Here is a 144,179-nt window from a genome sequence, read left to right as displayed (position 1 = left end):
TGAAGCCCTTGTACAACCTGATTTCTCCCTTGTTTTCTGCAAAATAGTAGACTAACAAACACTGATATCTTGACATGCTACAGACTAAATATTTACAAAATTTGGACAGTAAGGCCAACATAGTGCACAGAGTCACAATAAGCTATTTGGGTTATACTCATGTAACCTACAATCAGGGACAGACAAATCCTATTGCATACATGTTCCAATTGAATTCTCCAGTCAAAACATGTTTTGCTTCCACTGAAAAAGTTCTTGCAGTTATGCAGACAGCTATTTTGAGAAGTGCCTTTTTGGCGCAGGGCAAACTCATAATTGTGGTATGTCCCATACCGGCATTAGAGGCAGCTACTAACGGAAGCATTCCTAATACTCAAGCCTTGTACCGAGATGGGTGGGATGGGCTTCTTCCTTAAGTTAAGAGGATTTAAAGTAACAATTTCCTCTGTCTCAAGGATTTTGGAGAAGAAAGACGAAGTGAGATGGGCCTAAAATGTACTGAGTCGTCTGTGTTTGCCTCACAGTGGACTTTTGGATTCAGCAGGTACAATTCATTCAATTAAAGAAGTATTGTGTATTTGAGTCAACAGAGGAGGAAAAAACAATCCCATTGGGTATGAGGACAGAAAGTGGCATATCTCTCGGGGGGCTGCCTTTTTAATTATTTGGAGGAGTTTAATGAAGGATTCTGCACACATGTGTGTAAAAGTCAGCAAAGATTTGGTGATGATAAGATATTTCTCCATAGTTGTGAGGGTAGGCATCCCCAAAGGGAGGGTAACTGTGGTGATTATGAGATAATGCTGCTTTTTAGGGTTGAGTGCAAAGCTCTCTGTCCCTGGTGTAATCTCTCTGTTGGCTTTCAACCACGCCTATGTCAAGCCCATTGGTTTGGTTGGTTCGTGGACTTGCCTTTTAAAATTAGCTTGATTTAATTAGTGAAAGGCATGCATACGTCATGCCTTTTCCAGTGTTTAGCCCTCCTCGAGCGCACCGGCTAAGTACTGAAAACATATGAGGCTCGATGTTTTCCGTATGGTTTCTGCACTAATTTTTTTATTTCGCAGGCAGCACAATCTCGCTGGGCAGTAGTTCAGTGCTTTGCATGACATCGACCCTGTTACATGGATATTTGCACTTTTGCCGGTTATATGGATAATTGCACTTTTGCCAATACATTTCACTGCAAGCTAACTTCTGTTCCCTTTTTTGTGTCTGCTTTGCACTCATGGCAGCCGTCGGCTTGCATATGTGAAACTATTTTACTTTATATTTTCAGTCTATGTGGCAAGAAAAGCCCAGTTATTTATGTGAAACTGTTTTACTTTTCATTTTCAGTTTATGTGGCAAGAAACGTCAGGTTAGTAATAGCTTAAACTTGAGCAAACGCGAGACCTATGCTTGTTTATATAACACTTCATGCTGTTCAATTACCGTTTGTAGCTCTGTAAAAACTGCTAGCACCCAATTTAATTGTTCTCTCATTTATCGAAATGAGACGGTTGGATGGTCCTTGATGTGGCCGGAACTTAAAGGGGTCATCCACGTTATGTTGTCTGTGTCTCTATAGGTATAGAGTTTTGAGCAAGCTAATTAATTTAGTTTTAAAAATATCACTTACTACTATATTTGCTTGTCCAAGATTACCCTTCAGTTTGATTAGGGTGCAGATTTTACTTTTCAGATTCTTTGTCATTTACCAGTTGTCTTATATTTCCGGTTCATGTTGCTCTAAAACATAAAAGGATTGTTTTTAAGAGCTCAGCCTTCATATCATTCTTTGTTTCATAAAAAAATCCAATCATATGCTGTTGCACAACTTTTTTGCCTTCTTGCAAACTTTGTACCAGCTCTCTTGTAAGTCTGTACAATTTATGAATTTTTGCGTATCCTCCTAAATTTTAACACACCTCTCTACCTGGCTCAGAAGGTGAAGCTTCTTAAAGTGAATTCAGTCGGTAACCCAAAGGCATCTAAGGATCATGCCTGCTCTGTTTAAACTGCTCCCAACGACCACAATGAGCAAATCGCTCTCCTTAGAGTAGGTTATATCTGACTGTGTCGAGTCGTGACTACTAACTAGGCAGCAGCATTACGTTGTTTCTGTAGTCTGCTCAAAGAGTCTGTGGTAAATATAATTATCGAAATATAATCGAGAAGCTATAATGTCTCTAGCCAAGATTGCAGGGCCGCGTCTCTAAACTAGACTGGAATCATGAATCATCGGATTTATGAGTGACAGCTTTTCTTCAGAAAGAGTATATGGCTTGTCATACGTGAACCAGCATCTAGGGTTTTAACCAAGGTATGATCAAAATGAGACCTATCTTGGGAGAATGTTTGATGCTCTAGAAAAAGCTGTCTAAGTCCTTACGTCTAAAGGCTCCTAATTCAATCGTATTAGCATTGGATGCTATCCATTTTTTTTATCAACACATCATTACTTCGTAATGCTCTCCTAAGGTTTTCAGCATCTCTCTTGTCATCACCTGTAAGGCCTGAGCACAGCTGATGTTGCCTCCCCTGGCAGTGCGCTTACGTTAGTTAACAGGTGGAGGTACATGTTGACTAATTGAGGAAATGGGGGAGGGGGAGCACGGATAGACTACACCCCTGGAAGTAGATGCTGTCTGTATGCGCAACCTTCAGAAGTGATCGTGTAGGAACTGGAGAAATGCAGCAAGTTAGAAGTCCGATATATTTATGCTGGACTGAAGGCCTTTGGGGCAGTTTTTTACAGTTCTATGTTGGAGAAATAATTACATGCTGTTTTCAGTTGATCACCCATTACACACACACTACACACAGCATTTACTCTGATTTGCGGCTTGAGCAGTGGTGATCCCCTGGCATCGCTTTACTGGCAACTTTCCGGCATTTGTTCATTGAACAGACTGCTACAATGTTATCAGACCACTCATCATTTAGGTTTTTAAATACAGCAACATGGATGTGCCATTCCTGCTTCCCATGTAATACATGCAAATGGATCAGTCTACTGCAAATGGCTGATATTGGACCACGATTTTAACATGTTGTTTAATGTAGTTGCTTGTGGTGTGCTCTGCTTTTACGGTGTACTCTTGTACTGGGGGTGCGGTGGGTTGGTAGTAAGATTGGAGGGGTGTGAGCCTCAGATTTTCCAAAAATGCTGCTAGCATATAGCAAAATACATGAATGAGGAGCACATGATGAGTTTAAAGAGGCATTGGAAAGGGAGAGCAGTGCAGATTGTTAGGGGGACTTAAAAGACAACATTTTCCCAAATAACCAACTTTTTTAAAGAACTTCAAGAGAGAGAGAAGAGTGAGAGAGTGTGTTTATATTTTTTTTAGGTCCAGCCTAGACAGCATGCATGTGCCGTCTGGAAGACCTGTTGCATGGAGTATAGGCATTTGCTCCGGCCTGCCGCTGCCTGCCACTTATAATAGGTTAAATGCAGTGCTGCTCTTGTTGTGCAGCTTCTTAAGTGGTTTGGCAGCCCATACGTCACTTCCTGTACTTTGCTGAGGAACACCGGCCAAGTACAGTTTACTTACACCTGGACTGTTCTTCTGTTGTTTGGAGGGACTATTTTTCTTTGTTTCATGTCTCTTGTATTTGTCAGTAAGCACTTGTGGTCACTCTGCAGTTCATTTTCCATGTTTGCCTATCACTTGGTCATTATTTTACATATTAAGCCATTACAAGTAGTTGTGTTGTACCTGTGTTTTGCCCTTTTTTATTGATTTTAATGCATGAAATTGACCTAGGAATGAATTCTCAACAGCGGCTCTCCCGTCACAGCTTGAGAGCTGATACTACAATATTTACTGGGCTTGGGGAAACTCACTCCCCAATGCTTTGCAAGCATTTGTGTTACAACACATTTTTGTCCATAATTCACCCTGTGGTTGTCCTAGGGCACCAATACATTCAGAACAATGTACTCTTTCAGTTCAGGCCATCTTGCGGGTCACACTTGGTGAGAAGGGACCCAAATACCATGGCCTTTTCCACCATACAATGCGGATTTAAAATACCTTTTTTGTGAAACTTTGTTTTATTTATTGCTGATAGGGGTTTGTGTTATGAGGGCCTTGTTTGTAATAGTATTCTGACAGCCTTGCTTGGCTTGCAAATGTTTAATGTGTAATGCTCACTACGATTTTTAAAGGATCATTTCTCCAAGGCACTACTGACTTAGTTGAGTAGACAGGGACATCAAGCCCCTACCAGTGGTATTGAACCTTCTACTAATGAATGGACACAGTTTATTTCTGATAAAAGTTGAATGAGTTCACGGAAACACACCCTATAATGCTTTGCAGGCATTCAATTTACATCATATTTGTGCCCATAACTCAGTTTGTGGTAGTGCTGGGGCAATGGGACCACACCCAAAACATTCAGAAGATGTGCTCTTTCTGTTCAGGCAATCTTGTGGGTCACACTAGGTGAGAAGAGGCCCAAAAATCATAACCTCTTCCATTATGAAATGTGTATTTAAATTCTCTTGTAGCTAAAACCTTTTTTTTTTTGCACAGCTGAGAGGTCTTTGTGTTATAAGGTCCTTGCTTGTAATAATGTTCTGACAGCCCTGCTTGACTTGTAAATAAGTAATGCGCTACCCTATGCTCAAAAGAATAATCTATTGGTTCCACAGGAACATCTACCCATCACCGGTGGCATTGTACTGTCCGTTAATGCACAAACAGTTTATTTATGATAAAGGTTTAATGTATGCACGGAAACTCACCCCATTATGCTTTGTAGGCATTCCTTTCACGACAAAGTTTGGCAATATCTCAGCCTGTGACGGTCCTAGGGCAATGGGACCACCCCCAAAATATTCAGAACAATGTGCTCTTTCTGTTCAATCAATCTGGTGGGTCACACTAGGTAAAAGGGGGGCCACAAATCATAACCTCTTCCACCATTCAATGCATATTTAAATTCTCTTTTAGCTAAAGCTTTTGTTTTCACAGCAGAGATGTGTTTGTAATATACGGGCATTGTATGTAATAGTATTATGATAGCCCTTATTGTCCTGAACTTTGCTCTCTATGGGATACAGGATGATAATTGCTCCAAGGCACTACTAACTCAATTGGCTTGACAGGGACATCTAGACATCAGCAGTCATACTGCACCTTCTGTTGTTGACTGTACAGGGAAATTTAGCCATAACCAGTGGTACTGCACCTTCTGCTATTGACTCTACAGGGACATCCAGTAATGACCTGCGGAACTACACCCTTGTGCCACTGACTCCACAGTTACATGATATTTAAATGGTCCTCTAGGCCTGAAAATGTATAATACGCTATGCCCTCAAGGGCCTGACACTGCAATATTCTTTATCATTCTTTCTTATGTGACTATGCCCTCTAAGGGCTGAATACATGTTTACATGACCATGTTTCTTCAAAATGCTATTTTTTATTGTGGTGCTCTGTAGGGGCTGTTCAGACCATTACAGTGTAATGCCAATTCTATGAAGGAATGCACAAACACAGTTTATTTCTGATAAACGTTTAATGTGCTCCATGGCTAAATATTTATAAGGTCCCAAATGAGAGGTTGTCATTATAATTTACAACGCCAACAGCTCTAACTCTTGCTAATGCGAGACCTATTGCATTGCAAATGCTTATTTATTATGGTCACCCCCACTTGTTTGGACTAATGGTACTAGTGGTTTGACTGTGCACTGGGACACTGCTGTCCATGCCCCAATGTATGTGATGTCACCCCTAAAACATTGGTAAATTGACTAAACCCATGGCATAGAAAGTTAACTGTCACATGTGGACTGAAGCATATTTTGTGAATATGGTTTCCGGCCTACCAATATAGCCTCACTTCTGCAGTTTGAACCTGCAGCCCGATCTGTCAAAATTAGCTTCATACAGGCAGAAAAACAACTTTTTAAGTATTAACAAGTCACCCTGATGTAGGCCTTGTTGCCTGCAAGTACAGTGCATAGTTTTTAAAAATGAGACATGTAGTAATTTGATGTCACCGTTTCCCTGCAGTGACAACCCCCCAAAAGCTTTGTTCACTCTGGAAAGCCATGAGTGTCCTATGAGAAATCTAGAGTACATATTAAAATATTAATTATGCTATTTCAGGTTTGAGACCAGTTAAACCAATAAATAGGCCACTTTTAAATAGTTATTAAAAACCCAATGTTGTTGTTTTCTGAACATTTATTAAAATTTCGATCCAACTTCAACATTTCATTGAAAACACAATTAAATGGTAAATTAAATTTCTAATTTAGGAAAAGTAACTCTTAGTAAATTACCTTTACCCTCCCTGAGGCTTCTTTGAGGCTCATTTACATTAAATCTCCAGCAGCTGTCCAGACAAGTGCTTGACCTTAATGAGGTGTGAAAATTGTTCCCAGAGCAAAAACAATGGTCTGGAGATAGGGAGTGTTTTTCCTTCCCTAGCAAAAAGAGCATTTAGGTGGGCCTAGGAACTTAATTAACTTCAATAGGCACTACCTTGTCACAAGTAAATGTCACAGGGAAAAGGTCCAGTGTTTATCCCCCTCATCAGTCTGGCACCAAACCTAGTGGGAGGAGAGCTACCCCTTTAACAAGTTCTAAAATGGAGACAGATGAGAGAAGTGCTCATTACCCTAACCACAACTCTAAGAGGGCACACAGGCTCTGCACAGGGACATCTTAAGGATTTTGGGGGCCCCTGGCCAAACGTATTTGGGGGTGCCCCTTTTCAGACCAGCTTTGAATTTATGATCCGATTTCAGCTCTCTCATGCCCTTTTGGGCCAGTTCACTGACAGTGCACAGGCACACTCGTCCAAATTCTAATTGTGTTTACATATAATATTCAGAGACAGTGACATGAGCTTTTAAGATTGTGATACAGCAACAGCTCACTTATATTATTGCACATAATCGCTGTGACACCTTCTGATTTCTCATATGTGAAGTTCTATTTGGATTTTTAAAAAACTATTTTTATGAATGTTGCATGAAACATAGACACAACATTTCTTTGTAAATGTCTGTACTAGAATCACACACATCACCCACATTAAAAATAAATTTTACAAAATGGTATTTAAAATAACCTGTTCGAAAATTAGTCAAGATCATCAGGGCATGATGTTTTTTTCAGAAAAGAGCTGGCTCTATAAGGGGGCCCCTGAAAGGCTGGGACCCTGTCCCAGACCCCACTTTGCCAAAGTCTTAAAACGTCTCTGGCTCTGCACAAGGAGAGACGGGTTCCTCATGTTGGATTTTGGGAATAAGGTGCACTGCGTGATTGCTTGCGGTAGGAAATACTGGAACTGCTACAAAAGCTTCTAAAGATGCCCCAGTAGCTTTTACACATTCAGTCAGGGAGGAGCCACAAGTCATTCTCACCCTCGTCAGCCATAAATATGGCACCGCAAGGCATCTTCCTCATAACACTCTCTGGGCCTGTGGTTGAACAGAAGAAGGGCTGCACCTGCTATTTGAAACCTGTTAGGTGACCTGAGGGGAGGACTAGCTTCCACTCAAGTCAATTTGCCCCTTCCTCCAGATCAGGGGGGACAGCCTAAACCTGGCATTCCAATCCAGGGTCTGTACCCTTAGATTGCACTGGGGCCACGGGTGAGGCTCTCTCTCCCCTGCCCCTACTCTCAGGGTGCTGCATCCCCCCCCCCTCAGGGAGAGTACCCCTTGAAATCACACCAGGGGGGTTGATTGGGCAAACCGCCCACCACTTCAGGTCAGGGTTTACCCCCTGCACCTGATCCTCCAGTCCGAGGTCTGTACCCACAGACTGGACCACTGCCTGGCAACCCAGGACTTCCTGGGGGGCATGCCTACCCCCCACCAGGACAGAGTTTACCCTCTGAACCTGGTCATCCAACCCAGAGTCACCACCCTGTGGTTGAACCATTGCCTGGCACACCAGAACTTCCAGGGGAGCACACTTACCCTCCATCAGGTCAGAGTTTACCCCCAGAATCTGATCATTCAACCCAGTCACCACCCTGCGGTTGAACCATTGCCTGGCACACCAGGACTTCCAGGCAGGGGGGCACACTTACACCCCTCAAGGGACACACCATCCCTAAGGGCCACACAAGAGTCTGGCTGGTGCAGGTCTCCTGACCTCTGCCCATCTGACAGAGTCTGGATTCCCCCCAACCCAGAAATGGTCTCACCAAGGTCATTCCTGGGGGGCCCTGCTCTCAGAGCTGACACCTGACCCTCCAGGTTCTCCACTGGGATCCGCAACCCCCTCTCAACCCTCTGTCTGGACTTCTGCACCCCCTCACTAGGAGTGGTACTGCCAGATACCAGAACTGGTGGGAAGCTGACTACAGCCACCCCCCTAAGTTCTCCTGACACTATGGGGTCTCCCTCAACAGATGGTCCTATGGTACAGGCTAGGCTCCCCTCCTGGTGTTCATTCATAGAACCCTCTATGACCTGGGACCGGATAACGGGCACCTTGGGCCTCAACCCATCCCCATTCCCTCTCCTCTGAGACTGGACATGGGGTCCCTCACCCATTCCACTATACTAGGACCTACCTGGGACACTACAATCCTTCCCTACCTCACCTGGTTGGGACCTACCTAGACCAATCCTCTCAGGAGCACCCCCAAATGCCTCTTCAGACTCCCTGGTACTCGCCCAAAGGTCTGCCTCCAGTGTAAGTTCCCTGGGGTCAGAGAACTCACACTCCACCGAGTGTTGGCGTAGCTCTGGAAAATAGGGACTAGACTTATGCTCTACAGCAATTGCATTACACAACCCCTCACATGAATTAACCAAAGTACCCTTCACCCAGCCATCCAGTGACTCTGCTTTGAAAAAGCATCCCACATCACCCTCCTGAGACTTGTGAGACAGTACCTGACTGCCCCTGACACTCAACCCACACTCTTCTGGGATGTCTTCACACTCCATAACCAGGACTTCTACCTGGGGGGAAACCCTCTCCCTGTCACTCTCACCTAGAGACAGTAGAGTGTCCCTCCCACCAGTAGGAATATGACTCCTCATGCCAGTTCCCCAATCCACCTCAGGGACCCTGTGCATCACTGGAGCTACCTCATACACCTGAACCTTCTGGCATGTGTTAACTCCCTCCTTCAAGTAGGGCCCCACATCTCTGGGCGTGTGCACTTCTTCAGCAGCACTGGATATAAAATTGTTGCTGCCACCATTCAGCTGGACTCAGCCGCCCTGACTTCCAGCTCTTCCAGTTTTAGCTCATAAGCCAAAATCATAGTTTCTATCTCTAAGTCCCTTTTCCACTCGTCAAACTCCCTTTGCATCCTCAACTTTTCTGCCTCCAACCGGCGATCCCTTTCAGCCTGTCTGTCCTGCACATCTTTAGGAGTCAGACCCATAGAGGACCTACTGCTACCACTCCTGGAGACCCTCCCCCCAGGTGTAACAGGTACCCCTACTACACCTCTGTGTAGACTCTGCACTTTCCCATCCATATCTTCTGTGTGCCCCCCAGCTTCCTTGGCTGTCACCCAGGCCCTCAATGCCTCTTGCAGCTCCCCCTTCCTGGCGGAGCTCTTAACGGGACAGGCAAGATCTTCACAGAACTGTTTCAATTGAGAAACTGAGTACCTCTTCAGTTTCCCTAATTCAAACATAGCTCCAGCTGTTGCATCTCCAGATTGAGACATGATGGCAACAAGTGCAAAGTTCCAACGGCAGAAAACAAGTTCCCAATGAAGTAAAAAGAATCAGTCAAGGGATCAGTAAAATCATGGCAGTAGATCAAAAAGGAGTCCTTTAGAGAAAAAGCAAAATATCACCAAACAAGTAGTATGTGGTCACGTATTGGTCTGAGATCAAAACAGCAGTGTACACTTAATCACTGTATGTCAAGTACAAAGACAAGTCCAAATCCCAACCGCTGATCACCAATGTTAGAAATTGGGTCTTTGGTTGACAGTCAGGTTACCCCCTGTTCAAGCAAGGACCCTTACTCTAGTCAGGGTAAAAAGAGAATCACCCTCACCTAACCCCTGCTTACCACCTTGGTAGCTTGGCAGAGCAGTAGGCTTAACTTCAGAGTGCTAGGTGTAAAGTATTTGTACCAACACACACAGTAACTTGATGAAAACACTACAAAATGACACAACACAGGTTTAGAAAAATAGGAAATATTTATCTAGACAAAACAAGACCAAAATGACAAAAATCCGACATACACAAGTCAAGTTATGAATTTTTAAAGATTAAACTAAAAAACAGCACTTAGAAACACAAAATGCTTCGATGAGGTGTTAACACGGAGTCGTGACGGAGTCGTTCTCAACAAGCCAACACCAGCGGTGACGGACACGGAGTTGTGTAGACCCCCAAGTACGGTACCTTTGGTGAAGAGTGAAAACAAGTCGATGAGCGAAGTCGGGGATCGCAGCGTCTGTGTGAAAATGTTGAATCCGCACACTTTGAGCGGCGTCGGACACAATGTGGTGCGGCGACTTCCACGGAGTCGCAGACTTCAGCAGGGCTGCTGCGGTGTCGGGCCTGCGAAGGTCGGCACGTTCCAGCGAACGTTAGTTGCAGGCGGCGACACCAGATTCAGCAGTGACGTTGGTTAGAAGTCGTCCGAAGTCGATTTCCTTGGATTTCCACCAGCTTTCCTTTCAAGGGCCAAGGGACTGGATAGCGCACCACTTGTCTCTCCAGAGACTCCAGGTGCTGGCAGAGAGAAGTCTTTGCTGTCCCTGAGACTTCAAACAACAGGAGGCAAGCTCTAACTCCAGCCCTTGGAAATTTCTTCACAAGATGGAAGGCGCACAAAGTGCAGTCTTTGCTGTCTTACTCTGGCAGAAGCAGCAACTGCAGGATAGCTCCACAAAGCAGTCACAGGCAGGGCAGTACTTTTCCTCAGCTCTTCAGCTCTTCTCCAAGCAGAAATTCCTCTTGATGTCCAGAAGTGATCTAAAGTCTGTGGTTTTGGGTGCCCTTCTTATACCCAATTTCTCCTTTGAAGTAGGCCTACTTCAAAGTAAAGTCTCTTTTGAATGTGAAATCCTGCCTTGGCCAGGCCCCAGACACTCACCAGGGGGTCGGAGACTGCATTGTGTGAGGACAGGAACAGCCCTTTCAGGTGTAAGTGACCACTCCTCCCCTTCCTCCTAGCACAGATGGCTCATCAGGAAATCAAGACTACACCCCAGCTCCTTTTGTGTCACTGTCTAGTGTGAGGTGCAAGCAGCCCCAAATGTCAAACTGACCCAGACAGGGAATCCACAAACAAGCAGAGTCACAGAAATGGTATAAGCAAGAAAATGCTCACTTTCTAAAAGTGGCATTTTCAAACACCCAATCTTAAAATCAACTTTACTAAAAGATGTATTTTTAAGTTGTGAGCTCAGAGACCCCAAACTCCACATGTCCATCCGCTCCCAAAGGGAATCTACACTTTAATCAGATTTAAAGGTAGCCCCCATGTTAACCCATGAGAGGGACAGGCCTTGCAACAGTGAAAAACGAATTTAACAATATTTCACTGTCAGGACATATAAAACACATTACCTCCCGTCCCTCCCTCGCCTTCCTTTCAAACCAATGAGGCCTCCCCCTAGACCCTCCCTTCCCCTTTTAAACCCCCCCACCTCTACCCCCTCCTTTTCTTTTTGTCTAGCCCATGCTAGATGTTCCCTTTCACTTACCTTCACGGCAGGGCCTGGGGGGTCATCGTTGGATGCACTCCTCGGGATGCGGAGCTCCGCGCGTCTTTGCTGAGCAGGCGGGGCTACTCGTAAGGCGCGTCATGGGAGGCGGCTGACGGGGTCAACCAGCTCTCTGTGGCTGGGGCGTCGTGTTCCGGATTTCTGCGCCGCGGAGCCGCAGAGTGATGCAGGAGAGCATTTTTTGGGTTCTGTGAGGTAGGACGGGCATTCTGCCCGCATGTTTGAGGACAATGCTTATTTTTTTGACCTTTGTAGGGATTGGTGGATGGGTGTTGAGGGAGGTCCTGGTTCCTATATATTTGGGAGTGTTTTTTGGTTGATGGCAGTGTTTTTTTTGGATGCTATCATGCCTAAAGCTCCGGCTAAAAGACGGAGGATTGTTTCTTCTTCCTCCTCAGAGGAGGAGGGTGCTGCTGGCGTTTCCACCCCTGAGGGCTCCCAGTTTCAGGGTGGTAGTGCTGCGCCCCTCATGTCCAGGGAGGAGGTGCAGGGATGGCCAGGCCTGATCAATCGAAAGTTGCCCATACACCTGCATCTGCAGGGAAGTCCTCCTCTGATAGTGAGGAAGGGGAGGCTCCATCTACGTCCTCTGGGGGTAAATATGTCTCCAGAGAGGAGATGTGGGAGGTGATGGCACATGTACGGGACAATTTGGGATTTCCGGTGTTTCAGCCTACAAACTCTGACTCTCACTTATTTCCACAATATCAGACGCCTTCTAGATTTGCCATGCCTTTTCAGGGACCTGTGAAGGATATGGTGTTTCGAGAATGGAAGGATGTGGATAAGGCTCAGGTTCCACGATTCCTGCAGAAATTGTATTTACTTGAGGGTGAGGAGGTTTTGCCTCCTTCGGTCCGCCTGGATTCAATTTTGGCTTCCCTGATTGGCAAAACGGCAGTCAATCCGGAGGATTTTGTGCCTACGGATGCCACGAACCGTAAGGTGGATTCAGGGCTTAAGAGAGCTTTTGCGGCTGAGAATCTGGCTCTAAGGGCAGGTATATATTCTGCTTATGCGGCCCATTCGTTGGTGCAGAACTTTGATAAGCTGGCGGTGGCTGTTCAGGAAGGGGCGGAATGTTCGGAGCTCCTGGCTGGTATGGAGCAGCAGGCCAGGTTGTTGGCAGATGTGTCTTCAGATGTGGTCCGTACTTTGGCTCTGGCCTCTGGTGCTTTGATTGGGGTCCGTAGGTCCCTCTGGTTACGATCCTGGAAGGCCGACCCGGGGGAGAAGGCTGTCTTGCTGAGACTGCCTTTTGAGGGTCATAGCTTGTTTGGGGATCAATTGCCTTCCATGCTTTCCAAAGCATTTAAGGAGCGGAAGCATGCCTTGCCTTATCAAGGGGGATCGGCTTCGGGTAAAGGGTGGAAGAAACATTCCCGTTCTTCTCCTAAAAGGGATGCCAAATCTTTTTTGTTTAGGAAACTCCGTTTTCAGCCGCGTTTTTCTCCTAAGAAGTCTGCTCCTTCGAACCGGGGTGGGATCAAGAAGGGGTTCTGACAATCACTATGGGCCTGGCATAGGGCCGGTTGGGGGAAGGCTGAGACACTTTATTTCAACTTGGGAGGAGAGTGTCAGCGATCATTGGGTGCTGGACATTGTGGCCAATGGTTATGTCATCGATTTTGTGGTGGTGCCTCCAGATTCGGGGGTACGTCCCACTCCTCTGCCTACAGGAGGGTCGCGGAGACAGGCATTGTTGGACGGAGTCCGGGACTTGCTGGTCAAAGGGGCCAATTCCCACGTTCCGCTGGAAGAAAGGGGTCAGGGCACTTATTCGGTCTTGTTTCTTGTTCAGAAAGTATCAGGGGGGTTTCAACCGGTGCTCAATCTGAAGGACGTGAATGCTTGGATCAGGACGGTGCATTTCCGCATGCTGTCTATTCAGACTATCTTTCCATTGGTCAGTCAAGGGGACTTTCTGGTGTCACTGGATCTGCAGGATGCTTATCTGCACGTGCCGGTGGCAAGGTCTTCGCAGAGGTTCCTGAGGTTTGCTGTGGGTCAGGAACACTATCAGTTTTGCGTTCTACCTTTCGGCCTCAAGTCTTCTCCTCAGATTTTTACGAAGGTGCTCGCCCCCCTGGTGGCTTTGCTACATTCAGAAGGGGTGTTTATTCATCCATATCTGGACGACATCTTGATTCATGCTCCCTCGCGGGTCCTGTTGCAGAGGCAGGTGGCCCAAGTTCTGGTGGTCCTGCAAATCCACGGGTTTTTAATCAACTGGGAAAAGTCAGATTTAGTTCCGTCCCAGGATTTGGTTTTTCTAGGGGCTCGGTTTCGGACTCTTCTTGGCTTGGTGACAGTGTCAGAAAAGAGGTTAGGTGTACTCAAGTCCTTGGTGAGGAAGGTGGTGTTACAGACTGCCCCCCGGACTCTTCTATGGTTACGTCTGCAGGGTCATTTGGCGTCTGTGATATTTCTGGTCCCTTGGGCACGTTTCCATTTGCTGTGCTTGATGACATGGTTCTTGAGAAGGTGGGTGCCAGGGTCCGGTTCTCTGAGGACCAGGGTTCCGGGGTACGGATTGACTCGCAAGGAGTTGAGATGGTGGTTGGATGCAGATCATCTTCGGGTAGGGGTCTCTTTGTCTCCTCTGAGCCCCGTGGTGGTGACTAAGGATGCCAGCCTCTCCGGATGGAGTGCGTGGATGGGGTCGGCTCAGATTCAGGGGTTCTGGTCCCCACTGGAGGCAAATCGGTCGTCGAATTGGCGTGAGTTGAGGGCTGTCTTGTTGGCTCTGATCCATTTCCAGGTGTCCCTGATGGGAGCGGCGGTTCTTGTTCGGACGGGCAACTTAGTGGCCAAGGCTTATGTCAACCGGCAAGGGGGGACCAGGTCAAGGGCTTTGTTCAGTCTGGCCAGGAGGATTTTAGTGTGGGCTCAGGAGTGGGTTCCTTCTCTCAGGGCTACGTACATTCGGGGGGTGGTCAATGTTCGGGCGGATCTGCTGAGCAGGGTGATTCCTTCCTCTCAACTATTCTCCCTCCGGAAGTCTCTGTTTCTGCATCTGGTTCGGCTCTGGGGTCTTCCAGTGCTGGATGCCTTTGCAACCGCAGAAAACGTGAAGTTAGATCGCTTCTGCTCCTGGTTTCGGTGTCCCCAAGCCTGGGAGGTGGACGGGTTGTCGTGTCCTTGGCCGAGGGGCCTTTTGTATGCGTTCCCCCCCGTTTCAGCTACTCAGGTCTTTTCTGTTGAGGGTGCGGCTTCTGGGGGCCAGGGTTATCCTGATTGCGCCACTTTGGCCGCGGACGAATTGGTTCCCGTTACTGAGGCTGATGGCAGCCGGGCGGATGTGGCCTCTTCCTCTTTGTCCGTCGCCCCTGGAGTTTCCCTGCCTACCAATGGGGTCATTGAGGAGGTTACACTTGACGGCCTTGAACGACGGGGTTTGACGGGTCTGGGGGTTCCCGTGGCTTTGAGTTCTACTTTACTGGCTTCCAGGCGGCGTTCCACTTTACTTTCCTATGGTAGGCAGTGGAAGGTTTTTTCTTCTTGGTGCTTTAGACATGGATTGGATCCTACCTGCGCGTCTATCTTTGAGGTGATGCAGTTCCTGCAGGACGGTGCACAGTTGGGGTTGTCGGTGGCATCTCTGCGGGTACAGTGGGCGGCTATTCAGGCCTTTAGAGGTCCGTGGCGTAATCTTCCGGATGAAGGGCGTTTGATACCTAGATTTTTTCAGGGGCTTCTTAATTTGTTTCCTCGCCCTGTACGTTCTTTTCCTTCTTGGGATCTTTCTTTGGTTTTGGATGTTTTAACGGATGCCCCTTTTGAGCCTCTGGGGGACTGTGATTTACGCCATCTTTCCTTGAAGACGTTCTTTTTGGTGGCCATTACTTCGGCTCGCCGTTTAGGGGAATTGGGGGCCTTGCCTGTTCTTTTCCTTTTTGTAAAGTTTTTCGAGATTGGGTGGTTCTGGTTCCGGTACCTTCCTTTGTCCCGAAAGTTAATTCTTCTTTCCATGCTCGCCAGGAGGTCATCCTTCCTTCACTTTGTCCGAATCCCTCCTCAGTGGAGGAGGTCCGTTTGCATTTGTTGGATGTACGCAGGGCTTTGTTGGAGTACCTACGGGTGGTGGCTCCTTTCCGTAAGGGTGATTCGCTTTTTGTTAATTTCGGTCCGGCCCGTAAAGGGGACAAGCCTTCCACGACTTCCTTGAGTCGGTGGCTGAGATCATTGATTCTGTTGGCTTATTCCTTGAAAGGGGTGGTTCCTCCTCAAGGGATTCAGGGTCGGTCTACCAGGGGTATGGCGGCTACGGTGGCGGAGCTTCAGGGGACTTCAGTGGTGGAAATTTGCAGGGCCGCCACTTGGGCTTCTCCTTCGACGTTTGTTTCGGCATTATAGGCTGTCGGACTTGGGTAGTTTGGAGTCGGTATTATGTCACCGAGTCTTATCCTCTATGAGGTAATTTTGGTGGCTTTTGTGCAGGATAATAAACTTCTTGCAACTCAGTGTCCGTCTCTTGTGTGTTTCTTGCTATGTCTCATTGGTTTGAAAGGAAGGCGAGGGAGGGACAGGAGGTAATGCGTCCTTTTTCTTGCGATAATGGCATTACTCCTAGTCCTACTCCCTCGCCTTCCTTTCCATTCCCTCCCGCCCTCCCGGTACGGACTGTCTGAGTTGCTACTTGGGCTTGGTTTTTGTACAGGAGGGGGTGGGGGTGGGGTTAAAAGGGGAAGGGAGGGTCTAGGGGGCGGCAGGAGGCCTCATTGGTTTGAAAGGAAGGCGAGCGAGTAGGACTAGGAGTAATGCCATTATCGCAAGAAAATGGACGCATTACTATATGTCCTACCTTAACCATCCACTGCACCCTGCCCTTGGGGCTACCTAGGGCCTACCAAGAAAATTCAAGGTTTAAGCCTGGCAAGTGCATACACTTGCCAAGTCGAATTTACAGGTAAAACTGCACACACAGACACTGCAGTGGCAGGTCTGAGACATGATTACAGAGCTACTTATCTGGGTGGCACAACCAGTGCTGCATGCCCACTTGTAGCATTTGATTTGCAGGCCCTGGCACCTCTAGTGCACTTTACTAGGGACTTACTAGTAAATCAAATATGCCAATCATGGATAAACCAATTACATACAATTTACACTGAGAGCATATGCACTTTAGCACTGGTTAGCAGTGGTAAAGTGCTCAGAGTTCAAAAGTCAACAGCAACAGGTCAGAAAAAATAGGAGGCAGGAGGCAAAAAGATTGGGGATGACCCTGCATAAGCAAAAACAGTGGCAAAGGCCAAGGTCCTTCTTCCCTGCTTGGGTATTATACAAGCTTTTTATAGATTTGGAACGTTCTTTTCAGTTATTGGGAGAAGTTAGAATTTTCTGAGAGTAGAAGAATATTTTTACTTGTTGATCAGATGGTTATATTTAGGCACCTGTCTGCGATAGTCATACTATATTTGAGGGTTGCAAGGTTTTCCCAAGCTTTCTCCAAATTGCGGAGTTCTTGCTTCTCAGCCTTGACTTGGTCAGAGTACTAGGGATGAGTACAGAACGTAGGTTTGTACATTTTCAGATGGACTAGAGCAAGAACAGTGCTTACTTTGTAAAAAGAAAAAGTGCCAGGGTCCTTGTCAGGCGGCCACTTCTGCTCGCACCGCCTATTGCTGGTCAGTATTGCTAGTTACAGTAACAACACAACTAATAACTGTCACACTCTTTCAAGTGTGACATTTTGGACAATTCCAGACCCCCAGAGCTGAAAGAATGGATTTGGCACCAGTTTATTAATGATTTCTAATGTATACTTAATTAATAAACAACTGTTAGTGTGCTCGTCTCTAAATTAAACAACCATCCCCAGCATGTGGTAGACTGTCACAATTGTTGGTGCTCACAATTAAGTGCCGATGCCAAGCACCGGAAACGACCTACTCAAATTAAGCACTGGGTAAGAAGATCAATTGTATCTCTAGTGGCGAACTGTGCTACTTCCAACAGTTGTTTGCAGTTTAACAGGAGACTGGTCTCATTAGTATGATGAGCTTGAACAAAAATGTCAAAGAACTCCGGAAATATATTGCACCAGATACGTTTAGTGTCTGGGAAGCTCTTGTTAGACTAGTGAGCTGGGGCGGAGCAATGAATAGAGAAAGTAAAACAGCTATGATTTAGACGCTCCATTACAGTGTGAATGAGTTGCTACTGCCTATCAATGAGCGTCATAAGTAACTTTTAGTGTTTTGAACACTCATTTATGACTACAGATGCTCCAGAGTTTTAAAACATCCTAGATAAAGGTAGGCGTTTAATACATTTCGTCACATGTCCGAAAGCAAATGATTCAGGCAACGTTTTTGCATGTCGCTGCACTCAGGATTTCTGGCCAATTAGAACAGGTGGTTAAAGCAATGGAACGTTGGCCACACACCAAATTGATTTCAATGTAAATTTCAACGCGAATTCCAACACAGAAAGAATGCAAATATATGATGCTAAATGTTCTTTGTTAGCACATTTTTCTGTTATTTGCTAATCTAGGTGGGAAGTCTCAAAGAGGCAAATAAGGTGGTTGTTGTTTCCTATAAGAATTAACCTCTGACCCTTCTGTAAATAAGAATTCTTGTTTTGGATTCTTGACCAGAAGATAACTCCAGTTACTTAAAATGAAAACGCTCTTTACGTTTATGGTCCTCCCAGCCTTATTTTCAAGTAAGCAGGCGTAGAATTGTAGAGGTATCACCTGCCCCAACAAACAATGTCTGTGATTGATCTCTCGTTTTTTGTATCTTAAAGGAGTTTCTTCTGATGTCCAACTGGTCCAGTCTGCATCACAAACTGTAGCTCCAGGCGCGTCCGTGAAGCTGTCGTGTAACATCCTCACCTTCACTGGCTACTGGATCGATTGGGTTAGACAGGCCCCAGGCAGAGGCCTGGAGTGGATCGGAAGAATCCACCCGGATGAGAAAACTATTAACTATGGATCGTCTTTCAGTGGCCGATTCATCCTCAGCAGAGTGAATTCACAAAGCATGGTGTACTTACTTGTCAACGGCCTCAAGACAGAGGATACAGGCGTGTATTACTGTGCAAGAGATCACAGTGACAGAAGCAAGCGTGCCGCCCGGCTAGAACCTCGGACTGTAGAAAACAATATGGAAAAACTAGACCATGCGAGGAAAGGTACTTCCTGTATGAACGTGTCCCAGATAAACTATTTCTTAAAGTCAACCGCAGTGAAAGGGGGGGGGGGTCGACATTACAATGTTTGGAGCATTTCACCACTGTCCGCACTGCGATCAGTTCTTCCTTCCTGTGTTAATAATAGCATGGGAGCCAATTCACAAATAATGGCGTTTGAACTATGCAATGTAAGCCTTCTTCTGAGTATGGTTTACAACTTTTTATATTCACACGTATCCCCTTTTAACTCTTGCATAAGTAGGGCACTTGCTAACATACAAATGGTTACATTTAGTTAACATACATTCCGATCAGTTCTTCCTTCCTCTGCTAAAAATAGCCGCAGACGCTGAAAGAATAATAGCTCAATAGCTCAAAAGGGAAAGATGGAATAATGACCAAAGTGTCTGATTTCTCCTTGAGTCAAGCCGTTTAATCAAAACTGTCTAACTAGTCCCTAATTTGTCATTGGATAAAGTTTGGTGCATTGTTATCTCTGTCCAATAATTTGATAAGCACCTTGATAGAATTTTCCAAACTCACAGTTCTCATGTCACGGATTGGTCCATGTTATTGACGTCTTCAATGGTTGGAATGTCAGGTAGAAAATGTTACACTTGGCGCTCCAGTCAGTGTCTTCATTGTCTTCTCCTAGTACGGTTAACCTTGCACCTGTTACGAATTACACTGTTGCAGCTAGCAAGAACATCTCCTTGAGCGAGTCGGTTCTCATGAGAAAGAATTTACTACGGCTACACACACACATATAATCTTCTGGAAAAGTACAGCTTTGTGTCCTTCAGGAAAACAGCACATTACACATTAGAAAATACATTTTAATATGAGGCTAGGCAGCTAAGCTCAAACCCTTGCTAAGCTAAAGCCCTTCTTTGAATAAAGCAAACTCTAAACACATAACTCTAATTGTTATATACTAATACAAATGGCATATGGCATAAAAATTCAGAATTAATAAGCCTTTTCATTAGTCTTCGCATACATTGGTAGCCACTCCCCGTGGGCACATTTCAAACGCGTGCATTATTTTCTAGGTTAACACATTTTCTATGCAGCTGCATCACACAATATATTGCAAGCTTTCCATATTATTATTGCTTTTAAAAAGACACACTCCAACAAGTCCTAGACCTCCAGTTGAAACAGATCCCTTTAAGCTCCTGCTTTTGTAAATCAGACAAAGTGACTGGCAGGACTGCAGGCAGTTTCAGGCATCCATCGTACCCACTGCAGAAGAAGCACCTTTACCTATCTTGCCCATTAGAAATAGAATGGACACCCTCCCCCACCCTCTCATCCCCCACATATGAGAATGATCTTTGGCAGTTCAACAAAAACTTAAACCTGACTGTCTGCTTTTTTATTATAGTCACTGCCTGACCTCTTTAGTCTACCACCAAACGACCTTTTCTGGCAGAAGCGCACTTTACCAACTAACTTAAAAAACAAGCATCGGCAAAGCCAATAGATCTGGCATTATCTGGCAGCCTTTTGGCAATTCTTTGTTTTCTTTTGTAATGGCTCTTGCAAACCTTTGTTTGGGAAACTGTGAGGCCAGTCATTGCGCAATTATCTGCCAGTCTCTTTCCTTTGAAAAAGCAAGAAAGTAAGGAGGATAGATAATGTTACTGAAAATATAGAAAGAGAAGGCTCATTTTTGCTAATGCATGAGTTAGGAGGAAAACGTGCAGAGTCATATATGCTCAGAGAGAAATACAGGCCCGAGTGCTCATGGCATCCAAGTAAAAGGTCAGTGCAGGAGGCAGAGAAGTGAGACAAGGCATAGTTATTCACAATGCAATTGCACGTAGAAGGGCCTAGAAGCTTGAATGGTCACAGGAACGGCACGCATTTCAAATCCACGTTCATAAGTAAAGGGAGTATCAGGACAGGAACACAATGAGCATTGATGCTTGAAGGACAGCAGCTGTGTGAGGGAGGCCAGACAGACGGGGGGTTCCAAGTCTGGAGTTAGAAAAGGAGGAAATACAGACAGCCTTTAGAACGTGAGATAAAAAGGTGTTGCCGTTTATTAATAAATGTGCACATGACAGATATGTAACCTTCGCTTTCCTGCAAATGTGTAATTAGATGCTTTTTCATGAGAAACGTGGCTTTATGCTGACGTAAGTAGTGATACAATGTACCAAACAAGCACTTAAATTAAAAATGCATGACGAGTGATAAGACGCCTTCAAAGTGGCAAAAGCATATAAAAAGGGCTGCTTGAGTTGATGAATTTGAGTGCAGTTTCAGACTTAGAGCTGTGCTGCCCTCCCGGCCGTTATTCATAAATGCTCATATTAATTGCCAAACTGAGTCCTGTCGTTCTTTATTCATGGCGAGCCAGCCAGGAGCCCTCCTTCTCTTCTCCGGACGCAGCTGAAGGAAGAGCCGTCTGTACTGCTTGAATAGAACACTGCGCGCAACATAAACAGGTGAGATTACACATGCCTATTCAACCAGGCAGTCGGGGATTCCAGATGTTGCTGTCCTAAAGGGTGGAGAGAGGTCGGGCTTGTACCTTATTATTTTTAATTACATGATTCTTTTTGGCAACTATAATATGACAAAATGCATGCATGATTTATGTGGGGTTTAAATGCAATGTTATGTTGTTATGCTAAAAAATGTATAAAAAAAATATAAAAAAATTGTGATTTCCCAGTTAGACCGGAAGACTAGCCAGGGGGTTAAAGCAATGTTTTGATGGTATGGTATTACTACACTGTGATTCCCTGGTCAGACCGGAAGACTAGCTGGTGTAGTAGACAGTAGTGTATTACCTAGGGGGCAGCCCATGGACGATAGCAGTTATTACCCAGGGGGCAGCCCCTGGACGGCAGCAGTTATTACCCAGGGGGCAGCCCCTGCACGACAACAGTGCATTACCCAGGGGGCAGCCCCTGGACGACAGTAGTGCATTACCTAGGGGGAAGCCCCTGGAAGAGACATTCATTTGGGAATGCTTAACAGATATTCCGGATAGAACAGAGGGGTTAGAGTAGGAAATAGTGAGGTGGACCGAGTAACAAGTGTGCACATTTCGCTCTGATTGAGTCACACACCCGGTTCACCAGATTCCCAGACTAACCTCTGGAAGGCGTCTTTGAGGGGAAGCGACCAGGGCTGAGATATTAGTGAGAGTCTGAGTACAGTCAGACCCCTGGTTGCAAACCTGCAAAGCGCAATAGGGACCAGTGAATGCGTTTCATGAGTAATGAGTAAAAAAGAGAACAAAAATAGTACTGTGTTTTACAATCATAAAGGTCAGGTTATAGAGAAATGGCAGGTGTCCCCTCCAGTTGTCACGCAGTCAGATATAAGTGAAGAGGAGAGGGTGCAAGATCTCTGCCATATTTTTGACATCCCAATAGACACCCTTAAAGCGTTCCATAAAGGGGAAATAATTAGTGAAAATAAAAACACAGGAGGTCTGAATAAATAACACCAAAGCAAGTAAAGGTTGATAATAAATTCCTATGAGTGAGGCTGATAATTCTCTGTGGCAGGAAACAGATACACTTGAGCTAAAATTAGTATTTAAGTGGGCTCACGGCCAACCCCCATGCCCATGTAACACCCAGAGGTTTGAAATAATAACTCAATCACCCCTTATATTAGAGGCTCTTCTTGATGCATTCCTCACAGATATTCGTACTTTCACTGCTTTAAATATTGAATGGCTCAACGCATACCCGAGCACCACAAATACTCATCTACATACATGACAACGTTATAACATGAATTGCTTCAGCTACAAATTCACTTAGACCCCCCATAAGTTCACCTGCCCCAGACATCACTATAGAAGAAGTGTTACACAGACTAGCGATAAGCATGGCTGATGTCCACCGATATGGTCTTACAACAATATATGTGAAGTCAGGTAATACTGAGTAGGACTGACCTTGCACAATACTGTTGTAAGTTAGTGACAGTGGCATAGTTAAAAATACGCACAAGATAACAGACAAGGAATAATAAAAAAAAAAAAAGCGCATCAGTTACGCTGCTAGAGGTACGCATAGGAAACATTCGTCCTATGGGGATCATGGATACCCGTTTGGACCATATGATGAAAACGTTCCCTTCAGATAAGGGAAGAATACTAAAATATTGCAAACAGTGGCATAAAGGCACTGAGGGCCACGCTCAACCATGGCCAAAAGATGGGACATTTGACTACAACATAGTTGAACACACATTAACTTACATTCGTTCAACATATAAGAAAAAGAAAAGACAGAAGAGGGAAGCTATTCTATCACTATGGCGTGTATTCTGTCATGAAAAAGAAAGAGACAAGTCTACCACACCCGAAGAGGCAGTGACACCCATACAAGAAGTGGCACAAACAGGTCAGAACTGACACCCATAGAGATAATAGAGCAAGAGGAGGGTAGGTATTTTTGTTACCCCTTCTCAAATGATTTGACGAGGTGGACTAAAAGAGAAGGAAGTAAGCCTGGCCCCAACAAGGGTCTTTTCAACCCTTTTATTTAGCGACTGCAGAAGATTGCATACAACATGGACAGGGTGACCCAAGTTGGAATTACCCTTACATGCAAGAATGCCTTGCAGTCTGGGAAAAGTATGCTGAAGGCAAACCAACTCAAGTGATACGTAGTACTAGACCAGATCCAAGATTAAGCCGCAGATCAGGAAGCCCTCAACCAATAACTCAGTTGCCCCTTATCTTTAAGGGAGGGCAAGTGCCCACATATGTACCATGGCCACAAATGGACAAAGAAAATTTAAAGAGAGCATTGCCTCCGTTGTCTGAAGGTGCAGGGAAATGGATAGGATGTTTTGAAAAACATACTGCCGGGGTCAACCTTGCCTTAGGAGATGTCAAAAGCCTGCTCAGCTCATTAGTGGGAGATGAAGTAAACACCATATTTGTAAGGGCAGGGTTCCCTCAGGTAACATTGATAAATACACAGTTTGATGGGTCATCTTTTAACAATATCCGCCAACATGTTTGGGATGCACTCCGACGGACGTACCCAGACATTGGAGCCCTCATGGCAGAAAGTATAAAGCCGACTGAGGATATTGCAGATTTTATCAGCAGAATGAAAGAGCGATGGGTTCTGGAGGTAGGATGTAACTGGGAAAATACGGGAGGAAATGCAATTTTGTTTTATAATGTATTAAAGCGAGGCCTTCCCACTGACATTCAAGCAAATCTAGATGGAGTGGTGGGAATAGAGGCTAAGCCGTGACCCGAAATACAGGCCCACATAATACATTATTTTAAACGAAAACAAGAAAAAGACAAGGAGAGGACAGAGCAAGCAGAAAGGGCTGCAGCGAAGTTGGTGCAACAAAAACTTAAGAAGCCGAGTACAGAAGGGGCACTCGTGGCTGCACCACCAATGTCCGTCACCATGCCAGTACAGGTGCAGACACCAGGGTGACAACCAGTAAGTGATATAAAGAAAGGACAGGGGAGTTTTATAGGAGAGCAAGGGACAACACAAGGGAGAAGGCAGGGAAACTATAGAGCAAAACAACAATGCTATTATTGCGGTAAGATGGGCCATTTTGCACGAGAATGCAGAGCCAGGAAAAACGATGAGAGAGCGCAAGGTTGGAATACCTCACAGGGCCAGATGAGGCCTCAGCAAGTGCAGTGGGCACCCCAACAGCAAGCTATGCAGGGAGCCCCGCCAGGGCCCCAAGCTCAGTGGGCTGCACCTCAGGGGTCAATGCCGAAAGGCGGGCCACAAGGTGTTAACAATACAATGGGAGGACAGGCACAGGTGGGAGGGGTAATAGTGCAAGGAGGCAACCCCTTCCAAGCATCACCCCAAATGTTTGGGGGAGCACCAACTCAAAACTACATGCAATGACAGAGCTCGCAGATAGCCACTGTGTGTCCAATACTATTGGTAACCCACAGGTCAGACGAGGAACCCACTGTGACGGGAGCCATAGAAGGTCGTCCCTATAAGTTTCTAATCGACACTGGGGCCACCAAATCGTGTATTAAGGAAGGGAGATTACCTCTTTCTTGCTACTCAATGGACACACAAGGGTTTTCTGGGGCTGTGAGTAGGGTTCCATTCACCAAATCAGCTAACATGACTGTGGGAGATAAGCAAATTGAAGGACCTCTACTATATTCCCCAGAGTCACCGGTTAATCTCCTTGGGAGAGATTTGATGAGTAAACTGAATATGACCATTTCCTTCCTGGAAGATGGGTCAATGGTATGCTACACACCAGGTGTTACGCCAAGCAGAATATTGTCCCTTATAGCTCATGAGGAGCTAGGACAGCAGGTCAGAGCAGCTCCTGTTGATACCGAAGCTTTCTTGCGCAGTGTGTATGCCCTAATAGCACACACACCAGCGCTGCATGGGAAAACAGTGCAGTTACCAAAATTCCTCATGAGCCTGTGGATCCTATTAAAGAACGTGAAATGATATTGGAAATATCTGCTCTTGAAATTAGACCCACATATGCTGTGTTGTTCGCAACTGACAGGAGAGAGGAGATGTGGGCGTCAATAATATTCACAGATCCTGGGGTAAAATTAAGAGATATATCAGATGAAGAACTATTTGATGATTACCCACAAGCTGAGACAGTTGTGTTTGAGATGGACATTGATATTAGAGTACAGTTACGATACAGAACAGCGTCCAGACATGCACGAGACCCAACAATAATTGAGCAAGACTTGGCAAAGGTCCCACGGGTACTGTGGACCAAGGGTCCATATGATGTGGGGCTGATCAAAGGGGCTGAGCCTGTGAAGATTACTTTGAAGCCTGGAGCAATTCTGCCCAGGATATGCCAGTACCCCTTATCCAAGGAAGCAGAAGAGGGTATTCTCCTAGCAATACAAGCATTACTTGAGCAGGGAGTAATATACGAGAGGTCGTCACCATGCAATACTCCGATCTACCCGATACGCAAGGCAAAGGGGGGAACTTGGTGAATGGTTCAAGATTTTCGCTCTCTTAATGATGTAGTGATACCAGAGTTTCCAGTGGTACCTGACCCATCAATCATACTAACAAACATTCCTAAAGAGGCCACTTACTTCTCAGTGGTCGATCTCAAGAATGCGTTTTTCAGCGTTCCACTGCATCCTGATTCCCAATTTTTGACCGCTTTTACATTTAAACAGACTCAACTTTGCTACAGGAGATTACCTCAAGGCTACTGTGAATCGCCAAGTGTATTCAACAGAATAGTGAAGAAGGATTTAGCAAACATAGAGTGTTGGAGTACCTTATTACAATACGTAGACAACATCATGGTTTGCAGCGCTACTGAAGACTTATGTAGAGATGACACCATTGGTCTCCTCTGCATGCTTGCAGAAAAAGGTTACAAAGTGGATAAGAACAAATTACAGTACGTGCAGACAGAGGTCCACTACTTGGGACAGATAATATCCAAAGATGGAAGGAGGGTGACACCAGACAGAGTACAGAGTATTAGGAATATGTCTAAGCCCACAACCACCAAACAGATGCAGAAGTTTTTAGGACTCTGCAATTATGTGAGACAGTGGATATTTGATTATGCCACCCTAACTGCACCACTTCTCACTGCCTTAAAAGAGTCCCACGCAAACGCAAATAAAGTAGACTGGACCGATGACAGGGAAACAGCCTTCCTGGAGCTAAAGGAAGCAATAACAAATGCTCCAGCGTTAGCTACACCTGATTACAAAAAACATTTCTACCTCTTTTGTCATTGTAATGGAATAACAATGACAGCAGTACTGACTCAAAAGACATCTATGGGGCACAAACCAATTGCCTACTACAGTGGGCTGCTAGATCCCATCATGAAAGGGCATTACCCCTGTGAGCAAGCTCTGGCAGCAGCAGCCTTTGCGGTTCAAAAGAGCGCCACCATAGTGATGGGATCACCTTTAACACTGTATGTAGAGCATGCAGTATTTGCCATTTTACAGAAAAACAAAAGCACTCTTACAACTCAGAGAGTATCTGGATATGAAGTAATACTGTCAGTACCATCCTTGCAAGTGGTACGGTGTCACACAGTTAATCCAGCAACATTCTTTGCACACCCTGTTTCTGAGGATGAGCAGGTACATGACTGTGCTACTTACACCCCAGAGGAAGAGAGCGAGGTAACAGAGGACCCAATCCCTGGGACCATGCTACTCTTTGTTGATGGGTCCTCTTTTATAGATCAGGAGACTGGGATTCGGCATTCAGGAGCAGCTGTTATTAGAGCCGAGCAGCAGGGATCCTCTGACACCTTACAAATAGTGAACAAGATACCACTTCCATCCCATTTCTCAGCACAAGCTGCAGAGTTAGTCACTATGATAGAAGCACTACAGCACGCTGAAGGACTAGAGGTCACCATTTATTCAGATTCAGCATATATCACCACCACCGTGCATTCTAGTATTCGCCGGTGGGAAAGGAGGGGGTTTCTCAAATCTGATGGATCCCCTGTAATGCAGAAAGATCTATTAGAGCAATTGATAAAAGCCTTAACACTGCCATCTAAGGTAGCAGTTATAAAATGTGCAGCACACACTAATCAGCAAGACCTAATCTCCAGGGGAAACGCCTTGGCAGACTGGGCAGCAAAAGAAGCAGCTAAAACATCTCCAAACTTCAGTGAACAAGGTGAACACATGTTAGGGATGATGATAAACAGACAACAGAGTGCTACTGAGTTACCACCCCCATACACTGAGACAGCACGATTGCATTTACGCGAATTGCAAGAACAAGCACTACCTCATGAAAGGGAGCTGTGGGAGCAGCGAGGGTGTATACAGTCGCCAACAGATTTTATCTATAGGCAAGAAAGTACAGGCAAGCCAGTGATGCCTCAAGCTCTGCTGTATATTGCCCTTGAGCAACTACACCTCCCTGCACACACTGCCAAAGAATACCTTCTTGCCACATTACAGACAGACTGGTTCATTACGCAGTTATCTGAAATGATTACGATGTACATTGCAGAATGCACGGTATGCCAACAATACAGTCCAAGACCTACACTAAAAGTAATTACATCAACTATACCACGTCCAACAGGCCCATTAAAAAATTTACACATAGATTTTGTTGACATGATTGAAAGATGTAATAACTACAGATACCTTATCGTACATAATGATGCCAAAGCTGCAGCTAATTTTTTGATAAGAGAGGTCATACCTAGGTGGGGAATCGCAGAAGCAATACGTTCAGATAATAGCACCCATTTTGTTAATGCCATGTTTCAGCACATCTGCACCTCTTTAGAAATAAAACATAAGTTATCATCTGTTGATCATCCCCAAAGTAATGGTATTGTGGAACGCCTTAACGGCCTGTTGAAGAACAACATTAGTAAATTATGTGTCACAATGAAGAAAAACTGGCTGTACTGCCTTCCCCTAGCCTTATATGCCCTCAGAAACCAACCAGGAAGTGACCATCATTTGACCCCTCATCAGATAGCAACGGGACGGCCTATGCCAACTCCCTTAACAATAGCTCGATAGCAAACAGATGCTCAAAAGACAGCTGAGGTCCTAGGACAGGAAATGAGTAGTTATCTATCTCAGTTATTGAAGTCTGTCAAGTTCTTCTCTAAACAGGTGGCACGACAAGAGAAGTGCACCAACGCAGTCCAGCAGACCAGTCCAATCTCCGTGGGCCAACAAGTGTAAATCCGCAATTTTGTGCAACGATGGAAAGACAGCAAGTTCGAGGGCCCTTACTTAGTGACCCAGAGCACCCCCACAGCAGTGAAGGTGGAGGGCAGGAAGCCATGGATACACCTATCAGACGTTTGATTGTCCCCGGCTTCATGTCATACATCACCATCTTCACAGGAACATTTACAGCAAGACAAAGACAAAGGACAGCGTCCTTCCTAAAGAGGCCAGCGGAACTTCTACTCAACACTACTAGTGGACAGTTATGTATTTCCATTTTGTTTTTCTGTTCATGCTTTGTTATGTTAGCGATTACCTTTCAATGGTATTATAGTCCACGCATGGCAATGTGTCAGTATACTAAGCGCTTGCAGAGAGAAGTATATAAATATGAAAATATATCCCACAATATTCATGCTAGCTTATTAGACAATGTATGGTATCAGCACATGACAGAGATAGGCATGCAAACTACTAATGAATCATGTTTTGTTTGTTATTTGATTCCACATGCTAGTGACACAGACAGGCTACATTAGTCAAAAGAGGTATCTCCAAATCTTACTCAATGTTTATTGCACTTGTACCTTTGTAGGATGAGAGCACAAATGCAACCCTTGCAGATAAGACAGGGAGCATTTCTAGTAAATACCACACAATATGAGGAGGAATTAGCCAATATAACAGATGTCCTGACAGATCGCAAGGAATTAGTAGTGAAATTAGGGAGGATGGCTGAGACAGGAATAATGAAATATAAAAGTAGAAATTGGAAGAGCAAAATAATAGAACAGGGATTCCTGGGAATATCAAGATATACACTTTTCTGTAAGAATTATTCAGCTTCACCCATGCCCCAAGGTTGTCAGGAAAGGCCATATTTTCGAGTAAATGAATCAGTGTATGTTTGTGGTCAGTGGTACCACGGTGCAACATTTGGATGTAGAGCTCTCTCTCTCTGGATGGGAAATCAGACTGATATTAGCACCCAGCAGAAGTGTCAGGCTATATGGGATGAAAATATATCTAGATTAACTTAGGTGAAAACACCAACAACTCTCCGAGCAGGCAGAACACCAATTGTTTTCTTTTTATGTTTCAGAGGGAATGGAACAGTCCGAGTGGGAAGGAACATCAATTGCATCACCACAAAGTACAATGCTGATATGCAATGGGGCACCTCCAGTCTGATGGACTATTATTGGCAATGCGGAGAATGGCTATATTCGCGACTTCCTTCCGGATGGAAAGGTCTCTGTTCCTTAGTAACTGTGCACACCCCCTCCCTGGTGATTCCAGGGGTGGACATCTCAAAGTTATATGAATACCCCATGAGCCGTCCTACGACTTTATTGCATCATCGGAAAAAGAGATATGCAGAGTACATGGGTACTACAATCTGGGAAGACATTCCACGAGAGCACAGGTTGTTTAATGATGCCCAATTGTTCTTTGGAAGCATCTTTCCCTTTGTTCAAGCAAAGGCCACGGCCCGCTGGCTACAGATAACACGATGGGAACTGATGAAGACAATCAATGCAACTGAAGATGGATTCAATGCAGGGATGCATTACAAGATTGTTACAAGTGGTTACAAGATTAACTTTAAAAAATTGAGGATAGCCTACCTTACTGTGACCTTCCTCAAATATGATTTATCCAATGAAGGCAAGAGTCAGGTTTCTGATTTCCTTCAAAAGTGTGCTGCCTTTGAGTCTCCTGAAACACTTAAGAAATTGCAGTCCCTGTTAGGATTCCTTAACTTTTGACAAATGTACTGCCTTACTATGCTGAGTAAGTGAAGCACTTGTACAACTTGATTTCTCCCTTGAACTCAGAAAAACAGTAGATTAACAAACACATTGATATCTTGACATGCTACAGACAAAATATTTACAAAATCTGGACAGAAAGAAGAACCTAGTGCTCAGAGTCATAATAAGCTATTTGGTTTATAATCATGTAACCTACAATCAGGGACAGACCAATCCTGTTGCATAAAAGTCCCAATTGTATTCTCCACTCAAAGCGTCAAGATGAGTGGGATGGGCTTCTTCCTTAAGTTCAGAGGATGTAAAGTAACAATTTCGTCTTTCTCAAGGATTTTGTAGAAGAAAGGTACAAGCGAGATGGGCCTACAATTTACTAAGCTGTCTGTGTTTGCCTCACAAACTTTTGAACTTTTGAATTTGGGAGGTACAATTCATTCAATTAAAGAGCTATTGAGTATTTGAGTCAACAGATGAGGAAGAAGCAATCCCATTGGATATGAGGACAGCAAGTGGGCATATCTCTCAGGGGGCTGCCTTTTTACTTATTTAGAAGAGTTTTCTGAAGGATTCTGCACAAATGGGTGTAAATGTCGGCAAGGAATTGGTGATGATAATGCATTTCTCTGTGGTTGTGGAGGGTACCATCCCCAAAGGGAGGGTAATGGTGGGGATTATGAGATAATGCTGCTTTTTTTATTCTGGTCGCTTCCATTTGTTTGGACTGATGCTACTAGGGGTTTGACTGTGCACTGATGCACTACTGTCCAAGTCCCAATATATATATTATTACCCCTAAAACATTAGTAAATTGAGTAAACCTATGGCATAGAAAGTTAAATGTCACCTGTGGACTACAGCATGTATTGTGCATGTGGTTTCAAGTCTCCCCTTATAGCCTGACTTCTACAGTTTAAACCTGCAGCCCGACCTGTCAAGATAACCTTCTGACAGGCAGAAAACCATCCTTTTAAATGTTAAGAAGTCACCCTAATGTAGGCTGTGTAGCACGCAAGTAGAGTGTATAGTTTTTAAAAATGAGACGTAGTAATTTAATGTCTCTGGTTCCCTGCAGTGACTAACACGAAAAAAACATTGTTCACTAAGGAAGGACCGGGATGTCCTATGAAAAATCTAGAGTACTTATTAAAATATGAATTCTGCTATATCAGGTTTGGGACCAGTTAGACAATTAAATAGATAATTTTAAAATATTTATTAAAAACCCAAAGTTGCTTTTTTTTTTTTTACATTTATTAAAAATTCTGTCAAACTTCATCATTTCATTGAAAACATAATTCAATGGTGAATTACATTTTTAATAAATTTTAAGGAAAAGTAATTTGTAGTAAGTAAACTTCACCCTCCCTGGGGCTTCTTGGAGGCTCATTTACATTAAATCTCCAGCAGCTGTAGAGACAAGTGATTGACCTTAATAAGGATTAGCAATTACTCCCAGAGCAAAAATAATGGTCTGAATATGGGGAGTGTTTTTTCCTCCCCGGCAAGAAGAACAATTGGGTGGGTCTAGGTACTTAATTAACTTCAATGGGCACTACCCTGTCACAAGTAAATGTCATGTCAAATATGAAACGGTCCAGCCTTTGTCTCCCAAGTCAGTCTGGCACCAAACATAGTGGGAAGAGAGCTACCTCTACAATAAGTTGTGAATGGAGACAGAGGTGAGAACTGCTCATTGCCCTAGCCAGAACTCTGAGAGGACACACAGGCTCTGCACAGGGACATCTTAAGGACTTTGTGGGCCCCTGGCCAAACATATTTGAGGGGCTCTTTTTGGACCAGATTTTAATTTACGATCCAATTTCAGCTCTTACATTCCCTCTTGGGCAAGTTCACTGACAGTTAGCAGGCACACTCGTCCAAATTCTAATTGTGTTTTCATCTACAGACAGTGATGTGAGCTTTTAAAATTGTGATTCAGCAACAGCTCGCTAATATCACTGCAAATAACCTCTGTGACAACTTCCCATTTCTCATATGTGAAGGCATGTTTTGATCTAACAAAACTATTTTTATAGATGTTGCATGAAACATAAACACAACATTTCTTTGTGAAAGGTCATTAGGGCAAGATGCTTGGCAGAACAGAGCTGGCTCCAACGGTGGGCCATTGAAAGGCTGGAATCCTATCCAAGAGCCCACTTTGCAAAGTCTTAAAACGTCTCTGGCTCTGCGCAAGGGGAAATGGGTTCCCTGTTTTGGATTTTGGGAATAAGGAGCACTGTGTGATTGTTTGCTATAGGGAATACAGGAACTGCTACAAAAGCTGCTAAAGTTGCCCCTAGAAGCTTTTACAGATTTGGTCAGGGAGGAGCCACAAGCCATTCCCACCCACCAGCTGGTGGTGCCAGGCATAAGTATGGAACCCCAAGACATCTTCCCTTTAACACTCTCTGGGCCTGTGGTTGAACAGAAGAAGAGCTGTACCTGTTATTTGAGACCTGTTAGGAGAACTAAAGGGCAGGACTAGCTTCCACTCAAGTCAATCTGCCCAAGGTGGCACTTTGTTGGGCTAAAGAAGCAGGAGTCTCCCACTTGGAGCTTCTCTGCAGCAGCAAATCTATTTGCCATCCGTGAGAAGGTTTACAGCCTCATAGAACTTATCATAGGATACAGTCTGCAATCTACTCTTGTTGGAGGACACAATACCCTGAAAAGGAGACAGGTATTGACATAAAAATCTTGACCAGCCAAAGGAGCACAAAGTATCTGGTCAATGAGAGGGCTCTATGTTGCTGAGATCTAAAGTTTCCCTCTCAAAGCTTCCTGCTAAAACCAATGACTTCAGCGGGACTTGATACAAGGGCCAACCGGCCTCATGTAACTCTTCTCAGATACAGCCTACAACCCTCCCTTGCTGGAGAATTTCAACTTCCCTTTTTATAATCTCGGACCCGGAGTAACTACTTGATGTATCTAACCCACACTCCATTGCATTGACTTGAAATCCCACCTAGGTACCAGTCAAACACAATAATAGACTATCAATGTCGCTTTACTTTTTCTTGCCCCTTTTTCACCTCAATATTGAAAAATTATAATCTCCAGGTCCCCTTATTGGATTCTTGTCATTTTGGTGTAATTTGTTTTTTAAATTGGAGTGGGACTCTTTATTGTGTTGTGCATTTGACTTTTTAACAGATTTTGTGCTTCCAAACGCTTTACTCATTTTCTTTACTTTAAGCCTGTTTGCTCTGTTCCTTAATTATCAGTGGATGAGCTCAGTCTTAAGGTACTGAAACATTTGACTGGCCAGAACAGGTTAGTGACTTTATTACTTGTTGTGCACTACCATCCATCTTACAGGGAAGATGCAAGAAAGTTTGTTTGTTATTTTAAGGATCGTCACCTTTAAAAAGACCCAAGATTGTCAAGAAATTGTTGCAAGGGTCAAGGTCCTCCTTCCCCGCTTGGGTATTATACAAGCTTTCTATAGATTTGAAAACTTATTTACAGTTATTGGGAGAAGATTTTCAGAGAGTAGAAGAATCTTTTTCTTTATGAAACAGATGGTCATATTTAGTCTCCTGCCTGAGATATTCAACCTATACTTGAGGGTTGCAAGATTTTCTATAAGCTTTCTCCAAATTGCGGAGTGCTTCTTCTCAGCCTTGACTTGTTCAGAGTACTAGGGATGAGTATGGAACTTAGGTTTGTATATTTTCAGATGGACTGGAGCAAGAACAGTGCTTACTTTGTAAAAAGAAAAAGTGCCGGGGTCCTTGTCAGGAGGCCACTTCTGCTCGCACCGCCTATTGCTGGTCGGTGTTGCTAGTTACAGGAACAGCACAACTAATAACTGTCACACTCTTTCAAGTGTGACATTTTGGATAATTCCAGGCCCCCAGAGCTAAAAGAATGGATTTGGCACCATTCATTCTTAATGTGTAATCAATTAATAAACAACTGTTATTGTGCTCGTCCCTAAATTAAACAAACAGCCCCAGCATGTGGCAGACTGTCATAAGTGCTGGTGCTGACAATTAAGTGCCGGTGCCAAGCATCGGAAGCCACCTGCTCAAATTAAGCGCTGGGCAAGAAGATCAATGTTATATCTAGTGGCGAACTGTGTTACTTCCAACAGATGTTAAGAGCTGACCGGGGAATTGGTCTCATTAGTATGATGAGCTTGAACAAAAGAGTCAAAGGACTGTTTAAAATATTCAGGAGCTATATTGCACCCGTTACGTTTAGTAACTGGGAAGCTCTCGTTAGAAAAGTGGGCTGGGGCCGAGCAATGAATAGAGAAAGTAAAAGAGCTATAATTTAGGCGCTCCATTATAGTGTGAATGAGTTGGGACTGCTTATCAACGACAGTGATGTGGAACTTCTAGCGTTATGAACACTAATCTATGACTACAGATGCTACAGATTTTAAAAACATCCTGGATAAAGGTAGCTGTTTAATAGATTTCGTCACATGTCCGAAAGTAACTTGTTTTGCAAGGCTGTCGGTGCACCCAGGGCTTCTGGCCAATCAGAAGGCTGGTTAAAATTACCGAACGTTGGCCACACCCCAAATTGATTTCAATGTAAATTTCAACGTGAATTCCAACATAGAAAGAATGCATATTTATAATGCTAAATATTCTTTGCTCAGACTTGTTTTTGTTATTTGTTAATCTAGGTGGGCAAGCCTCAAAGAGGCAAATAAGGTGGTTTTTGTTCCCTTTAAGAATTAACCTCTGACTCTTCTGTAAGTAAGAATTCTGGATTCTTGACCAGAAGATAACTCCAGTTACTTAAAATGAAAACGCTCTTTACGTTTATGGTCCTCCCAGCCTTATTTTCAAGTAAGCAGGCGTAGAATTATAGCGGTATCACCTGCCCCAACAAATAATGTCTGTGATTGATCTCTCGTTTTTTGTATCTTAAAGGAGTTTCTTCTGATGTCCAACTGGTCCAATCTGCATCACAAACTGTAGCTCCAGGCGCGTCCGTGAAGCTGTCGTGTAACATCCTCACCTTCACTGGCTACTGGATCGATTGGGTTAGACAGGCCCCAGGCAGAGGCCTGGAGTGGATCGGAAGAATCCACCCGGATGAGAAAACTATTAACTATGGATCGTCTTTCAGTGGCCGATTCATCCTCAGCAGAGTGAATTCACAAAGCATGGTGTACTTACTTGTCAACGGCCTCAAGACAGAGGATACAGGCGTGTATTACTGTGCAAGAGATCACAGTGACCGAAGCAAGCGTGCCGCCCGGCTAGAACCTCGGACTGTAGAAAACAATATGGAAAAACTAGACCATGCGAGGAAAGGTACTTCCTGTATGAACGTGTCCCAGATAAACTATTTCTTAAAGTCAACCGCAGTGAAAGGGGGGGGGGGTCGACATTACAATGTTTGGAGCATTTCACCACTGTCCGCACTGCGATCAGTTCTTCCTTCCTGTGTTAATAATAGCATGGGAGCCAATTCACAAATAATGGCGTTTGAACTATGCAATGTAAGCCTTCTTCTGAGTATGGTTTACAACTTTTTATATTCACACGTATCCCCTTTTAACTCTTGCATAAGTAGGGCACTTGCTAACATACAAATGGTTACATTTAGTTAACATACATTCCGATCAGTTCTTCCTTCCTCTGCTAAAAATAGCCGCAGACGCTGAAAGAATAATAGCTCAATAGCTCAAAAGGGAAAGATGGAATAATGACCAAAGTGTCTGATTTCTCCTTGAGTCAAGCCGTTTAATCAAAACTGTCTAACTAGTCCCTAATTTGTCATTGGATAAAGTTTGGTGCATTGTTATCTCTGTCCAATAATTTGATAAGCACCTTGATAGAATTTTCCAAACTCACAGTTCTCATGTCACGGATTGGTCCATGTTATTGACGTCTTCAATGGTTGGAATGTCAGGTAGAAAATGTTACACTTGGCGCTCCAGTCAGTGTCTTCATTGTCTTCTCCTAGTACGGTTAACCTTGCACCTGTTACGAATTACACTGTTGCAGCTAGCAAGAACATCTCCTTGAGCGAGTCGGTTCTCATGAGAAAGAATTTACTACGGCTACACACACACATATAATCTTCTGGAAAAGTACAGCTTTGTGTCCTTCAGGAAAACAGCACATTACACATTAGAAAATACATTTTAATATGAGGCTAGGCAGCTAAGCTCAAACCCTTGCTAAGCTAAAGCCCTTCTTTGAATAAAGCAAACTCTAAACACATAACTCTAATTGTTATATACTAATACAAATGGCATATGGCATAAAAATTCAGAATTAATAAGCCTTTTCATTAGTCTTCGCATACATTGGTAGCCACTCCCCGTGGGCACATTTCAAACGCGTGCATTATTTTCTAGGTTAACACATTTTCTATGCAGCTGCATCACACAATATATTGCAAGCTTTCCATATTATTATTGCTTTTAAAAAGACACACTCCAACAAGTCCTAGACCTCCAGTTGAAACAGATCCCTTTAAGCTCCTGCTTTTGTAAATCAGACAAAGTGACTGGCAGGACTGCAGGCAGTTTCAGGCATCCATCGTACCCACTGCAGAAGAAGCACCTTTACCTATCTTGCCCATTAGAAATAGAATGGACACCCTCCCCCACCCTCTCATCCCCCACATATGAGAATGATCTTTGGCAGTTCAACAAAAACTTAAACCTGACTGTCTGCTTTTTTATTATAGTCACTGCCTGACCTCTTTAGTCTACCACCAAACGACCTTTTCTGGCAGAAGCGCACTTTACCAACTAACTTAAAAAACAAGCATCGGCAAAGCCAATAGATCTGGCATTATCTGGCAGCCTTTTGGCAATTCTTTGTTTTCTTTTGTAATGGCTCTTGCAAACCTTTGTTTGGGAAACTGTGAGGCCAGTCATTGCGCAATTATCTGCCAGTCTCTTTCCTTTGAAAAAGCAAGAAAGTAAGGAGGATAGATAATGTTACTGAAAATATAGAAAGAGAAGGCTCATTTTTGCTAATGCATGAGTTAGGAGGAAAACGTGCAGAGTCATATATGCTCAGAGAGAAATACAGGCCCGAGTGCTCATGGCATCCAAGTAAAAGGTCAGTGCAGGAGGCAGAGAAGTGAGACAAGGCATAGTTATTCACAATGCAATTGCACGTAGAAGGGCCTAGAAGCTTGAATGGTCACAGGAACGGCACGCATTTCAAATCCACGTTCATAAGTAAAGGGAGTATCAGGACAGGAACACAATGAGCATTGATGCTTGAAGGACAGCAGCTGTGTGAGGGAGGCCAGACAGACGGGGGGTTCCAAGTCTGGAGTTAGAAAAGGAGGAAATACAGACAGCCTTTAGAACGTGAGATAAAAAGGTGTTGCCGTTTATTAATAAATGTGCACATGACAGATATGTAACCTTCGCTTTCCTGCAAATGTGTAATTAGATGCTTTTTCATGAGAAACGTGGCTTTATGCTGACGTAAGTAGTGATACAATGTACCAAACAAGCACTTAAATTAAAAATGCATGACGAGTGATAAGACGCCTTCAAAGTGGCAAAAGCATATAAAAAGGGCTGCTTGAGTTGATGAATTTGAGTGCAGTTTCAGACTTAGAGCTGTGCTGCCCTCCCGGCCGTTATTCATAAATGCTCATATTAATTGCCAAACTGAGTCCTGTCGTTCTTTATTCATGGCGAGCCAGCCAGGAGCCCTCCTTCTCTTCTCCGGACGCAGCTGAAGGAAGAGCCGTCTGTACTGCTTGAATAGAACACTGCGCGCAACATAAACAGGTGAGATTACACATGCCTATTCAACCAGGCAGTCGGGGATTCCAGATGTTGCTGTCCTAAAGGGTGGAGAGAGGTCGGGCTTGTACCTTATTATTTTTAATTACATGATTCTTTTTGGCAACTATAATATGACAAAATGCATGCATGATTTATGTGGGGTTTAAATGCAATGTTATGTTGTTATGCTAAAAAATGTATAAAAAAAATATAAAAAAATTGTGATTTCCCAGTTAGACCGGAAGACTAGCCAGGGGGTTAAAGCAATGTTTTGATGGTATGGTATTACTACACTGTGATTCCCTGGTCAGACCGGAAGACTAGCTGGTGTAGTAGACAGTAGTGTATTACCTAGGGGGCAGCCCATGGACGATAGCAGTTATTACCCAGGGGGCAGCCCCTGGACGGCAGCAGTTATTACCCAGGGGGCAGCCCCTGCACGACAACAGTGCATTACCCAGGGGGCAGCCCCTGGACGACAGTAGTGCATTACCTAGGGGGAAGCCCCTGGAAGAGACATTCATTTGGGAATGCTTAACAGATATTCCGGATAGAACAGAGGGGTTAGAGTAGGAAATAGTGAGGTGGACCGAGTAACAAGTGTGCACATTTCGCTCTGATTGAGTCACACACCCGGTTCACCAGATTCCCAGACTAACCTCTGGAAGGCGTCTTTGAGGGGAAGCGACCAGGGCTGAGATATTAGTGAGAGTCTGAGTACAGTCAGACCCCTGGTTGCAAACCTGCAAAGCGCAATAGGGACCAGTGAATGCGTTTCATGAGTAATGAGTAAAAAAGAGAACAAAAATAGTACTGTGTTTTACAATCATAAAGGTCAGGTTATAGAGAAATGGCAGGTGTCCCCTCCAGTTGTCACGCAGTCAGATATAAGTGAAGAGGAGAGGGTGCAAGATCTCTGCCATATTTTTGACATCCCAATAGACACCCTTAAAGCGTTCCATAAAGGGGAAATAATTAGTGAAAATAAAAACACAGGAGGTCTGAATAAATAACACCAAAGCAAGTAAAGGTTGATAATAAATTCCTATGAGTGAGGCTGATAATTCTCTGTGGCAGGAAACAGATACACTTGAGCTAAAATTAGTATTTAAGTGGGCTCACGGCCAACCCCCATGCCCATGTAACACCCAGAGGTTTGAAATAATAACTCAATCACCCCTTATATTAGAGGCTCTTCTTGATGCATTCCTCACAGATATTCGTACTTTCACTGCTTTAAATATTGAATGGCTCAACGCATACCCGAGCACCACAAATACTCATCTACATACATGACAACGTTATAACATGAATTGCTTCAGCTACAAATTCACTTAGACCCCCCATAAGTTCACCTGCCCCAGACATCACTATAGAAGAAGTGTTACACAGACTAGCGATAAGCATGGCTGATGTCCACCGATATGGTCTTACAACAATATATGTGAAGTCAGGTAATACTGAGTAGGACTGACCTTGCACAATACTGTTGTAAGTTAGTGACAGTGGCATAGTTAAAAATACGCACAAGATAACAGACAAGGAATAATAAAAAAAAAAAAAGCGCATCAGTTACGCTGCTAGAGGTACGCATAGGAAACATTCGTCCTATGGGGATCATGGATACCCGTTTGGACCATATGATGAAAACGTTCCCTTCAGATAAGGGAAGAATACTAAAATATTGCAAACAGTGGCATAAAGGCACTGAGGGCCACGCTCAACCATGGCCAAAAGATGGGACATTTGACTACAACATAGTTGAACACACATTAACTTACATTCGTTCAACATATAAGAAAAAGAAAAGACAGAAGAGGGAAGCTATTCTATCACTATGGCGTGTATTCTGTCATGAAAAAGAAAGAGACAAGTCTACCACACCCGAAGAGGCAGTGACACCCATACAAGAAGTGGCACAAACAGGTCAGAACTGACACCCATAGAGATAATAGAGCAAGAGGAGGGTAGGTATTTTTGTTACCCCTTCTCAAATGATTTGACGAGGTGGACTAAAAGAGAAGGAAGTAAGCCTGGCCCCAACAAGGGTCTTTTCAACCCTTTTATTTAGCGACTGCAGAAGATTGCATACAACATGGACAGGGTGACCCAAGTTGGAATTACCCTTACATGCAAGAATGCCTTGCAGTCTGGGAAAAGTATGCTGAAGGCAAACCAACTCAAGTGATACGTAGTACTAGACCAGATCCAAGATTAAGCCGCAGATCAGGAAGCCCTCAACCAATAACTCAGTTGCCCCTTATCTTTAAGGGAGGGCAAGTGCCCACATATGTACCATGGCCACAAATGGACAAAGAAAATTTAAAGAGAGCATTGCCTCCGTTGTCTGAAGGTGCAGGGAAATGGATAGGATGTTTTGAAAAACATACTGCCGGGGTCAACCTTGCCTTAGGAGATGTCAAAAGCCTGCTCAGCTCATTAGTGGGAGATGAAGTAAACACCATATTTGTAAGGGCAGGGTTCCCTCAGGTAACATTGATAAATACACAGTTTGATGGGTCATCTTTTAACAATATCCGCCAACATGTTTGGGATGCACTCCGACGGACGTACCCAGACATTGGAGCCCTCATGGCAGAAAGTATAAAGCCGACTGAGGATATTGCAGATTTTATCAGCAGAATGAAAGAGCGATGGGTTCTGGAGGTAGGATGTAACTGGGAAAATACGGGAGGAAATGCAATTTTGTTTTATAATGTATTAAAGCGAGGCCTTCCCACTGACATTCAAGCAAATCTAGATGGAGTGGTGGGAATAGAGGCTAAGCCGTGACCCGAAATACAGGCCCACATAATACATTATTTTAAACGAAAACAAGAAAAAGACAAGGAGAGGACAGAGCAAGCAGAAAGGGCTGCAGCGAAGTTGGTGCAACAAAAACTTAAGAAGCCGAGTACAGAAGGGGCACTCGTGGCTGCACCACCAATGTCCGTCACCATGCCAGTACAGGTGCAGACACCAGGGTGACAACCAGTAAGTGATATAAAGAAAGGACAGGGGAGTTTTATAGGAGAGCAAGGGACAACACAAGGGAGAAGGCAGGGAAACTATAGAGCAAAACAACAATGCTATTATTGCGGTAAGATGGGCCATTTTGCACGAGAATGCAGAGCCAGGAAAAACGATGAGAGAGCGCAAGGTTGGAATACCTCACAGGGCCAGATGAGGCCTCAGCAAGTGCAGTGGGCACCCCAACAGCAAGCTATGCAGGGAGCCCCGCCAGGGCCCCAAGCTCAGTGGGCTGCACCTCAGGGGTCAATGCCGAAAGGCGGGCCACAAGGTGTTAACAATACAATGGGAGGACAGGCACAGGTGGGAGGGGTAATAGTGCAAGGAGGCAACCCCTTCCAAGCATCACCCCAAATGTTTGGGGGAGCACCAACTCAAAACTACATGCAATGACAGAGCTCGCAGATAGCCACTGTGTGTCCAATACTATTGGTAACCCACAGGTCAGACGAGGAACCCACTGTGACGGGAGCCATAGAAGGTCGTCCCTATAAGTTTCTAATCGACACTGGGGCCACCAAATCGTGTATTAAGGAAGGGAGATTACCTCTTTCTTGCTACTCAATGGACACACAAGGGTTTTCTGGGGCTGTGAGTAGGGTTCCATTCACCAAATCAGCTAACATGACTGTGGGAGATAAGCAAATTGAAGGACCTCTACTATATTCCCCAGAGTCACCGGTTAATCTCCTTGGGAGAGATTTGATGAGTAAACTGAATATGACCATTTCCTTCCTGGAAGATGGGTCAATGGTATGCTACACACCAGGTGTTACGCCAAGCAGAATATTGTCCCTTATAGCTCATGAGGAGCTAGGACAGCAGGTCAGAGCAGCTCCTGTTGATACCGAAGCTTTCTTGCGCAGTGTGTATGCCCTAATAGCACACACACCAGCGCTGCATGGGAAAACAGTGCAGTTACCAAAATTCCTCATGAGCCTGTGGATCCTATTAAAGAACGTGAAATGATATTGGAAATATCTGCTCTTGAAATTAGACCCACATATGCTGTGTTGTTCGCAACTGACAGGAGAGAGGAGATGTGGGCGTCAATAATATTCACAGATCCTGGGGTAAAATTAAGAGATATATCAGATGAAGAACTATTTGATGATTACCCACAAGCTGAGACAGTTGTGTTTGAGATGGACATTGATATTAGAGTACAGTTACGATACAGAACAGCGTCCAGACATGCACGAGACCCAACAATAATTGAGCAAGACTTGGCAAAGGTCCCACGGGTACTGTGGACCAAGGGTCCATATGATGTGGGGCTGATCAAAGGGGCTGAGCCTGTGAAGATTACTTTGAAGCCTGGAGCAATTCTGCCCAGGATATGCCAGTACCCCTTATCCAAGGAAGCAGAAGAGGGTATTCTCCTAGCAATACAAGCATTACTTGAGCAGGGAGTAATATACGAGAGGTCGTCACCATGCAATACTCCGATCTACCCGATACGCAAGGCAAAGGGGGGAACTTGGTGAATGGTTCAAGATTTTCGCTCTCTTAATGATGTAGTGATACCAGAGTTTCCAGTGGTACCTGACCCATCAATCATACTAACAAACATTCCTAAAGAGGCCACTTACTTCTCAGTGGTCGATCTCAAGAATGCGTTTTTCAGCGTTCCACTGCATCCTGATTCCCAATTTTTGACCGCTTTTACATTTAAACAGACTCAACTTTGCTACAGGAGATTACCTCAAGGCTACTGTGAATCGCCAAGTGTATTCAACAGAATAGTGAAGAAGGATTTAGCAAACATAGAGTGTTGGAGTACCTTATTACAATACGTAGACAACATCATGGTTTGCAGCGCTACTGAAGACTTATGTAGAGATGACACCATTGGTCTCCTCTGCATGCTTGCAGAAAAAGGTTACAAAGTGGATAAGAACAAATTACAGTACGTGCAGACAGAGGTCCACTACTTGGGACAGATAATATCCAAAGATGGAAGGAGGGTGACACCAGACAGAGTACAGAGTATTAGGAATATGTCTAAGCCCACAACCACCAAACAGATGCAGAAGTTTTTAGGACTCTGCAATTATGTGAGACAGTGGATATTTGATTATGCCACCCTAACTGCACCACTTCTCACTGCCTTAAAAGAGTCCCACGCAAACGCAAATAAAGTAGACTGGACCGATGACAGGGAAACAGCCTTCCTGGAGCTAAAGGAAGCAATAACAAATGCTCCAGCGTTAGCTACACCTGATTACAAAAAACATTTCTACCTCTTTTGTCATTGTAATGGAATAACAATGACAGCAGTACTGACTCAAAAGACATCTATGGGGCACAAACCAATTGCCTACTACAGTGGGCTGCTAGATCCCATCATGAAAGGGCATTACCCCTGTGAGCAAGCTCTGGCAGCAGCAGCCTTTGCGGTTCAAAAGAGCGCCACCATAGTGATGGGATCACCTTTAACACTGTATGTAGAGCATGCAGTATTTGCCATTTTACAGAAAAACAAAAGCACTCTTACAACTCAGAGAGTATCTGGATATGAAGTAATACTGTCAGTACCATCCTTGCAAGTGGTACGGTGTCACACAGTTAATCCAGCAACATTCTTTGCACACCCTGTTTCTGAGGATGAGCAGGTACATGACTGTGCTACTTACACCCCAGAGGAAGAGAGCGAGGTAACAGAGGACCCAATCCCTGGGACCATGCTACTCTTTGTTGATGGGTCCTCTTTTATAGATCAGGAGACTGGGATTCGGCATTCAGGAGCAGCTGTTATTAGAGCCGAGCAGCAGGGATCCTCTGACACCTTACAAATAGTGAACAAGATACCACTTCCATCCCATTTCTCAGCACAAGCTGCAGAGTTAGTCACTATGATAGAAGCACTACAGCACGCTGAAGGACTAGAGGTCACCATTTATTCAGATTCAGCATATATCACCACCACCGTGCATTCTAGTATTCGCCGGTGGGAAAGGAGGGGGTTTCTCAAATCTGATGGATCCCCTGTAATGCAGAAAGATCTATTAGAGCAATTGATAAAAGCCTTAACACTGCCATCTAAGGTAGCAGTTATAAAATGTGCAGCACACACTAATCAGCAAGACCTAATCTCCAGGGGAAACGCCTTGGCAGACTGGGCAGCAAAAGAAGCAGCTAAAACATCTCCAAACTTCAGTGAACAAGGTGAACACATGTTAGGGATGATGATAAACAGACAACAGAGTGCTACTGAGTTACCACCCCCATACACTGAGACAGCACGATTGCATTTACGCGAATTGCAAGAACAAGCACTACCTCATGAAAGGGAGCTGTGGGAGCAGCGAGGGTGTATACAGTCGCCAACAGATTTTATCTATAGGCAAGAAAGTACAGGCAAGCCAGTGATGCCTCAAGCTCTGCTGTATATTGCCCTTGAGCAACTACACCTCCCTGCACACACTGCCAAAGAATACCTTCTTGCCACATTACAGACAGACTGGTTCATTACGCAGTTATCTGAAATGATTACGATGTACATTGCAGAATGCACGGTATGCCAACAATACAGTCCAAGACCTACACTAAAAGTAATTACATCAACTATACCACGTCCAACAGGCCCATTAAAAAATTTACACATAGATTTTGTTGACATGATTGAAAGATGTAATAACTACAGATACCTTATCGTACATAATGATGCCAAAGCTGCAGCTAATTTTTTGATAAGAGAGGTCATACCTAGGTGGGGAATCGCAGAAGCAATACGTTCAGATAATAGCACCCATTTTGTTAATGCCATGTTTCAGCACATCTGCACCTCTTTAGAAATAAAACATAAGTTATCATCTGTTGATCATCCCCAAAGTAATGGTATTGTGGAACGCCTTAACGGCCTGTTGAAGAACAACATTAGTAAATTATGTGTCACAATGAAGAAAAACTGGCTGTACTGCCTTCCCCTAGCCTTATATGCCCTCAGAAACCAACCAGGAAGTGACCATCATTTGACCCCTCATCAGATAGCAACGGGACGGCCTATGCCAACTCCCTTAACAATAGCTCGATAGCAAACAGATGCTCAAAAGACAGCTGAGGTCCTAGGACAGGAAATGAGTAGTTATCTATCTCAGTTATTGAAGTCTGTCAAGTTCTTCTCTAAACAGGTGGCACGACAAGAGAAGTGCACCAACGCAGTCCAGCAGACCAGTCCAATCTCCGTGGGCCAACAAGTGTAAATCCGCAATTTTGTGCAACGATGGAAAGACAGCAAGTTCGAGGGCCCTTACTTAGTGACCCAGAGCACCCCCACAGCAGTGAAGGTGGAGGGCAGGAAGCCATGGATACACCTATCAGACGTTTGATTGTCCCCGGCTTCATGTCATACATCACCATCTTCACAGGAACATTTACAGCAAGACAAAGACAAAGGACAGCGTCCTTCCTAAAGAGGCCAGCGGAACTTCTACTCAACACTACTAGTGGACAGTTATGTATTTCCATTTTGTTTTTCTGTTCATGCTTTGTTATGTTAGCGATTACCTTTCAATGGTATTATAGTCCACGCATGGCAATGTGTCAGTATACTAAGCGCTTGCAGAGAGAAGTATATAAATATGAAAATATATCCCACAATATTCATGCTAGCTTATTAGACAATGTATGGTATCAGCACATGACAGAGATAGGCATGCAAACTACTAATGAATCATGTTTTGTTTGTTATTTGATTCCACATGCTAGTGACACAGACAGGCTACATTAGTCAAAAGAGGTATCTCCAAATCTTACTCAATGTTTATTGCACTTGTACCTTTGTAGGATGAGAGCACAAATGCAACCCTTGCAGATAAGACAGGGAGCATTTCTAATAAATACCACACAATATGAGGAGGAATTAGCCAATATAACAGATGTCCTGACAGATCGCAAGGAATTAGTAGTGAAATTAGGGAGGATGGCTGAGACAGGAATAATGAAATATAAAAGTAGAAATTGGAAGAGCAAAATAATAGAACAGGGATTCCTGGGAATATCAAGATATACACTTTTCTGTAAGAATTATTCAGCTTCACCCATGCCCCAAGGTTGTCAGGAAAGGCCATATTTTCGAGTAAATGAATCAGTGTATGTTTGTGGTCAGTGGTACCACGGTGCAACATTTGGATGTAGAGCTCTCTCTCTCTGGATGGGAAATCAGACTGATATTAGCACCCAGCAGAAGTGTCAGGCTATATGGGATGAAAATATATCTAGATTAACTTAGGTGAAAACACCAACAACTCTCCGAGCAGGCAGAACACCAATTGTTTTCTTTTTATGTTTCAGAGGGAATGGAACAGTCCGAGTGGGAAGGAACATCAATTGCATCACCACAAAGTACAATGCTGATATGCAATGGGGCACCTCCAGTCTGATGGACTATTATTGGCAATGCGGAGAATGGCTATATTCGCGACTTCCTTCCGGATGGAAAGGTCTCTGTTCCTTAGTAACTGTGCACACCCCCTCCCTGGTGATTCCAGGGGTGGACATCTCAAAGTTATATGAATACCCCATGAGCCGTCCTACGACTTTATTGCATCATCGGAAAAAGAGATATGCAGAGTACATGGGTACTACAATCTGGGAAGACATTCCACGAGAGCACAGGTTGTTTAATGATGCCCAATTGTTCTTTGGAAGCATCTTTCCCTTTGTTCAAGCAAAGGCCACGGCCCGCTGGCTACAGATAACACGATGGGAACTGATGAAGACAATCAATGCAACTGAAGATGGATTCAATGCAGGGATGCATTACAAGATTGTTACAAGTGGTTACAAGATTAACTTTAAAAAATTGAGGATAGCCTACCTTACTGTGACCTTCCTCAAATATGATTTATCCAATGAAGGCAAGAGTCAGGTTTCTGATTTCCTTCAAAAGTGTGCTGCCTTTGAGTCTCCTGAAACACTTAAGAAATTGCAGTCCCTGTTAGGATTCCTTAACTTTTGACAAATGTACTGCCTTACTATGCTGAGTAAGTGAAGCACTTGTACAACTTGATTTCTCCCTTGAACTCAGAAAAACAGTAGATTAACAAACACATTGATATCTTGACATGCTACAGACAAAATATTTACAAAATCTGGACAGAAAGAAGAACCTAGTGCTCAGAGTCATAATAAGCTATTTGGTTTATAATCATGTAACCTACAATCAGGGACAGACCAATCCTGTTGCATAAAAGTCCCAATTGTATTCTCCACTCAAAGCGTCAAGATGAGTGGGATGGGCTTCTTCCTTAAGTTCAGAGGATGTAAAGTAACAATTTCGTCTTTCTCAAGGATTTTGTAGAAGAAAGGTACAAGCGAGATGGGCCTACAATTTACTAAGCTGTCTGTGTTTGCCTCACAAACTTTTGAACTTTTGAATTTGGGAGGTACAATTCATTCAATTAAAGAGCTATTGAGTATTTGAGTCAACAGATGAGGAAGAAGCAATCCCATTGGATATGAGGACAGCAAGTGGGCATATCTCTCAGGGGGCTGCCTTTTTACTTATTTAGAAGAGTTTTCTGAAGGATTCTGCACAAATGGGTGTAAATGTCGGCAAGGAATTGGTGATGATAATGCATTTCTCTGTGGTTGTGGAGGGTACCATCCCCAAAGGGAGGGTAATGGTGGGGATTATGAGATAATGCTGCTTTTTTTATTCTGGTCGCTTCCATTTGTTTGGACTGATGCTACTAGGGGTTTGACTGTGCACTGATGCACTACTGTCCAAGTCCCAATATATATATTATTACCCCTAAAACATTAGTAAATTGAGTAAACCTATGGCATAGAAAGTTAAATGTCACCTGTGGACTACAGCATGTATTGTGCATGTGGTTTCAAGTCTCCCCTTATAGCCTGACTTCTACAGTTTAAACCTGCAGCCCGACCTGTCAAGATAACCTTCTGACAGGCAGAAAACCATCCTTTTAAATGTTAAGAAGTCACCCTAATGTAGGCTGTGTAGCACGCAAGTAGAGTGTATAGTTTTTAAAAATGAGACGTAGTAATTTAATGTCTCTGGTTCCCTGCAGTGACTAACACGAAAAAAACATTGTTCACTAAGGAAGGACCGGGATGTCCTATGAAAAATCTAGAGTACTTATTAAAATATGAATTCTGCTATATCAGGTTTGGGACCAGTTAGACAATTAAATAGATAATTTTAAAATATTTATTAAAAACCCAAAGTTGCTTTTTTTTTTTTTACATTTATTAAAAATTCTGTCAAACTTCATCATTTCATTGAAAACATAATTCAATGGTGAATTACATTTTTAATAAATTTTAAGGAAAAGTAATTTGTAGTAAGTAAACTTCACCCTCCCTGGGGCTTCTTGGAGGCTCATTTACATTAAATCTCCAGCAGCTGTAGAGACAAGTGATTGACCTTAATAAGGATTAGCAATTACTCCCAGAGCAAAAATAATGGTCTGAATATGGGGAGTGTTTTTTCCTCCCCGGCAAGAAGAACAATTGGGTGGGTCTAGGTACTTAATTAACTTCAATGGGCACTACCCTGTCACAAGTAAATGTCATGTCAAATATGAAACGGTCCAGCCTTTGTCTCCCAAGTCAGTCTGGCACCAAACATAGTGGGAAGAGAGCTACCTCTACAATAAGTTGTGAATGGAGACAGAGGTGAGAACTGCTCATTGCCCTAGCCAGAACTCTGAGAGGACACACAGGCTCTGCACAGGGACATCTTAAGGACTTTGTGGGCCCCTGGCCAAACATATTTGAGGGGCTCTTTTTGGACCAGATTTTAATTTACGATCCAATTTCAGCTCTTACATTCCCTCTTGGGCAAGTTCACTGACAGTTAGCAGGCACACTCGTCCAAATTCTAATTGTGTTTTCATCTACAGACAGTGATGTGAGCTTTTAAAATTGTGATTCAGCAACAGCTCGCTAATATCACTGCAAATAACCTCTGTGACAACTTCCCATTTCTCATATGTGAAGGCATGTTTTGATCTAACAAAACTATTTTTATAGATGTTGCATGAAACATAAACACAACATTTCTTTGTGAAAGGTCATTAGGGCAAGATGCTTGGCAGAACAGAGCTGGCTCCAACGGTGGGCCATTGAAAGGCTGGAATCCTATCCAAGAGCCCACTTTGCAAAGTCTTAAAACGTCTCTGGCTCTGCGCAAGGGGAAATGGGTTCCCTGTTTTGGATTTTGGGAATAAGGAGCACTGTGTGATTGTTTGCTATAGGGAATACAGGAACTGCTACAAAAGCTGCTAAAGTTGCCCCTAGAAGCTTTTACAGATTTGGTCAGGGAGGAGCCACAAGCCATTCCCACCCACCAGCTGGTGGTGCCAGGCATAAGTATGGAACCCCAAGACATCTTCCCTTTAACACTCTCTGGGCCTGTGGTTGAACAGAAGAAGAGCTGTACCTGTTATTTGAGACCTGTTAGGAGAACTAAAGGGCAGGACTAGCTTCCACTCAAGTCAATCTGCCCAAGGTGGCACTTTGTTGGGCTAAAGAAGCAGGAGTCTCCCACTTGGAGCTTCTCTGCAGCAGCAAATCTATTTGCCATCCGTGAGAAGGTTTACAGCCTCATAGAACTTATCATAGGATACAGTCTGCAATCTACTCTTGTTGGAGGACACAATACCCTGAAAAGGAGACAGGTATTGACATAAAAATCTTGACCAGCCAAAGGAGCACAAAGTATCTGGTCAATGAGAGGGCTCTATGTTGCTGAGATCTAAAGTTTCCCTCTCAAAGCTTCCTGCTAAAACCAATGACTTCAGCGGGACTTGATACAAGGGCCAACCGGCCTCATGTAACTCTTCTCAGATACAGCCTACAACCCTCCCTTGCTGGAGAATTTCAACTTCCCTTTTTATAATCTCGGACCCGGAGTAACTACTTGATGTATCTAACCCACACTCCATTGCATTGACTTGAAATCCCACCTAGGTACCAGTCAAACACAATAATAGACTATCAATGTCGCTTTACTTTTTCTTGCCCCTTTTTCACCTCAATATTGAAAAATTATAATCTCCAGGTCCCCTTATTGGATTCTTGTCATTTTGGTGTAATTTGTTTTTTAAATTGGAGTGGGACTCTTTATTGTGTTGTGCATTTGACTTTTTAACAGATTTTGTGCTTCCAAACGCTTTACTCATTTTCTTTACTTTAAGCCTGTTTGCTCTGTTCCTTAATTATCAGTGGATGAGCTCAGTCTTAAGGTACTGAAACATTTGACTGGCCAGAACAGGTTAGTGACTTTATTACTTGTTGTGCACTACCATCCATCTTACAGGGAAGATGCAAGAAAGTTTGTTTGTTATTTTAAGGATCGTCACCTTTAAAAAGACCCAAGATTGTCAAGAAATTGTTGCAAGGGTCAAGGTCCTCCTTCCCCGCTTGGGTATTATACAAGCTTTCTATAGATTTGAAAACTTATTTACAGTTATTGGGAGAAGATTTTCAGAGAGTAGAAGAATCTTTTTCTTTATGAAACAGATGGTCATATTTAGTCTCCTGCCTGAGATATTCAACCTATACTTGAGGGTTGCAAGATTTTCTATAAGCTTTCTCCAAATTGCGGAGTGCTTCTTCTCAGCCTTGACTTGTTCAGAGTACTAGGGATGAGTATGGAACTTAGGTTTGTATATTTTCAGATGGACTGGAGCAAGAACAGTGCTTACTTTGTAAAAAGAAAAAGTGCCGGGGTCCTTGTCAGGAGGCCACTTCTGCTCGCACCGCCTATTGCTGGTCGGTGTTGCTAGTTACAGGAACAGCACAACTAATAACTGTCACACTCTTTCAAGTGTGACATTTTGGATAATTCCAGGCCCCCAGAGCTAAAAGAATGGATTTGGCACCATTCATTCTTAATGTGTAATCAATTAATAAACAACTGTTATTGTGCTCGTCCCTAAATTAAACAAACAGCCCCAGCATGTGGCAGACTGTCATAAGTGCTGGTGCTGACAATTAAGTGCCGGTGCCAAGCATCGGAAGCCACCTGCTCAAATTAAGCGCTGGGCAAGAAGATCAATGTTATATCTAGTGGCGAACTGTGTTACTTCCAACAGATGTTAAGAGCTGACCGGGGAATTGGTCTCATTAGTATGATGAGCTTGAACAAAAGAGTCAAAGGACTGTTTAAAATATTCAGGAGCTATATTGCACCCGTTACGTTTAGTAACTGGGAAGCTCTCGTTAGAAAAGTGGGCTGGGGCCGAGCAATGAATAGAGAAAGTAAAAGAGCTATAATTTAGGCGCTCCATTATAGTGTGAATGAGTTGGGACTGCTTATCAACGACAGTGATGTGGAACTTCTAGCGTTATGAACACTAATCTATGACTACAGATGCTACAGATTTTAAAAACATCCTGGATAAAGGTAGCTGTTTAATAGATTTCGTCACATGTCCGAAAGTAACTTGTTTTGCAAGGCTGTCGGTGCACCCAGGGCTTCTGGCCAATCAGAAGGCTGGTTAAAATTACCGAACGTTGGCCACACCCCAAATTGATTTCAATGTAAATTTCAACGTGAATTCCAACATAGAAAGAATGCATATTTATAATGCTAAATATTCTTTGCTCAGACTTGTTTTTGTTATTTGTTAATCTAGGTGGGCAAGCCTCAAAGAGGCAAATAAGGTGGTTTTTGTTCCCTTTAAGAATTAACCTCTGACTCTTCTGTAAGTAAGAATTCTGGATTCTTGACCAGAAGATAACTCCAGTTACTTAAAATGAAAACGCTCTTTACGTTTATGGTCCTCCCAGCCTTATTTTCAAGTAAGCAGGCGTAGAATTATAGCGGTATCACCTGCCCCAACAAATAATGTCTGTGATTGATCTCTCGTTTTTTGTATCTTAAAGGAGTTTCTTCTGATGTCCAACTGGTCCAATCTGCATCACAAACTGTAGCTCCAGGCGCGTCCGTGAAGCTGTCGTGTAACATCCTCACCTTCACTGGCTACTGGATCGATTGGGTTAGACAGGCCCCAGGCAGAGGCCTGGAGTGGATCGGAAGAATCCACCCGGATGAGAAAACTATTAACTATGGATCGTCTTTCAGTGGCCGATTCATCCTCAGCAGAGTGAATTCACAAAGCATGGTGTACTTACTTGTCAACGGCCTCAAGACAGAGGATACAGGCGTGTATTACTGTGCAAGAGATCACAGTGACCGAAGCAAGCGTGCCGCCCGGCTAGAACCTCGGACTGTAGAAAACAATATGGAAAAACTAGACCATGCGAGGAAAGGAACTTCCGGTATGAACGTGTCGCATAGAAACTATTTCTCAAAGTCAACCACAGTGAAAAGGGGGGGGGCGACATTACAATGTTTGGAGCATTTCACCACTGTCCGCACTGCGATCAGTTCTTCCTTCCTGTGCTAATAATAGCCTCATTGCTTTCGTGAGTCCTAGACCTCCTGTTGAAACAGATCCCTTTAAGTTCCTTCTTTTGTAAATCAGACAAAGTGACTGGCAGGGCTGCGGGCAGTTTCAGGCATCCATCGTACCCAATGCAGAAGAAGCATCTTTAACTATCTCGCCCATTAGAAATAGAATGGACCCCCTCCCCCACCCTCTCATCCCCCACATATGAGAATGATCTATGGCAGTTCAACAAAAACTTAAACCTGACTGTCTGCTTTTTTATTTTTTATTATAGTCACTGCCTTAGACAATCTTTAGTCTACCACCAGATCGACCTTCTGTGGCAGAAGCGCACTTTACCAACTAACTTAAAAAAACAAGCATCGGCAAAGCCAATAGGTCTGGCATTATCTGGCAGCCTTTTGGCAATTCTTGTTTTCTTTTGTCATGGCTCTTGCAAACCTTTGTTTGGGAAGCTGTGAGGCAAGTCATTGTGCAATTATCTGCCAGCCTCTTGCCTTTGAAAAAGCAAGAAAGTGAGGAGGATAGATAGATCGATAGATAGATAGATAGATAGAAAGCATGAAAGAAAAGAATTGTGAGAGAAAACCAGAAATAATTAAAGTAAGCAAGAAAGACGGACATAAAGAATGTAAGCAGGAAAAAATAGATTGAAAAAAAGAAAGAGAAAGAACAAGACAAAGAAAGAAAGATTCAACGAAAGAAAGAGACAGAAAGAAAGAGAGGACAAAGAAAGAGTGAGACAAAGAAAGTGAGAATGAAGAAAGAATGAATGAATTCAAGAATAAAAGCAAGAACAATGAAATAAGGAATGAAAACAAGAAAGGAAAGAGGGGAAGAAATAAGGCAAAAGAGAAGGAAGCGAAGAAGGAATTAAGTAAAAGAGTAAGCAAGAAAGAAGGAAAGGCAAAATGAACGATTGAAAGAAAAAGCTAACAAGGAAAGAAGGAATGGATAAAAGGGAAGTCAGAAAAGAAGAAATGGAAGAGTGAAAGAAAAAAAGGAAAACAAGAAAGAAGGACTAAAGGAATGAAAGAAAAAAGAAAAAGGACAGAAGGAATGAACAAATTAAAGAAGGGAGTTAAGAAAGAGGAATTTAAAGAACGAAAAAGCAAAGGAAAGGCAGAACAAAAAAAGAGGAATGAAAGTAGGCAAGAACAAAGGAAAGAAAGAAACTATGAAAGAAGGAAGAAGGAAAGAAAGGAAGAAGAAAGGTAAGAAGGGAGGAAACAAAAAGTGTTAAAGATGGTCTTAATGAAATATAATAAAGGTTTTCTTTCTAGGAAAAGTATATTACAAAACCATTGGTGAAATGGAGTCCAGAATAAACATATTCTGAGGAATTGTCTGCTTATGAATTCCCATGTATAATATTGACGTTTTCGATAACTTAATACAGAACAGTTTGTAGTGAATGCATCCTGTTATGCTATGAAATACTAGCAGTCAGATAAAGGACACTCCAAAAGGAATTTGCAACAGCATTGGCAGCAGAAAGGCACTGATAAAGCGTGGAATGTGGCTTGTGTTCATATCTGGTATAAATTGTCTTGCTGTCTCACCAGACTCTAAGCACAAATGCAACATGAAAGTAACAAACCAAAAACAAAAACATTGTGAATTAGCTTTTGTGCGGATGTGCTCCCCTTGAAAGAGCAAAATGCAGTCATTTCAAGATAAGTTATCCAGAAGGTCACTTAGGCTGACCTTCTGTCCCTTGCTGTATGCTGATATGGGTAGAGACTAAATGAGAATGACACACCAAACAGACCGTTGGGTGAAGAAAGCTGGCTGAAAGTCCCTTTAATTAAAGTCTGTTGTACATAATTCTTTTAATAGATCAAAATGTTCTGGCTAACACCACACTACCTTGAGGGCACACATTAGGCTGGCTGAGTCATGGCTACTTTTGGAATTATGGTGCAGGAAGCAAGAGGTATGCTTCTGGAAAATAAAGGACTTATTTGTGTAGAATATTTTTTCAAATACATTGTTTTAGTCATAGCTAACTGTACATTTTCTTGATCTTTCAAATGGTTCCTGGAATTGTTGACTGTCTGTCAAGAAGAGTAGGTCTGAATCGAATAAATATATTTTGTGTTTATGAAATTGTATTTTTTGCATAATTGCCTGATGTACATTGAAAATGTATTATAATTTGAGAAGATATTGCGCTTATTAAGCCCTTGACAGGCTGTACCATGTTCAATCAGGGCAGCTGAGACATGTATTCTGCTGTTCTAGTGGACTCTTACTGCCCGTCATGCCTCTGCCTGTCTGATGGAGATCTCTATGCCTTCAGAGAAGCTCCAACCACGGCACTGAAGCTTTGCGGTGTTGGTTCCATGATCAGTGTGCTCACAGTAGGGTTTTTTGTTTTTTCAAAAACAAACTCCAAAATATGGAGTTTGTTTTTTAAAAACAGACAAAATGTTCCTGACATGCTGGGGGAATTGTCCCAGTGTGTGTGGGTCATTTATTAGGTCGAGCCTAGGCAGCACGCATGCACTGTCTGCAAAACCTGCGGTATCAAGTAAAATGACTTTGATTACGCCTGCTACTTACCATAGGTTTATTCCAGTGACACTCTTCTGTGCTGCCCCTGTTGGAGTGTAGCTTTTATATTCAATATTAATGTGACATGCTTGCAAAACAATGTATAACGAAATTGAAGGATAATTGAATTGATGCGCTACTAATGTCCACGTTTGAAATGTCCCCACGGGGAGTGGCCACCAATGCATATGATGATTATTGAACTTGACTAATGATGAATTAATAATGTACTAATGTATGATTTTGTATTAGCAGTAAAGAGTTATGTAATAAGGTTTGGTGAATTAATCATTAGGCCTTAGTTAGCAAGGGTCTGGGCCTAGCTGCCTGGTCTGATATTAAATGTGTTTTTCTAACGTGGAATGTGCTGTCTTCCTGAAGGACATAAAGCTGTACTTTTCCAGAGGATAGAGATGTGTGTGTAGCTGTAGTAAATTCTTCTCATGAAACCCGACTTGCTCAAGGAGACATTCTTGCCGAATGCTACAGTGTAATTCGCAACAGGTACAAGGTTGCCTGAACTGGTAAAGACAATGGAGCTACTGACTGAAGCAAAGCGTGTAACTTTTCTTACTTGCCATTTTACCCGATGATGACGTAAATCACAGGAGCCAATAAACGGCATGAGAACTGTCTTAGGTGAAAATTCTAGTAAGGTGATCAACAAACTATTGAACAGAAATAGTGGTGCGCCAGATATTGCCCAATTGGAAATAAGGGGTTTGTTCAACGAATTTGATATAATGTCATGCCCCGAGGAGAAATCTATCTATTAGGAGCCATTGTGAGCCATTTGCCATTTGCATGCCCTTTTCTTCCTGCTGTTATGTTCTGCCTTAAGACTTTGTTGCCTGATATCCTAAACCATCCTCATCTTCTCCTTGCCCCATAACATACTTCTCCTCCTTATGAGGGAAGAACTTTCTGCCCTGTTTGCTGAGACTTTGCTGTTCTAAACTGGCTGATGGCGAATCAACTGCTGTCCTGAGGACGAAGACTGACTCTGTATGCTGACCCATTATGGAGGGTAATTATATGATAATGAAATTGTAATTGTCTGTTTGCCTTTCCTTTCTAGGTACCAACTGCTCTTTTGACAGAGACCATAGTTAGATGTTTTCCAAATTTGTGTTGCTAAATTGTTTTGCATGAAGCCCAACATGCTGATGCTAATTAGAGGTTAGTTAAGGAGTTCACGACTAATATTGGGTGAAAATAAACAAATGACTGAATCTTTGCTTTGTTGAATATTGTACTAAATATACTCTGCTAAAATAGATACATGTTGACTGTGTTTTGTTCTAATGTTTATAATCTTTGCTTTGCTTAAGTCTTATTCAAGTTGCCATATTGTGACATTGTTGATGTGTTTTCTGGTATTGAGATTAATAAATTTGCTAGTAGAGTGTAACAAATAGGGAATAAATATCTTAATTCTTACTAAAGAATGGTGTGGTTATTCATGACTGAAAGGTCATGGTGCGTTGGGTTCTTATTAAATGTTATTGATTAATTGGATTTATTAGTTATTGCCATTATTGATTAACTTGCTGAGTCATAATATGAGATGCTTATGAGCTATCTCGTCTTAAGGTGTCTCCAATCAGGGTCAAAAGGTTCATTGTCCTAAAACGAGTCCCTGTGTAAGTTAAATTATTAAAGGTGGGACGCGTTAACACCCTCTAACTGGTTTGCGCAGCTGATACCTCACTTCCCATCTTAGCTGAGGAGCACCGCTAAGTACTATATTATTACACTTTAGGTGTTTATTTTTCTTTCGAGGACTATTTTTTTTCCTTACATATTGGAGGGCAGACTCAAGCGCCTTCCCGAGCGTCAAAGTCCGTCGCTGTAGCCATTATGCCGCATCCTATTTCCTGCTTGCTTTTTAAAGGGAAATATTTGTTCTTTACCAAAAAACAAAGTAATAAACAAAGGCAACTTTGCCCCGCTGCTTGTAAAACATCTGCAATTTTATTGCTGCTTATTAGCACAGCGCCAGCTTCACAGCTGCCGCACTTCAGGTTTCACTATGACAGGAGCTTGCCTAAGTATTAGCTTCATGGGTGCTGCACTTCATGTTTTAGGAAGGCGCCCGCTTTCTTCTTTTCAAAATAGCTATTGTACACCTTGCGGGTCACGTTCCTAGGCCACGTCCACCTCCTTACTGTACATCCTGCTCCGTTTGTTCCACCCCCTCATACCCAGCATTCATGTACTTCCAGCCCCAGCAAATTGTTGTTATGGCGACCTCTGCCTGAGGAAGCAAAGTGCCCCCATGATCGATCAGAAGTCTCTGCTGGCCTGTGCTGCACCCCTGTGCGTGCTGTGTCAGGTAAATTTGTCATCTCTACCGTCTCCATGATTGTACGGGCACGACAGGCTGGTGCACGCAGGTTGTGTGCAGCTCGGTCAGATAGTGCTGTCTATACCTTGCTCTAAAGCGCTTGTGGGCTGTTTGTGGGCACGTTGCAGTTCGCTGCACACTCTGGTCTCGCAGTTTGCTTGTTGTTGCTTGGCACCTGGACCTGTTTAGTTGCTACTGCTCTAAACCCCCATTTCTTCCTCATAGTGTTATAGCTGCCTGCATTGAGTTCGTTTCTGTTTGGCTTCATAACACATCGGATGCAGACAGTATTTTTAACATAATTTAATAGTGCACACTATGTTGTAACATTTCTTTTCTGGTGAACAGATTGCATTTCTATAACTCCAGTCGGTTAGATGCATTAACCTGCAAAGGCATGTTGTCACGTTAGCTCGGATTTTTCTGGAAAGTATTGATGTCCGAATATCACTTTTTTTGAAATTAATTAACATGATAAGAGATTATTGGGGCGGGGAACCTCGGTCTTTCATTGAATACGTCTGTAGATGTCGTTTCAATAGACACAACAGCAATTTTGTGTTATTACTTTTGTGGGCAGAACTTCACGTTATTATGTGTGCCCTGCCCTCTGCGTAGGTGCATGCAGCAGTATGCTGTATGGAAACGTCCTTGGAGTATGCTTAATGTACGTTCGGTGTATTTGGAGTGCGTGCCCCATAAAATGTATTACAACTTTTTCTAAACACACTTCACACAGGCCTATCCAGTCTAGGGATGTATACTGATGAGTTTACAGAGTAGTTTATATCCTGGAAAGTGGTCTGATATTGTTCTTTGTAATGTATTCTGCTTCTCACCTGCTGGCATCTTTTTGGTCTATGTCTCTTCGTGCATTAAGATGTACTCTGTATAGGTATTACTACAAACTATGTGATTACTCCACGCATATGGCTACTTTGGGCGAGATTGTGTAAATACATGGATAAAAGAGTGTCGTGTGTTTGACGGTGGTCATTAATGTGTCTAATCGTGTGCCTGTGGCATTGGGCTATCTATTGCAGCGTGATTAATTACATAATTAAAAGTTACCACAAAACGGCCACAGTGGGGAGAGTGGCGAACGGGGCACATTAATTGTAATAGACACAATCACCCGGCCCATACCATGTCAAGAGGCAAAATTCAACACCAGGGACTTCTCTGCACATTATTTTTTCTCTTTTATTTGCATTTTACAGCACTTCATTAGAAAGCCTATAGCTGTTTGCAGCCATGGGCCTCCCGCGTTCTGATGCTAAAAAGCTCTGCTGACACTATGTGATCGTGGACACATATTCCTATAAATGCAAATGTGAGCGGCCTAAAGGGCTTTACTTTGGACCACATGGTCCTTCCGGCATCTGCATCAGCGTTTGTTCTCGCGGGGACATTCGACTATCCTCTTGAGCTCCTGTAAAGGCAGTAAATAAACTGAAACAATTCAGCTTGCCTCTTACATTCTTGTGCCTTAGACGTTAACTGTAATTACGCGCTCTCTGGGGTTCCCTAAATACAGCTGTGAATGTTTAGAAAATCTGCAGTTTGAGACTCAGATCTCATTGCCAGTGGACTTCCAATGTGATCATGTCCACATGAGCTCCCAATAGGGCTAAACACTTTTGGAGGTAGTTTTTTTTTTCTACTGATATTTGCATTTTACTGTACTCCATAAGAGTGCATGTTGAAATGGAACGCCCGCCCCCTCTGCCTCACCTGTTGTAATACTTGCAAGCACTGCAAACACTGTGGTCATGGGCTCACAATCCTATTGCTATTGGCTTTGCTCGCCACAAACGAGTAGATTGCATTTATCATTTGTCAACCCATAATTATTTTTTTCCTGAGGTAATGTTCAATATTTCTTATTCCCTAATCAAAACAATTTTTTTAGAATTGATTAAAGTAAACATGTTTGCAATGGCTTTCCATCATCCATCTGAACACGAAATTACATCAATGCATTTCTCATCATCCATCTGCACAGAAAGTGATATCACTCTTTCACACTCCCAGGACCTAGGTAATGGCAGCTGCAGCGCAGAAAGGCACGCCCGTCTGTGTCCATCTGGACCTTGCCAAGTGCTAGTAACCCTGTTTTTTTCCCCTCCTGCCACTACCTGCAGCGACCTTCCATGCCCTTAACCCCAGCCACTACTCCAAATGCTTCTGCCGTGCTACACCACACAACAAGAGGGAGCATACTTTTGCACTTCTAGTAAGTTTTCATGCTCTCTCCAACACCCAACACTCACCACATCTGCACCAACAGCACCCAATAACCTCTCTCACACTCACACAGTCCTGCAACCATCCACACAACACTACGTACTCACATGCATGCTTCTCAGAACCTGCTCACTCAACAAACAAGCCACAGAGTTCTTGGACCTGGTACACAACTGCCCCAGACCTACTTTTCCTCATGGAAACCTGGCTGAACCCTCCATTGGCACCACACATTTCCCCCAGCTACCAGACCATCAGGCAAGACAGACTTCATATGCCAGGAGGTGGAATCACCATCATCCACAGGAACAGTATCAGCAGCACCACCTTCATGGACACGTCAGCCTTCAACATGGAACAGCTGTTGTTCAAGTTCCATGTGATGGCCAACCTCCCCCTAATTGTTACTCTTATCTACAGACCACTGGGAAAGCGCACCAACTTCACAGATGCCATTGTGGATTTCGTTGCACCACTTGCCATCAATGATAGCTATTACATCCTACCATGAACATCAATTCACCAAAATGCCAAGGGTTGCAGAAATGACATCACACACTTTTTGACCTTTAATTTCACTCAAACACACATGCTTACACATAAACACACATTTGCACTTACACAATGTGAGAAATTGGGTTACTGCTTGAGGGAAGTGAAGCCCTACTTAAACAGCAACCACAATCCTTGCCATGGGAAGGCACAAGCAAACCTCAACTTAACCTGTGCTCAATCCTCTGGCACAGAGCAGTCAGGCTTAACTTAGAGGCAATGTGTAAAGTATTTACGCATCACTTCAAACAGTAATAAAGTGAAAACAAAACACAAGAAGAATCCCAGTTTTTCACAATGTCCCAATTTAGAAAGAAATAGCAATATTAAACAAATAACTCAAGACCAAATTGACAAAAAAGTCAATCAGTAGAACCAGAGAAATTTAATTTGAAATATGTCAGTGAAAATAGAGCCAACAAGTCCCAAGTGCCACTTGTGGCTAACTGGTCATGACAGACCGTGAGAAAGTCACAAGTTCAGGCGGATCACGATGGAGCGTGGGTCAAATACAGGGACCAGGCTAGCCCCATTGAAAAGTTACCTTTTCAATTTAGTGCAAAGAGTCCCGTTTGCAGTGGAGGGGACCACGTGGAGCAGGGAAGCATCATGGACAGTAGTCGATGTAGCGCAAATATCAGGCCTGATGTTGCAGACAGTCGTTGCTGTAGTGAAAAGAGCCCATTGCAGTCACAGGTGGTTGGGCCAGAGCTTCGTGTACGGTCAATGCTGGAGTATGAAGAATCGGGTTGATGGAATTTACGTTGGCGGGATGTGCGAGCAACAAGGTTTTGGCACAGACGGGCTCATTCAGGTTTGCATAGAGCCCAAAAACTTCAATTCAGCTACACTGAGGCCACACTAAGGGTCCAGGACCTGAGGGGCACCACATGGGGATCAGGAGCTTACTCCAGCTGGATCTGGGTGCTGGTTCAGGGGGTTGGGGCCCTGTTATTTCTCTGTGGCTCTGAACAGGAGACCAGCAAACTTGCCCTTAGAGTCACTCTGGGAGTTATGGGTTCAGGTGTAGGTCCAATCCCACTGACTAAGGCAGGAGGGCAGCAGGGAAGCAATCCAGCGAGGTAGCATTCCAGCAAGGCAGTGGTCCAGCCAGGCAGCAGTCCAGTAGAGTGGCAGTCCTTTCAACAGCACAACAGTCCTTCTTCCTGACAAAGTCTCTACAGGTTCAGAAGTGTACTAAACAGTTGGTGTCTGAGGTTCAATAGTTATACCAGATACCTCCTTTGAAGTGGTAGAAGCTTTGGGAGGTTTCCCTTTGAAGTGCACAGGTTTCCTGGCTCTAGACTAACTACAGGTGGTATGCACCTCCTTGTGTGGAGGCAGGACGCAGCCTATCCAAGTGTAGGGCTGTGCCCAGCTCTGCCATCCCATACTGCTAGTGATGGCCCAGCCAGGTGCCCTTAAGCTGTCTATTGTGTGTGGCTAAAATTAAAAATCCAACTTTACCATGCAAGAGATTTTTTGCAATTGCAAAGACACCAAACATGAACTGGGTACCTGTTCCCCTTGGAAGTTATGCTTACTAAAAGTAATACGGTATCTCCATTGTTATCCTATGAGAGGTAGGCCCTGCAGTAGTAAACAACAAATCTGCTCTCACACCATCAATGTCATCTCCTTCACCAACAAGCATCTCATTCTCTCCCACTTAGACAAACGATTTGTATTGAGAACAAGTTCAATGCCAGCATGACTAAAATCGCCCACTGGATGAAGACCAAATGTCTGAGTCTGAACACTGGCAAGACCAAAATAAGGATCTTCGAGAACTGCACTTCTTTGGGGGACTCCACCTGGTGGACAACAGAGCTAGGACTGCCACCCACCCCTATAGCCCATGCCAAGAACTTTGGGATAGTCATCAACAACATACTAGACATGATTTCCTAAGCCAATGCCATCACCACCTTATGCTTCCATACCCTAAAGATGCTGAGAATATTTTCAAATAGCTCCCAACTGGCACACATAACATAGTCACACACACTCTTGCCACAAGCAAACTGGACTATGGAAACACCCTTTATGCAGGGATCAACCAAGATCTCCCCAGAAGTAATATTGAGAACTTAGTGTTCAGAATCACTCTTGACCTCCCGTTCTGCACTGGTATCACATCAGATCTGAAGTAGCTCCATTGGCTCCCCATACTCTAGCGAGCACACTTCAAACTCATTACCCATACTTCTAAGGCACTACATAACACTGGCCCAGCCTAGCTTAACAATCGCATCTGCTTCCACCAACCTTCGAGACACATCTGCTCATCCGGACTCCTACTTGTACATATCCCACACATAAGGAAAATCAAATCCAAGCCTTCTCCTGCATTGCCCCTAAAGTGAGGAACAACCTGGGAGGAAACAGAAGAGCCCCCTCATTTCTTGAATTCTGAAAGAAGCTGAAGACCATGACTGGTCATGTGCTGAACAGTGAAAATGCAGTTTGGAAACACACACACAGGAGCGAAGAGGAGCAGAGGGTTACAGTTGCTGTTATGCCTTGCTAGAGCAGTGCTGAACCAGTGTAGGCACTCAGCATGAGTTTGGCCAAAGAGAGGAGGCCAAAGAGAGGAGGATGACAGTGAGGAAGTAAAGCAATTTAACCCAGGCAGGTGGCTGAGTGCTGGAATGTGTCCTGGATTTTGGCTGGTCCAGGAGCAGGGCCCATGACTTACAATCATGCTCTGAATCTGCAGCTGCCTGCCACCCATTAATTTCTATGAGCAATCTGCAGCTCCTTGTGTTACCCCTACCATGCCCTTCAGTTTCACTCCATTCTCCTCCAATCAGGTTGATCCTTGGGGTGGTGTGTCCTAGGCTCCTTGTCATTGGTGGGTTGAGCTCAGTGTGGAGCTTGGAAATGGCCAGAACAGGTACCAGTGCAGCTTGAGCCCATGGCACTACCTGGGCCCCCATTCCCTCACACTCTGAGACATGCCTGGAAGGCACCTGGGTGCCCTTTCACCAAGGGGTGCATTGAGGGCATTTGGACTTTTTTGGCCCTTAAAGACGTTTGTAGATACCTGACTGCCCCGGTGTGTTGTCCAAGTGATTTTTAAACTCTGGTGCCCCCTTATCAGACTTAGGATTCGGGGGTTTCCACCAGTTGTTGCTGTCACATTTGTGCACATTGATTTTTGGATATTGAGGCTCCCGCACCCCCCGAGCAGACTTGGGAACCAGGAATGTGGCAGCAGGAGAGCATAGCAACTACATAGCAAATATAGCAACCACAGGGACGGGATCTTACCATCTTGACATGCTCTTGATGTGCCCAATGCTCAGTACATTTTAGGTTATACAGGCACATAAGTAAAAAACAAATGCAAGGAGCTTTACTTCACAGTCCAAATGTGCCTTGCTAAAATGCTAAATCACGCAATTTTTGTTTTCACAAACTTGGCATTTCATTAGGTTAGTATTTCTTTTACAAAAACCTGTTGTAAGTAAAACTGATGAATGCTACCTTCTCGCAGACATGAAGACAAAAGACATTTAAATTAATGTACAATCACAACCAAACCTCACTCAACAGCTTGTTGAGGGGGCATTAACAGGTATACATGAAAACGTTGATGTGATAAGTATCCCACCAGCACATAGACCTTAAAGTTCCCTGACAGAGAGTCAATAGAAAGAGTGTCTTCATAGATAACAGCCCACATTCCAGGATACACTCGAGGAACATTTTGCCAATTTTCATTCTCAAATTGCTGAGGTCAAGGGTAACACAATTCACGACAACAATGCCACTGTGCCAAAATGACCCTAAGTAAACAAACATTCATAACCAACCTAAATAACAATCTGCTTCCTAGGTAATATGTTTGGCAGAGTTCACATGCAGGTCCTCTCTAGAGAGGCCACACCATTGCATCACTTGCAGACATCCTGAGAAAGCATGTGAAATATGTTGTGCATCAATCAGAATTGCAGTCAACAGTAACTATGTGATGTTTTGTCAGTGTAATACCCATCATCATTGCCAGGCATAATTGCACTGCTCTACATTCAGAGAACACACTTGATTGTTTTGTCAGTCCCTGTTGACCCTCTCTAGTTATTATTTTGTGTACATTTAAGGTACGTCTCTGCTCTACTGTTTATATGTTTACCATAGTTAAGATTGCACAGACAGTTAATGTTTTGCAAATAGTTTCACAGAGAAACTATCAAATGTGATAGACCTTGGAGGCTAAAAACTGCATAAGTGTGGGATATGTCTTGTGTTACATTTCATTGTTTCTTCTCTCCTGAAAATGTTTGATCACATTATAAACTTCCTTGATCTCACTTAATCAAACAGCTAAAAATTAGCAGCTCGGTTCTTTCTCTGTTTCCTGCTGGGTTCCACTATGGATTCCTAAAGTCAATATTAAGCTGCTTTTTGTTTGTAACCTAAGATAAAAATACACAAAGAAGTGGAAAATAGCGGTCTGTGAAAAAAGCGTAATTTGCTTTCATGTACTTGTGTGAAATTAAAAAACAAACACAGGTGCCACATACAACAGCTGCTTGCCTTCTGGTTGTTTGCGTTCTTCTCACGCTATAATTTTGCAATGAATGGTGAAATAGTTAGGCAACATGGTGTAGTGATTTAATTTGGATAATTCTGTATTATATGTGTAACACATACTTCCCAAAATTACATGAATTACACTGGTATAATTTAAATTAGTTAATGTCTAGAGGAAAATTGTCAAAAAATGTAGCAATTGGAGTTTCCGAATCAGAGGTGTTTAACTCATCCCAATCTCCTTACTGGCGTATGCATCATAGCACTACTAAATTTTGTATCTGGCTCCATTGAAGATTAGGTCACTGGCATCCAAATCCCCCTCATTCTGATCCATCACAACAATATGTAAACCTAAGCATGCATGCTTTCACTACCGATATGAACAAGTGCTCAATCTGAAATCCATGAATAGTGAAGCAACCACTGCATCTCCCAACTACCCACAGCTCACCTCTTTATGCTCCATCAATTTTGTATTCCTCGGTGTAGGCTTATTTTACAGAAATAGGGCATCCAGTGCCAGTGGTTTAAAGCAAAATGATGGGGCCCAGCTGCAGAAGGTGGCAAGGGGCACCCAAGTCTCCAATATCTTATAAATATTTATAGGCTTTAGGATGAATGGGACCCGCCCTGAACTGCTGGGGCAGCCTGAACAGTTGTGCTCCCCCATGCCACAGGGTACTGTATGGGGTTTGTGTTACACCTCTATCCAGTGCAAATATTCTTCTGTTTTCCAAACTTATAGCAGCATCAATGCACAACTTTGACAGTGCCCTGTCCATCTCCCATTGCATACTATTATTTATGACTAAGGGCCTGGTTTAGAGTTTGGCGGATGAGGTTACTTTTTCACAAACGTGACGGATATCCCGTCGGTTGTATTACGATCCCATTATATACTATGGGAATCTTTTTGCAGTTCTTGTTCTGTGTTGCTTATTACATTCAGCAGCTAAAGACGGCAACCTTTCTTCAATCCAATGTTCAGCCATTGCAATAAATAATACATCCTCCTAGAATAGCCAAGAACAATTGGCTTTAACTAGTGCTCTTTTGCTGTAAGTACTGATATTATCAACGTTTCTGATGATGCCAGTCAGATACTTGTTATCTTCTGGCATTTTGGTTGAATCACATTCTGTAGACACTTTCGTAAACCTTCAGTTGTGCTGCAGCAATCCTGTAGGCAGTTGACTGTATGCACTACTATTTGTGCACAGCCTCATGCCATTTCTAGGTTTCTATCTCTTGAAAATTTGCATAAGTGACAACTAGAAACGCTGTCATTTTTTGGGGTTAATGACAAAGAATGCAAATTCTCACTCTCGCCCCAAAGAGATAAAACAAGCAAACTGCAGAAGGAAAGGGCGATTGTGTCCATAACTTACGTGACGGGTTGAGGCTCTTCATCCAGAGAGAAACCATGAAATTGTTTCTCATTCTTGTCTTTGCCTGTTCTTCAAGTAAGTGGTGGTGGTGTCTCTTTCTATGAGCACAGATCTGGGTATACAGAACTACAAGGTAACTGAGATATCTTGTAATATCTGGTCTTGATTCCCCGGTTACTCTTTGTTATTGACCCAAAAAACGTGAGGAAAAGTTCACAGAAATGATTGTTCGCTTACATGAGATGAGGAATCCAGGTTAGTTTGCCCTAGTTATTAATGGCCCTTAGTCCAACACCTGAGTTACAGCCTTTGTCAGAAAATCGCGTGCCATAGAAAAAATAAATATTGTTGACCTAAAAATATTTCAAGAATATAGTCTATTGACAAGAACAACATTGTGGGCCCCAGCCTCACTATTCACCCTGAGACTTTAGTAAACTGAATGTAACTGCAGCTACTGGTCATTCAGAGCAGCTATCACATGTAGATCTTTGTTCCACTGCAAAGTACTGGTACGTGCCGGCGGGGTCACGGCTCACAGGGTCTTTCTCTCTTTTTCAGGGGCGCAGTCTGTTCAACTGATCCAGTCTGGAGCAGAAGTAAAGAAGCCTGGAGAGTCGGTGACGATGTCTTGTAAAACCTCCGGGTTCACCATGAGCAGCTTCTGGATGAACTGGGTGCGGCAGGCCCCGGGCAAGGGGCTGGAGTGGGTGGGAGTTAGTAAGGGTGATGGTAGCCCTCTCTACTCCTCCTCTGTACAAGGAAGATGTACCATCTCAAGGACCAACTCTGAGGGCATGCTGTACCTGCAGATCAGTAGCCTGAAGACTGAAGACACGGGCACATATTACTGTGCTAGAGACACACTGACAGACACCAGCTCCAAGCCCTTTCAAAAAGACCCTGTCCCAGGAGGTCAATAACTGAGAAAGCAAAACAGCACTGGTTTCCTGTTATGTTCCAGTCAATGTGGCCTCAGCTCAAGTGAAGTAAAACTGAGTGACTGTCATAGGCAGAAAGCTTTGACAAGCGGCAAAACAGACGAATTCCCACAGAGTTGTCCTGCTGAAACTGAAAATAATTAATAAACAAGGTACTATAAAGGAGCAGATCTGAAGGTAGGTGAAGGAATAATAGTTCGGTGAATCTTGATTTGGGTAATGGGGCAGCATGATAAGACTGCTGGCCTGAATCTCAAAGTTAAGTTTACACTTTATAGCAAGTTTACTAATCTTCGGCACTCACAAGCTACGAGCAGAGTTTTATGGCTCCGCACTCTGTATACTTATGTGTGTGGAGTTCCCCACAGCTGGAGACACCACGGTCCAGCCGGAGAACTCCAAATACATAAGTAAAGGGATTGCAGAATCATAAATATCCCCACGTAGTTTGGGAACTGCATTTTGTAGTACTCCGCTTTTAGGTGACTGAGCAGGAGTGCTTACAACAATCAATCTGCTGGAGCTAGATATCACCCAAAGTGTGACTTCTTTGAAAATGGGTGACTACTGCCCCCATATCAGACCATGGCATACCTAACATGTTGACCGCTGAATAATAATCATCGGATACCAGTCATTATACTTGTATCTAGCTAGGCTAGTGGATCAATTGACTTAAACATCCAGTCCATGAATCTGTGTTTGACCTTATGGTCGGCAAGTTCTGATAGAGAGTGCACTAAGTCTTTCGTCATCCTGAGGTTGATAAAATGAGTACCATTGAGTTGGGTAACAATAAACAGCTCTTATTTTGGAACTTAGCGACCCAAGTGTGAATGTGTGCTTTACAAATATACATTTGATTTTGCCTTTGGTTGGGGATCATCCCTACTTGACTTTCTAGTTGAACCCATATTACCGTTCATGACTAGAACTGCTCCTTCCACTCAGGTTCATAGTAATTGATTTTAACTACATGAAGGGTGGGATCACACATGGTTGCAGGTCCTACGGGCCAGATGTATCAAGCTCCCGGTTTGCATTTCTGAAATAGCAAATTTTAAGAAATCGCTATTTTAGAAATGGAAAATGGGAAGTATGAAAACTGCGAGTCAGTAAAAGCGATTTCTTAAAATTTGCAATCGCAATTTGAGAGTTGCAAATACCGAATCGCAAAACATAGCGAATCGGTATTTGCAAATTGCAAATCACAAATTGCGAAAACAGCAAACTGAAACCTCCTGATGACATCACAACCAGGAAGTGAGTCAGCCCATGCTGTTTCCAGAAGCCCCACCCACAGGAGCAGGCAGAGAGACCCAGCCAAGCACCAGGGAGGCAGTCTTGAGAGCCAGCCAGGACCAAACAGGATCATGGCTAGTGATGGGAATGTGAAGGAGAAAGGAGACAGGAAGCGTAAGCTCAAATTCAGTGAGCAGGAATTGAAGGTGCTCACCGAGGAGGTAGACAGGAACCACAACAAACTTTTTGGAAAAAACTCAGTACAGGTACCTGAAAGTGAGAAGAGGAGACAGTGGTCATACATCCTGAACAAAATATGCGCAGTGGGTGTTGCGCAGCGCTCCATTGACGAGATACGCAAGCGATGGTTTAACTTGCATTCATGTGTCAAAGAGAGGGTAGCCAGCAGGCTAAAGGAGGCAAGGGGCTCCGGAGGAGGACCACCCACCCAGACACTGTCCACACCAATGGAAGACATGGTGGAGTACACACTGCTTCCTGAAGCTGTCAGTGGTGTCACTGACATTGACACCTCCGGCACACTCAGCACCAGCAAAGGTGAGGGCAGTAATGATGTCTCTCCCCATATGTGCATGTACAAATGGCCCTTAGTCCACACCCCTAAAGGGCAAATACCACATAAATATCAAGATAGTGTTAAACCAAATAGAGAAGCAATACAAAAGACTCTTAGTGATACTATGCCAGTGTACATTTAATACTATTATGCAAGTATTTGAGTACTAGTCAAAAATGACATGCTGCACATTGTTGTTGCAGATGTTCCGGGCCCTGACGCAGCAGAAGGTGGAAATGTGGGGGATAGCAAAACTCAGCCACAGACCGATTCAAACACCAGTGAGTCCTTCATACATGCACCAACAAGACGCAGGGCAAGAGAGCTACCTCTCTCTACCTCTCCCTGAGTATAACCTGGACTCTGATGAAATGCCGGATGAAGTACCCACACCACCCCAGAGGCTAGAAGCACTGACTGACAGCAGTCCCTGCCCCAGTGTCAGTCCACTCCGCCAGGATGCGTCGCAAAGCAGGCAGACAGTGCACAGAGGAAGGTGAGGGCCCATCACTGTTTGGTAGCCTTGAGGCTTCCATGCTGAAAGTGAAGCGCCTGCAATGTAAACACATGAGGTCAAAGCACAGGCAGTTGGTGTCAATCAATCATAACATGGGCGCAATGCACAGGCAGTTTGAGTCTCTGTTAGAAAATGGGCTATTGGTAAGGGCAGGTAAGTACCTACACTTAGCAATAGGCCACTAACCTCCACTTAGGCCCAGTTAGGTCTCAGTAAATTAAACCTAGCTCAACCCTTGGTAGCTTGGCAACGAGCGACAAGGCTTAACCCCTTCGCTGCCAGGCATTTTCCCCCTCCTGTGCCAGGCCTTTTTTTGGCTATTTGGGGCAGTTCGCGCTTAGGCCCTCATAACTTTTTGTCCACATAAGCTAGCCAAGCCAAATTTGCGTCCCTTTTTTCCAACATCCTAGGGATTCTAGAGGTACCCAGACGTTGTGTGTTCCCCTGAAGGAGGCCAAGAAATTAGCCAAAATACAGTGAAAATTTTGTTTTTTTCAAAAAAATGGGAAAAAGTGGCTGCAGAAAAAGGCTTGTGGTTTTTTCCCTGAAAATGGCATCAACAAAGGGTTTGCGGCGCTAAAATCACCAGCTTCCCACCTTTCAGGAACAGGCAGACTTGAATCAGAAACCCAATTTTTCAACACAAATTTGGCATTTTAATAGGACATACCCCATTTTTACAATTTTTTGTGCTTTCAGCCTCCTTCCAGTCACTGACAGAAATGGGCATGAAACCAATGCTGGTTCCCAGAAACCGAAACATTTCTAAAAAGTAGACAAAATTCTGAATTCATCAAGGGGTCATTTGTGTAGATCCTACAAGGGTTTCCTACAGAAAATAACAACTGAAAAAGACAAATATTGAAATTGAGGTGAAAAAAACAGCAATTTTTCTCTACGTTTTACTCTGTAACTTTTTCCTGCAATGACAGATTTTCGAAAGCAATATACCGTTACGTCTGCTGGACTGCGGGGGATATATAGGTCTTGTAGGTTCATCAAGAACCGAGGTACCCAGAGCCAATAAATGAGCTGCACCCTGCAGTGCATTTTCATTCTATAATGGGTATACAGCAATTCATTTGCTGAAATATAAAGAGTGAAAAATAGCTATCAAGAAAACCTTTGTATTTCCAAAATGGGCACAAGATAAGGTGTTGAGGAGCAGTGGTTATTTGCACATCTCTGAATTCCGGGGTGACCATACTAGCATGTGAATTATAGGGCATTTCTCAAATAGATGTCTTTTTTACACACTCTCTTATATTTGGAAGGAAAAAATGTAGAGAAAGACAAGGGGTAATAACACTTGTTTTGCTATTCTATGTCCCCCCAAGTCTCCCGATAAAAATTATACCTCACTTGTGTGGGTAGGCCTAGCGCCCGTGACAGGAAACGCCCCAAAACGCAACATGGACATATCACATTTTTTTAAAGAAAACAGAGGTGTTTTTTGCAAAGTGCCTACCTATGGATTTTGGCCTCTAGCTCAGCTCAGCCGGCACCAGGGGGGGCAGAAATGGCCTAAAATAAATTAGCTACCTGCCCCTCCAATCCCCCCCCCCCGGAGTGACCCTTGCCTACGGGGTCGCTCCCCCTGCGTGACATTGGTGCCAAAAAAAAATCCCTGGTGCCTAGTGGTTCCTGCCCCCGTTGGCCTCTAGCTCAGCCGGCACACAGGGAAACCTACCAAACCTGTGCATTTTTGAAAACTAGAGACCTAGGTGAATCCAAGATGGGGTGACTTGTGGGGCTCTGACCAGGTTCTGTTACCCAGAATCCTTTGCAAACCTCAAAATTTGGCTAAAAAAACACATTTTCCTCACATTTTGGTGACAGAAAGTTCTGGAATCAGAGAGGAGCCACAAATTTCCTTCCCCCCAGCGTCCCCCTAAGTCTCCCGATAAAAATGATACCTCACTTATGTGGGTAGGCCAAGCGCCCGCGACAGGAAACACCCCAAAACGCAACATGGACACATCACATTTTTTGAAAGAAAACAGAGGTGTTTTTTGCAAAGTGCCTACCTGTAGATTTTGGCCTCTAGCTCAGCCGGCACCCAGGGAAACCTACCAAACCTGTGCATTTTATAAAACTAGAGACCTAGGGGAATCCAAGATGGGGTGACTTGTGTGGCTCTGACCAGGTTCTGTTACCCAGAATCCTTTGCAAACCTCATAATTTGGCTAAAAAACACACATTTTCCTCACATTTTGGTGACAGAAAGTTCTCGAATCAGAGAGGAGCCACAAATTTCCTTCCACCCAGCGTTCCCCCAAGTCTCCCGATAAAAATGATACCTCACATGTGTGGGTAGGCCTAGCGCCCGCAACAGGAAATGCCCCAAAACGCAACGTGGACACATCACATTTTTTGAAAGAAAACAGAGGTGTTTTTTGCAATGTGCCTACCTGTAGATTTTGGTCTCTAGCTCAGCCGGCACATAGGGAAACCTACCAAACCTGTGCATTTTTGAAAACTAGAGACCTAGGTGAATGCAAGATGGGGTGACTTGTGGGGCTCTGACCAGGTTCTGTTACCCAGAATCCTTTGCAAACATCAAAATTTGGCTAACAAAACACATTTTCCTCACATTTTGGTGACAGAAAGTTCTGGAATCAGAGAGGAGCCACAAATGTCCTTCCCCCCAGCGTCCCCCTAAGTCTCCCGATAAAAATGATACCTCACTTGTGTGGGTAGGCCAAGCGCCCGCGACAGGAAACACCCCAAAACGCAACGTGGACACATCACATTTTTTGAAAGAAAACAGAGGTGTTTTTTGCAAAGTGCCTACCTGTAGATTTTGGCCTCTAGCTCAGCCGGCACCTAGGGAAACCTACCAAACCTGTGCATTTTTTAAAACTAGAGACCTAGGGGAATCCAAGATGGGGTGGCTTGTGGGGCTCTGACTAGGTTCTGTTACCCAGAATCCTCTGCAAACATCAGAATTTGGCCAAAAAAACACTTTTTCCTCTCATTTCGGTGACAGCAAGTTCTGGAATCTGCGAGGAGCCACAAATTTCCTTCCACCCAGCGTTCCCCCAAGTCTCTTGATAAAAATGGTACCTCACTTGTGTGGGTAGGCCTAGCGCCCACGAAAGGAAATGCCCCAAATCACAACGTGGACACATCACATTTTTTCACAGAAAACAGAGGTGTTTTTTGCAAAGTGCCTACCTGTGGATTTTGGCTTCTAGCTCAGCCGGCACCAGGGGGGGCAGAATGGCCTAAAATAAATAGCTACCCGCCCCCCCCCCCCCCCCGGAGTGACCCTTGCCTACGGGGTCGCTCCCCTGCGTGACATTGGTGCCAAAAATAAAATCGGCGTAGCAAAAATTGGCCGATCTTCCCCCAAAGGGGGCAGAAATGGACTAAATACAATTTTCCCCTCCAGGGGAGCGACCCTTGTCCAAGGGGTCGCTCCCCATCTGTAAAACAAAAAAAAAACAAAAAAACCCAGGTGCCTAGTGGTTTCTGCCCCCCTTGGGGGCAGATTGGCCTCATCAAAATAGGCCGGGGCAGAAATGGCCTAATTATAATTAGCCCCCTAATCAAAATAGGCTGATCTACCCCCCAGGGAAGCAGAAATTGCCTAAAATAATTCCCCCCCCCAGGGGAGTGACCCTTGTCTAAGGGGTCGCTCCCCTTGCGTTAAATTCACAAAAACAAAAAAAAATCCCTGGTGTCTAGTGGTTTCTGCCCCCCTTGGGGGCAGATTGGCCTCATCAAAATAGGCCGGGGCAGAAATGGCCTAATTATAATTAGCCCCCTAGGGGAGCGACCCTTGCCTAAGGGGTCGCTCCCCACCTAAAAAAAAAAAAAAAAAAAAAATGATCCCTGGTGCTCTAGAGGTTTCTGCCCCGGGGGGCAGAAAAGGCCTTCCAAAAAAATGCCCCCCATTGGAAGCGACCCTTGCCCAAGGGGTCGCTCCCTTATGCCAGTTTCAACCAAAACAAAAAACATCCCTGGTGTCTAGTGGGCGTTTCAAAAGCCGGATTGCAAGCAATCCGGCTTTTGAAACGCTTGGAGAGACTTCAAAGGGAAGGAAATAAATTTCCTTCCCTTTGAAGCCTCTCTGGGCCTCCCCCACGTGATCGAAAGAAAAATGCAAAGCATTTCTCTTTCGATCGCTCTGGAAGCTGAGCTTCCAGCGCAATGGGGGAGGCCCTGTGACAAATCAGCGTGCGCTCGCGCGCTGACGTCACAGGGAGGGTGGGGGGGTCGGGGGTGTAAGGGGAAGGGCTTCCCCTTCCAGCCCTGCCTTGGGGCGGTGGGTGGGGAGCACAGGGGGGGAGCGCTAGCGCTCCCCCCAGTTCCCGTGCCTTGGACGAGGTGACCTCATCCAAGGCACACGGGAACTGGTGCCTTGGACGAGGTGACCTCGTCCAAGGCACCCAAGTGGTCAATTTAGGAGACAAAGCGTAAAGGATTCAAATATCACAAAACAGTAATTAAATAAAACACAGGAAACAGTTTAAAAATCCAAAATCAATTTCCGAAAATAGATTATATTTTTATCTTTAAAATGACACCAAAATGAAGAAAATCGGATAAGGGGAACCGGAGATGTGAATTTTTAAAGAATTAATGCTTTCTAGCGCATAGAAGCAACTAGCTAAAAAAAGTTCACACTGGAAAGGAACAATGTCCAGAGTTCAGGCCACCCACGAGGTAGCACTGTCACACTTACTTTCAGAAGTGTTTGATTCAGGAAAGTGGTCCACAGCATCAGCCAAGGGTTCAGAGGCTCTGGTGTGCCTCTTGGGGTCTGGGACTACAACGCCCACAACGCACCTCTTCAACCTATGGAGTTGCTCCAAACATCTCCAAACTTCTGGAACTTCTTCAAGAGGTCCTTTTTGTGTCCTTGAAGTGTTCACAACTTGATCCAGGTTCCATAATCTCTGAGTTGCTCCTTGGGAGTTGGGACTCCAATTCCCAGAATGCACCTCGTCAGAATCCTCAAATGGCCACTGGATGCTGGTCAGCTGGGCTCTGCTTGCAGGACTTGATGCAGGGGACTCTGGGCAGCTTCTTTGTACCCGTAGCAAACAGGAAGTCCCTTCTTGGAGAAGTAGAAGACAGGTAAAGTCCTTTTAGTGGTGAAGTCCAAGTGTGCAGCTGGTGCAGTCCTCCAGAGTGCACTTTCCAGGTACAGGTCAGGGGCCCAGCAGGGCAGTCCTTCTTCTCCTGTAGTTCTTCCTTGTTGGAATCTGATAGGGATCTCAGGTGTGGGTGCAGGTCTGCCAGTTTTATCCTTGCTCATGGGTGGAAAACAGGGGGGTCCTGGTTCTCCAAAAGGGACAGGGTCCTTCCCGCTGTGATGACCACTCTCTGGGAAGTGTGACAAAAATCAATCCCAGGGAGCAACATTCCTCAAAAATCCATCTTGGCTGAAAGTGATTTTTGGAGGTTACATCTGGTTGAGCCCACCCACTGGTGTGGCTAAAAATCCTAAACACACCCCTCTCCTGCCCTCTCCTAATCTAATCAAGGGGGCACCTAATTGTCTGGGTTTGCAGGATGTGAGTGTGTTGCTGGGTTGCTCCAAATGTCCTTCTCTACCTTTGAAGACCAGGTTGGCAGCCCTCCCCCTTCCTGCTTCACCATCTGCTGAGGGGAGATCTCCTCCCCCTGGCACATCTCTTTGTGTGGAACCAGGCCACTTCACACCTCATCAATGCAGCCTGGCCAGGCTGCCAGAGGCTGGCCAATCAGAGCACAGCAGCAAAAACACTGCAGGGCTGAGGTTGGCAACTTTTCAGGTAAAGTTTAAAACTCTTCACCTGAACAAGTTATATTAAATCCAACAAATGGAAGTTGTGGGATTTATTATAACAATTAATTTGATACCAAACTTCAGGTCTCTGTTACTTAAGGGGACTTTTAAAATAAAAATAAAGTCTCTCCATTCTAGCCTATGGAGGCCATTCACTACAATGAGGGCAAACACATTTGGCTGTTTTACCTCACCAGGGCTTATAAAACTATTTTTATAAGGTCCCTGCTTATAGTTACATGGCACCCAGCCCTAGGGGCACATAGGGCACACCTTAGGGGTGACTTATATGTAAAAATAAGGTAGTTTAAGACTTTGGAACTACTTTTCATTCCAAAGTCGAATATGCACATAACTTTAATTTAAAAGCAGCCAGCAAGGCAGGCCTGCCTTTAAAATGACAATGTGCACCTCAGCAGTGCACCTATGGGGGCACTACCTATGCTGGGGTCCCTAACCCTCCATGCCCTACCATATACTAGGGACTTATAGGTAGGTTAATTTTTCCAATTATAATGAGCCTAATTTGCATACTGATTTTATACAGAGCACCGGCTCTGGAACTGGTTAGCAGTACCCATTGCACCATCAGGGTCAGGAAAACACCAGCAAAAAGTAGAAAATGGAGGCAAAAGGTTAGGGGGCCTCTGCAATCAGCCCTGTTCTCTCACAGTCTCACAATGACAACATGGGATCAATGCACAAGCAGGTGGATGCACTCTATGAAAACATGGGATCAATGCACAACAGTTCGAGTCTCTCAATGAAAACATGGGATCAATGCACAAGCGATTCAAGTCTCTTAATGAAAACATGTGCAAGCTGCATGAGGGACAGCAAACAGCAGCACAAAATGCAAATGAGATGACAAACACCATTAGGGAACTCTGCACTGTGATGCAGCAGGAGCATATCATCCATCGTAGGCGCCATCACCAATTGATGGGCAGGTTGGATGGCTTCTGCAGATCTGTCAATCGGCTCACTACCACAACTGCCTTGATATCACAACGTGCTGTGGGCATTCAAGTGGAGATGGCACATTGCAGTCGAGACGTTGCACAAGGATTGGTGCAAATAACCAATGTTTTGGAGACAATGCAGACAGCACGGAGTGCTACAAACAGCAGACTGGGTGGTGGGGATAGTGAGGAGCTCTCTAGCGTCAGCAGTCTCACAGTCCCTGTAATGGATCCTAGGCATCACAGTACCATACACAGTACTGTCTTTCTTTGAACCTGGTACAAGAGGTGCCACCGAGGCCACTGAGCACTCTAGTGGAGTCCTTGGATGTAGGAAGTAATGTTAAGGGGTACAGAGGACTTGCTTAACATGTAGCAAAACAATTATACACTGATGCTAATAGTTTGACACTGTTACTCACACCTGTTTGTGTATAGTGCATAGCTATGCCCTAATCACACATGTATTACCTAAAGTCAAGGCAATAACGATGCTACCTACAGCAATACATAAAATAGACGTGGTATTGTCATTACTTACATCAGCAATAGTTTGCGTGATCTCAGCTCATCTTTGTCTGCCCTCTGCTGTACTATTTCTGTCTGCTGGGTGAAGGGGTGGCAAGGGATCATCATCCTCATCTGAGTCCGGCTCGGTGGGTTCTACAGGTATGCCTCTTGTTGTAGCAATGTTGTGCAACATGGCACAAGTAGCCACGATTTTGCATGTTGTTTTAGGGCTGTATTGTAGTGCACCACCAATCTTGTGTAGGCATCTGAAGTGGCTCGTCTGCAGGCCAAAGGTCCTCTCCACAATGCTGCGGGTTGTCCTGTGAACAGCATTATACCTCCTTTCGGCTGGCGTTGCAGGACTCAGATAGGGCATCAGTATGAATCACCTCACGGCATAGGCGCTGTCTCCTGGAATGACAGGAAAGTAAAATGAGTAATATTTTTATCTGTGACATCACATATACATCAATGTAACATTGACAACTATTACTTTACCCAGTAGGTATCCTTCACCAAACTCCCCAGAAAGTAGTCTTGTGTATATTCCACTGTGCCGAAAGATGTAGGAGTCATGTGTGATACCTGGGTTTCTGGCCACGAGATCCATTATAATGTTGGAGGCATTGCTAATTACTTGTATGTTCATGGTATGTGCCCTTTTTCTGTTCCAATAAACATACTCTGTGGCCGATGGTGGCAGATAGCTACATGTGTCCCATCAATGGAGCCTATTACATGTGGGAATTCGGCAATCTGGTAGAAATTGAATTTTGTCTGTAGTAATTCCTGTGTGTGTTGGGGAATCTTATGTGCTGTTGAATTTTGCTCAGCATGGCATTGAGAAATGCATTGAAAAATTGTGAGAGAGGACTCTGTGAGACCCCTCCAGCTGCTGCTATGACCCCTTGATAGCTCCCTGAGGCTAAAAGATGTAGAGAGTATAATACCTGCACATGGGTGGGTATGCTATTGATCCTGTGTGTGTTGCGCGGCAGTATGGGTTGTAGATCAGCTATCAGGTCAAGTATCATGGCTGAGCTTAACCTGTACTTATCATATATCTCCTCCTCTGTCTGGTCAAAAAGGGTAATGTGCACTCTAAAAATGCGCTCCAGAAGTGTACTGAATTGGTGGTGAGCGGTCCAGTACTTATACCCGGTTGTGCCTTAGTGAGGGAGACTTTAAAGAGAGGTCTTTGGAGTGCACAGAGTCCCTGATGTTCCTTCCCTCACTCCAGACTCACTACAGGGAGTAATGCAGCTTTTGCGTGGGGACAGGCACAGCTCAGTCAGGTGCACGTGTCAGTTCCGTTCCTCCCATCCTGCTGAGGAGGACACATCAGGATGTTAATGGCCCATCAGAAATGACCCATCAGGCACACTTAGGGCCTGATTACAACTTTGGAGGAGGTGTTAATCCGTCCCAAATGTGACGGATATACCACCAGCCGTATTACGAGTTCCATAGGATATAATGGACTCGTAATACGGCTGGTGGTATATCCGTCACATTTGGGACGGATTAACACCTTCCTCCAAAGTTGTAATCAGGCCCTTAATCTCCCTTTGTGTTTGGCTGTCTAGTGGGAATGCACAAAGCCCAGCTGTCACCCACCCCAGATGTGTATTCAGAGATAGGCAGAGGCACTAGATGATTTAAGGTAAGAAAATGTAAACTTTCTAAAAGCAGGATTTTCAGAATTACAATTTAAAATCCGACTTCACCATCACTTGTGATTTTAAATTGTGATTCCAGAGACACCATCTCTTACCAATTGAACATTCCACACATAAAATGTAATAAGGCAATCCCAATGTTAACCTATGGGAGTGATCGGCATTGCAGCAGTAAAAAATAACATTTAAGAGTTTTTCACCACCTGGACATGTAAAACCTAAAAGTACATGTTCAAAATTTTTAATACATTGTATCCTGTCTTGGAGATGTCCCGGGCCTACCTTGGGGTGACCTATATGTATTAAAAAGGAAGGTTTGGGTCTGGCAAGACATTTAACTTGACATGTAGACATGGCAGTTTAAAACTGCACACACAGGCTCTGCAATGGCAGGCCTGATTCATGTTTAAAGGGGTTACTGGAGTGGATGGCATAATTAGTGCTGCAGACCCACCAGTAGCATTTTATTTCAGGCCCTGGACACAGGTAGTACACTTTACTGGAGACTTATGGGTAAATTAAATATGCCAATTGTGGATAAGCCAATGTACCAGTTTTGGGAAGAGGGCACATGCACATTTAGCCCCGTTTGGTAGTAGTTAAGTGCCAGAGTTCTAAAGTCAACAAAAAAGAATTCAGCAAAAAGGGGAGGAAGGCATACATTTTGGGGATGACCCTGCAGAAAGGGCCAGGTCCAACAGAATATTTACGTGTTCACTAGGGATGAGTGGAAATTTTAATTCTGCCAGTGGAATTGGAAGAATTTAGTAGTTCTGCATTACACTTGTAAAGCAGAATTAGTAATACATTTTGATGCTCTGATGCTCTGCTGGTGGAATTAATCGGCACTGTTTGGTTTTAAATAGGGCTCGATGAGGGAGCAGTGCCTCTATATTTAAAAAATAATGCAGACTAAACTTTAATCACCAGTGATTTTTAAGCATCGAGAGACAGCTCCCTCTTCTATCTAAAAAACACTGAGTGCACTGCTGTGCATAAGCCTCAGTGCCCTTACATACTCAGAGTATGTAACTGTTAGAACTGGGGTCTTTGGTTGGCAGTCAGGTTAACCCCTGTCCAAGCAAGGACCCTCACTCTAGTCAGGGTAAAGGAAAATCACCCTCAGCTAACCCCTGCTTACCCTCTTGGTAGCTTGGCACGAGCAGGAAGACTTAACTTGAGAGTGCTGGGTGTAAAGTATTTGTACCAACACACACAGTAACTTAATGAAAATACTACAAAATGACACAACACAGGTTTAGAAAACTAGGAAATATTTATCTAAACAAAACAAAAGCAAAATAACCAAAAACCACAATACACAAGTCAAGTTATCCTTAAAAATGCAAAAAGAGTCTTCATGTAATTTTAAACACAACACTAACGCTGTGAGCGTGACAATGTACCTTGGGTGCGTCAAAAAATAACCCAGCACAGGCAAGTGTCCATCAAAAAGGGCTTGCGATGCGTCGATATCACTCACGAAAGAGGCCTTGCGTCGTTTCTCCTTCAGTTTCTTCTCCTGATCCGGTCAGCACTCTCGGGTCCGGGCAGGCGTTGTGTTGTTTTTACACGCCCAGCAGTGTTTGCGTCGGAAATCCAGCAGCACGATGATCCGAAAACCACGCAGTGTGGGATGTGACCTCACCAGCCTCTGTCAGCGATGCTGCGTGTCGTTTCTCCAGCCGTTCGCATCTGTCTTCTGGTGGCGTTGTAGGCGAGCGTCGATTTTCAGCCACGAAGCCGGTGGAGTGTCGATTTTTCAGCCACAGATCAGAGTCACTTCAATCTTTTCACCGCACGGCAGTCGGTGCGTGGATTTCTCACTCTTTGGCTGCCAGCTCCTCCTTTCAGGGTCCCAGGAACTGGATGGGCACCACTTGGCAGAGTAGGAACCTCTGCAAGGTCTTCAGGTGCTGGCAGAGAGAAGTCTTTGCTGTCCCTGAGACTTCAATAATAGGAGGCAAGCTCTAAATCAAGCCCTTGGAGAGTTCTTCACAAGATGGAAGGCACACAAAGTCCAGTCTTTGTCCTCTTACACTGGCAGAAGCAGCAACTGCAGGATAGCTCCACAAAGCACAGTCACAGGCAGGGCAGCTCTTCTTCTTCAGCTCTTCAGCTCTTCTCCAGGCAGAGGTTCCTCTTGGTTTCCAGAAGTGTTCTAAAGTCTGTGGTTTTGGGTGCCCTTCTTATACCCATTTTGCCCTTTGAAGTAGGCTTACTTTAAAGCAAAGTCTCTCTTGTTTGTGAAATCCTGCCTTTCCCAGGCCAGGCCCCAGACACACACCAGGGGGTTGGAGACTGCATTGTGTGAGGGCAGACACAACCCTATCAGATGTGAGTGACCACTCCTCCCCCCCTCCTAGCACAGATGGCTCATCAGGAAATGCAAACTACACCCCAGCTCCCTTGGTGTCACTGTCTAGTGAGAGGTGCAACCAGCCCAACTGTCAAACTGACCCAGACAGGGAATCCACAAACAGGCAGAGTCACAGAAATGGTTTAGGCAAGAAAATGCTCACTTTCTAAAAGTGGCATTTTCAAGCACACAATCTTAAAATCAACTTTACTAAAAGATGTATTTTTAAATTGTAAGCTCAGAGACCCCAAACTCCACATGTGTATCCGGTCCCAAGAGGAATGTACACTTTAATCATATTTAAAGGCAGCCCGCATGTTAACCTATTAGAGGTATCGGCCTTGCAACAGTGAAAACTGAATCGAGAAGTGTTTCACTGTCAGGACATATAAAACCCATTAGTATATGTCCTACCTTAAACATACACCGCACCCTGCCCATGGGGCTACCTAGGGCCTACCCTAGAGGTGCCTTACATGTAAGAAAAAGGAAGGTTTAGGCCTGGCAAGTGAGAACACTTGCCAAGTCGAAGTTACAGTTAAAACTGCACACACAGACACTGCAGAGGGCAGGTCTGAGACATGATTACAGGGCTACTTATGTGGGTGGCACTACCAGTGCTGCAGGCTCACTAGTAGCATTTGGTTTACAGGCTCTGAGCACCTCTAATGCACTGCACTAGGGACTTACCAGTAAATCAAATATGCCAATCATGGATGAACCAATTACATACATATTTTGTATAGGAGCACTTGCACTTTAACAATGGTTAGCAATGGTAAAGTGCCCAGAGTAACAAAAACAGCAAAAACAGAGTCCAACACCCATCAGCAACCTGGGAAACAGAGGCAAAAAGTTAAGGGAGACAAAGCCAAGGATGAAAAGTCTAACAATAACGTTTATATTCTCTGAGTATGTGAGGGCACTTAGGGGTATGTATGCAGTGCATATCCCTCAGCATCCTTACATACTCTGCAGTAATTACTTCAGAGTATGTAAGGGCACTGTCGGGTATGCACAGCAGTGCCAAATACCAAATGCACATACAGTGCATACCTCTCTGTCCCTTTATATACTTTGCAGTAATCATTGCAGAGTATGTAAGGGTGCTGAGAGGTGTACACTGCAAGTGCATCTGGCATGTCGAAGTGCTACTTCTTAGCATAAAATGCATCCTCACATCCATTTATGGAAGCAAGGGTGCTTTTTTGAGCTAAGAAAATACCACCATATGCCCACTCCACTCAGCCATGGAACTCCAGGGAACTCATGAAATTTTAATGTAATTCAAAGGAATCAAATTCTGCCAGTCCGGCCCTCCACTTTATCACATGTATTGAATGTGTCCAGTTTGTACATTCCTCCCTACGGCCTTGAGATGCACTACATTGACACAAATGGTGGCCATGGCAGGACGGCTCTTCTTCACAGAACAATTTGATGTTATACCTACCTTTCATCTAACATCCTGTGCCCCATCCTTGGCAAGTGATCTGAAGCTCCAAAAGCTCATGGTTGACTAAATAACTGTCTGGAAGAGGCATACATTTCCTGGTGACATGATGGGATGTCTGAAGTCAGCATGAAGTTAGAGAATCTTTGCCATTTGGTAGGTGTTCTTGTATGTATTTGTGCTGACCCATCTCTGAGTGACTGATTACTCTGGAGCAATTTACCAGTACCTCTCCATCTAGGCAGGCCCTGTGAGCCCAGCAAATGCTTTACATTTTGACATTTATCAAGCGATGGCCTCTGCAACTAAGGAAATGACTGAATTAAGGACAGTAAACATGGCTGTCAAGAACATACTACAGGGCTGAGTAATACAGGTTTGCTACTCCTGAATCTGAGAGGACCAAGGAAGACAGCTTTAAGGTGAACTCGCTTTAAGAACCACTATATTGCAGATAATGGGAATGGCTGTTCCCACCAAGTGCTCAAATTCATGGGACCCGCTGAAGGTCATAAGTCTATCGTAGCTCTCAAGCCTGATCCAAAAAGAAACACATCATAACTGAGATCATCTTGTTGACTCTCACCACATTTCCTTTCATACGAGATCCCTGTTGTGTGAGGCATTAACTATATGAGAGGGTGAAGCATGAGCTGTTATAAGTAAAGTGATGAAAATTAAGCACTGAGTTACTGCAAAGTCAATCATCCCATCAGAGTTGGACTGTTGCTGAAGAGATCCACTATAGGAATAGGAGTTAACAGAATAATCAAGCATCAAGCTTCTTCTAGAGTTAACTAGAGAGTAAAGGAGTTCAGCACAGAAGTGGATAGGAAAGATATTCTAGTGAGAAGCAGTGAGGAAGAAAAATGAGCAGCAGCCTTGTCAGCACTTTTTTATTTAAGGTACTTTATCTAGAAGGCTGAGGCAGATCAAAGTGTTCTGCCAGGATCATAACTGCATATGCTATTTTGGATGAAAGTGGGGCCCTTGTGATGAATAGCAGGATGACAGATGCACAGAGCTTTGTTTATGAATTGTGAAGACCATGGTGGTTTTTGAAATGGCTGGAGATGGAACATCTTGGAAGTATTTCTATGAGAAGTTGAGGCACACATTTATTAAAACGTTGGATTTCTTATACTAGGTATTTGGCGACACCTAAATAGACTGAATTCCCATACTAAATTTGAAATATGAATAAGAACAATTGCTTGGAGCACTGTCATATATGAGTCAAGGGGGAAATAAGAGAGCATCTTACAAAGAAACACTATGTGGAAATCACAGGAGATGGTAATGGATTTAATCTGATCATGAATGGAAGCAAATTATCAAAGATCACTCCTACATTTCTGACAGATTTTGGAGGAGTAGGGTAGGATCCCAATTCTGAATGTCAACAGAGATCAATTCACAGATATGGAAAGCCAGTAAGATAAGCATGTGTGTCTTATTTCCAGTAAAGGTAAGTGAATTATCCTTCCTCCATCTACCAAGTGAAAAGAGGCAGCTCAAAAAATTACTTCTCATAATTACCTGAAGGAATAGAACAATGAGCACACTGTCAATATAAGACATGAATGAAAAAACAAATTGTCCCATAAGAACTGCTAGTGGGGAGAGCTACAAAGATTTTGACCTCCATTCTGAGACCCTTTCGAACCCAAGCATGAATCCATCAAGATGAGATGAAAGCCCTACCATTACAATAACTCTGCCCTTTCTCAAAAATAGAACTCCTCTTTCTTGGATGGCAAACACTTGCAGTCATCACTTGCTAAATGGAATATACTGGCCTCCTCATTGTCTGCCATATCTCGTTTTCATATTCTATGTTTTATTAGTTACAACATTTGCTGTAACCTGCTATTTTATTCTTATTATTTTTTTCACTGATACTCATTTTGAAAATTGCTGTGGTGTCTCTGCGGTATAGTATGTCCTATAAATATCGGCCAAATTAATACATTTTAAAAAGAGGGGTGTTGTAGTTACAAATAGCTTCTCTCACATATGACTTTGAAGTAGTTTATTTCATCAGAGACATAACCCCATAAAAATATTGCTGTGGTGTCTCTGCGGTATAGTATGTCTTATAAATATCTGCCAAATTAATACATTTTAAAAAGAGGGGTGTTGTAGTTACAAATAGCTTCTCTCACATTTGACTTTGAAGTAGTTTATTTCATCAGAGACATAACCCCATAAAAAGTTGGGCAAGGCACAACCAACAGCTTAAATTATAGATTCAAATTCACTGACTAAATTGTTGTCATAATAGAATGTTGCTTTGTCATGAGAACACTCACAGCCTCAGGATAGCCATCGCTGCTTAAGTACAATATAACACATCTCCGTTCTTTGGCATGGAAATATAACACCAAAGAATGATGTGTTCACATTGAAAACAAAACTCAGCACGCAACAAGAAAAATCACAACCTCATCATAGCCAACACTGCTTAAGTACAATATAAACTACTTTATTTGGCAAAGAAATGCAACACCAAAGACTATTGAATTCACAATGCAAAAAAAAAAAAACTCAACACACAGCAACCAAGTTCACCGTACAACAATGAGCTTCAGTGCTCACGTTACTAAAAGGAACTTCGAAACTACGTGGACAAGCAAAAGCAAATCAAACAGACAAAACACTGAGTAAAAATGAAACAATTAAACTACCATTGTTCACACAAATACCACATACACAGCTAAATGAACAACTCCACATACCTAAGTACAACCATCATATATGCACCACACACAAGGATGAAACATATGCTTTACCAAAGTACAGCTTAAATCTAAACACCTAAACACCAAAAAAAAACCTTAGGAGAAGGAAAAAACTATACAACAAAAGCCCAATCCAACCTAACCCAACAGATAATCCCACAAATAACCAGGTGGTCGTCTTGTCCTCTTCTTCCTTCCAACCCTTACACTCACATCACACCCATCACAGCTCTCTCCCAAATAACCGAGGATTCTTCTTGTGCTCACCTCTCTTCTAGCCAGAGAAAAAATAACGCACTCTCATAACAGACACTACTATTATACTCTCTTGGTGATTGGGAAGCTCATTGTCCTACATAAAAAGCCATGTTGAACTTGATTCACTCTTCTCAGACTTCTCATCTCCCTTTCACTGCCTTTGTTACAAAGCAACTCTCCTCGGGTTCGAGGTCTGCCTGTTTTCCAACTTGACCCAATGTCCACATACACTCTTGACTTGTACTGCCCCCGAAACTTTGACAGACCTCTACCAACTCCCGGCTTTATTTTGACACAATCTCCCACGTGAGTGACTACCTGAGTCAAACTTTTCTTTTTTTCCCCACCATCGTGCATCCATGATGGAACCAACTTAGCTCCCGGCTGTCTACTTTGTCTCATCTCAAATAGAATCTTGCCAGTACTGGCATTTCTCGTGATATGATAAGCCCAAAACATATCTTTGGGACAGCCTCATGTACAGAAAAAAATATACTACATGCTAATTGCATAGTTCCCTTGACCATTTTGTTGAATCTCTTGACCAAACCATTTCCTTGGAGATTGCACAATAAGTTAAAAGCACTTCCCAGCATGTCTAAAAAACCTTTTTTTTATGGGAAGTATGTTCAGTGCCGTTGTCTGTCAGTAACACAAAAGGAATACCTTCCCTCTCCCAATGGCCCCATAAAATCCATGGAATCCTTCTCCCATACCAAATTAACTTCTGAGACATGCTGTTCTCCTTCTAACCTGCCTACCCCAACTCTCAACCTTTTTATAGAGTCTTTGTAAATGACACAGTTCTCCGCCCAATTTGTCACATGATTGTCCATGAGTGGGCACCAAAAATGCTCTCTAACTATCTTGATAGTTAATGTCTGACCAAGATGCCCTTCATATGCTAATCTAACCAGCCTTGGTCTAATGCCACTAAGTGGTACAAATCTCTCTCCTCTCATCAGTAAGCTTTCATCTTGAACCGATAACTCATCCACTATTTTGAGGAATGGTTTTACTATGCCAGCCAAAGTACAGTCTCCCTTCATCATGCCCCTAACCAACTTTAGAACTGCTTTAGGAGTAATATCCTGCGTCATAGCTCTAACTCAATCTTATTTGGAAGCCCAATCCTTCCGTGACATCATCCCGATTTTCCACCACCACCTGTGTGGTCATGTCACACCGCTCAGCTGCTTTGTTTGGAAGTCTTGAAAAACAGCCAGCCACCTTGTTCTTCCACCACAGCCATGGCACATAGTCCAGTCTACAATCAAACTTCTGCATTTTGACTGCCAACCTTGCCAATCTGCCTGAGAAGTTTCTTATGCCTCTAAGTCCCAGTATCTTTAAAAAAGGTTTATGATCCATCCTCAGCGTTACTGGACTTCCCCAAATGAAAACCCCGAGCCTCTAATGCTTCTCACTTAATGATGGAGTAATTTCTTTCAGTGTCAGTCAGAGAACGAGAAGCAAAAGCTACAGTCTTTTCCGTTTTGATATGTAACTGTGCCAACACTGCCCCAATACCCACAGCACTGGCATCCACTGTGATTATGGTCTTCAATCCTACCTGAAATGGTACCAAAACTTCTGCCTTGGCAAGCGAAAAGGCCACTTGCTGCTGTTCACACCAGGTAAATGTCTTACCCTTTCTTAATAAAGCCCTCAAAAAAATTCCACCAGACCCATAAATTATGTTAATTTGTCCCTGTCATTGGGCACCTCAGCAGTCACAATTGTGCTTGCCAAGTTAACTTTTGGTCCTACCCCCTCCTTAGTAATAAGGTAACCCAAATATGTGGCCTCTTGCAACAAAAACCCACACCTTTCTTTACACAGTGTGAACCAGCACCTTCCATACTCACCAACACTTCACACAGGGTTTTGTTGTGTTCCTGAACATTGTCCGAATACACCATATTATCACTCTGAAAGAAAACAACTTTGTAGAGACCTAACAAGACCTTTGATATCAACCTCAGACAGACACTAGCTGCAGAAGACAAACCAAATCGTAGTCTACAGAACTGAACAGTACTTCAAGTGGTAAATAGTGTAAAATGCTTAGAGTCTGGATGGAAATGCACTTGATGATTTACACTCCTCAAATCAAGTTCTGAAAAAAAATATTTACCACCTGACATCATGAGAATCAGTTCATTAGTATATGGCAGGGGAAAACAATCCATAACCACATTCTCATTGACAGTGCGCAAGTCAACGCAAAACCTGAGCAAGCCTTCAGATTTCTTCATGATCACCTCTGGAGACAGCCTCTCAGTAATCTCCACTGGCTCTAACACCTTATCCTTCATCAATTGTTATAGGCTCTCCTTAACATTTGCTCTTGCCGCTACACGGACCTTCCTAGGAGTATCTTTAACCAGAATAGCATCCTTCATGACTTTTATCTTGTGAATGTAGATTTTAGTCTCTCCCAGCCTGTTTTCAAAGACATTTTGATGTTGGTACAAAATGTCTCTTAAGCCATCACCATCAACCTCCATGACTTGATTTTCTGCTCTGTTGTTCACCACTATATACAAATCATATTGACATGACCATCCCAAAAAAGGCCGACCATCAGGGGCAATAAATACCATATGCAGTGATGCAGCCCATCACCCCTATGTCAACTTCTTGATATGCCTTCAAAATGACATCCGTGGACACCAAAACCCTCATTATGACCCTGGCAGTGAGTGATAAAGTGGCGGTGATACTGCCAACAGGCTGGCGGTAAGTACCGCCAGATTATGACCATGGCGGTGATATCTACCATAGTCATCCAATGTACCACACCAACTGCCACAACGGAAACAATACTCACCACTGTGGTAGCCAACAACACCCAGGCGAGAGACAAAGTACTGCCCACCATATTAGGACAGACGAACCCGCCACCTTTTCCGGGGTGGTGTCAACGCCAACAAAAGCATGACGGAAATAGAGCTCAGAAGTGAAAGGACTCACCATTGGAGACACAGGGATGAACTACACCGCCATGGAACCTGACCTGCAAGTTTTCCAGATGATCTTCTACACCTGGAAAACCAACGTCGACGAAGACGGTGAGTACAGCAGCCTAGCACACAAGGGATGGTGGCAGGAAAGCAAGAGTGACGCACACACGCACAACACACACCCGACACTCACATACCATACACACAACCAGCTGCACTCGTAAACCAATGGCATACAACACAAGGCAAAATAAAACACAGACGACAATACTGGAGTACCAACAATGTATTACCATAGCAAAAACCACCACACAAACCAAATATTTACAAATGTCCATAGAGGGCCAATGCCCAGTCCAAAGTCATGAGGACACACAAGGCCACAGAGCACAGTCTAAGGCCAAACCTGTATACTGACACATCCGGAGAGAACACTCCAGGGGCATCATTTTGCAAGTGGGAAGGCACCTTGGGGGGATGGTGGGGTACATCAGCCGAATACGGGAACATCCCCACTGGTTCTGGGGGGGGCTCCATGGCCATTGCTTTGTCCTGTGGAGCGCAAGGCCACAGTCTCTCAAGTGGGTGACTTGCCCACTGCTTCTGGATGGGGCTCCATGCCCATTGTTTTGTCCTGGGGAGTGCAATGAGGGAGTGGTGTTGGAAGTGTATGTCTGCTGGACTTTTGTGCAGGTGCATGGGCTGTATGCTAAGGTGAGGTGGGTGGCTGTTGGGTGTGTGAATGCCTGCGTTTGTGTCCCTTAGGAGGGGGGGCAGACAGACGGAGAGAACACAGGGGACACATGCATGGATGTTGTGGAGGCGTCTGCCAGTGAGGTGTGTGTTCTGCTGGGTGTGGTGATGCTGTAAGTGGATGTAGATGTAGTGCATGCATGTGATAGTGTGGACGTGACTGGGAGGGAGGTGGAGGACGAGGAGGAGGGGGAGATAGAGTGGAGGCAGTGGATGTTGTCATGTCTGCAACTGTATGGTGTTTGTGTGAGTGCGTGTGGGATGAGGTGTGGTGCTTGTGTTTGCCTGTGCCATTCTTGTGTGTTGCCTTGTGTGCATGCTCATCTGTATGTGTGACTCGGATGGGTTGGGCTTGAGGGGAGTGGGACTGGGCAGTGGTAGTTGGAGGGGGAACGGTAGAAACAGGGACAATGGGTGCCATCATAGAGGAGGCCAGAGCCTGAATCAATCTCTGCTGGGCTGCCAATCCACAGTGAATGCCCTCCAGGAATGCATTGCATTGCTGCATCTGGGATGCCAGCCCCTGGATGGCATTCACAATGGTTGACTGCCCTACAGAAATGGATCTCCGGAGGTCAATAGCCTCCTCACTCAGGGCAGCAGGGCTCACTGGGGCAGGGCCTGAGGTGCCTGGGGCAAAGGAGATGCCCACCCTCCTGGGTGAGCGGCACAGGCAATTCACTGAGGGGTTACTGGGAGGGCGGTGCTGGTACGGGGTAGCAGCTGAACCTGCAGCTGGGGTGGTGACAGAGGTGTCAGCCACCACCAGGGAGCCCCCATCGGAGGAGGGATCTGAGTCAGTGTTTTCTCCTCCTGTCTCCGCTGTGGTGCTCCCCTGTGCCACTGGTTCCCTCTGCATTGGTGGACTCTGCCTCTAGGATCATGTGGGATGCAGCTCCATCTGTCGCCGGTGCCCCTACTCCTCCACCAGATGATGCTAATGCACACAGGGTCAGGATGACAGAACAAAGAAGGGGGAGAGAGAGAAAAAGGAAACACTGGGTCAATTACAGCACCAGCACCACCAATGGCGTACACAGCACCCTCACACACAGGGACCAGGCCTAAGCAATATGCATTGCACTACCAGTGATATGGCTAGTCACCAACGCATGATGATGAGCACACAGCGCCAACTGCAGCACACCTGGGACCCACGATGCCCTGCCTGAAAGGTACTACTAACAAGTTAGATTACCTGTATTTGCCATGCAACCATTACCCTTCAGAGGACCCACACTGTAATGTCTGGCCTGGCCTTAGGAGCATCCACTAACACACAACCACCACCCGGATACCACCCCACCAGCCAAAATATGTAATGATACCCACTGTACTCACCCCCTTGTGGCTGCTGTGATTCCCTCACGTGCCCATCCAGCTCAGGGTATGTCACTGCCAGTATGCGGACCATAAGGGGGGTCAAGGTCTGACAGGCACCCCTTCCTCTTTGGGAGGCCATCCTCAGCTGGGCCTCCGCCGTCTTTCATGCCCAGCGTCTTGGGTCCTCCCACCGTTTCCGACAGTGGGTGCTCCATCTGCTATAGACCCTCAGGGTCTGCACCTCCTTGGCGATGGCACGCCATATTCCCTTCTTTTGATGGGCACTGACCTGCAGAGGCAACAAAGACAGAAAAACACCATTAAACTAACAGTCCAACCTGTCACACACATGGCCCTCCATACCCGTTTCCATCACCATTGGCACACACATAGCCCAGGGCACAACATGTACACCGCTAACAGAAAATTCCCCCTTTACACAATGCCTTCACAACCATCTTCATACATCCATGTACATGCATCGTGCCCACAGTGTACTCACCTGTTGGTCTGGAGGCTCATACAGCAGTCCGTACTGGGGTAGGACCCAATCCACCAGTCACTCCAACTCCTCCGAAGTGAAAGTTGGGGCCCTTTCCCCGGTCACACAGACCATGGTAGGTTCCAGACACAGGTCACAGTAGCACATGCAGTGTAAGTCTTTTCATGTTGAAGGTCATGAAACAAGTGAGGATTGATTTAGAAAATCGCGGTCAAGTCCGCAGCTGTGTACACCATCACCGCCGGCGTACATCCCCATTGGCCACTGTACTCCATAGGGCTCAACATTATCCAATGAGGAATTGCACAGCGGTTCACGACCACCTACCGACATTACGCTCAACATCAGCGGATTTACCTAACTTCCACCTGTCCCTCGGCGGTTGCCAGTTCAGGAGAGGGGGGAACAGGCCTATCGATAATTGCTACATCACAGACTAAATGGGCACATACTTTGAAATTTAAACTGTCCCAATACATAATTGTACGATGTGGACTGCTGTTGTGGTTTAGTTGTTCAAATTGTGACAGCCTACTCACTCTTGTGTCCCTTAGATACCTACCGCTGCAGATGAGTAGGAGATGGAGACATACTCCTGTGTACAGACCCCTGGTGAACTTAGCTACACTGGAGGACAGGCACATTATACTCAACTATAGACTGGACAGGGCCACAATAACGGAGCTGTGGGCCCAGTTAGAGCCAGACCTGATCTCATTTATCCGTCATCCGACTTGGATCCCCCCTCTTGTGCAAGTGCTCTCAGTTCTCCATTTCCTAGTAACTGGTTCTTTCCAAGTGACAGTGGGGTTGGCATTAGGAATTTCACAGCTAGTGTTCTCAATCATGCTGGCAAGAGTGTTATCTGCCCTGGTAAAACACATGTGCAGCTACATAGCGTTCCCCCAGGTAGGAGATCTGGCCACTGTGAAGGCCGGATTCTATGCAATGGGACATATCCCCAATATTATTGGGGTGATTGATGGGACACATATTGCGTTTGTCTCCCCCTGCCAGAACGAACAGGTGTACAGGAATCTTAAAAGTTTCCAACTCCATGAATGTGCAGATGGTGTCCCTGGTGGACCAGTACATCTCCCACGTCAATGCTAAATATCCTGGGTTGGTGCATGATGCCTTTCTCCTGAGTAGTAGCACCATCCCAAATGTGATGTCCCAATTACAGAGGCACAGGGTGTGGCTTATAGGTGAGCCTTGGCCCCACCCGGTGTATGTTAATGTATGCCTCTGATGTTGACCTCATGGGATAGTCAATCAATCAAGGTATTTATACAGCGCGCTTCTCACCCGTGAGGGTCTCAAGGTGCGGGGGGGGTCACTGCTGCTCGAAAAGCCAGGTCTTGAGATGCCTCCGGAAGGCGAGGTGGTCCTGGGTGGTACTGAGGTGGACGGGGAGGGAATTCCACATCTTGGCCACCAGGTAGCAGAAGGATTTCCCCCCTGTGTTGGTTCGGCGGATGCGAGGGACGGCAGCGAGAGCGAGGCTGGTGGAGCGAAGTTGACGGGTGGGCGTGTAGAAGGTGAGGCGATGGTTGAAGTATTCGGGTCCCTTGTTGTGAGGGCTTTGTGTGCGTGGGTGAGGAGCCTGAAGGTGATCCGTTTGTTGAAGGGTAGCCAGTGCAGATGTTTCAGGTGGGCGGAGATGTGGTTGTGGCGGGGTACGTCGAGGATGAGGGGTGCTGAGGCATTTTGTATGCGGTGGTTCCTGTGTATAGGGTGTTTCCATAGTTCAGGCGGCTTGTGACGAGGGCGTGGGTCACAGTTCTTCTGGTGTCGGCGGGGATCCAGCGGAAGATCTTTCGGAGCATGCGAAGTGTGAGGAAGCAGGAAGACAAGACGGCGTTGACTTGCTTGGTCATGGTGAGAAGGGGGTCCAGGATGAATCCGAGGTTGCATGCGTGGTCTGAGGGGGTCAGTGCGATGCCCAGGGCCGTGGGCCACCAGGAATCGTCCCAGGCAGACAGGGAGTTTCCAAGGATGAGGACTTCCGTCTTGTCTGAGTTCAGCTTCAGGCGGCTGAGTTTCATCCATTCTGCGACGTCTTTCATTCCATCATGCAGGTTGGTTTTGGCGGTGGCTGGGTCTTTGGTGAGGGAGAGTATCAGCTGAGTGTCGTCGGCGTAGGAGATGATGTTGATGTTGTGTTTGTGTGCGATGTCGGCGAGGGGGCATATGTAGACATTGAAGAGAGTATGGCTGAGCGAGGAGCCTTGTGGGACGCCGCAGATGATCTCTGTGGGTTCCGAGCAGAAAGGCGGGAGGAAGGAGACGATCCAGTCCAGGGCCAGTCCTAGGATACCGGTGGAGCGGAGGTGCCTTATTAGGGTGCGGTGGCAGACGGTGTCGAAGGCAGCAGAGAGGTCGAGGAGGATGAGGGCGGTTGTTTCTGCGTTGTCCAGTAGGGTTCGGATGTCGTCGGTGACTGCGATGAGGGCGGTTTCCGTGCTGTGGCTGGCCCGAAAACCGGACTGGGAGGGGTTGAGCAGGTTGTTGCCTTCGAGGAAGTTGGTCAGTTGTTTGTTGACGGTCTTCTCGATGACTTTGGCCGGGAAGGGGAGGAGCGAGATGGGGTGGAAGTTCTTCAGGTCGTTGGGGTCCGCTGTAGGTTTTTTCAGGAGAGCGTTGACTTCCGCTTGTTTCCAGCTCTCGGGGAAGGTGGCAGATGCAAATGAGCTGTTGATGATGGTCTGGAGATAGGGGGCGATGCTGGCGTCGGCTTTATTGAAGATGTAGTGTGGGCAGGGTTCCAAGGGGGCACCGGAGTGGATGGTGTTCATGGTAGTTTTGGTCTCTTCAGCGCTGATGGGTGTCCAGGCATTGAGGGTGACGGCTGGGGCTGTGTGTTCCGTGGTGGTCAGCGGGATCTGTGGACCGAAGCTGTCGTGTAGGTCGGTGATCTTTCGATGGAAGAAGGTAGCGAGGGAGTTGCATAGTTCTTGTGAGGGCGTGATGGAGTTATAGCTGGCGTTGGGATTGGAGAGCTCTTTGACGATGTTGAAGAGTTCTTTGCTGTTGTGGGTGTTCTTGTCCAGTCTCTCTTTGAAGGATGCTCTTTTGCTGGCGTGGATCAGTTGGTGGTGTTCGTGGGTGGCGTTTTTGAGGGCTGACATATTTTCGGCAGTGTGTTCTTTGCGCCAGGTTTTTTCGAGGGTCCGGCAGGTTCTCTTGGAGTCTTTGAGGGTGTCTGTGAACCATTGGGGTTTTCTGGCGTTGGTCTGACTTGGGAGGCGTCTGAGGGGGACGAGGTTGTCGGAGCAGTTGGTGATCCATTGTGTGAGGCTGAGGGCTGCGTTGTTGGCGTCAGAGGTGATGGCAGGTTGGTTGTTGTTGAGGGTGGAGAGTAGCTGTTCTGTGGAGATTTTGTTCCAGGGTCTGCGGGTGATAGGTTGTGTGCGCAGGTGGTGAGTCTTGCGTCTGAAGGTGAAGTGGACACATCTGTGGTCGGTCCAGTGTATCTCGGTAGAGTGGCTGAAGGATACGTGGTTGCTGGTGGAGAAGATGGGGTCGAGCGTTTGTCCAGCGATGTGGGTGGGCATGTTCACCAGTTGCTTGAGACCGAGGTTGTCGAGGTTGTCGAGCAGGGTGGTGGTGTTGGTGTCGTTGTTCTGCTCCAGGTGGAAGTTCAGGTCTCCGAGGAGGATGTAGTCTGGTGAGGCTAGGGCGTGCGGGGAGATGAAGTCTGTGATGGATTCGCTGAATAGGGCGCATGATCCAGGGGGCCTGTAGACGAGAGTTCCTCTGAGGGTGGTCCTGGGGTCGGTGTGGATCTGGAAGTGCATGTGTTCGGCGGCGAGGAGGGTGTCTTCGGTGGAGGTAGTGATGTTGATGGAGCTCTTGTATATGATGCCGATTCCTCCTCCGACTTGGTTGGTGCGGTCTTTCCTGGTGATCTTGTAGCCGTCGGGGATGGCTAGGGCGATGTCGGGGGCCAATGAAGCGTTCATCCAGGTCTCAGTGATGAAGGCGACGTCCGGTATGGTAGAGTCCAGGAGGTCCCATAGTTCGATGGCATGCTTGTGGAATGAGCGTGCGTTGATGACGATGCACTTGAGATGGTTGTTGGAGCATGGGCTGGTGGACGGAATGCAGTCGTGGTGGAAGGTATGCTTGCAGGTTTGACAGGCGAAGGGTCCATGTGTGCGTTTCGGGCTGGCTCGGTAGCAGGTGGTGGTACGTCCGAGGTTGAGTGCGTGGAGGGAGGCGGCGTCGTAGCTGGGCTGGGGGTTTTGGGAGCGCTGGGGGCCAGGGTTTCTGGCACTGGGCGCGGTCCAGGCACGGACGGGCGCAGACGGGTTTGCCTTTGGCGCGCGCAGCGGGTGCCATAAGAGGCAGGGGGGAGGAGGGGTCAGCTGGGGGGCGGGAGGCGGGAGGGAGGGTGACGAATGGGAGTGGGGGGCGGGGCCGCACGGGTGGCAGCGGCGGTAAAGCAGAGAGCGGGAGGCGGGGAGGCAGAAAAAAGAGAGAAAAAGTGGGAAGAAAAGAGGAAATTCACTGAAGAGAGGCGAGGATGGCAGGAAAAATCTAAAAGTAGAAAGAGTCAGAGGGGGAAAAAGTGCAGTGGAAAAATAGAGGGGCAAGATACACAGGAGTAGAAAGCGCAGTGGCAGAGTGTAGAGGGGGAAATTCACGAGGGGAGAGCTAAGCGGAAAGGAGAAAAAACGAGGAAAGGACAAGAGAGAGCGCAAAGAAGTACACGAGGGGAGAGGGGAGATACAAGCGGAGAGGAGAAAAACGAGGAAAGGACAAGAGAGAGCGCAAAGAAGTACACAAGGGGAGAGGGGAGAGCCAAGCGTAGAGGAGAAAAACGAGGAAGACAAGAGAGAGCGCAAAGAAGTACACGAGGGGAGAGGGGAGAGCCAAGCGGAGAGGAGAAAAACGAGGAAGGACAAGAGAGAGCGCAAAGAAGTACACGAGGGGAGAGCCAAGCGGAGAGGAAAAAAACGAGGATAGGACAAGAGAGAGCGCAAAGAAGTACACGAGAGGAGAGGGGAGAGCCAAGCGGAGAGGAGAAAAATGAGGAAAGGACAAGAGAGAGCGCAAAGGAGCACCTACAGCCTACAAGAGGTGGCAGGGGCCTGGGCAGGTGGAGCTGCTGCGGCGGGGGAGCGACCTACCCTAGGGTCCCTCACTGTTTACAGGTGACTTTGGCTACCCAAACCTATTGTGGCTCCTGACGACTGTGAGGAATGCCAGGACAAGGGCTGAGGAATGTTATAATGAGGCAAATGGGTGAACCAGAAGGATCATTGAGAGGACCTTCAGCCTCCTGAAGGCCAGGTTCAGGTGCCTCCATCTGACAGGTGGACCCCTGTGCTACTCACCCGAGAAGGTCTGCCTGATAGTAGTGGCATGCTGCATGTTGCACAACCTGGACCTCAGACAGCATGTACCTTTTCTGCAGGAGGACACTGATGGCAGCAGTGGACCTGAGGACAGTGAGGATGAGGAGGCATAGGATGAGGATGTGGGCAACAGAACATCAGTAATCTGTCAATATTTAAAATGACACACAGGTGAGACAGTGCACCTTCACATTTCAATGACATTTTTTGGGATTTCTTTGGCACTGGCATGCTGTTATTTCCCACTTATATGCCCCTTATTGTACCCTTTTGCAATTCATTTTACAGATGTTGGTGATGTCACACATGCTCCTGGTGTGATCACTGCAGAAAGCTACAAGTCATTTACCTATGCTCATTTTCTGTACCGTTGAATTGCAATGTTTGTACCTGTTTCACTGAATACATACTTGAAAGATTTGACATACTCCATACTTGTTTTATTTGCAAGGGTGTTTATTGAAGTGCTAAAATATTGAGGGGCAAGTGCAATAGTATGGGGTGATGATGGAGGAAAGTCTGGGGTATTGTTCCAGTGTGTAGCACAGGTGCATTGTCCAAGGGGCCATAGGAAGGGGAGCAATGCCAGATCAAGGTGGACAGGGTGACTGAGTGTGACACAAGGGTGACAATCAGGCGAGTCTCATTTTCTGGCGGTGGTCTTGGCAGGTGTCTCTGGCTTCTGTCTGGGTCGCAGGTAACGTTTGCGGGGTGGTTCACCTTCTGCAGGGGGAGGGGTGCTGGTGGCCTGTGGGTCCTGTGTCGAGGCCTCCTGCCCACTAGCGGCAGCGGAAGTGGAGGGCTGTTCAGTTGACTGGCTAATGGTAGGGGCCAGCTGGTGTGGTGTTGCCTCCCTCATGATGTTGGCCATGTCTGCCAGCACCCCTGCTATAGAGATCAGGGTGTTGTTAATGGTCTGCAAGTCCTCCCTGATTCCATGATACTGTCCCTCCTGCAACCGCCTGTTCTCCTCCACGTTTTTAAGGATCTGGCCCATTGTGTCCTGGGAATGTTAGTAGACTCCCAGGATCTCGTAGAGTGCCTCCTGGAGAGATGGTTCCCTTTTGTCTGGTGGATTTGTGTATGTGGCTGTATTCTGTGGGATTGGTGTGTGTGTGTCATAATATGGTGTACGGATATCCGCCACCGCTGCAGTATGTTGGCAGCTGTCATCGTGAAGGTAAGCAGGATTTACCGCCAATGTCACAATGAGGGCCCAAGTGTGCTCGTAGTTTTTCACTATTGCATTGCTCAATTAATTGATCCTATTAGAAATTAGGTCTCTAGTTCGCAGAGGTATTTTCCATATCCTTGCAAAAGCCCTTCAGCTGGGGGGACTGTTCAATCCTCCAGTTCAGCCAGATCAAACTCCAGAGCTCCGCTTGTGCACCCAGCCAGAGACATGATGTATAGAATTAGTTAAAAATGTAAAGCAGGGAAAGCTTGCAGAAGAAGAAAAAAAATCAAAATGACCTTTAACGGTGGGTTGGTAGTGTACACAAAGCTGTTGTATGGCACTACACAAACACAAGTCTTATCCTCACCTCTGATCACCTGTGTTAGAAATTGGGTCTCTAGTTGGCAGAGGTATGCACCCTTGTCCAAGCAGGGACCACAATCCTACTCATGGTAAGTCACAGCACAACCTAAAGTATCCTGTGCTCACCCTCTGGTAGCTTGGCACAGAACAGGCAGTAACTCATGCTGTAACACAGTGAAAACACCACAAGAATACACCACACAGATAAAAAAAAATAGACAATATTTATCTGAATAAAATAAGTTAAAAATAACAAAAATCCAAAGCACAAGTTTAAATATCACCTTTTATAGGTTTAAAAGAGTCTTAATCCTTAGGAATCAATGGTTGTATCATTGTATCATACAGTAACTTGGATGCTTTAAAAATAGCGACTCACGGGGCTGCAGAGGAGGAGAGGCATGGAAAAATAAGGTGTTGTGTTGGATTTTCTGGCACGGCACAAATGATGCACCGTTTCTTTCCATGCTGCAAGGTGATTCATCAATTTCCAGGAGCTAAACCCCGGCTTCCTCACTGCGATGCGGGGACATTTTCATGCCAATGTACGATGCGTTGAAAATCCTTGACGCGCTGGTAGAAAGGAGCAAGTGCTGCATAGATCTGTTAGTTGAAGCAGTGAATTTTCAGCTGCAAGGCAGGCACTGCCTCAGATTTCCAATTGAAAATCCGGCTCTGTGTTGTTCCAGTTGGCGGTGCAGCGATTGACCAGCTGTGATACAGGTGCTGCGTCAATTTCTGTAGTAGTTGCGCTTGCCAGGCAGTGGTCCAGCCTAAGGGTGGTGACTCTAGGTTGGATGGTCAGGTTCAGGGGGTAAGCTCTGACATGATGGGGTGTGGGGGTGCCCCCCAGGAAGTCCTTGGTTGTCAGGCAATAGTCCAGTCTGAGGGTACAGAACCTAGACTGGAGGATCAGGTGCAGAGGTTAAACTCTGACCTGATGGGAGGGCGGTTGGCCCAATCATCCCCCCGGGTGATTTCTAAGGGTGCTCTCCATAGTAGGAAGGCACAGAATCCTGGGAGTAGGGGCAGGGGAGAGAGAGACTCACCCCTAAATCCAGTTCATTCTAAGGGTACAGACCCTAGATTGAAGGGCCAGGTTCAGGGTGGCCTGGAGGGAGGGGCTACTGCTAACAGTGCCCCTACCGTGTTGTATTCTGGGGGGCCACTTCTAGTTGGTGGGGCAGGACCCCAGAAGGGAGGGCAGGGGGAGAGAAGCCTCGCCCCTGGCCCTGGTCCAACCGGGCGGTACAGACCAAAGGTTGAGAGACTAGTTGCAGGTTAACATCCCTATACTGGTGGGAGAATTGTACAGGTCTGCTTCCTCAGGCACCCTGATAATTCTGGGCTATGGGGGTGGCGCTCCTAGGGGGAGGGTACAGAGCCCCAGAGGGGAGGACCAGTGTCAGGCTGTCATCCCTGACCTGGTGGAAGGGAGAGTGGTCAAAGGGTGCCAGGCACCTGGGGATACTGCCCCCCACTCTCCACAGTCACAGTGGTTGGAGAGCCTTGAAAGGCCTGGCTCTAATCCCTAACAGCTGTCAGTGGCCCACTGTGACTTGCTGTCCTGAGGGACAGAGTTGTCCCTGGGTGGGAACAGGAGTCACATCCTAGGGGTGGAGTGGGCCACACCACTGTGTTGGCCATGATGGTACTATCTGCCCCCTGGGATACAAAGTAAGGTTAAATGTTGCACAGATGGTATCTGCAGATGAGGAGAAGGGTTCCCCGTGGGTTAGCTTAGTGGGCCCTGAGAGTATGGTCAGAGGGATCCAACTGGATCAGGAAGGCATAGAACTGAAACATGCCCCTGCTGTTGCGGGCCTGGGTCCCCTTTGTATCGCCCCAGTCAGGGAAGTCCATCAAGGTATTGATTTGTCTCCCCTGGCATTAGGCTGGTAGTCATTGTGTCAGGCTTTTTCCCTTTCTTTTTCAGGGTCACCCCCAATCTTTTTGCCTCCTTCCTCCTATTTTTTCTGACCTGTTTTTGTTGGCTGTAGGACTCTGAGCACTTTACCACAAGTCCCTAGTACAGTGCACTAGAGGTGCCCAGGGCCTGTAAATCAAATGCTACTAGTCGGTCTGCAGCACTGGTTGTGCCCCCCACATTTGTAACCCTGTAAACATGGCGCATACCTGCCACTGCAGTGTCTGTAGGTGCAGCTTTAAACTGCCAATCCAACTTGGCAAGTGAACCCACTTGTCAGGCCTAAACCTTCCCTTTTTATACATGTAAGGCACCCCTACGTAGGCCCTTGGTAGCCCCATGGGCAGGGTACATTGTATATTAAAGGTGGGACATGTACTTATGTGATTTACATGTCCTAACAGTGAAGCACTGCCAAATTCATTTTTCACTGTTGCAAGGCCTATCTCTCTCATAGGTTAACATGGGGGCTGCTTTTAAATATTATTAAAGGCCAGATTCCCTTAGGGAGCAGACAGAAATCTGGAGTTTAGGATCTCTGAGCTCATAATTTAAAAACACACCTTTTAGTGAAGTTGTTTTTTAGATTGTGTGTTTGAAAATGCCACTTTTAGAAAGTAGGCATTTTCTTGCTTAAAGCATTCTGTGTCTCTGCCTGTTTGTGGATTCACTGTGTGGGTCAGTTTGACAGTGCCATAAAGGGAGCTGGGGTGTAGCCTGCACATCCTGATGAGCCACCTGTGCTGGGAGGGAGGGGAGGAGTGGTCACTTACACCTGAAAGGACTGTGGCTACCCTCGCACAATGCAGTCTCCAATTCCTGGGCCTGGCCTGGACAAGGCATGATCTTACACACAAGAGAGACTTTCCTTTGAAATAGACCTACTTCAAAGGCAGAAAAGAGTATAAGAAGAGCACCCAAAACCCCTGAAAATGAGATCACTTCTGGAAACAAGAGGAACCTCTGCCAAGGACAAGAGCTGAAGAGCTGAGGAGAAGTGCTGTCCTGCCTGTGACTGTGCTTTGTGGAGCTATCCTGCAGTTGCTGCTTCTGCCTGTGAAGGGGGACAAAGACTGGACTTGAACTGAGCTTGCTTCCTGTTGTTGAAGTCTCAGGGCCATCAAAGACTTCCCCTTCATGCACCTTAACTCTCTGCTGAGACTCCTGCTCTACCAAGTGGTGACCTATCCAGTTCCTGGGCCTTTGAAAGGTGAACCTGGCAGACAAAGACTGAAAATCCACGCACAGACCGCGGTGAGGGGAAACTTTCAATGCACCTCCTGTGACACGGCTGATAATTGACGCGCCGCCAGTTCGCACCTGAAATCAACTCTCCACCTTCACTGCGGCTGGAAGATTGACACAACACGGCTGGAGAAACGACATGCAATACCCGCTAATGGAGGCTGATAACGACGCAAAACCCTTGCAGCGCGGTTTTGTGATACCGTGCGACCGGATTTTCAAAGCAGCATCGCTGGGCGCGGAAAAACAATGTAAAGCCTGCCCGGATGCGAGTTACCTGTCCCAATCCACGCATCACTCCCTTGTTTGAAAGATGAAACGACGCATGCCAACGGTCGCACTTGCGAGTGAGAAATCAACGCATCGCTGGCCTTTTTTGATGCACACTCACCCAGGCGGCTTTATTTTGACGCTACCCAGGTACTTTTGTGAAATAACAGCATTCTCATTGTTTTCTAAGTAATATGGCCCTCATCACAACCCTGGCGGTTGGTGTTAAAGCAGCGGTAATACAGCCAACAGGCCGGTGGAGAAAAAAATGGAATCACGACCATGGCGGAAACCGCCAACATAGACAGCCACTTTAACACTCCGACCGCCACGGCAGTAGAAACAAACACCGTGCCAGTATCCGCCAACAAACAGGCAGAAGACAAGACCACTATCCGCCACCTTTTCCGGGGCGGTACCAATGCCATCAAAAGCACAGCGGAAACAGTACACAGAAGGGAAACCACTCACCTTTCGACACATTATGAACAACCAGGACGCCATGGAGCCCGAACTACAGGTCCTGCCCACGCTGGTCTACATCCTCTTGTATCAGGAGCAGCAAAGACCCCGGCGACGACCACAGTGAGTACTGCACCTAGCACAAAGGGGAGGGGGGGAGGGAAAAGAGAGTGACAGACACATGCAACATGCAACACCCCCACCCTCACTCACAACACCATACACACAAATACATGCAGCAACATCACATATATACCCTGTAACCCCCTGGAAGAATGCAAGGACAAAAGGAAATGATTGTAACAAGTGTAATCAATAAAAAATCAGATAAGCCAAATTAAAAAAATCAGTATATACAAATATGTACACCAACTACACAAGTCCAAATGGTAAGGAAATCATTGTCCATGGATCAGTGTCCCAAAATGCATGGGCGAAGCCCACACATGATACCTGACTTGAAACGGAGAGAACACTGCAGGGGCTTCAGATTGAAAATAAACAGGCACCTCAGGGAGAAGGGGGGGGGGGGGGGCACCTCAGCCGGATGTACGGACGACAATCACTGCTCCACGAGGGGGCACCATGCCCACTGCTGTATCCTGGGGAGTGCAAAGCCACAGTCTCTCAAGTCTCTCCAGTGGTGGTTTTCCCACTGCTGTATCCTGGGGAGTGCAAAGCCACAGTCTCTCAAGTCTCTCCAGTGGATGGTTTTCCCACTGCTGTATCCTGGGGAGTGCAAAGCCACAGTCTCACAAGTGGATTACAGTCTCCACTGGTTCTGGAGGGGGCCTGGTGCCCGGAGTGCTTCATCCTGCCAAGGACTGGGGTAGTGGATGCTGTTCTCCACTGGTTCTGGAGGGGGCCTGGTGCCCAGAGTGCTTCATCCTGCCAAGGACTGGGGTAGTGGATGTGAATCTCCATATTCTGGAAGGGGCCTGGTGTCCAGAGTGCTTCATCCTGCCAAGGACTGGGGTAGTGGATGTGAATCTCCATATTCTGGAGGGGGCCTGGTGCCCAGAGTGCTTCACATGCAGTGTGGCAAGTCCCATTCCCTCACCTGGGTGTATGTGCCACAAGATTGCCTGGGAGCAGGTAGCATGACACTCCATGGAGGCAGAGACCCACTCCACCCTGCTGTGACTTCGCCTGCCAACTGCTGGTACAAACAGTGCTGCCAACTGCTGGTACAAACAGTGCTCATACCTCATGTACGCTGGGCAGGATCCAGGACGTCTCCTGCAGCCTCGGACGGCTGCTCACTGGGGATGATTGCCTTGTCAGCTGTGGTGGCACTGTCTGAGCATGTTGCGGGGGTGCTGGCGGTGGTGCATGTGTCTGCACCTGTTGAGGACACAGCAGTACTTCTCCTGCAGCCTCGAATGGCTGCCCTCTGGGGATGATGCTTGGGACTGTTGCTGAGGAAGCAGAGGTGCAGGTGGTGGTGCTGGTGGCTGTGCTGGTGGTGGTGCTGGTGGCGGTGCAGGTGGCGGTGCAGGTGGCGGTGCAGGTGGCGGTGCCCACCACCATACTGGTTGATGTTGTGGGTGACAGAAGGGCTGACTCTGCTCCCTTAGCCGGAGCCTCCGTGCCCTGTCCTTTGGCTTCTGTCCCTTCACCACCTTTGATGTCGGTGCTGGTGCCTTGGCACTGTCCCCTTTCAGCTTGGAGGAGCGCTTGCTTGCTGAGAGATGCGGCTTCTCCCTCCGGCATGTGGGCACCTTCGCAGGTGGCACACTGGCCTGCTCCTTGGCCACGCTAGGTGGCACACTGGCAGCCCTGATGGGTGGCACCCACGATGTGACCGGACTTGCTGACACCACTGGGCTGGAGGATTTGGTGGCTGAGGTGCTGGCCTGGGCCCTGGACAGCCTGTCCCTATGGGAAGGACTGGGGGGAGGTGTAGGGAAGAGTCAATGTTAGCCAGGAAGAGTTTCTTAGACACACTGGGATGAGAAGATGGTGGGGGTTTGGGAGTGGAGGAAGAGTTAGTGGTTGTAGGAGGTGTACGTTTGCTGATTTTGGGTGAAGGTGCATGGGCCGGAGGCTGTTTTGAGGTGGATGGCTGTTGGGTGGGTGTGTGCCTGCGTTTGTGTAGTTTGGGAGGAGGGCTCACAGACACACCTGTGAGAGGACACAGGGGATGTGTAAATGGTAGTGGGGGTGGTGAGTGCACGTGAGTGGTGTGTGGTGATGGGCGTGCTGGTGATGGAGGTAGTGGCTGAGGATGTAGTGCATGCAGATGTGAGTGGAGATGAGACAGGGAGGGAGGAGGAGGACGTGGAGGAGGGGGACACAGTGGAGGCAGTGGATGTTGGTGTGTCTGCATGGGGATGGTGCTTGTGTGAGTGCCTGTGGGATGATGTGTGGTGCTTATATTTGGCATGTCCACTCTTGTGTGTTGAAGAGTGTGCATGCTGGTCTGATGGTGTGCTTGGGATAGGCTGAGGTACAGGGGATTAGGTCTCGGTGGAAGAAGCTGGAGGGGGGAGGCTGGATACAGGGACAATGGCTGCCATCAGTGCTGAGGCCAGAGCCTGAAATGCTCTCTGTTGGGCCGCCTACCCAGAATGAATGCCCTCCAGGTATGCATTTGTTTTCTGCAAATGCCTCTCAACACCCTGGGTGGCATTCAAAATTGTAGATTGCTCAACAGTGAGGGATATCAGGAGGTCAATAGCCTTCTCACTGAGGGCAGCAGGGCTGCCTGGGGCAGGGGCTGAGGTGCCTGGGGCGAAGGAGATGCCCATTCTCCTGGGTGAGCGGGCACGGGAAACTCGATGAGGGGCTGCTGGGAGGGCGGTACTGGTAGAGGAGGTGGCAGCTGTACCTGTTGATGCTGTGGGCACAGAGGTGCCTGCCACCGCAAGAGAGCTCCCATCAGAGGAGGAGTCGCTGTCACTGCTGTCTGCTCCTGTCCCCGTTGTTGAGCTCCCTTCGCCCTCCGTCCCACTGGTGCCTTCGGACTCCGTTACTTCACCCTCCAGGGCCATGTGGGATGCAGCTCCCTCCTGCTCCGGTGCCACTGCTCCTCCGCCAGATGATGCTAATGCGCACAAGGTCAGGGTGACAAAACAAAAAGTTGGGGGAAGACAGAAGAGACACATGGTCAAAGCATGCAACACCACTACTGTTGGCGGACACAACACACAGGGAGCAGCCCTATGTACTAAGCCATGCACAGACAGGGCAGGGGAAAAGCACATTCCCATAGGGGACAATGTTGAGAACCATATTATGCACAGCTGGAAGCTATAGGGGCCTGATTAGGTGTAGAGGGCACATACCACCTTTGGGTTTGGACAGGGAATGAGGCAGCAAATCAATGGATCTACCTTTGTGCGTCTGCCCTTGCCTAGGGGAACTCACAGTGCAGCTCCCCCACCCAGACACCTCGTAATGTGTGCAGAGTCAGCTGAATGAGAGTGTACTCACCCCCTTGTGGCTGCTGTGATGCCCTCAAGCGCCCACCCAACTCCGGATATGCCACCACCAGGATCCGGTACATCGGGGGGGTCATGGGGTACCCCTTCCGCGTTGGGAGGCCATCCCCAGCTGGGCCTCCGCGGTTTTCTTGGTCCAGCGGCGCAGGTCCTCCCATCTTTTTTACCGGCAGTGGGTGGTCCGTCTATGGTAGACCCCCAGGGTCTGCACTTCCTTGGCGATGGCAGGCCAAATCCCCTTCTTCTGGTGGGCGCTGACCTAGAGGAAAAGTGAAGTTGTAATGGATGTTACTCTCCCAAACAGTTATTCTCCCACATTGGCCACAAACCTCCCACCCTGGCCCAGACATACATAAACACACCATTCTCACATGCTGGCCTGTCCCCCCCACCTCTCTCTTCCACGACACTCCATACAATCATGTGCCATCCACCATGCACACAGTTTACTCACCTGTTTGTCTGGCGAACTGTACAGTTGCGTGTACTGGGGAGGACCCCATCCACCAGTTTCTCCAACTCCTCCGCAGTGAAGGCAGGGGCCCTTTCCCCAGTCACTCGAGCCATTGTCGCTTCCAGACACAGGTCACAGCAGCACTTGCAGTGTAAGTCCTCTCCTGTAGAAGGTCAGGTATCAAGTGAGGGAACTGATAGAAAAAGTCGGTCACTTCTGCGGCGGTGCGTACCGTCATCACCGGCGTGCATCGTCATTGGCTCCTGGAACCCATAGGGCCCAATGATAACCAATGCTGAATTGCGCCGTGGTCTTCGACCGCCTACTACGACGGTGTACAACGCCAACGCAGTTACCTCATTTCCCTTTGTCCCACTTTACAGGTCAGGCAGCCGCCATTTCAGGGGGCCACATGGCAGGCCAACTAACTGTGTCACACCTATTTAGGCCATGACTACGGACAGACAAAGGCACACAAAGAATATTTCACTATTGTGCTAAACAGCCTTGTGAAACCTATGTGTTGTATGACCCTCTGCTCGCCGTTCTCCTCCATAGGGCATGTCCGCTGGCGCAGGTGATGAGATGGCGGCATTCTCCGGTGTACAGGCCCCTGGTGGACCTGTCCACAATGGAAGACAGACACATAATAATCACTTACAGACTTGATCGTGCAACAATCCAGGAACTGTGTGCCCAGTTGGAGCCTGAGCTGATGTCAGCTATCTGCCATCCTACAGACATACCCCCTCTAGTGCAGGTCCTGTCAGTACTCCATTTCCTGACCAGTGGGTCTTTTTAAACAACAGTAGCCATGGCATCAGGGATGTCACAGCCAGTGTTCTCTAACGTGTTGTCCAGAGTGTTATCTGCCCTGCTGAAACAAATGCACAACTACATCGTATTTCCCCAGGTGTAGAATTTGCCCACAGTGAAAGGTGACTTTTATGCCCTGGGACATATCCCCAACATCACTGATGCCATGGATGGTACACATGTGGCATTTGTCCCCCCTCCCGCAGGAATGAACAGGTGTACAGAATTCGGGGAAGCTACCATTCCATGAATGTGCAGATGGTGTGTTTGGCAAACCAGTACATCTCCCATGTGAATGCCAAGTATCCTGGCTCAGTGCATGATGCCTACATTCTGAGGAACATCAGCATCCCTTATGTGATAGAGCAACTCCAGAGGCACCGTGTGTGGCTAATAGGTGAGCCTAAAGTCCTCCCACAGTTTCATTTGCTCTCTGGGTATGGGAGATTCCCTAATGTTTGGAGGATGTCTCACAGTTGTCCCTCTATATTTGCAGGTGACTCTGGTTACCCCAACCTGTCATGACTACTGACCCCAGTGAGGAATCCCAGGACAAGGGCAGAGGAATGCTACAATGAGGCACATAGGCGAACTAGGAGGATAATCGAGCGCACCTTCGGCCTCCTGAAGGCCAGATTCCGGTGCCTCCATCTGACAGGTGGCTTCCTATCCTTCGCACCGAAGAAGGTCTGCCAGATCATTGTGGCCTGCTGTGTGTTGCACAACCTGGCTTTGTGACACCAGGTATCTTTTCTGCAGGAGGATGGGCCTGATGGTGGTATTGTGGCAGCTGTGGAGCCTGTGGACAGTGAAGAAGAGGAGGCAGAAGAAGAAGATGTAGACAACCGAAACATCAACATCATGCAATACTTCCAGTGAGATACAGGTAAGAGGATGGAACTGCTTTCCACATCTCAGACTATTGTAAGACATCACATAAATCTGCCTTTTTACCTCTGTGTGTGGACCCTGACTTGTCACTTTTAATTTACATTTCACAGATCTGGGTCCCAATTTGTGCCCTCTGCCTTCTGCCATGTTTACTGCTGGCCTAAAGCTGTGTAACATTGGTATGTGAACAAGTACATTGACATTGCTATATTGCAGAGATGTTGCAATTACACATTTGTGAAAGCACAGACTGAATCCAGATTGTTTTCTGATTCAAGGGTGTTTATTTCTGTGCTAATAAGTGGAGGGGGGAGTGCAATGGGCTGGGTTGATGGTGGAGGAATGTCCATGGCAGAGTCCAGTCTCTTGGTCTCACAGGTGCATTGTCCAATGGGGCATAGGAAGGGGAGCAATGACAGCTTAAGGCGGACAGGGTGACAGAGTGGGACAGAAGGGTGACATTCAGGGTCTTATTTCCTGGTGGGGGTCTTGGCAATGTTCTTTGTCTTGTTCTTGGATCTCAGGGACCGTTTGCGGGGTGGTTCTCCTTCTGCAGGGGGTGGGGTGCTGGTGGCCTGTTGTTCCTGTGGCGGTGCCTCCTGTACACTAGCGCCGGCAGAGGTGGAGGGCTATTCATCATCCAGGCTATTGTCAGGGGCCCGTTTGTGTCCCACTGTGTCCCTCATGGTGTTGGCAAGGTCTGCCAGCACCCCTGCAATGGTGACCAGGGTGGTGTTAATGGACTTCAAGTCCTTCCTGATCCCCAGGTAGTGTTCCTCCTGCAACTGCTTGGTCTCCTGAAACTTGGCCAGTACCCTGCCCATGGTCTCCTCGGAATGGTGGTATGCTCCCATGATGTTGGAGAGTGCCTTGTGGAGTGTTGGTTCCCTGGGCCTGTCCTCCCCCTGTCGCACAGCAGTCCTCCCAGCTTCCCTCTTATCCTGTGCCTCTGTCCCCTGAACAGTGTGCGCACTGCCACTGACCCCAGGTCCCTGATTTTCTTGGGTTGGTGGGTTTGCCTGGGTTCCCTGTAGTGGTGGACACACTGCTGATTGACGTGTCCTGGGGACAGAGGGATGGGCCCGCTGGGGGGCTGGGGGGGTGCTGTGGAGGTGTTTCCTGAGGGGGAAGAGTCTGTGGTAGGTTGGGACAGTGGCAGGGGAACCGACTGTCCAGAGGTCCCTGATGGGCCGGGCTGGTCATCTTGATCCAGGCGTGCAGAGCAGCTGTCATCACTGTGGGCCTCTTCTGTGGGGGGGCTGGATATGTCAGGCACCTCCTGTCCAGTGACGTTGGGTATGGGTCCTGTTGGGGTGTAAAAGCATAGTTTCAGTATCTGTATGTGCCATCTTGTGTATTGGGTGAGGTACCCTCTACTCCTGTGCTTGCATCATTATGTTTGCCCTTTTGTGATAGTGGGTTTGGGGTCTGTGTGGGTATCTGTACTGGACATGCTTTGGTTACAGTGGTCCATGCATAGGTGTTGCATGCAGGGCCTTGGTGTTGAGATGTGTGGGTTGTGATAGTGGGACATATGTGAGATGATGGAGTGATGGGAGTGAGGGTAAGGGTGGGGGTATGTGATGGTATGCAGTTAGGGTGGGGGATATGGTAATAAGGATTTGCCTTACCAGAATCCAGTCCTCCTGCTACTCCTGCGAGGGTCTCAGGATACTGTATTGCCAAGACTTGCTCCTCCCATGTTGTTAGTTGTGGGGGCGGAGTTGGGGGTCCACTGCCAGTCTTCTGTACAGAAATCTGGTATCTTGATACCACGGAACGCACCTTCCCCCGTAGATAGTTCCACTTCTTCCTGATGTCATCCCGTGTTCTTGGATGCTGTCCCACTGCGTTGACCCTGGCGAAGATTCTCCGCCATAGCTCCATCTTCCTTGCAATGGAGGTGTGCTGCACCTGTGAACCGAAAAGTCGTGGCTCTACCCGGATGATTTCCTCCACCATGGCCCGAGCTCCTCTTCTGAAAACTTGGGGTGTCTTTGAGGTGCCAGGATGTGGTGTGGATGATGTGTGAGGTGCTGTCTGTTTTGATGTGTGGGGGGATGTGTTGGTGTGTGTTGTTTGAGGTGCGTGGATGTTGTATGGGTGATCGTGTTGTGTGTCTGTGGATGCTGGTGTTGTGTTTGCTAATCTCTCTCTCTGGGCTTCTTCCAAATGTGTTCATTGTAAGGGTTTGTGGGTAATGTGTGTGTGTGTTTTATAGTGTTGTGGGTGTGTGGGTGTGGTGTGTGTATGTATGTCAGGTGTGTGTATTTTGAATTGTCCAGTCTGGTTGTGATTTGTAAATGTGTGTGTATTTTGAGTGCGGCGGTGTGTACCGCCAATGGATTACCGCTGCTGACAGACTGCCACGTTGATTCGTGGGTCGTGATAGTGTGGACGTATTCTTGTTGGCGTGACAGTGTGGGTTTTGGTATCGCCAGTTTATCACGGCCCTATGGTGTGGCGGACTTGTGTGGGTGCCTGTATTGTGGCGGATTCCGAGATGTGGGTCGTAATACCTGTAGCGGAATTCGGGTATGTTGGCGGTCTTCAGCACGACGGTTAGCAGAATTTACCGCCAAGGTTGTAATGAGGGCCTAAGACTCTTATTGTTTGAAAATTCACAACTTGACTTGCGTATGTTGGATTTTTGTTGTTTTGGTCTTGTTTTGTTTAGATAAATATTCCCTATTGTTCTAAACCTTTGTTGTGTCATTTTGTAGTGTTTTCATTGAATTACTCTGTGTGTTGGTACAAATACTTTACACATTGCTTCTGAAGTTAAGGCTGCCTGCTCGTGCCAAGCTACCAAAGAATAAGTGGGGGTTAACTGAGGGTGATTCTCCTTTACCCTGACTAGAGTGAGGGTCCTTGCTTAGGTAGGTGTTAACCTGACTGCCAACCAAAGACCTAATTTCTAACACTAAACATGACAGGGATACTCCTTCCAGATCAAAATCTACCACTTAAAAGTATATGAGAGAAGTTCTAATGCTAGTCTATGAGAAGAGCAGGCCTCACTGTAATGGAAAATGAATTTGTGCATTTTTCACTGCCAGGACATGTAAAACATATAAGTACATGTCCTGCCTTTTACTTACATAGCACTCTGCCCTATGGGTTACCTATGGCCTACTTCAGGGGTGACTTATATGTAAGAATTGGGGAACTTAAAGCTTGGCAAGTAGTTTTAATTGCCAAGTCGAAGTGGCAGTGAAACTGCACACACAGGCCTAACAATGGTAGACCTGAGACATGACTAAGAGGCTATTTATGTGGGTGGCACAATCAATGCTGCAGGCCCACTAGTAGCATTTAATTTATAGACCCTGGGCACATGTAGGGTACTTTACTAGGGACTTACAAGTAAATTAAATATGCCAATTGGGTATGTGCCAATGTTACCAGCTTTTTAGGGAGAGAGCACATGCACTTTAGCACTCGTTAGCAGTGGTAAAGTTTCTAGAGTCCTAAAGCAAACAAAAATGAAGTCAGACAAAGAGGAGAAGGAAGGCAAAAAGTTTGGGGTGACCCTTCAGAGAGGGCCATTTTTCAACTGATCCAGTATCATTTCTTCAGTCATTTGCCCAAATGGGCATTTGGCAGCCAATTCTCTGAATCTTGCCACAAACTTCTCTATGGACTCGATTGGTTTTTGATGCCGTGTATAGAATTTTATGTTGTTACATCACAACATTGGCTTGATTTTCAAATCCCATTTGAAGACATAGGGGGTCATTCTGACCCTGGCGGTCATCGACCGCCAGGGTCGACGACCACGGAAGCACCGCCAACAGGCTGGCGGTGCTTCATTTGCTATGGTCAGTGCAGGGGCCCCTAACAGGGCCCCAGAAAGATTTTCACTGTCTGCATTGCAGACAGTGAAAATCGCGACGGGTGCAACTGCACCCGTTGCACCCCTGCAACTCCTCCGGCTCCATACGGAGCCGGCTTCATTGTTGCAGGGGCTTTCCCGCTGGGCCGGCGGGTGCTCTTTTGGCGGTCGCCCGCCGGCCCAGCGGGAAAGTCGAAATGGCCCCTGCGGTCCTTTGACCGCGGAGCGGTCTTTCGACGGGGGTAGTTTGGCGGGCGGCAACCGCTGCCCGCCAAACTCAGAATGACCCCCATAGTGCAGCCTCTTTATAGACATCTTCCATCACGCTACCCTCAGCATCCCTTACTTGTGGGAGATATTTAAAAACATGCTGGCCTTATTTATGGAAAGAGCCCAATAACAAAGCTCTTTTCCTTACTGCGGGAAAACTTAATCCATCTATCGCCAACAAATAATTATCAAAACTGTCATACCAGCCCTCCCACTCAATTGGAGGCTCTCCTGGCAACATCAGAAAAGGAGGTGTAACAAGTGAAGCTGCTACATTCATTGTCGGTATTTAATTAAAAAACACCTAGTAATTGTAAGTTCTGTAAATAAATTCCAGCTCCAGCAACTATGAACTGATGAAAAATGGCCAGTATGTGGCAGTGCTGTTATATTAATGATCCATGCGAAGACCAAAACAACCATGAGGAGTGCTGACAGAATGTAAGCTTAACCCCTTTGTTATTAGGTCTTTTCCCTGTCAGTGGTGTTCCCTTTTTTGGGTATTTGTGGTAGTTTGCTTTTAGGGGTTCATAACTTTTTTTCTAGATAATGTATCCATGCCAAACGTGTGTCCTTTTTTTCCCAATATCCTGTAGATTCTAAAGACATCCATGGTATGTGGATCCTTCTGGAGAGGGCCAGGAAAATAGCCAAAATATAGCAACATTTTGATTTATTTTTAAACTAGGGAAAAAGTGCTCCAGATAAAATTGTCTGTGTCTATTTCCAAAAAATCGCATCTACAAATGGTTTACTGTACTAAAGTCACCATCTTCTCATCTTTCTGGAACATGCAGAGCTCAATCAAAAAACCTAATTTTGTACCACAGTTTTGGCATTTTTCTAAGCGATGTACAAATTTTCCTATTTTTTGTGCTGTCAACCTACTTCCAGTTTGTGGTCAAAACAAGTGTGAAGCTATCCAGAAAAGCTAGACATTTCTGAAAACTAAATAAAATTCTGAATCAAGAAACGGGTCATGTATGTAAATCTCTCAAGGTTTTTCAAAGGAAACTGTTGAAATAAAGAAATAATGAAAATGAGTAGGAAAAAACGGGCATTTGTGATAACATTTTCATTTGTAATTTTTTGTCACAATTTCCGATTGAAAATGCAATATATCATTAAGTCTGCTAGACCCTTCTGGTTGAGGGGACATATAGGGATTGCAATTTCTCCACGGATCCAAGGTACCCAGAGCAAACAACTGAGCTGCAGACTGCAATGGGTTTTCCTTGAGTACCAAGTACAGTCCAAGTCTTACAGCAAAATAGGCAGAGTGAAAATGGGTATCAAGGAAACTTATGTATTACTGAAATGGGCACAAGATATAGAGTTTCTACATTTCTGAAGTTCTGGATACCCATCATAGCATATGATTTGGAGGACATTTTTCAAAATGTCATCTTTCCTATACAGTGGCTTACATTTGAAAGGCACAAATTCAGTGAAATGGAATTGGTAATAACAAAGGTTCTACAATTCTATGCTCCCACAAGTCTCTCAATAAAAATGGTGCCTCACTTGTGTGGGTAGGCCTAGTGTATATAACAGGAAACTGCCCAAAACACAACATGGATGCAGTGCACTTTTCCACCAAAAACTGACCCTCTTTTTCTGATGTGGGTACCTCTAGAAACCTAGCCAACGTGTGCATTTTTTAAAACTAGACATCCAGTGGTAACCATGGTGGGCTGACTTGTGCACAGGCCATAGTCGAAGGCCACACATGTCACCTGCCTCAACACTGAGAGAACACTGCAGGGGCATCAGTTGGGAAATATGCAGTGTAGGAGGCTGGACTGGCTTATAGTGGGTACCTTGTGGTACTTACACCTTGTGCCAGGTCCAGTTATCCCTTATTAGTAGATTAGAGGTGTTATAGCAGCTTAGGCTGATAGAGGTAGCTATAGCAGAGCAGCTTAGGCTGAACTAGGAGACATGCAAAGCTCCTACTATACCACTTATATCACTTAGCACTATATCATAAGAAAACACAATACTCAGAGTTACTAAAAATAAAGGTACTTTATTTTAGTGACAATATGGCAAAAGTATCTCAGAGGATATACTCCCTTAGGAGGTAAGTAATATACACAAAATATACACACACAACCAAAATCAGGTAAGTAAACAGTTAGAAAAGTAGTACAAACACTGTAAAACACGATAGAATGCAATAGGAGACAATAGGCCTAGGAGCAACACAAACCATATACTCCAAAAGTGGAATGCGAACCACGAATGGACCCAGGCCTAGTGTAGTGTGTTGAGGGTTGCTGGGAGTGTAAGAAAACACTAAGGGTGTCCAAGATACCCCACCCCAAGACCCTGAAAAGTAGGAGTAAAGTTACCCTACTACCCCAGAAAGACAGTAAAGTTGAGATAGGGGATTCTGCAAGGACAACAATTGACTGCAAAATAGTGAAGACGAATTCCTGGTTCTGAGGACGTGCAAAGGAAGGGGACCAAATCCAAGAGTCACGCAAGTGTGCAGGGGGGGCAGGAGCCCACTAAACCCCAGATGAAGGTGCAAAAGGGCTGCCTCTGGGTGGAAGAAGCCAAAGAATCTGCAACAACAAAAAATGCCAGGAACTTCTCCTTTTGTCAGAAGATGTCCCACGGTGTGATGGGGTTTGCAGAGTTGTTTACACGCAAAAAGACTGCAAACAAACCTTGCTAGCTGCAAGAGTCGCTGATGAGGATTTTGGATGCTGCCAGGGCCCAGGAAGGACCAGGAGGTCGCCCCTTGGAGGAGGAGACAGATGGGGCACTCAGCAACACAGAGAGCCCACGCAGAAGCAGGCAGCACCCGCAGGAGCACCTGAACAGGTGTTCAGAAGATCTGAGGACGACGGTCGACTCAGAACAACAAAAGAGGGTCCCATGACTTCGGAGTCTAACTCAGCGAGTTGGGCAATGCAGGACCGAGTGCTGGGGAACATATCTAGGATCATGGAATTGTCACCCCAATACCATTCTGGTATTGAGGGGACAATTCCATGCATCCCTGGGTCTCCTGCATAGAGCCCGGGCACTGCCAAACTAACTTTCCGTTTTTTTTTCTGTAGTTACCGCTGCTGCCAACCCTCAGACAGGTTTCTGCCCCCCTGGGGCTTGGGCAGCCCAGTCCCAGGAAGGCAGAACAAAGGATTTCCTCTGAGAGAGGGTGTTATACCCTCTCCCTTTCGAAATAGGTGTGAAGGGCCTGGGAGGAGTAGCCTCTCCTGGCCTCTGGAAATGCTTTGAAGGGCACAGATGGTGCCCTCCTTGTAAAAGCCAGTCTACACCGGTTCAGGGATCCCCCCAGCCCTGCTCTGGCGCGAAACTGGACAAAGGAAAGGGGAGTGACCTCTCCCCTGACAAGCACCTCCCAGGGGAGGTGCCCAGAGCTCCTCCAGTGTGTCCCAGACCTCTGCCATCTTGGAGACAGAGGTGTGCGGGCACAATGGACAGCTCTGAGTGGCCAGTGCCAGGAGGTGATGTCAGAGACCCCACCTGCTTACCTTTCTCTGTAGCCAATACTCCTCCTAGGGCTAGTTAGGGTCTCTCCTGTGGGTTTCTCACCAGATAACGAATACAAGAGCTCACCTGAGTTCCTCTGCACGTCCCTCTTCGACTTCTGCTGAGGATCGACGGCTGACTGCTCCAGGACGCCTGCAAAACCGCAACAAAGTAGCAAGACGACTACCAGCAACATTGTAGCGCCTCATCACACCGGCTTTCTCGACTGTTTCCTGGTGGTGCATGCTCTGAGGGCTGTCTGCCTTCACCCTGCACTGGAAGCAAAGAAGAAATCTCCTGTGGGTCGACGGAATCTTCCCCCCTGCCAATGCAGGCACCAAACCTCTGCATCACCTGTCCTCTGGGTCCCCTCTCGTCCTGACGAGCATGGTCCCTGGAACACAGGAGCTTGGTCCTAGTGTCTCCCACAGTCCAGTGGCCCTTCTGTCCAAATTTGGAGGAGGTAAGTCCTTGCCTCCCCACGCCAGACAGCAAACCTGTGTACTGCATGATTTGCAGCTTCTCCGGCTTCTGTGCACTTTTCCAGGACTTCCTTTTGTGCACAGCCTAGCCTGGGTCCCCAGCACTCCATCCTGCATTGCCCAACTCGCTGAGTTGGACTCCGACGTCGTGGGACCCTCCATTGTGACACTGAGTCGACCACTGTCCTCAGATCTTCTCATTGCCTATTCTGGTACTTCTGCGGATGCTGCCTGCTTCTGCTGTAGCTCCCTTAGTTGTTTAGTGCCCCCTCTGTCTCCTCCTCCAAGGGGCGACATCCTGGTCCTTCCTGGTCCCCAGCAGTGCCCAAAAACCTCAATCATGACTCTTGCAGCTAGCAAGGCTTGTTTGTGGTATTTCTGCCTGAAAACACTTTTGCAGCCTCCAGCATGCTGTGGGACATCTTCCATCCAAAGGAAAAGTTCCTAGCCCTTTTTGTTGTTGCAGAATCTTCAGCTTCTTCCACCCAGAGGCAGCCATTTTGCATCTTCATCCGGGGTTTAGTGGGCTCCTGCCCCCCTGGACACTTTCATGACTCTTGGACTTGATCCCCTTCCTTTACAGGTCCTCAGGTCCAGGAATCCATCTTCAGTGTTTTGCTGGTGCTTGTGGTTCTTGCAGAATCCCCTATCACGACTATTGTGTCTTTCTGAGGTAGTAGGGTAACTTTACCCCTACTTTTCAGGGTCTTGGTGTGGGGTATCTTGGACACCCTTACTGTTTGTTTTCTCACAGTCCCAGTGACTCTCTACAATCTCCCATAGGTCTGGGGTCCATTTGTGATTCGCATTCCACTTTTGGAGTATATGGTTTGTGTTGCCCCTAGACCTATGTCTACCAATTGCATCCTATTGTGATTCTACATTGTTTGCACTAATATTCTTACTGTTACTTACCTGTTTTGGGTTTGTGTACATATAATTTGTGTATATTACTTACCTCCTAAGTGAGGGTATCCTCTGAGATATTTTTGGTATATTGGTGGTCATTACAACCCTGGCGGATGGTGTTAAGGCTGCGGAAATACCGCAAACAGGCCGGCGGACAAAAAAAGTGAATTATGACCCTGGCGGAAACCACCAACAAAGACAGCCACTTTAACACTTCGCCTGCCACGGCGGTACAGACAAGCAGCGCGGCGGTGACCGCCAACAGACAGGCGGGAGACAATGTACCGCCCACAGTATTACAACCCGCCAATCCGCCACCTTTTCCGGGGCGGATTCACCGTGGATAAAAACACAGCGGAAACAGCTTTTGCTATGGGAAAACGCTCACCTGAACATATCTCACGAGGAACGAGGACTCCATGGAGCCAGAACTCCAAATACTCCCTGCCCTTGTGTTTCTGCTCCTCTATGACCAACAGATGCGTAGGCGCTGAAGACAACGGTGAGTACTGCACCTACGACACGGGGGAGGGGGGAGGCAAAAGTTAGGGGGACACCCACCAAACACCCCCACCCCCACCCTTGCATATTACAACATAAACACCAATGCATTCACAAAAAATCACAGTAACAACCCACAATCCCCCGGGAAGAATGAAAACACAAAGCGAAAATCGGTCAAACAATGTAATGTGCCAATATACATGTCATACAAAAATATACATATATATATTTGAAAATCAGTCATAATTATATACAATACGAGAAGTAGTGCAGATATGTACACAACAATGTCCGTGCACCATCAGTCAAAAAATGCATGGGCGAGGCCCACAAACGATACCTGACCACAATCGGAGAGAACACTGCCAGGGCATCAGATAGAAATACTACAGGCACCTCAGGGGGAAGGGAAGGGGGGGGGCACCTCAGCCGGATTACTGCAAAGCCAGATCCACGACAGGGCTCCATGCCCATTGATGTATCCTGGGGAGTGCAAAGCCACAGTCTCTCAAGTCTCTACAGTGGGTCGGGTGCCCACTGGACCATCCTGGGGAGTGCAAAGCCACAGTCTCTCAAGTCTCTACAGTGGGTGGTTTGCCCACTCTGCCATCCTGGGGAGTGCAAAGCCACAGTCTCTCAAGTCTCACAAGTGGGTGGTTTGCCCACTGTGCCATCCTGGGGAGTGCAAAGCCACAGTCTCTCAAGTCTATACAGTGGGTGGTTTGCCCACTGTGCCATCCTGGGGAGTGCAAAGCCACAGTCTCTCAAGCCTATACAGTGGGTGGTTTGCCCACTGTGCCATCCGGGGAGTGCAAAGCCACAGTCTCTCAAGTCTCACAAGTGGGTGGTTTGCCCATTGTGCCATCCTGGGGAGTGCAAAGCCACAGTCTCTCAAGTCTATACAGTGGGTGGTATGCCCACTGTGCCATCCTGGAGAGTGCAAAGCCAAAGTCTCTCAAGTCTATACAGTGGGTGGTTTGCCCACTGTGCCATCCTGGGGAGTGCAAAGCCACAGTCTCTCAAGTCTATACAGTGGGTGGTTTGCCCACTGTGCCATCCTGGGGAGTGCAAAGCCACAGTCTCTCAAGTTGATGCAGGTCTCTCCTGGTACTGGGGGACTGGTGCCCAGACTGGATGAGTCTCCCCGTGAAAGGTCGTGTCCTGTCACTGTCCCAGCTGCACATGGGATAAGGATGCCTGATGTGGCGGGCCATTAATTCCTACCCGGTGCTTGCTCTGTTCAGCGGTGCTTTGCCATGGCGGTCTTTGCCCAGTTCAGCGGTGCTTTACCATGGCGGTCTTTGCCCTGTTCAGCGGTGCTTTGCCATGGCGGTTCAGGACTGTTCAGTGCTGCTTTGCCATGGCGGTCTTTGCCCTGTTCAGCGGTGCTTTGCCATGGCGGTTCAGGACTGTTCAGCGGTGCTTTGCCATGGCGGTCTTTGCCCAGGTTCAGCGGTGCTTTGCCATGGCGGTTCAGGACTGTTCAGCGGTGCTTTGCCATGGCGGTCTTTGCCCTGTTCAGCGGTGCTTTGACATGGCGGTTCAAGACTGTTCAGCGGTGCTTTGCCATGGCGGTCTTTGCCCTGTTCAGCGGTGCTTTGCCATGGCGGTCTTTGCCCTGTTCAGCGGTGCATTGACATGGCGGTTCAGGACTGTTCAGCGGTGCTTTGCCATGGCGGTCTTTGCCCTGTTCAGCGGTGCTTTGACATGGCTGTTCAGGACTGTTCAGCGGTGCTTTGCCATGGCGGTTCAGGACTGTTCAGCGGTGCTTTGACATGGCGGTTCAGGACTGTTCAGCGGTGCTTTGACATGGCGGTTCTGATAAGGACATTGGTGTGTGGCATGACGTTCTCTACACTGGACATTGGTGTGTGGCATTACGTCTTCTACACTGGACATTGGTGTGTGGCATGACGTTCTCTACACTGGACATTGGTGTGTGGCATGACGTCTTCTACACTGGACATTGGTGTGTGGCATGACGTTCTCTACACTGGACATTGGTGTGTGGCATGACGTTCCATCATTGCCCAGCGGGGCTGTGGCAGCCGGGGCCCTCCAGGGCACTGACTCCGGCGGTGGTGGTGGTCTCTGGACCAGTGACGATACTTGGGCCCTCCTGGGCTGTGACTCTGGCGGTGGTCTCTGGACCAGTGACGATACTTGGGCCCTCCTGGGCTGTGACTCTGGCGGTGGTCTCTGGACCAGTGACGATACTTGGGCCCTCCTGGGCACTGACTCCGGCGGTGGTCTCCTGACCAGTGACGATACTTGGGCCCTCCAGGGCACTGACTCCGGCGGTGGCGGTGGTCTCCTGACCAGTGACGATACTTGGGCCCTACTGGGCACTGACTCTGGCGGTGGTCTTCTGACCAGTGACGATACTTGGGCTCTCCTGGGCTGTGACTCTGGCGGTGGTTTCTGGACCAGTGATGATACTTGGGCCCTCCTGGGCACTGACTCCGGCGGTGGTCTCCTGACCAGTGACGATACTTGGGCCCTCCTGGGCTGTGACTCTGGCGGTGGTCTCTGGACCAGTGACGACGGTGCTGGCGGTTGTGTCTCGGCCGCTGGAAATGATGGCGCACTTCTCTGCCGTGACACTCACAACAGGCTGGGCAGACTTCCTCTGGCCCTTCCCCACCTTTGTTGGAGTCACAGCTGACTCTCCGATCCCCTTGGAACCCATGTCAGTTGTTTTCCCACCAGGAGTCTTAACACGGTCCCGTCGTCCACTCTCCAATTTTAGAGCCTTTAAAGGGGGTGGGCTGCCAGTGCCTTGGCTCCAGGTCCTACTGCCTGCCCTGGTGGCCGGTGCACTCCACAAACCTTGAACAGGCACCACAGGTATTGGAGGCTTTTTGGCTGAGGCGCTATGACGGGACTGATGAATTGGGGGGGGGGCAAAAAGGTCAACTTTACAGAGGGACAGTTTCTGACGAGCACTGGGATGGGTAGCTGGAGGGGGTCTGGGAGTGGAGGAAGAGGAGGTGGTTGTCAGAGGTGTAACTTTAGCTGTTTTGGGTGCAGGTGCAGGTACTGGAGGCTGTCGTGAGGTGGATGGATGTTGGGTGAGTGATTGCCGGCGTTTGTGTACTTTGGGAGGGGGCGTCACAGACACACTGGGAGAGGACACAGGGGACGTGTAAATGGCAGTGACTGTGGTGAGTGCAGGTGAGCGGCTTGTGGTGCTGGGTGTCCTGGTGCGATTCATGGTGCCTGTAGATGTGGTGCATGCAGGTGTGTTGGTAGACGAGACTGGGAGGGAGGAGGGAGAAGAGGAGGAGGGGGACACAGTGAAGGCAGTGGATGTTGCTGTGTCTGCATGTGGGTGAGGCTTGCGTGAGTACCTGTGGTGTGTGTGGTGCCTATGTTTGCTTGAGCTACTTGTGTGTGTTCACTTGTGTGCATGCTGGTCTGTAGGTGTGCTTGGGATGGGCTGGGGTACAGGAGATTGGGTCTGGGTGGAGGAAGTTGGAGGGGGGAGGCTAGACACAGGGACAATGGCTGCCATCAGTGCTGAGGCCAGAGATTGCAGTCTGACCAGAATGAATGCCCTCCAGGAATGCATTACCGTGTTGCAACTCTCATTCTACACCCTGGATGGCATTCACAATGGTAGACTGCCCAACAGTGAGTGACCTGAGGAGGTCAATGGCCTCCTCACTGAGGGCAGCAGGGGTGACTGGGGCAGGGTCTGAGGTGCCTGGGGCGAAGGTGATGCCCGCCCTCCTGGGTGAGCAGGCACGGGGCGAACGCTGAAGGGCTGCTGGGAGGGCGGGGCTTGTAGGGGAGGTGCCAGCTGTACCTGTAGAGGTGGGGGGCACAGATGGTGCCGCCACCACAAGGGAGCCCCCATCGTCGAACGAGTCCGTGTCGCTGCTTGGTGATCCGGTGGCCGACGTGAAGATCCCCTCGCCCTCCGTCCCACTTGTGCATTCAGAGTCCGTGGTGTGGCCCTCCATGGTCATGTGGGATGCAGCTCCCTCGTGCTCCGGTGCCACTGTACCTCCGCCTGTTGATGCTGATGTACAAAAGGACAGGGAGAGCAGAAAAAGGGGGGAAGACAGAAGAAAGAGAGTTTTAGTGCATGGCATACTGCTACCGTTGGCGGACAAGACAAACGCAGCAGCCCCCTGCATTACGCCGTGCTCCTGCCCTCTGCACATGCAATTTCTGGGATATGGCCTATATGGCAATGGTGGACATCTGCGCACATGGATGCCACAGGGGCAACTATACCTCGACTTGGCACTCTGCTGAGGTGGGGTAGAGTGCCACATGGCCTACATTACGGAGGGGCCTTGCCTACCTAACTCACCCTGGCCTAGGGACACCCACAGCCCACCCCCCACACCCAGACACCTCCACTGCACGCAAAGTCCACAGAATGAGAGTGTACTCACCCCCTTGTGTCTGCTGTGATGCCCTCAAGCGCCCATCCAACTCCAGGTAGGCCACCGCCAGGATCCGGAACATCAGGAGGGTCATGGTGCGACGGGCACCCCTCCCACGTTGGGAGGCCATCCCCAGCTGAGCCTCCGCCGTCTTCTTGCTGCAGCGGCGAATGTCCTCCCATCTCTTACGGCAGTGGGTGCCCCGTCTCTGGTGGGCCCCCAGGGTCCGGACCTCCTTGGCGATGGCACGCCAAATGTCCCTCTTCTGGTGGGCGCTGACCTACATGACATGCACAAGGAAAGAGGAACATTCATTACCAACTGCACCGTCGTTGTGAGTGGCCCCCTCCCTACTCTGGCCATTTGGCCCATTCATTCCCATGCATTAATGTTCTATGAACTCTGCCCCCTTCCCTATTCCAAGCAGCCCTCTCCACCCAGGCCTAACCCATACAACGTGCTCCCTGTGTACTAACCTGTTGGTCTGGAGGAACGTAGAGTAGCGTGTACTGGGGGAGGACCCCGTCTACCAGTTTCTCCAACTCCTGTGCAGTGAAGGCAGGGGCCCTTTCCCCTGACGCAGCAGCCATCGTCGCTTCCAGACCGAGGTCACAGCAGCACTTGCAGTGTAGGTCCTCTCCTGTCGAAGGTCAGGTATGTAGTGATTGAACAGATAGAAAATGGCAGTGACGTCCGCGGCGGTGCGCATCATCACCGCCAGTGCACCTGTTCATTGGCTCCTGGGACCCATAGGGTCCAATGTTAACCAATGCAGCATTGCGCTGCGGTCTACGACCCCCTACCGCGACGGTGTGCAACGCCAGCGCAGTTACCCCACAATCTCATTGTCCCAGTTTAGAGGTCAGGCAGCCGCCATTTCAGGGGCCCACATGGCTTCATTTACTACTGCGTCACATATAGCTAGGCCTACACTCAACACACATACAAGAAGGGTTTTGTGAGTGGCGTAGTCTTGTGTGTAACAGTGGGTACATACCTGGAGCAATAATGACTGGTTCTTCGCTGTTGTCCTTCGTAGGCACCGTCAGCTGGGACATATGAGAAGATGGCGGAATCCTCCGGTGTACCGACCGCTGGTGGATCTGTTGACAATGGAAGAGAGACATGTCATCGTAACCTACCGGTTTGACCGTGCCACAATCCAGGAACTATGTACCCAGTTGGAGCCAGACCTGATGTCACCAATCCGCCATCCGACTGGAATCCCCCCTGACGTGCAGGTGCTGTCAGTGCTCCATTTCCTTGCAAGTGGCTCTTTTCAGACAACTGTGGCCATGGCATCAGGGATGTCCCAGCCTATGTTTTCCAACGTGTTGTCCAGAGTGTTGTCTGCCCTGCTGAAACACGTAAGGAGATACATCATTTTCCCTCAGGTGGAGGATTTGCCTACAGTGAAAGGTGACTTCTATGCCCTTGGACATATCCCCAACGTCATAGGTGCCATTGATGGGAACCATGTAGCTCTTCCCCCCCCCCCACAGGAGTGAACAGGTGTACAGGAACAGGAAGAGTTATCATTCGATGAATGTACAGATGGTATGTTTGGCAGACCACTACATCTCCCAGGTAAATGCTATGTTCCCTGGCTCAGTGCATGACGCCTACATCCTACAGAATAGCAGCCTCCCTGATATGATGGGTCAACTCCAGAGGCACCGTGTATGGCTATTACGGGACTCTGGTTACCCCAACCTTTCCTGGCTATTGACCCCAGTGAGGAATCCCAGGACCAGGGCAGAGGAATGCTACAGTGAGGCCCATGGGCGGACTAGGAGGGTGATCGAACGCACCTTCGGCCTCCTGAAGGCCAGGTTAAGGTGCCTCCATATGACAGGTGGATCCCTATTCTACTCACCGAAGAAGGTGTGCGATATCATCATCACCTGCTCCATGCTCCATAATTTGGCTTTGCAACACCAGGTGCCTTTTCTTGAGGAGGATGATCCCGATAACGGTGTTGTAGCAGCTGTGGAGTCTGTGGACAGTGATGAGGATGAAGCTGAGGAAGAAGACAACTACAACAGGGAGTCAGTCATACAGCAATATTTCCAGTGAGACACAGGTGAGAACATTTTCATTTTTAGCATTACATTAACTTTCACACGTCTACCTCTATCCTGTTTCTCGATTTAAATCACGATTTGGTAACTGAGTTGTACCCTTCCATTACGGTTTCACAGGTGTGGTTACCTACGTGTCAACTGCTTGCATCCTTCAAGGGCTTGTGATGTGTGACCTAGGTATGTTAGCTTTACAATGGTAAACCCATTATGACAGTGTCATTGATAATACATATTTACTAAATCACAGACTGACTCCAGATTGTTTTGTGTTTCAAGGGTGTTTATTGAAGTGCTCAGAAATGGGAGGGGGTTGTAAAATGAGGATGGGTGATGGCGGAGGAGTTCAGTCTATTAGTCTCACAGGTGCACTGCCCATCTGGGCAAAAGAAGTGGAGCTGGTGCAGTTTAAGTATGGACAGGGTAACGAAGTGGGACAGTGGGAGGACAATCAGGGTGGTCTCATTTCCTGGCGGGGTCTTGCCATCTTGCTCTGTCCTGTTCCTGGATCTCAGGGCCCGCTTGCGTGGTGGTTGTCCGTCTGCAGGGGGTGGGGTGCTGGTGTGGTGGTCCTGTGGCGGGGCATCCTGTCCACTAGCGCTGGCGGAGGTGGTGGGCATTTCATCGTCCTGGCTAGTGTCAGTCGCCCCTTGGAGTGCCACGGTGTCCCTCAAGGTCTGCTGTATGTCCTTCAGCACCCCTACGATGGTGCTCAGGGCGGAGCTGATGGTCCTGAGCTCCTCCCTGAACCCCAAATACAGTTCGTCCTGCAGGCGCAGGGCCTCCTGCAACTTGTCCAGGACCGTCGCCATTATCTCCTGGGAGTGGTGGTATGCTCTCATGATGGAGGAGAGGGCCTCGTGGAGAGTGGGTTCCCTTGGCCTGTCCGCCCCCTGTCGCACAGCAGCCCTCCCAGTTCCCCTGTGTTCCTGTGCCTCCGTCCCCTGGACCGTGTGCCCACTACCACTGCCCCCAGGTCCCTGTTGTAGTTGGGGTGGTGGGTTACCCTGGGTGCCCTGTAGTGGTGGACACACCGCTGATTGACCTGTCCTGGGTAGGACGATTTGGGCCCGCTGGGTGGGTGCTGTGCTGGTGTTACCAGAGGGTGGAAGGTCGGTGTTGGGCTGTGCCTGTGCAAGGGGTACCGACTGTCCCGAGGCCCACGATGGTCCGGGCTGGTCATCAGTATCCAGTAGGGCAGAGCTGCTCTCGTCACTGTGGGCCTCTTCTGGGGGTGGAGTGGTGTTGTCTGGACCCTCTGGTGTGGTGACGGTCCTTCGGGTTCCTGCAGGGGCATAAGAGCTAGATTATTGCATGTGTGTGTGGAATGGTGTGCAATGGGTGGGTGTTTGTGTACCCCAGTGCAAGCATTCCTGTGTGTGGGGTTGTGTGGTGATGGTTGGGGGGGTGTACTGGGTATGTGCAGTGGGCATGCTTTAGTGAGGGGTGTCCATGCTTAGTTGTGTCATGCAGGGCTTGGTGTTGGGATGGGTGGTTTGTGTCATGGGTACATTAGTGAGGAGTTGTAGTGATAGGGGAGGGGGTGAGGGTAGGGGTGTGCGATAGCATGGAGGTAGGGTGGTGGATCTGATAGTTCAGATTTGACTTACCAGTGTCCCATCCTCCACCGACTCCTCCGAGGCCCTCAGGATGCATGATGGTCAAGACTTGTTCCTCCCATGTTGTCAGTTGTGTGGGAGGAGGTGGTGGTCCGCCGCCAGTCTGCTGTACCGCGATGTTGTGCCTGGAGACCGTTGAACGCACCTTCCCCCGTAGGGCGTTCCACCTCTTCCTGATGTCCTCCCTATTTCTTGGGTGCTGTCCCACGGCGTTGACCCTGTCCACTATTCTGCGCCATAACTCCATCTTCCTGGCTATTGATGTGTGCTGTACCTGTGAGCCAAATAGCTGTGGCTCTACCCGGACGATTTCCTCCACCATGACCCTGAGCTCCTCCTCAGAGAAGCGGGGGTGTCCTTGGCGTGACATGGGGTGGTGTGAGTGATGTGTGGGGTGGTGTATGTGGTGATGGTTGTGGTGAGTGTAGTGGTGTGTGGTGTTTTGTGCGTGGATGTTGTGTGGGTGATGGTGTTGTGTGCCTCTGTGTAGTGGGGTTGTTTATTCTGTGCTCTCTCTCTGTCGCCTTCGTCTCAAATTTTTTGTCATGGGGTTTGTGGGTGATGTGGGTGTGTGTTTTATATTGTATTGGGTGTGTGGGAGTGTTGTTTGTATGTGTGTCAGGTGTGTGTATTTGTAATTGTCCAATGTGGCGGTGTTTTGGATATATGTGTGTATTTTGAGCGTGGCGGTGTGTACCGCCAATGGAATACCGCGGTTGAAAGACCGCCGCATGGATTCGTGGGTCGTAATAGCATGGGTGTGTTTCTGTTGCCGTGGAGGATTTGTTTTCGCCAGTTTATTACTGACCTTTGGTGTGGTGGTCTTGTGTGGGTGTCTGAATTTCAGCGGATTCCAAGATGTGTGTCATAATAGCTGTGGCGGAATGCCGCCGCGGCGGCGGTGTGTTGGAGGTCTTCTGCGCGGTGGTAAGCGGCTTTTACCGCCAATGTTGTAATGACCCCCATTGTCACTAAAATAAAGTACCTTTATTTTTACTAACTCTGAGTATTGTGTTTTCTTATGATATTGTGCTATATGATATAAGTGGTTTAGTAGGAGCTTTGCATGTCTCCTAGTTCAGCCCAAGCTGCTTTGCCATAGCTACCTCTATCAGCCTAAGCTGCTAGAAACACCTCTATTCTACTAATAAGGGATAACTGGACCTGGCACAAGGTGTAAGTACCATAAGGTACCCACTATAAGCCAGGCCAACCTCCTACACAGTCCTATGTAAGAATTGTCTGAGCTCCATATGGGTGGCAAAAGAAATGCTGCAGCTCATAGGGATCTCCTGGAACCCCAATACCCTGGGAACCTAGGTACCATATACTAGGGAATTATAAGGGTGTTCCAGTGTGCCAATCAGGATTTGTAAAATTGGTCACTAGCCTGGAGTTACAATTTTAAAAGCAGAGAGAGCATAAACACTGAGTTTCTGGTTAGCAGAGCCTCAGTGATACAGTTAGGCACCACAGGGAACACATAAAGGCCACAAACGTATGATCACTGGGGTCCTGGCTAGCAGGATCCCAGTGACACATATCAAACACACTGACAACATAGGGATTTCACTATGAGCACTGTGCCCTGACTAGCAGGACAGTAAAAACACCCTGACATATACTCACAAACAGGCCAAAAGTGGGTGTAACAAGGCTAGAAAGAGGCTACCTTACTACAGGCAGGCATCTCAGGGGGAGAGGGGGGCAACTCAGCCAGCAGATGGAACAAGACCACAGGTTCTGGAGGGGGCCACATGCCCTGTGCTTGGTCCTGGGGAGTGCAAGGCCAGAGTCTCTCAAGTGGGTGACTTGCCCACTTGCTCTGGAGGGGGCAACATGCCCTGTGCTTGGTCCTGTGGAGTACAAGGTCACAGTCTCTTGAGTGGGTGACTTGCGCACTTACTCCGGAGGGGGCAACATGCCCTGTGCTTGGTCATAGGGAGTGCATTGCCACAGTCTCTCAAGTGGGTGTCTTACCTACTGGTTCTGGAGGGGGCATCGTGCCCTGTGCTCTTGATGCTGGGGATTCTGGGATAGGCGGGTGTCTTACCCACTGGTTATGGAGGGGCAATGTGCCCTGTGCTCCTGATCCTGGGGAAGCACTCAGATGGGTGTCATACCCACTGGATTCGCAAGGGGCAGGCCGCACAGCAGACCATGGAGGCAGGATTACATACCATCGGCCAGCAGTGACGGCTGCTCACTGGTGGTGGTGCTACTGCTGGTGGGGGTAGGCACCTGCCCATCCCCTGCAACCTCAGATGGCTGCTCACTGGTGGTGCTGCTGCTGCTGAAGGTGGAGGGAGGCACATTCCCATCTCCTGCAACCTCAGACGGCTGCTCACTGGTGGTGGTGCTGCTGCTGCTGGTGGGGGGAGGCACCTGCCTATCCCCTGCAACCTTGGACGGCTGCACAACCATGGTTGGTGGTGGGGGCTCCATCACAGTGCCTGCACCAGGCCCCTTGGTCTTCCTGCCTGCTGGGGCAGGCTCCTTGCTCTTCCTGGAAGCAGCTGTGGCAGGCTCCTTTCCCTTGAGGCTGCCTGGTGCCACGAGTGGGTGTGGTGATGACTGGGCCCATGAACTGGGTGGCTGAGGTGCTTGGCTGGGTTCTTCCCATCCTGGCCAGATGTGCAGAACAGGGGGTGGAGGGGTAGGAAACAGGCCAATAGTGGATAGGAACAGTTTTAGGGACATTGGGGCGGGGAGAGGGAGAAGGTTTGGGAGTGGAGGAAGAGGGAGTGGTTGTAAGAGGTGTCTGTCTGCTGATTTTGGGTGCAGGGGCATGGGCTGGATACTGTTGTGAGGTGGATTGCTATTGGGTGTCTGAGTGTTTGCGTTTGTGTACCTTAAGAGCTCCAAAGAAAATTGACCTTCTTTTTCCGATGTGGGTACCTCTAGATTTTGGACCTAGCTCAGCCAGCACCTAGGGAAACCTAGTCAACATGTACATTTTTGCAAACTAGACCCATATGGGTATTCAGGGTGGGCTGACTTGAATGGCTCTCACCACAGTTTATTACCCAGATTCCCTTTCAATCCACAAACTTTGATGAAAATATATAATATACCTCATATTTATGTGATGGAATTGTTAGAAATGGGGTCTTTGGTTGACAGTCAGGTTACCCCCTGTTGAAGCAAGGACCATCACTCTAGTCAGGGTAAAAGAGAATCACCCTCAGCTAACCCCTGCTTACCCCCTTGGTAGCTTGGCAAAGCAGTAGGCTTAACTTCAGAGTGCTAGATGTAAAGTATTTGTACCAACACACACGGTAACTTAATGCCAACACCACAAAATTACATAACACAAGTTTAGAAAAATAAAGAATGTTTATCTAAACAAAACAAGACCAAAACGACAAACATCCAGAATACACAAGTCAAGTTATCAATTAAAAAGCAAAAAGAGTCTTTATGTAGTTTAAAACACACACTAACACTGTTAATGAGAAAATGTACCTTGGGTGCATCAAAAATAACTCCGCAGTGGCGAGGGTGCGTCAAAAAGGGCTTGCAATGCGTTGATTTCACTCACAAGCGAGACCTTGCATAGTTTTTCCTTTCGTCGGGTCCGGACGTGTCGTTTCTTCTCTCTGCAGGGGAGCGATGCATCGATCCGGTCAGCACTCTTGGGTCCGGGCAGGCCTTGCATCGTTTTAACACGCCCAGCGGTGCTTGCATCAGAAATCCAGCTGCAACGATGATCTGAAAACCACGCAGCACGGGTTGCGATCTCCCAGCCTCTATCAGCAATGCTGAGTGTCGTTTCTCCAGCTCTGTGCGTCGATTCTTCAATTGCATTTCCGGGGAGCGTCGATTTGTTGCACAGCCGGCGGTGCGTCATTTCTTCAGCCACAGATGAGAGTTGCGTCGATCTTTTCCCCGCACGCCATCCTGTGCATGGATTTCTTCCTCTTAGGCTGGCAACTTCTCCTTTCAGGGTCCCAGGAACTGGATGGGCTCCACAGGGCAGAGTAGGAGTCTCTCCAGAGACTCCAGGTGTTGGTGGAGAGAAGTCTTTGCTGTCCCTGAGACTTCAAACAACAGGAGGCAAGCTTCAAATCAAGCCCTTGGAGATTTCTTCTCAAGATGGCATTCACACAAAGTCCAGTCCTTGCCCTCCCTCTCTGACAGAAGCAGCAACTGCAGGATAGCTCCACAAAGCACAGGCAGGGTAGCTCTTCTTCCTTAGCTCTTCAACTCTTCTCCAGGCAGAGGTTCCTCTTGTTTCCAGAAGTGTTCTAAAGTCTGTGGTTTTGTGTGCCCTTCTTATACCCTATTTCTCCTTTGAAGTAGGCCTACTTCAAAGTAAAGTCTCTTTTGAATGTGAAATCCTGACTTGCCCAGGCCAGGCCCCAGACACTCACCAGGGGGTTGGGGACTGCATTGTGTGAGGACAGGCACAGCCCTTTCAGGTGTAAGTGACCATTCCTCCCCTCCCTCCTAGCACAGATGGCTCATCAGGATATGCAGGCTACACCCCAGCTCCCTTTGTGTCGCTGTCTAGTGTGAGGTGCAACCAGCCCAACTGTCAAACTGACCCAGACAGGGAATCCACAAACAGGCAGATTCACAGAAATGGTATAAGCAAGAAAATGCTCACTTTCTAAAAGTGGCATTTTTAAACACACAATCTTAAAATCAACCTTACTAAAAGATGTATTTTTAAATTGTGAGTTTAGAGACCCCAAACTCCAAATGTCCATCCGCTCCAAAAGGGAATCTACACTTTATTCAGATTTACAGGTAGCCCCCATGTTAAACTATGAGAGGGACAGGCCTTGCAACAGTGAAAAATGAATTTAGCAACCTTTCACTGTAAGGACATAAAACCCATTACTAGATGTCCTACCTTAACCACACACTACACCCTGCCCTTGGGGCTACCTAGGGCCTATCTTAGGGGTGTCTGACATATAAGAAAAGGGAAGATTTAGGCCTGGAAAGTGGGTACACTTGCCAAGTCGAATTTACAGTTAAAACTGCACACACAGACACTGCAGTGGCAGGTCTGAGACATGATTACAGTGCTACTTATGTGGGTGTCACAACCAGTGCTGCAGGCCTAATAGTAGCATTTTGATTTACAGGCCCTGGGCACCTCTAGTGCACTTTACTAGGGACTTACTAGTAAATCAAATATGCCAATCATGGGTAAGCCAATTACATACACATTTTGTAAAGGAGCACTTGTACTTTAACACTGGTTAGCAGAGTACCAAAAACAGCAAAATCAGAGTCCAGCGCACATCAACAACCTGGGAAACAGAGGCAAAAAGTTTAGGGAGACCACGCCAAGGGTGAAAAGTCTAACAGGAATTTTTGGGAATCTGCGGGGAACCACCAACTTCCCTCCAATGCCATTCCCAGAAGTCTCCCGATAAAAATGGTACTTCAGTTGTATGGCTGGGCTTAATGCTTGCACCACAACAAATCAAGCTAATGTCAATGTTGTTCCTTTTTCCAGGACTCTCATCGATGTTAGTTAGATCAGTTCCTGTCATAGGCACTAGAGCAAGCCACAGACGTGGGGCAGCATTTTTATTGGGACAAGTGGAGGAACCTTGGGTGGTAGGTATTTTATGGTTTTCTTCTGATTCTGAAAACATATAACACAGAAATGCAAGGGAAATGTGGGATTTTAAATACATTTTGAAGTTTGCAGGGCATTGTGGGTAGGAAAACTTGCTGGGATCCGCAAGCGGCACACTGCCCTCCACTCCCCTGTGTGACAAGTTTATGAAACTATCTAGAGCTGGTAGGATTTTCCCTTGAGACAATGTACGCCCTGGCGGAGAAAGACAGGAAAGACACATATTACTGCACAACCATCTATTCCTCAAGTTCACACACATGCTGGTTGGAGTTGACACAAGGGTGAGAGAAAGGTTTGAAATGTAAAAGAGATTTCACAAAAATGAAATACAGTGTTAATAATTGAATAATTAAAAAACAGAATCAATGACTTACAACTTGTGAGCTGTAAAGCTGGCACCAACCACTTTACAGGCCATTCACACACCTTTTATAATTGACACACACAAGACCATTCACACTGCCATCCCTGGGTCAAGCACATTACAACACTCACATCAAATTACAATATAGAGACTATGTACACCTTGGCAGAGAAAAACAGAAAAGACAAATGTTACTGCACAGCCCTCTATTCCTCTTAAATGCACACACATTGTGGTTAGATTTGGCACAAGGGTGAGTGAAAGGTTCAAAACGTAAAATTTATTGACAAGAGATTTTACAAAAATGAAATACACTTATTAATTGAGAGGTCAAAAAACTGAACCAGTGACTCACAGCTCGTGAGCTGAAAATCAGACAAGGCACCAATCGCTTCATAGGCCATTCACACAATTTAAAGTGAGACACACACAAGACCACTCACACAGTCAGCCACAAACCCAGCACATTACAAAGCTCACATCAACACCCTACTCCACTTAAGGGCCCATCACTTTCATACGCCCACATGACTGACACAGCAATCACACTGGCTGGCGGTTGACAGATTGTGTGGACTGGCATTTAGCTAGCAGTGTGTGTAGTGACCAGCTGCCAGTCACTACTCACACACCGGCGGCCAAATGCCAGCTCTCATACACCACCAGCAAAGCACCAGTCCACGCACACTGCCTGATGAGCACCAGTTTATGCACACTGCCATCCAAGGGCCAGTTCACACACAGCACCAACCAAGAGCCAGTCCATGAACACCGCCAGCCAGGCACTAACTCACACACATCGCCAGCCAAGCACCAGTCCAAGCACACAGTCAGCCAAACACCAGTCCATGCACACTACCAGCAAAGCGTCAGTCCATGCACACCGCCAGCCAAGTGACAGTCCATGCACACTGGCAGCCAAACTCCAGTCCATGCACATCACCAACCAAGCACCAGTTGATTCACACCACCAACCTGCTAACCAGAACCTCAGTGTTTATGCTCTCTCTGCTTTTGAAATTGTCACTGCAGGCTAGTGACTATTTCCACCAATTCCGATTGGCACACTGGAACACCCTCATAATTCCCTTCTATATGGTAACTAGGTACCCAGGGTATTGGGGTTCCAGGGGCTGCAGCATTTATTTTGCCACCCATAGGGACCTCAGACAATTCTGACACATGACTGCCACTGCAGCCTGAGTGAAATAACATCCCCATTAATTCACAGCCATTTTACACTGCACGTAAGTAAATTATAAGTCAACTATATGTCTAACCATCACTTGGTGAAGGTTAGGTGCAAAGTTACTAAGTGTGAGGGCACCCTGGCACTAGACAAGATGTCCCCACATTGTTCAGGGCAATTTCCCCAGACTTTGTGAGTGCGGGGACACCATTACACGTGTGCACTACATATAGGTCAATACCTATATTTAGCTTCACAATGGTAACTCCGAACATGGCCATGTAACATGTCTAGGATCATGGAATTGTCCCCCCATGCTAAATGTGGTATTGGGGTGCCAATCCCATGCATCCCCGGGGCTCCAGCATGGACCCCGGGTACTTCCAAACTAGCTCTCTGGGGTTTTCACTGTAGCTACCACTGCTGCTAGCCCACAGACAGGCTTCTACCCTCCTGGGGTCTGGGCAGTCCAGTCCCAGGAATGCAGAACAAAGGATTTCCTCTAAGAGAGGGTGTTACACCCTCTCCCTTTGGAAATAGATGTTAAGGGCCTGAAAGGAGTAGCCTCTCCTGGCCTCTGGAAATGCTTTGAAGGGCACAGATGGTGCCCTCCTTGCATAAACCAGTCTTCACTGGTTCAGGGATCACCCAACCCCTGCTCTGGCGCGAAACTGGACAAAGGAAAGGGGAGTGACCACTCCCCTGTCCATCACCACCCCAGGGGAGGTGCCCAGAGCTCCTTCAGTGTGTCCCAGAACTCTGCCATCTTGAATGCAGAGGTGTGAGGACACAATGGAGGCCTCTGAGTAACCAGTGCCTTCAGGTGATGTCAGAGACCCCTCCTGATAGGTGCTTTCCTGGTTAGGTTGCCAAACTTCCTCCGATGGCTATTTAGGGTCTCTCCTGTGGGTTTCTCTTCAGATAACGAACGCAAGAGCTAACCAGAGTTCCTATGCATCTCTCTCTTCAACTTCTGCCAAGGATCGACCGCTGACTGCTCCAGGACACCTGCAAAACCGCAACAAAGTAGCAAGACAACTACCAGCAACATTGTAGCGCCTAATCCTGCTGGCTTTCTCGACTGTTTCCTGGTGGTGCATTCCCTGAGGGCTGTCTGCCTTCGCCCTGCACTGGAAGCCAAGAAGATACCTCCTGTGGGTCGACTGAATCTTCCCCCTGCTAACGCAGGCACCAAACTTCTGCATCACCGGTCCTCTGGGTCCCCTCTCATCTTGACGAGCGTGGTACTGGAACACAGGAGCTGGATCCAAGTGACCCCTACAGTCCACTGGGCCTTCTGTCCAGATTTGGTGGAGGTAAGTCCTTGCCTCCCCAAGCCAGACAGTGATCCTGTGTACTGCGTGATCTGCAGCTGCTAGGGCTTCTGTGCACTTTTGCAAGGATTCCTTCATGCACAGCACAGCCCAGATCCCCAGCACTCCATCCTGCATTGCTCAACTCGCTGAGTTGACCACCGGCTTCGTGGGACCCTCTTTTGCTGTGTTGAGACGACCGCCGTGCTGAGATTTCTTGAATGCCTGTTCAAGTGCTTCTGAGGGTGCTGCATGCTTTTGCAGGGTCTTTCTCAGTTGCTGAGCACCCTGTCTGTCTCCTCCTCCAAGGGGCGACATCCTGGTCCTTCCTGGGCCCGGGCAGAATCCATTATCTTCATCTGCGACTCTTGCAGCTAGCAAGGCTTGTTTGCAGTCTTTCTGTGTGGAAACAACTCTGCATCCTCCAGCATACCATGGGACATCGTCTGACCAAAGGAGAAATTCCTGACACCTCCGTTGTTGCAGAATCTTTGGCTTCTTCCACCAGGAGGCAGCCCTTTTGCACCTTCATCCGGGGTTTATTGGGCTCCTGTCCCCCCTGGACACTTGCATGACTCTTGGACTTGGTATCCTTCCTTTACAGGTCCTCAGATACAGGAATCCGTCTTCAGTGCTTTGCAGTCAGTTGTTGCCTTTGCAGAATCCCCTATCTCGACTTTACTGTCTTTCTGGGGTAGTAGGGCAACTTTACTCCTACTTTTCAGGGTCTTGGGGTGGGGTATCTTGGACACCCTTAGTGTTCTCTTACAATCCCAGTGACCCTCTACACACTACACTAGGCCTGGGGTCCATTCGTCTTTCGCATTCCACTTTTGGAGTATATTGTTTGTGTTGCCCCTAGGCCTATTGTGTATTTTGTGTATTTTACTTACCTCCTAAGGGAGTATATCCTCTGAGATATTTTTTTCACATTGGCCCTCATTACAACATTGGCGGCAAAAGCCGTTTACCGCCGTGCAGAAGACCGCCAACACACCGTTGCGGCAGCGGAATTCCACCACGGTCATTATGACCCAGTGCTCGAAATCCGCCAAAATTCAGACACCCACACAAGTCTGCCACACCAAAGGTCAGTGATAAACTGGCGAAAACAAAACCTACACCGTCACGCCAACAGAAATACACCCACACTATCACGACCCACGAATCCACGTGGCGGTCTTTCAATCACGGTATTCCATTGGCGGTACACACCGCCGCGCTCAAAATACACATACATCTCCAAAACACCGCCACATTGGACAATTCCAAATACACACACCTGATACACATACACACACCACTCCCACACACCCAATACAATATAAAACACACACCCACATCACCCACAAAGACCTACGACAAAATTACAGAGAGAAGGCCAGAAAGAGACACTACAAACAACTACCAAGCATCCACAGGCACACAATACCATCACCCACATAACTTCCACGCACCTCACACAACACACCACTAAATGTCACCCCACTTATCACTACACACACCACCCCACACATCACCTATGGCACGGCAACGACACCCCAGGTTCTCTGAGGAGGAGCTCAGGGTCATGGTGGAGAAAATCGTCCGGGTAGAGCCACAGCTATTCGGATCACAGGTGCAGCACACCTCCACAGCTAGGAAGATGGAACTATGGCACAGAATAGTGGACAGGGCCAACGCAGTGGGACAGCACCCAAGAAATAGGGATGACATCAGGAAGAGGTGGAACGACCTACAGGGGAAGGTACGTTCCATGATCTCCAGGACTGGCGGCGGACCCCCACCTCCTCCCCCACAACTAACAACATGGGAGGAGCAAGTCCTGGCGATTCTGCATCCTGAGGGCCTCGCAGGAGTAGATGAAGGAATGGACTCTGGTAAGTCAAATCTTAACTATTACATCCCCCACCCTACTTGCATGCTATCACATACCCCCACCCTCACCCCATCACTCCAACTCCTCACAAATGTCCCAACATCACAAACCACCCATCCCAACACCAAGCCCTGCATGCAACAACAAAGCATGGACACCCATCACCAAAGCATGGCCACTGCACATACCCATACACCCCCTTAAACCACCATCACACAAGGACCCACACAGGAATGCAAGCACTGGGGTAGACGGTCACCCACCCATTGCACACCATGGCACACACAGATGCAAGAAACATCCTTTTATATCCCTGCAGGACCCCTACCCAACGTCACCGGACAGGAGGGTCCACACATGTCCACACCACCAACAGAAGAGGCCCACAGTGATGACAGCAGCTCTGTCCACCTGGATCTAGATGACCAGCCCGGCCCATCTGGGACCTTGGGACAGTCGGTTTCCCTGACACAGTCACAGGCCACCACAGAGCTTCCCCCCTCTGGAAACACCAGCACAGCACCCACCCAGCGGGCCCATACCTCTGTCCCCAGGACATGTCAATCAGCAGTGTGTCCACCACTACACGAAACCCAGGCTAACCCACCACCCCAACAACAATAGGGACCTGGGGGCAGTGGCTGTGGGCACACGGTCCAGGGGACGGAGGCCCAGGAACACAGGGGAACTGGGAGGGCTGCTGTGCGACAGAGGGAGGACAGGCCAAGGGAACCCGCTCTCCACGAGGCCCTCTCCAACATCATGGGAGCCTACCACCATTCCCAGGAGACGATGGCAGCGGTTCTGGCCAAGTTTCAGGAGACCCAGCGGCTGCAGGAGGAACAGTATTTGGGCTTCAGGGAGGAACTCAGATCCATCAATTCCACCCTGGCCACCATCGTAGGGGTGCTGAAGGAAGTCCTCAACACCAGGAGGGACACTGTGGCATAACAAGGAGCCCCTGACACTAGCCTGGACGATGAACTGCCCACCACCTCTGCCGGCGCTAGTGGATAGGAGGCACCGCCACAGGACCACCACACCAGCACCCCACCCCCTGCAGAGGGAGAACCACCCCGCAAACTGTCCCTGAGATCCAGGACAAAGACAGAGAACGATGCCAAGACCCCGCCAAGAAATGAGACCACCCTGAATGTCATCCTTCTGTCCCACCTTGTCACCCAGTCCAACAATATGGAGTCTGTCTGTGATTTCAAAATAGTGTATTAGCAATTACAGTGACAAAATGCTCTTTCAATTGTAATGTCAACATACCTATGTCACACAGCTCTAGTCCATGAGGAAACAAAGCAGATGTCACACAGTGGGACCCACATCTGTGAAATCGAAAGGGAAAGTGATAACTCAGTGACCATACACTGGGTGAAAACGACAGACAGTAGAGACGTAGTAGTGTTAAAGTACATGTAGTAGGCAGGTTTGTATTTTTACCTGTGTCTCACTGGAAGTATTGCAGGATCACAGAGTTCCTGTTGTCGGTGTCCTCTTCTTCTGCTTCCTCGTCTTCACTGTCCACAGGCTTCACAGCTGCCACAACACCGCCATCTGGACCATCCTCCTGCAGAAAAGGCACCTGTCGTCGCAAAGCTAAGTTGTGAAGCATACAGCAGGCCACGATGATCTGGCACACCTTCTTTGGTGAGTAGAATAGGGATCCACATGTCATATGGAGGCACCTGAACCTGGCCTTCAGGAGGCCGAAGGTCCGCTCTATTATCCTCCGAGTCCACCCATGGGCCTCATTGTAGCTTTCCTCTGCCCTTGTCCTGGGATTCCTCACTGGGGTCAGTAGCCATGACAGGTTGGGGTAACTAGAGTCACCTGCAAATGGCGAGGGCAACTGTTAGACACACAGACCTGTAGGGATATCCCCAGACTCAGACAACCATTCCCACTGACTTGCTTCCAGGTGCTCACCAAATAGCCACACACGGTGCCTCTGGAGTTGACCCATCACATAAGGGATGCTGCTATTCCGCAGGATGTAAGCGTCATGCACTGAGCCAGGGAATTTGGCATTCACATGGGAGATGTACTGGTCTGCCAAACACACCATCTGCACATTCATGGAATTATAACTCTTCTGGTTTCTGTACACCTGTTCACTCCTGCGGGTGGTACCAATGCCACATGTGTCCCATCAATGGCACCTATGATGTTGGGGATATGTCCCAGGGCATAGAAGTCACCTTTCACTGTAGGCAAATCCTCCACCGGAGGGAAAACGATGTAGCTCTGCATGTGTTTCAGCAGGGCAGACAACACTCTGGACAACACGTTGGAAAACATAGGCTGGGACATCCCTGATGCTATGGCCACTGTTGTTTGAAAAGATCCACTTGCAAGGAAATGGAGTTCTGACAGCACATGCACTAAAGGAGGGATTCCTGTGGGATGGCGGATAGCTGACATCAGTTCTGGCTCCAGCTGGGCACACAATTCCAGGATTGTGGCACGATCAAGCCTGTAGGTGATGATCACATGTCTTTCCTCCATTGTCGACAGGGCCACCAGCGGTCTGTACACCGGAGGTTGCCGCCATCTCCTCACATGTCCCAGCGGACGGTGCCTATGTAGGACAACAGTGTGCACAGAGTCAACCAACTCAGAGGTACGTACCCACAGCTTACACAGAACACGAATCATATTCCGAAATTTGGAAATTTGGCCTGTATGAGTGTTGAGGCAAGGCCTAGGTATGTGTGACGCAGTTAAAAATTAAGCCATGTGGGCCCCTGAAATGGCGGCTGCCTGACCTGTAAAGTGGGACAATGGGATGTGAGGTACCTTAGCTGGCGTTGTACACCGTCGCAGTAGGTGGTCGAAGACCGCAGCGCAATTCTGCATTGGTTAACATTGGACTCTATGGGTCCCAGGAGTGAATGACGATGTACGCCGGCGGTGACAGTACGCACCGCCGCGGACGTGATTGCCATTTTCTATCTGTTCAATCAATCGATACCTGATATTCGACAGGAGAGGACCTACACTGCAAGTGCTTCTGTGACCTCAGTCTGGAAGAGACAATGGCTTGTGCGTCTGGGGAAAGGGCACCTGCCTTCACATCGGAGGAGTTGGAGAAACTCGTGGATGGGGTCCTCCACCAGTACTCTACGGTCCTCCAGACAAACAGGTAAGTACACTGGGAGCATGCTGTATGGGCTATGCCTGTGTGGAGTGGGGTGGATGAAAGATGGGGGGGGAGATTGAGGCGTGCATGAAACGACGGTGAGTGCATGTGCCACATGGCAAGGGTAGGGATGGGGGCCAATGACTGTGACGGTGCAGTTGGTAATAACTTTCCTTTTTCCCCTGTAGAATTCATGTAGGTCAGCGCCCACCAGAAGAAGGATATTTGGCGTGCCATCGCTAAGGACGTCCGGACCCTGGGGGTCTATCACAGACAGAGCACCCACTGCCGTAAGAGATGGGACGACATTCGCCGCTGGAGCAAGAAGATGTCGGAGGCCCAGCTGGGGATGGCCTCCCAACGTGGGAGGGGTGCCCGTCGCACCATGACCCCCGTGATGTTCAGGATCCTGGCGGTGGCGTACCCGGAGTTGGATGGGCGCTTGAGGGCATCACAGCAGCCACAAGGGGGTGAGTACACTCTCATTCTGCTGATTTTGCGTGCAGTGGAGTTGTCTGGGTGGGGAGGTGGGCTGTGGGTTTCCCAGGCCAGGGCGAGTGTGCTAGTTAGGTCCCCTTTTTCTGGCAGACCCTGTGGCACCCCACTCCACCTGTGTACAGTGCCAAGTACACCTAGTCAGGCTCCTGTGACATCCATGTGGGCAGATGTCGGCCATAGCCTTGTAGGCCATGTCCCAGTGATTGAACAGTGGAGCCCAAGTGCCCGGCATAGTGGAGGGGGCTTCTGTTTCTGTCGTGTCCGTCAACAGTAGCGGTAAAGCATGCACTTAACATCTTTCTTCTGTTGTTCCCCCCTTTTTTGTGGTCTCCCTGTTCTTGTGTGCATTAGCATCATCAGGCGGAGGAGCAGTGGCACTGGAGCAGGAGGGAGCTACTTCCCACATGGCCCTGGAGGGCGAGACTACAGACTTGGAATTCACCAGTGGGACGGAGGGCGAGGGGAGCTCCACGGTGGGGACAGGAGCTGACACCAGTGATACAGACTCGTCCTCTGATGGGATCTCCCTTCTGGTGGTGGCCACGTCTGTGCCCCCCGCATCTACAGGTACAGCCGCCACCCCCCCTACCAGCACCGCCCTCCCAGCAGCCCCTCAGCCTTTGCCCTGTGCCCGCTCACCCAGGAGGGTAGGCATTACCTTTGCCCCAGGCACCTTAGTGAGGAGGCCATTGACCTCCTCAGGTTCCTCACTGTTGGGCAGTCTACCATTTTGAATGCCATCCATGGTGTAGAAAGGCAGTTGCAACAAACAAATGCATTCCTGGAGGGCATTCATTCTGGTGAGGCGGCCCTTCAGCGAGCTTTTCAGACTCTCACCTCAGCACTGATGGCAGCTATTGTCCCTGTCTCTAGCCTCCCCCCTCCAACTTCCTCCACCCAGACCCAATCCCCTCTACCTCAGCCTATTCCAAGCACACCTTCAGACCAGCATACACACACCTCAACACACAAGGGAAGCTCAGGCAAACATAAGCACCACACATCCCACAGGCACTCACGCAGCATCACACACATGCAGACACACCAACATCCACTGCCTCCACTGTGTCCCCCTCCTCCTCGTCTCCCTCCTCACTCCCAGTCTCGTCTCCACTCACACCTGCATGCACTATATCTACAGCCACTACTTCCATCACCAGCACACACACCACCACACCCCGCTCACGTGCACTCACCACCCCCACTACCATTCACACGTCCCGTGTCCTTTCCCAGTGTGTCTGTGACGCCACCTCCCAAGATACACTAACGCAGGCACACACCCACCCAACAGCCATCCACCTCACGACAGCCTCCAGCGTATGCACCTTCACCCAAAGTCACCAAACGTACACCTCCTACAACCACAGCCTCTTCCTCCACTCCCAAACCCCCTCCAGCCACCCGTTCCAGTGTTCCCAAGAAACTTTTCCTGTCCACCCTTGACCTCTTTCCCTCACCTCCACCACCCTGCCAGTCTCCTAGGGCCCGGCTCTCCAGGTCCCAACCTAGCACCTTAGCCACAACATCTCCAGGACCAGTGGTGCCAGTAGTCACCGGATGCTGGAGTGCACCAGGCAGCAGGGCAGCCAGTGTGGCAAGGAGCCACAGCATGGACAGTCCCCCACCTGTCAAACATCAAAAGTTGGCCAGTGCCCGGCAGGAGAGGGGGAAGACTCCAGCCACCAAAGCCGCTCCCAGGGGTACAGGTGGGAGTGTGGAGTCAGCTGCGACACCTTCCAAGGTGGGGAAGGGGCATAAGAAACTCAGCAAGTCTGGGAAGAGCAGCACAGTGGAGAAGACCACCATCATCCCCGCTGTCCAGGAGGCCATCATCCCCGCTGCCCAGGAGGCCACCGCCATCCTCCTCGTTGCCGAAGAGGCCACCGCCATCATCCCCACTGCCCAGGAGGCCACCACCATCATCCCCGCTACCCAGGAGGCCAGCACCAGTCCTGCTGCCCAGGAGGCCACCGCCATCATCCCCTCTGCCCAGGAGGCCACCGCCATCCTCCCTGCTTCCCAGGAGGCCACCGCCATCATCCCCGCTGCCCAGGAGGCCACTGCCAGCACCAGCCATGCTGCCCAGGACAGGACCGCCAGAACCAGCCCAGCTGCCCAGGACAGGACCGCTAGCACCAGCCCAGCTGCACAGGACCGCCAGCACCAGCCCTGCTGCCCAGGACAGGACCGCCAGCACCAGCCCTGCTGCCCAGGACAGGAACACCAGCACCAGCCCAGCTGCCCAGGACAGGACCGTCAGCACCAGCCTAGCTGTCCAGGACAGGACCGCCAGCACCAGCCCCGCTGGGCAATAAAGGACCGCCAGCACCAGCCCCGCTGGGCCATAAAGGACCGCCAGCACCAGCTCCGCTGGGCCAGACAGGACCACCACCAGCTGAGTCACTGCCAAGGACCCCGCCGCCACAAGCACCGCTGAAAAGGACACTGCCGCCACAAGCACCACTGGCCCATGAGTGCCAAGGGCACTGACGATACTGAGGCCGCCATGAGCAGGATGAGGAACTCTGGGCACAAAGCCCCCTCCAGAACCAGTGGAGATTTACATCCACTACCTCTGACCTTGGCAGGATGAAGCACTCTGGGCACAAAGACCTCTCCAGAACCAGAGGAGAAAGGCATCCACTACCTCAGTCCTTGGCAGGATGAAGCACTCTGGGCACAAAGCCCCCTCCAGAACCAGTGGAGACTGTTATCCACTTGAGAGACTGTGGCTTTGCTCTCCCCAGGATTGAATAGTGGGCAAACCACCCACTGTAGAGACTTGAGAGAATGTGGCTTTGCACTCCCCAGGATGGAACATTGGGCAACCCACCCACTGTAAAGAATTGAGAGACTGTGGCTTTGCACTCCCCAGCATTGAACAGTGGGCAAACCACCCACTGTAGAGACTTGAGAGACTGTGGCTTTGCCCTCCCCAGGATTGAACAGTGGGCACGTGGCCCCCTCGTGAATTTGGCGTTGTGCACTCAACCGGCTGAGGTGCCCCCCCTTTCCCTTCCCCCTGAGGTGCTTGTTTTATTGCTATCTGATGCCCCTGCAGTGTTCTCTCCGTCATTTTCAGGGATTGAGTGTGGGCCTCGCTCATGCTTTGTGGGCCCAGTGTTCCACAGACTTCAATGGAGCACTACCTGGACTACTATTCTTGGTGTATATATTTGTTAATAGTGTATATAGATTTTTGCATACTGGATTTTAATATATTACAATGGTTACACTCATTTGCTTTTGTCTTTGCATTCTTCTGGGGGGGTTGGGGGGTGTAACTGTAATGTATCATGCTGTATTAGTGTGTGTGTTGTAGTGGGTGAGGGTGGGGGATGGTAGTGTTGCGTGTGTGTATCCCTGTTTTCTCCCTCCCGCCTCCCCTGTGCCGTAGGTGCAGTACTCACCATGGTGTTCACCGCTGGCGTTCGTGCTCCTTTTAGAGGAGCAAGAAGATAAGGGCTGGCAGGATCTGGAGCTCGGGTTCCATGGCGTCCTGATTCCTTGTGGGATGTGTAGAGGTGAGTGTTTTCCCTTCGAAGTCCTGTTTCTGCCATGTTTTTGTTCGCGGTGAATCCGCCCCGGAAAAGGTGGCAGATTGGTAGGTTGTGATACTGTGGGCGGTACATTGTCCTCTGCCTGTCTGTTGCCGGTGACCGCCATGCTGTTTGTTTGTACCGCCATGGCGGTCGGACTGTTAAAGTGGCTGTCTATGTTGGCGGTTTCCGCCACGGTCATGATTCAATTTCTTTTCCCGCCGGCCTGTTGGCGGTCTTACCGCCGCTTTAACACTGACCGCCAGGGTTGTAATGACCACCATTGTCACTAAAATAAAGTACCTTTATTTTTAGTAACTCTGAGTATTGTGTTTCTTATGATATAGTGCTATGTGATTCCTACATTGGTGGTGCAGCGGTATGATAAGTACTTGTAACTGATTTACCACTTTGCCATTGGTGCTTTTCATAAGAAAAACAGATACCAAATACTTCAGAATATACACAGTTAACCTAAACAGTTTAACTTTCCTTCTCTAAACTTTCTAAGAAGTTTTAGGAAAGTTTTCAAAACGTTTTGAAAGGTTTTCAAAACGTTTTGCTCTTTTCTCTAAAAGTTTCTAAACTTTTTTTTCTCTCTATCCTAAGCCCTTTCTATCATGTCTGCAGTAGAACTTCCTCCCACAGTTGTCCAGGCAACATATTGTAGTTTAATCTTTAATAGTTTGAGGGGTCTCTGCATTGAAAGAGGTTTAGCCTTCGGTAAAAATCCTACAAAAGACCTTCTCCTTAGCCTTCTCCTAGAAAGTGACCAGAACCAGTCTGGCCCATTCCAGGATCAGGAGGTAGAGGAGGGGGTACCCAGCCAGACTCAGAGGAGTCCCCTGAGGATGCTGGGGAGGGTTCTTCCAAGGACCTGACAGCTAACAGGCCATCTAGTGACACTGGTAGTGGGAGGGGGTCAGCCACTAGCAGGGCACCTTTCACTCCTAAAGGCCAGGTTACTAGAGTCCAGCTAGTTAGGGACAGGTCTAACTCTGCCAATTCCCATATTTCTTCTGTGTCTCACAATTACCAAGCCTCCCACCCTGGGGATAACTTAATGGAAAGGGAACTCAGAAAGCTGAGTTTGGAAGAGGCCAGGGTGAAGCTAAAACAGCAGCAGCTGGCCTTAGACAGGGAATCTCTGGATGTAGAGAGGGAAAGGCAGAGGTTGGGGTTAGCTCTCCATGGTGGCAGCAGCAGTGTTTTGATAGCAATCCTGTTATAGAGCAAATTTCCAGAAACCTGCATAATATTGTCCCCCCTTACAAGGAGAGGGATGACATTAACAAGTGGTTTGCTGCACTTGAGAGGGCCTGTATGGTACAGTTGGTCCCTCAGAGGCAGTGGGCTGCTATCTTGTGGCTATCTTTCACTGGTAAGGGTAGTGATAGGCTCTTTACTGTCAGAGAAAGTGATGCTAATAACTACAAAGTTTGAAAGATGCACTCTTGGATGGATTTGGTCTAACCACTGAACAATACAGGATGAAGTTCAGAGACACCAGAAAAGAGTCCTCTCAAGACTAGACAGACTTTGTAGACTGTTCAGTGAAGGCCTTGGAGGGTTGGCTACATGGCAGAAAGGTGACTGACTATGAAAGCCTGTATAATCTAATCCTGAGAGAGCATATTTTGAACAATTGTGTGTCTGATTTGTTGCACCAGTACTTGATAGACTCAGATCTGACCTCTCCCCAAGAACTGGGAAAGAAGGCAGACAAATGGGTCAGAACAAGAGTGAACAGAAAAGTTCATACAGGGGTGACAAGGATGGCAAGAAGAAGGAAGGTAAGTCTTCTGACAAGGGTGGGGATAAAGATAAAAAACATTCTGGGTCTTTATCAGGCCCACAAAAATCCTCTGGGGGTGGTGGGTCTAAATCTTCTTCTCACAATCAGAAAAAAGCCATAGTGTTATTTATGCAAAGTAAAAGGTCATTGGGCAAGTGATGGCACTTGTCCAAAGAAAAACACCAAGGCTCCCACTACCACAACCCCAACTGCAA

Source organism: Pleurodeles waltl, chromosome 6, assembly GCF_031143425.1.
Source record: "Pleurodeles waltl isolate 20211129_DDA chromosome 6, aPleWal1.hap1.20221129, whole genome shotgun sequence".
NCBI classification, from domain to species: Eukaryota; Metazoa; Chordata; class Amphibia; order Caudata; family Salamandridae; genus Pleurodeles; species Pleurodeles waltl.
Note: the sequence above shows the minus strand (reverse complement) of the source record.